At 46.9% G+C, this 115,095-nt stretch overlaps 5 protein-coding genes across 12 annotated transcripts; all 5 read right to left on the bottom strand.

Annotated features, from left to right (window-relative positions):
• Window positions 1–19,582: 19,582 nt before the first annotated feature.
• VGLL1 (vestigial like family member 1) lies at window positions 19,583–28,071 on the bottom strand. 3 transcript variants are annotated; one of them, XM_062627387.1, is made up of 7 exons: window positions 27,859–28,071; window positions 27,393–27,510; window positions 25,145–25,201; window positions 23,803–24,032; window positions 22,807–23,232; window positions 20,499–20,558; window positions 19,583–19,811 (listed from the first exon to the last, which is right to left on the bottom strand). In XM_062627387.1, the coding sequence occupies exons 4-7, from the start codon at window positions 24,011–24,013 to the stop codon at window positions 19,771–19,773; spliced, it is 738 nt and encodes a 245-aa protein (XP_062483371.1). In that variant the 5' UTR covers window positions 24,014–24,032; window positions 25,145–25,201; window positions 27,393–27,510; window positions 27,859–28,071; the 3' UTR covers window positions 19,583–19,770. The 3 variants fall into 3 exon arrangements, with proteins under 3 accessions (XP_062483371.1, XP_062483370.1, XP_062483372.1); XM_062627386.1 differs by lacking the exon at window positions 27,859–28,071 and having other exon boundaries at window positions 27,393–27,852; XM_062627388.1 differs by lacking the exon at window positions 27,859–28,071 and having other exon boundaries at window positions 22,807–23,229; window positions 27,393–27,852.
• Window positions 28,072–30,043: 1,972 nt separating this feature from the next.
• Window positions 30,044–43,236, bottom strand: HTATSF1 (HIV-1 Tat specific factor 1). Its single transcript, XM_062627385.1, has 9 exons — window positions 42,905–43,236; window positions 39,247–39,451; window positions 38,893–38,940; window positions 37,880–38,034; window positions 36,847–37,010; window positions 35,854–35,953; window positions 35,221–35,310; window positions 34,568–34,705; window positions 30,044–34,193 (listed from the first exon to the last, which is right to left on the bottom strand). The coding sequence occupies exons 1-9, from the start codon at window positions 43,076–43,078 to the stop codon at window positions 33,909–33,911; spliced, it is 1,359 nt and encodes a 452-aa protein (XP_062483369.1). The 5' UTR covers window positions 43,079–43,236; the 3' UTR covers window positions 30,044–33,908.
• Window positions 43,237–48,281: 5,045 nt separating this feature from the next.
• BRS3 (bombesin receptor subtype 3) lies at window positions 48,282–55,788 on the bottom strand. Its single transcript, XM_062627384.1, has 3 exons — window positions 52,991–55,788; window positions 50,067–50,418; window positions 48,282–49,505 (listed from the first exon to the last, which is right to left on the bottom strand). The coding sequence occupies exons 1-3, from the start codon at window positions 53,419–53,421 to the stop codon at window positions 49,098–49,100; spliced, it is 1,191 nt and encodes a 396-aa protein (XP_062483368.1). The 5' UTR covers window positions 53,422–55,788; the 3' UTR covers window positions 48,282–49,097.
• A 380-nt stretch (window positions 55,789–56,168) lies between these two features.
• ADGRG4 (adhesion G protein-coupled receptor G4) lies at window positions 56,169–77,967 on the bottom strand. Of its 4 annotated transcripts, XM_062627378.1 has the most exons (16): window positions 77,655–77,967; window positions 76,820–76,952; window positions 76,205–76,323; window positions 74,932–75,142; window positions 72,524–72,689; window positions 72,254–72,403; window positions 71,326–71,448; window positions 69,673–69,718; window positions 68,726–68,829; window positions 67,852–67,973; window positions 66,725–66,993; window positions 65,602–65,695; window positions 63,897–64,186; window positions 63,267–63,368; window positions 62,027–62,188; window positions 61,205–61,411 (listed from the first exon to the last, which is right to left on the bottom strand). In XM_062627378.1, the coding sequence occupies exons 1-16, from the start codon at window positions 77,833–77,835 to the stop codon at window positions 61,284–61,286; spliced, it is 2,400 nt and encodes a 799-aa protein (XP_062483362.1). In that variant the 5' UTR covers window positions 77,836–77,967; the 3' UTR covers window positions 61,205–61,283. The 4 variants fall into 4 exon arrangements, 2 of the variants coding, with proteins under 2 accessions (XP_062483364.1, XP_062483362.1); XR_009966394.1 differs by lacking the exons at window positions 61,205–61,411; window positions 62,027–62,188; window positions 63,267–63,368; window positions 63,897–64,186 and adding exons at window positions 56,169–56,619; window positions 57,203–59,612; XR_009966393.1 differs by lacking the exons at window positions 61,205–61,411; window positions 62,027–62,188; window positions 63,267–63,368; window positions 63,897–64,186 and adding exons at window positions 56,169–57,602; window positions 57,945–59,612.
• Window positions 77,968–79,319: 1,352 nt separating this feature from the next.
• On the bottom strand, window positions 79,320–114,126 carry LOC134168065 (adhesion G-protein coupled receptor G4-like). Of its 3 annotated transcripts, XM_062627382.1 has the most exons (8): window positions 113,960–114,126; window positions 98,418–98,621; window positions 90,864–90,968; window positions 86,854–87,471; window positions 81,552–81,635; window positions 81,054–81,148; window positions 80,688–80,740; window positions 79,320–79,439 (listed from the first exon to the last, which is right to left on the bottom strand). In XM_062627382.1, the coding sequence occupies exons 3-8, from the start codon at window positions 90,952–90,954 to the stop codon at window positions 79,373–79,375; spliced, it is 1,008 nt and encodes a 335-aa protein (XP_062483366.1). In that variant the 5' UTR covers window positions 90,955–90,968; window positions 98,418–98,621; window positions 113,960–114,126; the 3' UTR covers window positions 79,320–79,372. The 3 variants fall into 3 exon arrangements, with proteins under 3 accessions (XP_062483366.1, XP_062483367.1, XP_062483365.1); XM_062627383.1 differs by lacking the exons at window positions 98,418–98,621; window positions 113,960–114,126 and adding an exon at window positions 92,367–92,646 and having other exon boundaries at window positions 81,552–81,632; XM_062627381.1 differs by lacking the exons at window positions 98,418–98,621; window positions 113,960–114,126 and adding an exon at window positions 92,367–92,644.
• Between the last annotated feature and the right edge of the window lie 969 nt (window positions 114,127–115,095).

The following is a 115,095-nucleotide window of genomic DNA, read 5'->3' as shown; positions in this document are numbered from 1 at the left end:
TACAAGGACAGAGCTGCTGAACAGGGGCTGGGGAGCACCAGAAAATCAGTGGTTTCTCAAAAGGGGAAGAAAGCTTTTTTACCCTCTGTTTCCTTCACAGGAAGGGTGATTTTGCAGTGCATACACTTGGCAGGTTGAGCTGCTTTCTGGCCTTCCCTTGTGCTCCCAATGGGTGACGTCTCTCCTTGGGTAGGCTGGATGATGCTGGAGAAAGGACCATCTCCATGGGCACTGCACCTCTAGTGTGGGCACAGCTTTCATGCTCCTCAATAGACAGTGGGACTTTGGGTCTTGGTGCTTGGCATCACTTTGGAGAGATGAGTTTTAAACAGCTTCGGTGACACCATAGTGAGGTGCTCACCCTGCACCCAAGGGCACAAGCCATCACAGACTCTGTCCTCACTTACCCATGTTACCTCCACCTACACAACTGGGCATGAAAAGGGCTGTTGGGGGTGCTGGTTGCTGACCCCCCAGCATCACCTCCATGCAACTTTGGGCAACCCATATCCCCTCTATGTACTCACGCCTCCCCAGCCAGCAGCAGGGAGGCAAGATCCTGCCCCCAGGCTCTTCAGGCATCTGATGCTTGTGCAGCCATGCACCACCAATAACGCAGTGTAAATGCAGAGGGGTCTCACTGCTTGCAGCCTCAGGAGAGGAGAGGAGGGTGCACAGCACCTCGTCAGGGCTGCTCAGAGCACTGCAGGATGGAGTCCAGCAGTCGCTTTTGCTACCTACCCTCTCCCTCGCATCCTGTCCTGTGTGGTTAGGGCGTTCGAGCTGCAAATGCAAGAGCTGGTAACAGAGCACAAACATCTCTGCAGCCTTGACAGGTCACCCTGCTCCTAAATATAGCACCCAAATCACACGTGTGGGATGGCACCTTCGTGGGCAGTGGTAGGCAGAGGCCCTGGATGGTGCTTTGGAGCCTCACCATGCCAGGACCGTCACCCCTCTGCAATGAGGGGAGCTTTGGGATGGGGCTGCCAGCACCAGGGCAGCTCCCCAATGTCGGTTTTGCCTTCTAGAGGAGAAAGTGGCCTTGGGGTCCCAGCTCCTGTGTGCCCATGTCCCAAGGGATGCTCACATGCCCTCAGCATCCAAGGGCTGCCTTGCTGTCCAGACCACCAGGGCTTCCCAAGCACCACAGGAGCATCATCCTGACAGCAATGAGGTGACCCAAACAGTGCTGGGGATGCACAGTGTTGGGTTGCAAAAGGGGGTCCCCCTTAGCTTTGATGGGCTTTAGACCTGGTCCCTTGGGCTTGAAGCTCTGCTGTACATGGGATCAAGCCCACACACAGCCTGGGGGCACTGCTTTCAGTCCTTTATGTGTTAAAATGGGCTTTATCTCTGGACAGACACTGGCAAAACCTGCCCCAACGTCCTCGCAGGGGTCTGGTCAGACATCAGGCTCCCGCACACGGTCCCTGCCACGGTGAGCTTGCCACATGCAAAAAGCCATTTCATGGCTCCCCAGAGACTCCCCCTGTGCATCAGCCTCACGGTGCTCACCAGCATTTTCCAGGCTCTTCCTCTGAATTTAACACTCACGTTTGGGGGAGGTCTCTACAAAAGGACATGGGCAGTCATCGCTTCACACATTCCCTGAATCCAGAGCATCAGGACTGAGAGGCAGCGATAACGTGCAAAGCCACATCAATAAGCACTGCAGAGAGCAGCAGGGGAGGATTTACACTGCTATTCCTGAGCCCTGGCTTCTTCTCAAAGCCGTTTTTGGATCTCCCCCTCTCGCTGTTTCACTGAAATGAGAAGAACTCGGAGGTAATGCCGGAAACCCCAAATATTGTTGGCCCCACTGCATCCAGCTTGCTGGGGAGGCCGGAGCTGTTGGCAGCTTCACGGGAGGATGCTGGGTTCGGTGAGGAGGATGGGGAGAGGCTCAGGGTTCAGGTACCCGGTACAAAGCATCATCGGAGGGTTGGCCCGCTTGTGCTGCACACCATGAAACTGAGAGTTGCTCGTCACTGTCACCTTGACGGGAGAGACCGGGTGGAAAGTGTGACAGCAGGGATCCTGGCAGGGGTTTGTCAGCGTGGAGAGCAGGCTGGCAGCTCTCTGCAGGAAACCATTGCTCCACACTGGCAATCCAGCCCTAGATGGCACAGAGCAAGCCCTCTGGAGCTGCATCCACCACCCCACATCACCGGGTTGGCTGCGTGGATGGTAAGGGTAGGGAGAAAGACTCAAGACCTGTGTTAGCCCATGGCAAGGCCAGGTAGCATCATGGCTGCATGTCCTTGACCCCTTGACTGCTGTAAGAACATGGGGGAATGGCTTTAACCTGCCCGAGGGGAGACTGAGATGAGCTCTTAGGCAGAAGCTCTTCCCTGTGAGGGTGCTGAGGCGCTGGCACAGGGTGCCCAGAGAAGCTGTGGCTGCCCCATCCCTGGCAGTGTTCAAGGGCAGGTTGGACACGGGTTTGGAGCAAGCTGCTCTAGTGGAAGGTGTCCCTGCCCGTGGCAGGGGTTGGAGCTGGATGAGCTTTGAGGTCCTTTCCAACTCAAACCAGTCTCAGTTTCTATGCTACAGCCTTGGGGAACAGGGCATGGTTGAGTGCGATGATAGGAAGGAGTGCCCAGCAACAGAGGGAAGAGTCTGCCCGCATAGGATAACATCAGGGAAGGTGAAGTCACACCTTCACCATCGATGAGCTCAGCTACAGGGTTTTCTTTCAGTGCCCAAACCCTCTGCCTGTAACCATGCCCATCCACGTGCGAGCCCAGACTGGCACAGCTCCTCCGTACATCCCACCCTGGCCGAGATGATGGGAAAATGTGATCCATCGCTTGCATTCCTATTGACCCAGTCGTGCTGTTTCCGCTCATCAACAACACGTTTTCTCCACTTGTCCTCGGTGCTCACAGCTTTGTATACTGAGAAAACATCCGCTCGCCTGCCCGGGAGCGCTTCTGAAGGCAGCGAGGTGAAAGCTGCTGAGAAAGGAGTGATTTCATTTGGCCTGCGATGCCCACTGTGGTTTCGTGTCAAGCTCTTTCAGCTGCGCTGCTCACCCCGAATGCTCTCCACAAGTAACAGAAGCTGGGTGCAGGGCAGGGCTGAGAACAATGCATTCAAAAGGGAGATGCTGTTTTGAGTCACCAAAGCAGTTTGGCTGCAATGCCGTGGGAGGGATGCAGAAGGGAACCTATGAGAGAAACCCCAATGAAGTTCCTTTAGCACAGGGCCGCTGGCAGAAGGGGAAGTTGAGCTTCCCCACCATTTGCTTTGTCACTTCTTTAGGTTTTTCCCTCTCCTGTATCCTCTGAGCTCTTGTATCTCCAGGACAACGCCATCAACAGAGAGGAAGAGGGAACAGACATAGCCAGAACACCGCAGAAAGCATCATCAGCATCAGGAGAAGGAACGGTTGCGTGGCAGTTTCCATTCCTTTCTCACCTTGGTAAGAATGAGAGAAGGCTCTTGGAGCGCAGAGCAGCAACAGGCAGCCTCAGGGAGAGCTGAAGGTGCCAGTGCTTGCAGCGTTCATGTCTCTCTGTGCAAGAAGAGATGCTGGTTGTAGCCGCTATGGTGGTAATGGCAGGCTGCAGGGCCGTGGTGAGCCATGGAGACATCCATGAGGAGGCCAGCAGAAGCTCCAGGCTCCATCAGACATGAACGCGAGCTGGACCCTGCTCCTGCTGCCCTGCAGCTTGATGGGAGCAGGGTGCAGAGCACCACCTCCACCTCATTTTCCCCAGAGGCATCTGCCCCTTCCAAGCCACCCTCCAGAGCAGCAAAGAGCAATGGGAAAGAGCTGCAGGGAATGGCATTGAGGTGACGCTGTCCCTCTGATCCACCCTGCTCAATGGCCATCATCCCCTGTACCCCCTTCCCTCCTCGCTTCCCTGTCCTCCTGTACCACCCATGGGTGTCCTTTCCCAAGGGATCAAAGTGGCTGGAGAGCCAGGAAAGGCACAGAAACAAGCCCCAGGGACCCCACAGAGGATTAAGGACCCCAAAGGGGCACATGGCTTCCATGCCATAGCAGGGTGGTGATGCCAGCCTTGCTGTGCTGAGCCATGGAGAGCACCCACCCCCTAAACTGCTGCTGCTGAGCCTCACCAAAGCTGTGAAACCACAGATTGCACCAGAAACTTCTTGCTGTGTCAGCTGCACCTACTTCTGGCTTCCTAAAAATAGAGCCTGGTGGGGGGAACCCCTGCCCTGCCAAAGAAGCCCCTGCTGCCTGAGTCACAGCGGAAGGGACCGGGAGCATCCCATGTATCTCCCCTCACTCAGCCAAGCACCAAAAGCAGCTTCCAGGGGTGCTGGAGCCTGTGACCATCAAAGCTACAGCGAAACCCTGTGGGGCTGGGTCCTGGAGGATGCTGCTGCAAGCACTCCATGAGCTCCACGTTTCCAAAGCCAGCCTTGCCCATGGCAAAGCCACCCAACCTCAAGCTCTCGCAGCCCCATGGGGATCCCCAGCCACATGGGTGGTATGTGCCCCTAGGTCAGGGTTTGCGTGCTGCCCTAAGGAGGGTTTTGCTGCTCTTGGCCAAAGCTAGAACCCCAGCCTGGTTTGGGACAGAAGGGACCTTAAAGGGATGGATGGAGGCCAAGGATTTTGGGTGGATGTGGGAGGTGGGTGAGACACAGCCTTTCCCTCTGTAGCCAGAGATTTGAAGTGAGCCCTTGTGCTCTGGGCTGGCTCCATGGCCCCAACACATCCTGCAGCAAATGTGGATCCTGACTGGAAATGACCAAGAGATGGGCAATGTCCCTGGGTTGGTTTAGCAGCCAGTGACTTCGTCTTCTGCCTTTCTCTCCTGCATTAAACCACAGCCCCCTGAAGAGGCAACATCAATGCAAATCACTCATTCAAAACCTCACACACATCGACCTCCATGAGGTTCTCATCATGGGGCTTTCTTCACCACCAAGAGAATCACCTCCGTGGCTCTTCACTGCATCCTGTTCCAGCCTTAACCCTCTACCTCTGCTGGCCCTGGAATCCCCTGGGGGGTTTTGCTCATCTCACTGGGATCCCCTTGGGATCATGCACAGCCCCATGTGGAGCAAGAGAGAGTGATGCTGCTGGTGATGGCAGATCAGCCAGCAAAGGTGAGCAGCCAAAGGGGTGAGGAGCAGACAAGGAGCTTTGATCCGAGGGCTCTGGGGAGCCAATCCTCAGCCCCTGCCTGGGAATAACCACCCCCATGGAGAAGGTGGGATCTGTGCCGGGGTGGAAATCCACACACAGCCACCCTGCTCGATCTGAGAGCCCAACCAAGACGGGGCACACACAGAAGCAGCAAACCCCATCCTGAACCACTTGCACAGCGACGCAAAGGCAGAGCAGTGTCACCTTCACCAGCATGCAGTACACACCGCAGTGGTACCCACAGTCCCAGCACCACAGGCTGTGATGCTCTGGGGGTTGGATTTTAGGAAATCCAGCCTAAAATCCCTGTGAGCCTGCACGAGACATGGCAGCAAGCAGATGCTAAACCAACTCTGCCATCTACTGACTTCTCTGTCTCTCCTCCCTGCCCGTCCACCCCTCCATCACACAGCCGCATGGAAAGCTGGTGCTAAAGATGAAGGACCTCCATGCTGGGACATGATGCTGCAGTGATGCTGGAGGAGCCCTGCAGCCGGGCACACGTGTGCAGCCTCACCTGCCCTGTGCCCCAGGATGTGGGCTTGGCTCAGGGTAGTCCTCAGGCTGCAGAACAAAGGGCTCTGTGGGGAGAAGAGCAAAGTAAAGCTTCAAAGGCTGCTGCCAACATCAGAATGTTCTTAGTGCTGAGGCCAGGGACAAGACCTGCTTAAAGAAGACAGCAAGTGACAGCCCCAAGCCAGCTTGGCAGCCCTGATGCCATGGTCTGAGGTGGTGCAAAGCTGGTTTTGCTCATGGCCACAGTGGCATAGGCAACCCCTTTCATAGGAACTCTTGCCCCCGGGCTGCGCACAGGAACCCGAGCAGCTCAGCATCACCTCACCAGTGAAGGTAAAGGAAACAACGTGTGCAGAAATGGAAATAGAACATCCCTGGTGTTATAGAAACCATCCTGGCAGCGTGGGAAGGAGTGTCCCAGGCTGGATCCTGGCCACTGGGGCAGCTCCTTCCTTCCAGCACTGCAAAGCAAAGGATGCACAGATCCAGACATAAGGAAATGGACATCACCGGCACCCCAATCCCAGCTCACACCCTACCAAGTTCATGTCTCATGTGTGCTATGTGGGAGTGTGGAAACACCAGGAAATCATTGAGGGACATCTGGAGGTGGCCAGGGGGCTTCTGCAGAGCAAAATGGTGGCAGCACAATGACAAATGTCAAGTTCCCCAGAGGCCAGGAACCGCCTCTCCCTGCAGGGCTCTGGGGATGCAGCAGATGCAGAACGGAGACTTCCCATGGGAGGGCTGCAGTGGGATGGTGCTACCAGGATCATCAATTTGAAGGTGTTTCTCTTTCTAAGCATCCTTTCTGCAAAAGATGCTACACACTTGCAAATGAATAATGAGGTCAAGAGATGTGCCCGGTGATGGCAGGGCATCAGATATCCCAGCTTCAACATTCCCCTCTGCCCTTTCCAGCCTGGAGAAAAAGCATTCCCAAGAAGTGGCTCCACCCTGGGTAAATCCCAGCCCTGACACACAACCAGGGCATCTCCCATCCTTCCAGGAACACGATGACAGGAGATGCTGCCGCCCCGGCCCCTGCATCCTCCTGATGCTGGAGGCAAACCCGCTGCAGTGTCTGGGTACAGACACACGCTGCTTGTGGGAGCCTGCAGCCTTCTTGCAGAGCACTGAGAGGAGACCTCAGCTCATCTCTTGTTTACCACAGGGGCCAGCAGAGCAGCTGCTGTGATGGGAGCGCTGGTCCCTCTCATGGGACCCTGCTCCCACTCCTGTCCCACTGCACTCGGGCTGTGATGGGCTGGGGGCTGGGTGTCAGTTGCCTTCATCCTACCAAGAGGTTTCCTGTAGAGCTACAGCAACACATGGCTTGTTCAGGCACTCTGTTTTAGCAGGGAATGGGGCTAACAGCCTAAAACTGATGTGATTCTCCACATGCAACTCCCCCAGGATCAAGTCACACCAGAGGAAGAAGCTTCATCTGGAAAAAGACTCCTCCAAACCTATCTCATGCATGATAAATGGGGGACAGAGCCATGTGAGTGCTGGTTATGGGTCCAGGGGTCAGATCCAGACATCAAATTGGAGGTGGGCTTTCAGTTTCCCTGCTAATGGCCAGGCTCAGCCAGAGTCCCAGGCAGCACATCCCCATCTCCCCTTGGACCTCATTGTGCCACCTCATATCCCAGCTATGGGGGCTACGAGCAGCTCCTCATATCCCAGGCTCCTTCACTCGAATGAATCACCAGCCAACGGGCTGTCCTTCCCTTTCAGCAGCAGAAGAACAACCTTTATTTGCAAGTGGAAAATCCTGGGCTTAAAACCCCCTGCGCACCTGAAGGGAACCGTGACACCGAGGTGATGCTCTCAGCCTGCGCACTACAGTGGGCACTTGCTGCGAAAGGCAGTGAAAGGAAAACCCCAAACGCCTCATTCCAGGAAAACACCCCAATGGCACTAACAATGAAGACAGAGAAAAGGATTGCTCCCCCCCCTCCAGTATTCAGGCAGGGGAAGATGAACCTGAAGCCGTCACGGAACTGTGCTGAGCAGGAAGAAAATCGATGCACGTAAGACTTGAGTGTGGTCAGGGCTGTGACAGGAAGGTGGGGAAAGTGTTCTGGAAACAGGGCTAAAGCGGTGTGAGAGAAAGGAAAGGCAACCCAGGGCACATCCCGGCTCGTTCCCTCAGGAGCAGCCTCCCTGCACCCTGCATGGAGCTGGCCAGGATGCAGGCACAGGGGTGGAGAGATCTGGAAGGCAAGGAACTGGCTTCCTCTTGCCGCCTGTGTCTGGTTGCTTCTGTTACCTTAGATAAGTCAACGGGTCTCAGTTTCATCACTGGTGAAATGAGGCATTGCTGTTGCTGGGAAGAGTCAAGATCCAGAGATGGGAACAGCCAAGTACATTCAGTGGATACAGAAACAAATCACTGTCAGCTCTGATCTTCAGAGCAATGCTGGTTGAGGGGGTTGCATCTGGAGGTGAGGCTGCAGTCTGTATCGCAAAGCTTTTTCCTCTCACCTTCTTCCCTTGTCCTGTTGCGGACAGGGAGTGATGGAGAGTGATAGGCAGAGCGTGGTAGAGGCTGGTAGAGGCTGGTAGAGGCTGGTAGAGGCTGGTAGAGGCTGGTAGAGGCTGGTAGAGGCTGGTAGAGGCAGCAGCCAAGGGAAACCCAGCACAAGGTCCCAGCCTTCCCGTAGCCCCATTCACTTCCCACTCTGCAGTACAGTTGGTGCTGAGGAGCATCACTGCCCTTCCTGGCTTCCTGACTGGCTAATCCACCCTCATCCTCAAGAGCTGAATCCCTGCAGCTACCAGTGTAGAGCAGTACTGAGTCTCAGTGCTGACACACACATACACCCCACCTCATCTCCACTGCCTGCCTGCTGGACCATGAAAGTCTATGGCACTGCCACAGGATCAAGACTCATAGAATCAACCAGGTTGGAAAGGACCTTTAGGATCAAGGCCAGCCTTTACCCCGGAGTGATGTCAAGGGTGATGCAGAGACAGTTTCTAAGTGACAGCCTGCCTTTGGTGCAGGAGGAAAATCCCCCCTGATTCCCCCCTGCATCCAGCCCCTGGGATCCATCAGGGCCTTTGAAAAGGGACTCGAGGTTTGTACCTCAGCTTTGCAAGCAAGAGCATCAGTGGAACTGAAAGCAGGTTCACACCACAGTGCCCACCCATGCAAAACTCTAACAAACCACAAAACCAGGCAATTGCACAACCTTCTTCTCGTGTTTACCAGGCTCATTTTCCGAGCACTGGCTGCTGTTGAAAACAGCCTCAAAGGAGTTCAGTGGTAAAAGTGACCTCTTGGTCTGCTATTGCCAGAAAACCCCACTGACCTCTGTAAGCCCAGGTCTGTCAGAATGGTCTTCAAATGATCCTGCAAGCTTTTCAGTCCAAACCCAGCGCTCTCATATCCCCTTCCTTCACATACCTGAGCTCAAAGGGACTTCTCCCTTTGAGGTGTAGAGCAGGTTTTCCTCCCTGCATGGTAAGGATGGATGGGTACCTCTCAGGAGGCTGGAGCTTGAGGTTCTCTGTGCCTGCAAAGAACCATATAGAAAAGCTCGCTCTGATTAACTGTACACAATGGGCAGCACTTAAACCCAGCTATGTCCTTTTAGCCCATTTCAGGCTGTCCCCACCAAAATCCAGGCCAGGTCATGGCCAAAGGCCACTGATATCAGTGGGATAACAGCAAAGAGCTCTGAGCAGATTTCCAACCCCCCTGAGAAATCCCTCTCTGGCTGCATACAAGGACTCAGGAGGAAGCACAAGTCATAACCCCTTGGCACACACTGCTCCTGTGTCTCCTCCTTATAGCCTGTGGATAGCCAGTGCTCAGAGGATGGGTCAACTTTCTTCTCCTTCCCATAAGCAGGAGGAAGTTTCCTCTCTAACAGCCACTGCTACAGCCTTTTGCGACATGGTGGCTCCTGCTGGGTAGCAAGACACCAGTGAGATACTCATGGAACTATGCCTCAGGTAGGGAAAAGGCCAGAGCTCCACATGGGAAATGAGATGCTCTTGAGCTTACATAGCTGTGCTGGGGATATTCACACACACAATTAATGAAGAACCCTTGAGCGCTTCATACATCAGCCCAGTGAGCACCAGGCCCCAAGCTCAGCAGCTCTGGGATGGGATTAAGGCCAAGGAAGCACTCAGCAGACCGGTTCCTGCATTGCTCTGTCCCCAGAGGGTTCAGTGGTGGCAGGAGAGAAAGTCACCTGTATTGGCAGTACATTGACCAGCAGCTTTGGTTAACAGCACAAGCGCTGCTAGGGGATGCAGGATGGGGTGACGTGATGCTCAGCACACACCATTACACGGCTCGAGGGCTGTAGTGTGATGCCAGCCCTGCTGGAGCTCAGGAGCCATTGAGCATAAATCCCAGCCTACATTAAGACCAAAGATCCAGTGCCTACCTCCAAGATTAGATAGATAGGTAGGTAGGTAGGTAGGTAGGTAGGTAGGTAGATAGATAGATAGATAGATAGATAGATAGATAGATAGATAGATAGATAGATAGATAGATAGATAGATAGACATCTGATAACCAAGCAAATTAAGGACCCGTCTTGTGCCCATCAAGGTTTGTAACTCACTACACTGGGGGCTGCATCCAGAGAGCTGCATTGAGGAGAGACCTGGTGTCTGTGTGTGTGCTGCTGCACCCCACAGCATCCCTGAGCTGGGAGCACCACAGTCTGCTCACACTCTGCCACAGCAGCACTGTTTTCCCTTGTTTCACCCAACAGTCGGCTCCTTGTCAAGCTGCTCCACTGTCTCCATCTCCCTGGCAGTGGGAACTCGCTCGTTCTGCTGCTGCCACACTGCAGTGTGGCACTTCTCCAAGCTAAACCTGGTGGGAAGCTTGCTTCCCACGCTGTGCCATTCGACAGTGGTGCCAGGACACCGCACAGCTCCCTGGGAAGGGGCATTAGCTGTGGGAAAGGGACCTTTGGAAGAAGAGGTGGCTTGTACATCATCTGTTACTGCCTCCTTCGGAGGACTAAGGCCTGGAGCATGCATGAGCTTTGCAGGATCCCTCTTCCATCAGGCACTGCCAGGGATGGGGCAGCCACAGCTTCCCTGGGCACCCTGTGCCGGTTCCCACCACCCTCACAGTAAAGAGCTTCTTCCTTGTCTCCAGCCTGAACTTCCCCTGTTTCAGTCTGAACCCATCACCCCTTGTCCTGTCACTACAGTCCCTGATGAAGAGCCCCTCTCCAGCACCCTTGTAGCCCCCTTCAGGCACTGGAAGCTGCTCTGAGGTCTCCACACAGCTTCTCTTCTCCAGGCTGAACAGCCCCAATGTTCTCAGCCTGTAATAACCTCCAAGAGCTTTGATATTCAGAAGCAGCCAGAGGTGCCCCTTGCTGTCTGCACTGATCCCATTCTCCCGTCACAGAAGCAACACAAGGCAGGAGATAAGGAGAAGCATCCTGCAAAGGGAAGAGAGATGCAGCATTGCATGATCCAATGACACAGGGCACTGTGCACACATGGTGACAACCTGCTGCAGCCAAAACAGACACCTAACCAGGACAGAGCAAGCCTCCTTCCTGACTGAGCCATGCTGGCACAGCTGGAGTTCCAGCTTAGGAACATGGGCATACACCTCAGGAGGAAGAGATGCTCATCTGCACCCAAGTCCAACCCACGAGCCCTGCACACCATGGCCATTTGTTGCAGCAGGAGTGATCACAGACAGCAAAATCACCAATAAGATGATATTGGTTTTCATATATTTATGGTTTTGAAGAGATATTTAGGGAGCTCCAAGCTTTGAACCAGGCCCTGGAAAGAAACAAAGAATAAGGGATCACGTTTACCCACAGAGTAAGCAGCAGCATTGAGAGATCAGGAAATGCAAGCCCAGGCTCATTTCCTACACTGAAATAAGAGCATCTTCTTTCATGCCACAAAGACCTCAGGCTCTCAGTACTTTTACTGCATGCTAAACTGAAAGAGAGCTACTTGATCTTAGAGCCACCAAGGAATTGGACTGAAGCTACTGAAGCCGTTCATCAGAAGAGCTGTTAGAGAAGTACAGAAACCAACCAGGTTTGTGAGAAGGGCTCTCAGGTTCACGTCCAAGCACATCTGGTCAGTGAAAACCTGAACTGATTTACCCAAACCTGCTTCTGAATACTGGTAAATCATAAGAGTAGCTGCAAGCTGAGAGGCAGCCTCAGGAACACCCATCAAGAGCCAACAGAACAGCTTCGAACAGCCTGCAAATGAATTGAAGGATTTGACTCACTTAATTGCTTAAATCAAGCCAAAATCCAGTGTAATAACACCCTTACATACAAAGAGTAAGCCACAAATAACACATCAACAGAGATCCGTGTTGAACACAAAGAAGCTAAACTGGTTGTGTGGCAGATGCTCCTTTACATATGTATTGCTTTAATTACAGATTGCTCTCCCTCCTTTCAGGATTGCTAAGAAGGATGCAGAGCACAGTCCCTGAGCTGCTCCAACCGAGCCAGCTTGACTCAATGCACTCATTCTTCCCTCCGCAGAGATGTGCAACATTTCCTGCTCATATTGACACAAACAAAGTTCGGAGGCAGGGGCAGGAATCCCATGCAAGTTTGGGTCTGCCATCATAAAGCCTTTATGCAGGCAGGAGATCCTTCAGGGGTTTCAGTCCGCGTGAAAGCAAGTACCGGTGCACGCTGCAGCTGTGTGTATGGGAGGTGAAGGGGACGGATACGCACAAGGGAATAAACCCGGCTCTGGGTTCCTGCCCTCCCCGGTTTGCATAGCCACAGGAAGCACGTTTCCCAGGCAAGGAGGAGCAATAGGGAATGCTCTTCTTCCCCTGAAACCCCTCCCTTTCCCAGTGTTCCCGAGCAGACAGGCAGCAGCTCTCATTAGTGACTCCTATGGGTGTTTTGTGCCCTGCACACTCTCAGTGTGGGAATCTTGCCTGGAGCAGCCCAGGCAGCACCAGCGCCCTGCGGGCTGACGCCAGAGATGCTTCCCAAACTGGCATTTCCCAGTGGAGTTTCCAGGCTGCTTTCCTGGGTAAGCAAGGGAAAACAAGTAAGTAAATAAAGCTCCTCTATGGGATACCGTTACACAGCCTGTGGGCAGGCAATGCAGGGAAGGGGATCACCTCTTGTGCCTGTGCTGAGAGGATGCTGCACGGGGATGCCTTGCAGGATGATGCCAGTGCATCCCTTGACTCGTTTCCTGCCCACATCTGCATCTCCAGCGTGGCTTTGCCCCCTGATCTTCCCCATCATTGCACTGTCCCATGAGTGCTCCTGTGAGACAAGAGGTCCATAGCAGTGTGTTTTGAAGGACAGATGTAGAAGCCTCCACATCAGACCTGTCTTAACACCAGGCATGGATTCGTCATGCACTGCGAGCAGCTTAGCCCTGCCTTGTGGGGCAGAGGAGCCCCACTGACCCGCTCTGGTCAATATGCCACCTTATAGATGATGCAAATAGATTTGATGCTTCAATCAAACTAATAAAGTGAATAGGAGTGTTTTGGATGGAACAGGACAAATGATGCAACCACAATCCTGGTCCTACGTATCCAGACAAACCCAGAACAGTCGGAATGGCCCAGGGCAGGCATTGGGCAACACTCTCGGGCTCTGTCAGCAAATGTTGAGGTCAAGGAGAGGGTGCTTGGATCCTGCATGAGGCAGAGCGGAACCACCCCCTGCCCCAGCCCATTTACTCACAGTAAATCACCCACCTTTGCGTTACACGGAGACCTCAAGTGCTGCGTACCCGCAGCGCGGCGCCGTCCTTGATGCTGCTCTTGCAGCAAGGTACCTTTATGATTCACAAGCAGAATAATGGCTGGCTGTTCCCTGCACACCTCCCATCAGCTGTCACTGGCGCAGGGGAAAAAAGGATTTCGATGCTAATCTGTTCCTAAAACATGGCCCAAATCCAGCACCAACAAACAACCTGCAGTGGGCAGAACTGCGATGGTATCACGCGCATCAGAGGTTTGAGTTATGTGACAGCTTGACTTAAACCACGTTTTCCTTCAAGTCTACTTATTCTACCTTAAAAAAACCCTTCTTTAAGCATTAAGAAGTCCAGCTGGAGGACTTACTTAATTGCCCATCATTTTTAATTAGCCCCTGTGTTCTTCTCTGCAGTTATTTGAGGACCCAGACTGCACGCAGCGTTCCTCACACTGGTGGAGCTGCACATGGCAGCTTCTGTTAAATATCATTTACCCAGCTAATGCTTGAGGCTTGATGGTATTTGGGTAGCTCACAAGAAGCACTGCCGTTCCTCGTGCCTTCCTGAGAGCCTGGCTTTCCTGCTTTAGTCCATACTGCTTCACAACCCACACAAACCTGGAGGTCTTGGTTTCCAGAGCTACAACCAGACCTATTGAGATGTGAGGGCTGCTCTGTGGGGCCAGTGACTGCATGGGGTCCACAAACCTTAGAGACAAACAGACTTTCAAGGCCTTCATGGAAACTCATGTTTAAAGACCAAGGAAGGGTTGATCTTCTGCAAGGTCAAAGCAAAGGGTTGTCCTCTGACCACATCATTCAGTGGTATCTGCAAGACTTGGATCATCTTGGGTTCAATGTCAGGTTGGACAGGCTTGGAGCAAGCTGCCCTAGTGGAAGATGTCCCTGCCCGTGGCAGGGGTTGGAACTGGATGACCTTTAAGGCCCCTTCCAACCCAAACCAGGCTGGGATTCTGTGATCTCTGACTCTATAAACACAGGGTAACAGATGAAGCCTGTGCAATGTGGGGGTGCTTTTCCAGACACAGGGAAGCAACGTGTGCCAGGCAGCCAGGACAGGATTATTTCAGGCTGTGCTCAGTTACCAGAGATGCCCTTTGCATGTTCAGTACATTCAGTTTCCTTCCATCCTCTCCCATTTGGTTTTTCACTTGGCAGATGGATTTACCTAAAGTGACACTTCCCTCTGCTAAATACACAGCATTGGGAGCTAATGGAGTGATTTACATTGCAGAGCATAGAAACTGTTGCTTTATCCCTGTCTCAGGTGGAAAGGCAGTAAGTAGGGGCTGAAATACTGTTGTATTCCAGTATCAAGACCTGCTTCCCAATACTTACCTGTACTTACATACTTACAAGTACAGGTGTATATATATATAAATATATATATACACACACACACACACACACACACATATATACTTATATAATACTTACCTTCCTAATACCTAGCCCTGTGCTGTACCCAGCATCTGCCACGTGGAGAAAGAGGGATGGGAACTGCTTTGCTCAGACTCAAACCCAGAGCCTGCAAAGCCCAGGCTGGGGTGATGGGGGTACAGAGGTGAGGATGGAGGCTGGGGAAGCAGCCACCTTTGGAGGTGCAAGGGCTTTGCAGGGCCAGCCTTGCTCACTGGAAGTGCTGCACCCAGCTTAACCCCTGCCTGGAAACCAGGCTGTGAGGGCAGGGTGAATCAGCAGCGTGGATGCTGAGGAGCTCATGGTGCTCAGAGGGACTCTTGTTGGACCATGTTTTGGGGAGCACAATGTACAAGCTGGTTTACAGACAGCTGGGGTCGGCTCCATTATGGCTCCGGACACCCGAGAGCATCCTCTGAGCTGGCCCAGAGAGCCCCATGGCCCCACGCTGCAGCCCAGCACTCACTTCACAGCCCTCAGCTGCTTCTGCACCCACTCAGCAAAGAAATGGTGATCTGCATGATGCGACCACAAACAGGGTGCTTGCACAGCAATACTGCCAGTGCGGTAACACGCAGCCCTCTTACACAGTGTGTGATGCTGAAGTGAGAGCATCCTCCTCCCAGCAACCGAGGCACCAAAACCACCGCTTTGCACCCAGTTTTTGCTGAAATCCGAGCCTGATTTGGGTGGGAAGGGACCTCAAAGCTCCTCCAGCTCCAACCCCTGCCACGGGCAGGGACCCCTTCCACTGGAGCAGCTTGCTCCAAGCCCCTGTGTCCAACCTGGCCTTGAACACTGCCAGGGATGGGGCAGCCACAGCTTCTCTGGGCACCCTGTGCCAGCGCCTCAGCACCCTCACAGGGAAGAGCTTCTGCCTAAGAGCTCATCTCAGTCTCCCCTCGGGCAGGTTAAAGCCATTCCCCTTGGCCTGTCCCTACAGGCCCTTGTCCCGAGCCCCTTTCCAGGTTTCCTGCAGCCCCTTCAGGCACTGGAGCTGCTCTAAAGTCTTCCCCCATGAATCACTTCCGAGATTCTGGATGTAAAAATAAGGAGTTTGGACCTGTGCAAACATCACTGCTGCTTCTGCCCTTTGCAGTACTGCAGAACCCACCTTCAGTTCAAACCTCTGCAAACTCACCAGTGCTGACATGCCACAGGCAGATCTCAGCCTCGCTGCGTGCCTCTGAGCCCCTCACACAGACAGGAGCAGCACTGTCCTGCTTGCCAGAGCCTGCCAGAAGAGAGGCTGAGAAACCACAGCATAGTCATAAATACCAATGGAGGTGAATGCTCCAACCCTGGCGGTGTTCAAGGCCAGGTAGGACAGAGCCTTGGGCGCCATGGTTTAGTGTGAGGCATCCCTGCCCATGGCAGCAGGTTGGAACTGGATGATCTTAAGGTCCTTTCCAACCCAAACCATTCCATGATTCTATGAAATCAAATCAACACCTTAACAGAGATGGAATTAAAGTGTTCTTTAACAGCAAGAGAACGTCTCTTGTTTGTCACCACAACCCAGGACTATTTTTAACGCTAGCAACAAGTGACTAAACTGGGGTGGAGTAGCTCAGCCAGCCCCACTGCTCCCAGCCACCCACAATGTTTATCTGACCATCAGAGGAGGAGCTGGACCAGGGCCATCCCACGTGAGAAGACAAAGCAAGGTGCCTGCAAACATGACCCAGCTGTGTCCTGGGCTATGCATGGTGAAGACATGTGCAACAGTTCCTGTGGCTTACTCAAACAAGCCCCAGCCTCCTCACAGGGAAGGCATGTGAAGCCCTGGAGGGGTTTAATCTGTGTTCATCTCTGAACAGGGCTCATGGAGGATGCAGTCTGTATCTCATCTGCCCATCAGGAAAAGATAAGGGAAAACCCATCTCTGCAAAGAAGTTATTCCTGGACTAGAGCTTCAGAAGTGGTACCCAATGAAGGCAAACAGTGATGAAGGCAGTGGATGAAGGCAAACAGTGATTTCCCACAGTAAATTACCAGGAAATGTAACATCCCAACCATGTTTGTCCTCCTGTCCTTCAGAGCTCAGCAGAGTGGCTGGGGAGTCAGATGCTGCTCCAGTGGGTACATCCCGCATCCCTTCTCCTCCCGTCACCACCACGACTGCTGCATTCCGAGCAGGCACTGAAAATCAGCGTGGGAAGGACCAGCTGGCAGCTGCTGAGTGCAGCGTGCTGCCTGCCAAGTCCCTCTGAGCAGAGGAGCACAGGAACTGAATGGGAATGAAGACACCGGGAGCGTGACGGCAGTGCGGCAGCATCGGGAACGCAGCGCTGGCCTGAGGGCAAAAAGAAATGCTCCACTCCGGGCAAACAACATGGGAGAGGAATCTGTATTTTACATATATATTATATACAGGCATATTGAAAGGCTTACTGCTGTAAGGAACTGCTGTGAAACATCCAAACCTCTATTCACACTACATTGTTAAAGGGAAATTGCCAACCCTGTTTATTGCGGAAGAGTCGGATGCCTACAAACCCAGCTACGCTCCGGTGCGTGTTGCTGCAGTGGTGTAAGATAAAATGCTGGAGCAGCAAAGCCTCTGTCCCCAAGGTCCTCATTCTTCTATCAGCAAGCACCCGGTGTCCGGCCTGGAGCAGAGCTCATGGAGCTGATGATGATGGGGACCAGGACAGGACACCAGCCTTTGGGGGCTGCACGGGCACTTGCTGCCCAGCTGGATGGTGAGGACGTGGCATTGCCAAACCCTGCAGCAATGGCTCAAAGCATTGCCATGTCAAGGTAGAGTCACTGATGGTTTGTGTCCTTGCATTTAAAAACAAGGGGTTTCCCACCCTGTACTGTACAATTCCACCTGGTTGATTCACCACGAACACTGGCTCTGTCACCTTCAGTGTCCCCAGCGGTGACACGCACAGGACCAAACTGTTCCAAAAAGCACTACATTTTAAGGACATTTAAATCACCAAATCCCAGACTGGTTTGGGTTGTAAAGGACCTTAAAGCTCATCCAGTTCCAACCCCAACACCTTCCACTAGAGCAGGTTGCTCCAAGCCCCATCCAACCTTGCCTTGAACACTGCCAGGGAACAACCTGAACTTCCCGTTTCAGTTTGAACCCATTACCCTGTGTCCTATCACTACAGCCCCTGATGAAGAGATCAGGGAGTTTTAGGTAGTGTTATATGGCTTTTCAGACCTTAGAGAGAAATGATTTAAACATTTTCCATGAAGAGAAATGGCAGAGGGAGACAAAATAATATTTCACTGGTTGGAAGCAATAACTTCACTGGAATTACAACACACACTGATAAAACAGATACACAGAGTACAGCTTGGAAAGCTTTGTTTCCTCCCATTATATTACCACGTAGCCTTAAAAATCAAGGGATGAAGTGATTTGGGCTGACAAAAGAAAACTGTTTGGAGAGATATTCCTAAACTTAAAAGAGAAGAATGGCAATTTTATGGAACTATTACAAACAAGTGACTTGCTGGTGCTCACCCATAGGGAGACATGATGATAGTCTACCTGGTCTTGGTTTTGGTTAAAATAGCCCCCTTCACACGTGGCCTCAGGTGGCTCTGGCTCATGTATGCACTTACAAGATACAAACTGGGATTTAAGCAATCCTTTCTTTTAAATCAGTACCAACAGCACCAAAAGTTATTGCGTTCCAGTGATTTATAAACTTATGCAAGGTGCTATAACTGATGCAGACCAGCAGCAGCATGTATCTGGTGTAAACTGCCACAAACACTTCTACCAGGTAGATTTGTCCTCCCAGATCACAAGCCTAAGATCTCAAAGGTCAAATTTCCTTACGCAACTGCATAGAACTGGCAGGATAAGTTTATCATGCTCCTTTAATGTCTATGTCTGTCATGCGTCTATTAATGTCTAGCTAATGGAGAAGAAAAATTGAAACCCAAATCTTTATCCTTAGGATTCACAACAAAGGCTGAGCAGTCTCTCTTCAGTGCATACCTGAACATACACAGACCTGAACACCAGTCACAGGACGTTTGACTCCCAGCAGCTTCAGCAGATGTAGTTGCCAAGGGCGAGTGGTGAAACAAGGAGGGGATCTGAACGTGCAGGATCAATGCACGGTTCGTGGATGCCACTGCATGGAACCCACATTCAGCCCCTCTGAGGTCTGTGGGATGCAGCTACCATGGAGGAATTGATTTTTGCTTGGTCAGAAGCTCTTAAGCCTGCAGAGAGGTTGGGAAAATAGAACATTCCCCCCTCCAGCTTTTGCTCAAGGGTATTCTAATTGCACCTAATAAGGATCCAAATTTCCTCCCAGATTTAGTGTTAAATCACTGTTTTCTAGAGGATACATTATAAGAAGGCAAAACAGAGCCTTTGGGCATATGCACATTATATAGTTTCTGAAGAATGCCCGTATGAATTGCAAGTATGGTTACAAATCAGTGTACTTCCAAACCATAAGCATGACCTGTGGTTGTCTGGAAGTCTCTTGCCCCTGACCTAAGACTATTTAAAACGATATGGAGGTATCAAATCAAGCTGAGAACCTGTAGCACTGAATTTATGCCAAATTCATCTGCATATTCATATATATATATATATGTCATGTTCATCTGCATATGCAAATTCAAACTGCATCCCTGCACTTACCACTTAGAAACTGCACTGATAAGAATTGTGATTCTTATCAAGAGATGGTAAGTGAATACATGGATTAAGAAATGCTAAGAGTCTTTTCAGGAGGGCTACATGAAAAGCCTTCAGTAGACAATATTTCTTCACAACAAAGTCAGGTTTAATCCCACAGCTATTAGAAATTATTTACTGTATAGAAAAGGTTGATTCTTCACTCCTCAACTAGTAAATAGCATGTGTATCCTTCCAACAGAGAGAGCACGGAATAGCTGCAGTTCCCTTCTTGGTTCACAGTTGCAAATAGTAAGAGTTCACAGCAAGAACTTCCTCGTTCAGAATGAAGGAGAACCCTCCAGTGGCTAAAAGTACAAATCTCTTCTTCTGTCATGGATCTGAATGCCTGAAAGACACAGCAGGATCAGGGCGGTCAAACACAGGCTTGCAATCTCTGCAGAGCTGGTGCAAACAAAATCGCATCTTTGGGTCTGATGCAAGGTGGCCCTTAGGAGAACAACCAGGATGAGCCCTCCCAAGTACCCCCTGGATATTGCACAGCAAAGAACCAACACCAGGGTGTAACTGTGTTCAGTTTGTCCAGGACACACGGTCTGAACAGAGAAATACACGGAAGTCTGAACACTTTGGAAGTCATTTCTTTGACCAGCTCTCCCAGCAGGGTGGTGGGTTTGCTGGTGAAAGCTGCAGTAATGGGAGCACACAGGTCCAACAGGGACCTCAGCCTGAAACTGGGTGCTTGAGATACACTGCAAGGGGTGTCCTGTCTTTCTGGGATCTGAAACTGGGACAGCTGGTGTAAAACAGGCATTGTGAAGAGGAATATTGATGGTAGAACCACAAGAACAACAGCAGGTGGGGTTAGAAATCATGTATCTTATTTAACAGAATGCTTTCCCTTTTCACTGTCAACATAGTTATAGGAGGTGGTTTGTCTACCTGGGGGAAAACAAGGTTTGGAAATAGAGCCTGGAAGCAAGCAAGGAAGCACCTTTAATTCTTCATGCATAAGCAAGGTATCCTTCATAGGTGAGCATCGATTTGTTGCAGTGCTGCTGGCTCCAGTACTCACCTGCGGTGGCGTGGCTTCCGCTGGGATTCTCTGAGCCTTGGTAAGAGCTTGCTTTCCTCTCTTAAAAGACAGAAAACACTGGAGATGAGCAGCGATGCAGCACAGGGCTAGCAGCAGACAGCAGTTCCTAACGCAACCTTGTGCTTTTGCAGCCCAGCCTATAGCGCAGGTGCTGGGGAACCCTGTGCTGGCTGGCACAGCAATCCACACTGCCATATATATAAATATCAGCTGTTCTTATACATGACACAGCGCAAGGAGAAGTGCGTTGAACAGAGAGAGCCAAGAAACAGGGACTCCCACAGCCTGACAAATGCACAGATCCCAGGGGCTTGCCAAAGCCTGCCTGTGAACACGGGCCAGCTGTTTCCTATCTGTTCCTTTGGGGATGCTGGATAAGCACATGCGTGCTGTTACACATGGAGTACTGAGAGGCTCCTTCACTGGTCAGAAAGGCCCTGGAAGCATCCTGAAGGAAAAGGCTTTAACTGATGAGTGTGAGGCATCCCTCCCATGGTAGGAGGTGGAACTGGATGATCTTAAGGTCCTTTCCAACCCAAACCATTCCATGGTTCTACGATGGCTGGGGAACATCAAGCTGTTTCATTTCCTTTTCCATGAATAGAGTCCCCTGTTAGCATTGCTTCCCTTTCTGATCCCAACACTGGCTTCATGAAACATGTCCTTCTTTGGAGGAGAGTTTGTTCCTTGGGCTCCCAAGCCTTAATAGGCTCACATTGCCCCCTTGGGGGAAGAGGGCACCTAACCCTGTTCTTAAATTAGACCCTAGACATCCAAACAGTCTCTTTAAAGTAATTGGACTGTCATTTACCAGCTGCAAAAAGCCTATGCAACACATACACCCAGCCTCAGTTAAACCCATGTACCACGAGCAGCAAATGTGTATTCCAGACAGACATTAGACACTTCAGATGAACGGGTGAGCAAAACACCTATAGCTGGGGTCCTTGTAATGCCAGAGCTTTGGTGTAGCCTCAGAAGAGGACCTGTGGGTAAGCCTGCCTGCAGGTAGAAACAACAGCTTTTAGCCCATGCTCTGCCAAATCCCTGCTGATGCAGATTAGAAACAGGGCAAGCAGCAGGTATTTCACAGCTGGTTGCTGTTCAGACACTAAGACTTGGGGTTGCTTGCTCCCCTCCATGCAGAAGCACCGGGTAGCACACGCTGTGTTTTTCCAGCAGACTCCCCAAACAGTTTCACAACCCTTTTTCTTGAAAGCCCGTGCCAAGCTATGTGTGTGGGTAACGCCCAGGAATAGCGAGGCAGGCCTACCCTAACAGGAAGCTTGATCCCAAAGTGCTTCTCAAAGGCAGATATTACTCACAGCGGAGCAATTTTACCCGTCAGAGCAGCCTGTAGGGATGTAAGATCCCAGGAAATGGACTTCAGGCACCAGCCATCTTCCTTCTGTGTGCTGGCAGTACCTGGGATTGGGGTTCCTGCTCGCTGTTGGTAATAAATAGGGAACAATCATCACTTCTGTGTGCGTTGTGTTAGCCCAGGGAGATCTACTGCAGCGGGCAAGCAGTGCCTTTGCCAGCAGGGCAGCAGTGCTTCACGGCAGGCAGCAATTAACTGGGAAACATGGCAAGGCCAACCAGGAAGCCCCTTTATCCCAGTCATAGAATCACAGAATGGTTTGTGTTGGAAGGGACCTCAAAGCTCCTCCAGCTCCAACCCCTGCCACAGGCAGGGACACCTTCCACTAGAGCAGCTTGCTCCAAGCCCCTGTGTCCAACCTGCCCTTGAACACTGCCAGGGATGGGGCAGCCACAGCTTCTCTGGGCACCCTGTGCCTCAGCATCCCCACAGGGAAGAGCTTCTTCCTTATATCTAACCTGAACTTCCCCTGTTTCAGTTTGAACCCATCACCCCTTGTCCTATCACTACAGTCCCTGATGAAGAGCCCCTCTCCACCATCCAAATCCTCCCAGCTACAAACCGTACACAGTAAAGTAGGCTGCTCAAGGCTCTTACCTGGCCACCCCTCCCTGATCCTCATAGCACTGTGAATAATGTTTATATTCACTTAAAATAGCTCCCTAATGTAAGCCAGGAGGGAGGATATTGTGCAAGTGGGCAATGCATAGTTTCTGATGAAGCCACACTACGGAGCTCATCCATCCCAAGTACCACAGGACACATCCTGGCCTATCTATTGCAAAACATTGCTATGAGCTGGGCTGAAGGTGACTCCAGTTTGAGAACCTGAGGAACAACAGCCTGTATTCTTTTGTCTCCTTCCATAAGATGCCATCAAAGAACACAGTGATAGTATTTCCTTACCTCCCCCAGGAGCTGAACTTTGGCTTATATTTTGTAACCTAGCAGGTCCAGTCATACAAGCAGAACTTGAGTGTTGCTTCATGGGACATTCCTGCATGGATGTTAGGCACTTTTCCTGTTGCAGAAGACCAAGAAGAGAACCGTATTTCCTGTCAGAGACGGGTTCATCTCCCACATGCAGGTCAGGCAAGGCATGATGATGATACACGGAACTGGGGAGACTGGGAGTCCCAATCGAAGGGAAAGGCCATAAGTCTGCAGGTTGGGCTGGATGACTCCGCAGAGCTGGTGGCTGGTACTGGCCTGCCAGACCAGCAGCAGCAGCAAAACTCAGACCTGAATTGGACACGCTTGGTGCAGAAGATGATGGATATGCTTTGGAACAATGTGCAGAGAAATTCCACTGATGGGGCGACGCGCTATCTACTTAAAAGAGAAAGAAAGCATCTGAAGTCTCAGCAATTCTTACTTTTCTCCCAAGGCAAATTCCAACGGCCTTCTAAAGGAACACTACCAAACTGCATATTCATTTCACATAAATATATATTCTCCATAGTGCTGCTTGTCTTCAAATTCAACCACAAACTCATGCTAAAAGCAGACTAAACCACCACCAGTACTTTCAAATAACTATTTGATGTGTTCTCTTACAGGCCATGGGCATAGGCAGCTTTTTAACTATTGCAAGATTATTTGTTGCCATAATCTGTTTATTTAAAGTCATCATGCACTTAGTGCATCTGACAGTGATGGAGACACTAGGCTGGAAAATGAGGACCCAGTCCTGCCGATGGGCCCACGAACAGCCTGGGAAGCACCCCAGAATACACAGGGATTTACTCAGGAAGTCCCAGCTTTATAATCCAGGGCTTTGCAAGCTTTTCTTGCTTTCTGTTTGCACATGGCCCCAACTGTAAGCACACTACGTCCTAAACTCTCAGTGAAAGCCAATTCCCCCCTGCCTAAAGCCACACTCAGGCATAGAAAGCAGCTCACCGTTCTTCAGGACAACACTCTCATCCTTGTGCTTCGTGCTCAGGTCTTGGGGGTTCTTGACATTGCTTAGAGCCCTGGAAAAGTGTTCGTCCACCACGCTGTTAATATCCCCTTGGAAATAGGTAAACACAACGCTCTGAGCACCCCATTCTGTTTTCACGGGTTCTTTGCTTTTACACGGCTTTGGAGAGAGCTTCCTTGTTTCTTCCATTTTCAATAACCACCAGCCCCTGCCAAAGAAAACCAGAGCAGTCAAAGACATCCTGTTCACCTTAAAGTGCACCATCAGCGGTGAGCCCGTCTCCCTCTTGAAACTGGTAGGGCCAGACCAACTGTTACTAGTAAGATGAGATTCTTTATCTGGGTTTCTGCTTATTCCACACACCTTTTCTTCACTGATCTCCTTATTATACACTTCTCAGATAGAATACTTGCAGTATAAAATGCAAGGAGAAACCTTTCAATAAAAATGTACTAAATTTCACAGAATTGTGATGGGATTGCATTTTCCCCAATCAAAACGAGTCCGGTGAGTCTTTAACTTGTTCAATACAGGATCTTTTGGTGGAGAGATCCAAGTTTGATATAACCATACAATATGCAACCTTAGTAAAGGATACTGCATCTTGAAAGCAGTGAATGGCTCAGAGATGCAAAGAGCCTGATGGATCCCACCCTTGTTTGAGTTACCTGTCAGTGCCATAGCATTGGCTCCATTGAGGAATGAAATGCTGTCATTTCTCACCCTGCCTTTATAGCCCTAGCACTGTGCAAATATGCCCTGAGGATAGAAATGTGCTGAAAGAACTGAAGCACTCAGACGAATAATTCAGAGGTTGCATTGGTCCTGGATGTTCAGGGTGAACCTATAGCATCACAGAATGGTTTGGGTTGGAAAGGACCTTAAAATCATCCAGTTCCAACCCCCTGCCATGGGCAGGGACACCTCACACTAGAGCAGCTTGCTCCAAGCCCCTGTATCCAACCTGCCCTTGAACACTGCCAGGGATGGGGCAGCCACAGCTTCTCTGGGCACCCTGTGCCAGCGCCTCAGCATCCTCACATGGAAGAGCTTCTGCCTTATATCTAACCTGAACTTCCCGTTTCAGTTTGGACCCATCACCCCTTGTCCTATCACTGCAGTCCCTGATGAAGATTCCCCCACCAGGAGAATTCCTTCCTCTGGGATCCCTCCCTGGGAGGATTGCTTTGCCCAACTCTTGTCTCTGCATTGTTCAAAAACCATACTGACAGAGTGAAATGAAACATTAAATACCCATTAGCGCTTTAAATAGTAATCTCTAATGAGTATTTTATTCAGACAAGGTAAAGTTCAAAGTACCTTGAGCACTGTCAGCACGGACTTCCACAGCAAGATGTCTGACAGTAGTTGCTTCACCTATTAGAAGAATGCAGAAATTATGATTGGAAATTCAAATTATAGCAAATTCAAGTAAAAAAAAAACCCAAACAAACCAAGCAAAACCTCTTGTGTGTTTGAAACAACCTGAGGAACACGTAGGGCCTGTCAGTTGCTTAAAACTTTGGTAGCAAGACTGCTAAACCACACACCAAGACTGCTGAAACATACCCTGTAGCTCAACAAGGGCTTATGGATTTAAGGCAAGAATGACTCTAAAATAGTTTGCAGGAAGCCAGCCTAAGACTCCTTTTTGTCCTCCTTATGAAATCTCTGCTGCCACATAGGGTGAGAGCAGGATAAGGAGCATCACTGCCTGCCCTGGACAAGCATGGTTTATATGCATCTCTGCAGTTTCTGGCTGTAGGGGAGTGAGCTCTACAGCCAGAGCTCAGGCATCCTGCTGTAATCAAGATCATGTGTAGCAGTGCTCAGGCTGTGAATGCAGGGAGGAGTGCCTGCTGCTTCCATGCCATTTTCCAGTCTTGCTGTCAGCTCATCACACCACACAGCATAACTGCTTTACCTTGGTAGCGAGGAGGCTGTTATGCTTCAGAGAACTGGGAAACCTTTGGTCAATACCCAGCTGTATCATATAAAAACTGATGAGTCATTGGAGTTGTGTTTCCATCCAATCCTGCAATATGCAGCAGTGCTTAACCTATTCCCATACCTTCATCTGATTTCTAATCATACCCCCCCCCACAATCCCAAACTTCCCAATAAACTTGTGCTCATCCCTGCCTCAAAGGGTACTCCAAAGTATTGCAAAGGCTGCCTCCAAATGGTCTCTTAGCATTTCTTATGCACGAAAAGGTTGTTCAGGCTGCAAAGCCAAGTACTCAGACATTCAGAAATACGAGGATTGAGATCATCCAGCATAATCTATGCCCCTTTTTATGCTTAAGCCTTCATCTACAAACCTCTTGCTCATGTTTATCACTTGCTTCTAGGTCTAGTTTTGCTTGTTACCTATCCCCCCTTCATGGACCCTTCCTCAAGTAGCACTAATCCGCTGTTATTAACCACCAGTTTCTGATGAACTCAGTAGTTCCTCAGTCCTCATTTTAGGATTTCTATTGCTTTACCCTTCTTGCATCCTTTCTCAGCTCCAGCCTCCGGTCCACTTAGACACAGTAGTGGGGATGGGATGCACGCAGGTTTGTCACCAGTTAGAAATGCAAAGGGATGCTCTAACAGGTGTCTGATTCAGAAGACAATCTTTCAGAGCTTTAGAACTGACAAAGCTTTACCAATCAGAGAAAGCTTCAACCAGAAACCCTTCCTCCTTCAGGCACCATCCCAAGGCCCACGAGGGGAGCAGGAACTAGCACAGCCCAGCCAAACACAACTGGAAGAACGTCAAGCACAGGAAGAGAAACTCTTTTCCAGTCTTGTTTTAGAAAGCAAGCCACTGTTTAGGTTAGAAAACTCTCTGGTTGCTCAACTGGAGGCCAGCACTTGCCATTGTAAATTCTAACCCAAGCAATAAAAGCTTGGCAAAGTCATCAGGGACCATACAGCCTAAGAAACAGTACATGAGGCCACCTCAACAGCAAGGAACAACCCAGCTCTTCCTATGCTGCTCCACTGCTCCACAGCAATATAAACTTTAGGAAGCATTAGCTGTGGCCCAGAGGTCTATTTTCCCTGCTCCTCACTCAGTGCAAGGCAGCTATTTGGTCTTTGTACTTTATTAACATGCTTAACTTGCTTGTGGCATTAACTGTAAGCTGCTGTAGTGCTGTTTATTGCTGTGTAGCAGCTGTTCCATGTGTGCGAGTTGGGAGTTCCTCAGCCTTGCTAGCAATAGTAATTTCCCATCACTGCAGCATCAGACAGGGAACTCAGCTCCTCATTTCACACAGCTCAGAAGAGCTTTAAAACTGAATTACAGAACCACAGACTGGTTTGGGTTGAAAGAACCTTAAAGCTCCTCCAGCTCCAACCCCTGCCACGGGCAGGGACACCTTCCACTAGAGCAGCTTGTTCCAAGCCCCTGTGTCCAGCCTGGCCTTGACCACTGCCAGGGATGGGCATAAATAAAACACAGAAACGTTCCACTTCCAAAGTATTGAGCAATCATTTAACAAACAGACATTCGCTTTCCTCAAGTATCATTTGAGAAAGTCAGTGAACACAAGCTGAAATGATCACTGGATTCTCCTACCTTAGCTCGCTGTCAGCAGCGGCGTCACACCAGTGGGGTTTTCCAGATTTGGGATGCTCATGCTGTGCCCAGCAGTTTGGGATCCTTCCCCCGGCAGGCTGAGTGCACTCTGCAGTGACTGCAAGAGGAGACAAGCAGCGTTCATGAACTCCTTACATGCTTTCTAGCCTCTAGCTGCGAGTGAACTAGGCGTTTCCTTCAGCCCATCTGCTAAGAATGCATGAAATGCACTCCGACGAGTCAACCGGGTTAGGAGGTTTCAGGAATGAGGAAAACAGGACTGTAAGCAGGGGTTGTTTTTCATGACAATGTGTACACAATAAAGACAGTGTCTGGACTTCAGAAGAGTTTACACTAGGATGGTAAGTTATGGCAGAGAACCAACCTTGGCTGGGATCATAAAGGACTTGCCTGTGCCGGGTTACAGTATATTAACTACAAATGTCCACAAGAAGGAAAAGATCACCTTGTCTCCATCCCTGGATAACCAATCCTCATTCTCTTCTTTGCTGGATCTGCTTAAATGACTTAAGAAATCGTCAGAAAATAAAACCATCCTTCTTGTTCTGCAAGGGCTGTAGCAAGAAATTGAGAGTGTGGGGATTTTCTGCAGTTTAACAAAGTAACCCAATCGCAACCATTCATAAAGTCATGGAGTGGTTTGTGTTAAAAGGGACCTCAAAGCTCATCCAGCTCCAACCCCTGCCACGGGCAGGGACCCCTTCCACTAGAGCAGCTTGCTCCAAGCCCCTGTGTCCAACCTGCCCTTGAACACTGCCAGGGATGGGGCAGCCACAGCTTCTCTGGGCACCCTGTGCCAGCGCCTCAGCACCCTCACAGGGAAGAGCTTCTGCCTAAGAGCTCATCTCAGTCTCCCCTCGGGCAGGTTAAAGCCATTCCCCTTGGCCTGTCCCTGCAGGCCCTTGCCCAAAGCCCCTCTCCAGGCTTTTTGTCAGACCACTTAGGTCTGGGAAATGCTGAATCAGGGCCAAATTTGCCAGTCTCAGATGGAAAAATAAACCAGGGATTGCGAGTCACCAAACTGGTGGAGACATTTATACATTGATGTCTTTCATGCAGTAGCTTAAGTTTGTTTACTCACCCAGAAAGCAGAGCACAACCCTATTCCCTCTGCCTAAGCACACACAAATCCACCCTCTGCCATCTCCCAGAGCAACTCAACCGCAAGGCTGGAAGATATCCTGGGATGATGCTTTTATTGACACACTCTTTGCGTAAGCCCAGTTCCACTGTGAGACAGTGCCCTCAACACCTTGATCATTCACTCCTTGCATGAATCTGTCTCACACAAGTTAAGGCACCAGTGTGTTGGATGGCTTGTAGGTGAACACCTCAAAGAACTACTGGGCAAAACCAGGATTATCAGCCCCGTTCCTTTGTAATACAGGAGCTAAACCAACTGATTTCCAGAGCTTTGTAAGCACTCTGTGTGCAGCCTTGAGAGGGGGAAAATACATTAAAATCCAAGTTCCTGAGAACAAAACTGGAAATTCGGCTTGTTCTTAACAAAACCCACCCAAATTCCACAATACCACCTGTAACTACGGTGTCTGCAGATGGTCCTTCTGCTCCTTTTGTCTTCATTCAGGGTCCATCCACACACCAATCCAGACTGAAGAAAAAAAGCCATACAGAGGGAACAAATACCATGTCCCATCATAGAATCCCAGACTGGTTTGGGTTGGAAAGGACCTTAAAAATCATCCAGTTCCAACCCCCTGCCATGGGCAGGGACACCTCACACTAGACCAGGTTACCCAAGGCTCTGTCCAACCTGGCCTTGAACACTGCCAGGGACGGAGCATTTACCACTTCTCGGGGCACCCTGCGCCAGCACCTCAGCATCCTCACAGTAAAGAACTTCATTATATCTAACCTGACCTTCCCCTGTTCCAGTTTGAACCCATCACCCCTTGTCCTGTCACTGTAGTCACTGATGAAGAATCCCTCTGCAGCATCCTTGCAGGTCCCCTTCAGATACTGCTATCATGAGCACTTACAGTTTCAGCAACACATGTACTGGCCTCCAGTTGGGAAGCTCTGGCGTGTTAACACACAGACTTTAATAAACTGAAGTCGTTGTTCACCAACTGCGATGGTACCTTTGAGAGAGGGAGAAAAGGCAAATACATGATCTCCAAACTCATCAGAACAGACTTGTTTTGTTCACGAGTTTGTTTATTAAAAAGGTAGTATAAAACACAACCCCTTTAAGAAACAAAATTGAAGACGAATGCAGGGATTCTCAGATGCTCTCACAGGCCAATATTACTCAAGGACTATTAAATGTTGTTTTTTCTAAAGGATAAATGAAAATGAGGCATTTATGGAAAGAAAAAAAAACCTGTCAGAAAAATTCCAAGTCAACTTCTTGTCAAGTTTAATCTAACAAAAGGCTTCCATGTTACAGAATGAGCAAAAAAACCAACCCGATTTGCTGCAAAAGAGTTTGTAATCCTATAAATACAGAACTTCCAGAGTCTCCCGACAGAAAGACTTCAAGCCTTGTATAATGAGCACTAAAATACACACAAGTCCAATCAACACAAGTCAACAACGTCCAGAATTCACATCTCATATTGCAGTATGTTTCTTCACGTTCAGAAAGAAAAAGACTTTAAAATCCAAAGGACATCTCTAGATATGGTGGGATTTATTTAGAATTCACTTAGGTTACACAGGGCAAGAACTCAGGGCTTGAATATTCATTTTCCTGGAAAATTTAAAGGCAAGTATGGGTTTCTATGGAGCATCCAATACCTTTAAGTTTCCTCAAGCGACTCAAGCTAAGGATCTGGAGTTGTAAATAGAGGTTAGCCTTAACTGAATAATGTGAGGACATGTCCTAGCTAAAATGCACTGCATTTATCATCCTAAGGATTTTAAGTGAATTGCAATCCTTATACAAAATGGAAGTTGTACAAGGGACTGAAATTCAATTAAAAAAAAAAAAGCAGCAATTCCAAAAGTCAGCAGGAGAAACAGATAAAAACATTTTGATGCAAAATGAAACTAATTCTCTCTTTACAGCTGGATACGAACATTCGAGAACCCGCTACAACTTATGTGCCCTCTCGCTTCCAGCTGTCTACCTTGGCCATGCTCTTCTCAATGCTCGTCTCCTACTTGTAACTGTACAGTTCCCTCACCCGCAAACCACTAAACAGCACTGGAAAGCAAACTACTACTGTATGTTGAAGCTAAGCAACTGATTTTGTATGGCATGGTGAAGGAAGTAATTATCTACAGTGAATTATGCTGAAACATCAGTTAATACTTTCCCTGTTGTTATACTGAGGTGGCTTCGCATCCCATTTTGTTATACTGTGTGAATTAGTAGAAACAGCCATTTCTGTAGTTCAAAACTGAGCAACCCCAGTTGGGCCAAGGTGCTGCTAGTTACTGTTAGCAGGATACAGAGAGAAGGAGACAGCTTGCCTTGAAATGAAGCTCTCACCATCATCCTTGGGATGAAGGAACACGCAGTACACTGGAACACTGGAATGGAGCCTAAGGAAAAGGAGAAACTAAGCAAAAGGATTGATTTTGTCCTTTCTCGTGAGCAAGGCAAGTCATTAGAAAGCACTTTTAATTAAGGAATACACATAGGGAAAATTGCATTGGGATTTTCACTTCTTCCCAATGCATTTCTGCTGCTGCTCAGTCAGAAAAATGTAAGTTTAAAAAGCAACTCCGCTTGTTCAGCTTCAGGTTTGTTACAGTTTGGTATTAACCATCACTGTTCTATACTACAAGGTTCCCATAATCATACTTTAAAATAGTATTTAGTGAAAATGTTTAATTCAGGTTCAGATTTATAAAACTCGGCACCATTTAAAAAACAGGGCAACATCAAAAGAATTTGGTCTCAATGTATGTGCTGAAAAGAAAGTCCCAGCTGCATTAACCTCTCCATAGACTTATAAATGCCTCAAGAACTCAATGAATAGTTTAGAAAAATAGATTTTTACATTTTACTGGGGAATAACAGAGGTAGACAAAAGGAAAATACCTGTTTGAGTGTAATACCACACTTCAGAACAATGTATCTGCATGGGAAGAGCTTTTATTCTCCTACATATCCTAGGTAATAGGAAAGCATTTGGTCTTGGTCTGTGTGGGTGCTCTACTTCAGCTGGAGGTTTAGAGGACAAGGTGAAAACACTACCACCACGTTGGACTTTTGAAGGAAGCCGATCATATTTGTACATCAATTGGAGAGAGGAAGGTTACTGCACATAGAATGGTTCTTTATTATCCAAAGTCTTGTTTCAAACACTAACCACTAACTTTATTTGCCTGATACCATGATAAGGCTTCATAGGACTGTACAATTTTATACATTTGTCAGTAAGTTTCTCTCTAGCTGTTGCAATTCCACTGTAAAACATGTGATTTAACTGTGTAGGGTGTTATATGACTGGGCTCCCAAAAAACCCCATAACAAAACACAAGAGTAACAGATCTAAAGCCTGGAGTCTAGAAGCTGGAAAGCAAAAAAAGGAGCACTGAAAGCAATACCCATCACACTACATCACACTCTTCATATGTAGAAACTTCCAGCCCTCAAAGGTCTGTGGGGCTTATTAGCAATAAAAATAACTAAGGCAGAAGCAACACAACCCAGAGACGTAATGTGAATATGCCACTGGGAGCAATACAAACCAGGCAGGGCTTCAGATGCCCTGAATTGCTCAAAATACCTGCTTTGCTGTAATTCACACTTGTAAAGATGAGACAATGGACCTTCTTAGCTGGCAACAGTTACAGATCTTCTGTATAACAAAACCCAGCGCTGGAAATTCATCATACCAGCTTATAATGAGCCTCCAGGCTTTTAAATCCTGAATTCAAATATCATCTCTGTTGTAAGACCAGGTATTTCATCATGAAAAGATGTAATTAATAACCTCAGTGGCAAGTGTTAACTTAGGTGCTCTGGTTGCCATAGGGACCCATATGTTTTGATTACATATTAAAACAAGAGAAAACCAAAACCAAACCCCAAACCCAAGAGAACAAAACAAACTTCAAATATCATACAGACTTCTGGGATAGAATATAGATGGGAATCTGAGCACAAAGTTTGAACACACCAATTTACAGAATACTCTGAATACTTGAGGGTGGAAAGACAAGAATCAGCATCTATGCGGTCTTGCATATTCATATTCATTCTTTCATTCATATTAACCCAATGAGAATTAAAAAACCCTTACAATATCCTCCTTACAAATGCACACTTGTCACCATCCATGTAAAGAACGTGCTAGGAATTTAGCACCAACGTTTTAATTGTTTGGTGCCTAAATCCATCTTCTTCTACCCTTAGGTATCAAAGTAATGGGATTTTAAAATTAAGAATGACTAGGCCCAAAATGACTCCCCCCAAGTTATTCTTACTAAGATATCTAAAATTAGAATGGTTCCTAAGTCCTGCTTTTGGGAATATTTCTAAGAGGGCTAACATTTGCTTTTTCCATAGAAAATGATAGTATTTGAAAGCATATTTTCAAGTATTCTAACTTTTGCACAACAAACTGTAGTTCAAGTTGCCAAAAGCCTTTAAGTTTTATGAAATATGGGAGACCATTCCCACTCTGAAAAGCCAAAGCAAAACATCAGCGAGAGCTCACACTCGCCATTCTAACAACGTTCAACGAAAGCTTTTACCCTAATGTTAAAGCAAAAACTAAACAAAGTCAAGACATCAATCAAAAGCCTACTTTGCATACCTACTGCGTATAGACCATGAGAGTTTAAGATCAGTCTGACTGCATTATGGCCTAGAACGCGTGTGCTCGTGCATTTCTAGTCTCCTAGACTAATTCCAGCCTCAACAGAAGATCTAAGCATCAACTGAAAATCAAAACAGGGGAAATAAAACATTATTTCCTGAATGCTGTGATTTAATAACCTATCTTCACTCAGTTTGCCTTATGTTGGCTATGGCAACATTGTCTTCCACTTCCTTTAAGTTTGGTACTACTCTTATCATTTGCTACTTAAGGCATATCCAATTCATTCACCCTGTACTGTATCACAGCATCTGTTCCACCAAACGATCCAGAGTACTCTGGAAAAGAAGTTAAGGGTAAGATACTGAGTTCCAAGGAGTACAGGAAAATTAGCAGTATAATCCACAAATCTTGTAATAGCTTTGCATTACTTCAGTTACATATAGTTACATAAATTTAAGAGTTGGAACATATTCTACACCTACATCATGAAACACTGACAAGCATAGTTAGAACAAAAGAAGCCTGATGAGTTTTACTGCATTCTTGGCAACTTGAGTTACTTTACCTGAACAGCCAATTAATACAAACTTTTAGAACCTGATAAATACTGCTTTTAATGAAAACTTCAAAGCACACAGTTGATGACATTCTAATATGCATATATTCATACGAATATTGTCTGCAGTCACTCTGAAGAAAGGGATAAACTTGAACATCACCCTAAAACCCATGCTTTCAGAAAGCATTGAAGATGTTATGTATCTGCTTCATCATCACTGCCTGCAAGACTGCTGTCTGTAGATGGAGCTCCATCTTCATTAATGCCCTCACCATTATTCTCCCTCTTCTGGGCTTCAGCATTTACATCCTCCTTAGATGTGTCATTAACATTTGAAGGTTGCCTGCCTTCAGGCAGTTTAACACTACTTGTTGCAGAATCTGAATCAGATGCTGTTTGCTGCTCCTTTGCATCAGGATCCTCTAGGAATGATCCCCACACTTTGAGCCTTTCTTCCCTTTCTCTTGCAGTCTCCTCCACCTATTAAAGATAGGTTTACATACATCATTACTAAGTCATACCTGTAACAATGAATATTTACACAGATAAAGTTATACACACATTTATACTGCAGTGGTATCTCAAGCCCCGCTGACTGTGAACTAATGATCTGTACATCCACTGGCTGATTCTCTAAGCTGACATCTCCAACACATCATTTTTAGCATCAAACAGGTCCTTTACATCGTTGCTAAACTGAATAAGGATGAATATTTGGAGACACACTAGCAGTAAAGGAGAAACAAGCCAGGGCAGGGGAAGAGTATGGAGTTGAGAACACCGAGCACTTCTCAAATTAAAAAGGTGTGCAGTTTGGAAGAAGTATTGGATAAAATAGGACCATGAAAGGCTACCTGATAATCCGTTACACCATCCCATGTTTCAGCACTGAGCTGACGGCCACCAAACCACCTCCCATTTAGAGTCAGCTTGCACAGATCAGCTTCTGTAGGTTCTTTGAAGGACACAGAGGCCACGCCATCAGGGTGTCGCTGTAAGGAGAGACAACTTTGATTTAACAGGTTAAGTAGTGAATTTATTCAACATCTTTTACACTGTGTAGCAAAATCAACTTGGATACAGCTCCATCCTAATCATACAGAATAGTGTTTGTAAAAAACCAATTTGCAGGTTTACGCATCTTGTTCTATTTGCAGGCAGAACAGACTTTTTAAACACAGAAAACAACCAGTGTTTCAGCTATTTTAGCTACAAATAAATGGGATTATAAACTTTCAGTCTTGTGACATGCCTCCAAGTTACTGGGAAGAGTTAAAGTTTGCCTTCACATTGGGTGAAATAGAATAGGAATTCATTTCCAAACCAGCTAATTTTAAAATACTGAAAGATTAGGTCAAGTTGCCATGAAATAAAGACACAAACCAATTAAATGGTTAATGAATTAAATTGAATTAATGGTTAATGAATTAAAACTCATATTTAAAGAATCTTAAATGCTTTGCACATTTAGACATTGTGCCAACACAACATGTACAAAAATACCTACATCAAAAATGAGAACCTTCTTCACTTGACCAAACTTTTCACACTCTGTCCGCAGATCTTCTCTGATCTCATTTAGCACTAAGGGATCCTCCTGCAATGCAATCACACAGCTTGAATTCAACAGAAGCACTTTGGTTTTGCTCAATCACCAATGGAAGACATCTCCCATCTATTAAAAGTTCATAAATGAAGTCCTGTTATGCTGCTTTTTCAAAGCCACTTGGGAGTTGGCAGCCAGCCCTCATGTGAATTTAATACATGCTGCTTGTTAATAAGGTTATTTTGTGCCAGTTTCTGCATTCTAACATACTGGTTACTCCTCTTTCCATCCCAAAGAGTATTGTCACTACACACACAGTGAAAAAGGGGTCATACCAACTTGTTTTTGCTTGCTTTTTGGAAATAGGTGAATGAATGTTAAGCAGATGCCTGGCACAGGAAAAACCCTGCCCAAACTAAGGTTAATTTTGCTCTCCTCTGCTTAGATGAGAACTGCTGTATTTCTTATAGCAGAAAACATACAATATATATAATATACACAAATATATAATATATATAGATATATATAATGTATATACAGAATATACATTAACTATAACAGCACAACATACAATAGCAAACTGCACTTTCCTACCTCAAAGTCCTTTGGGTGGAACATATTCCTGATAATAACGATGCGTTCATGTCGCATCCGAGTTGCACCATCTTTCTTCTCTGGCCTCCAATCCAGCTGTCTAATGAAATGAAGCAACAGTAAGAAGATATTGTTGCGGCTCTCTTCAGTTTCTACAAGTATTTGTTGAAAAAGAATCATTAATTTCTCGAAATACAGCAACTGAAACATGTATTTTGACACAGAGGGTTAAATTATTCTTCTAAAGAAAGCAGTAAGCATTTGGTTTTACCACTTGAGGTTTTAATGTACTTATACGTTCACAGAGGAAATATACATAAATCATTCATAGAATCCCAGACTGGTTTGTGTTGGCAACCACCTCAAAGCTCCTCCAGCTCCAACCCCTGCCACGGGCAGGGACCCCTTCCACTAGAGCAGCTTGCTCCAAGCCCCTGTGTCCAACCTGCCCTTGAACACTGCCAGGGATGGGGCAGCCACAGCTTCTCTGGGCACCCTGTGCCAGCGCCTCAGCACCCTCACAAGGAAGAGCTTCTGCCTTATATGTAACCTAAATATACATAAACATATATTTTAGTATTTGACCCTATGGAAGCCGGCATCTCTTGCTCTTTGCAAGTAGTAAAGCATGGTAGAGACAATATGTGGACAGAGGGTTTTTACCTCATCAAAGCCTAGATACCATGTCAAGACTTGCACACTCTCACACACCAAGCTAAAAACCCAACAACTTTTACCTCCCTGGAGTTGTAATGCTTTCTTCTAGATCTGCAAGGACCTTGGTTCCCTACATATGATGTTAATGTGTCAATCATTATGTCAACATCTAATTTAGGAGTTCCTCCCCTTCAAATGGGTGCTTTTTAGGCTATTTTGCTGTCAGGTGAGACTTCACTTTCTGCATAACTCTCAGCATTGCATTCCAAAGAAAGCAGCTCTTTACTAACAGCCTTAGAATTCAAGCAATATTTTACTGAAATAAGGGATACAAACTTCTGCTGTTGAGACAACTTCTTCTTGTAGTCTTTACATTTCTTCTTCTTTTTGCTTGCATCATACTCCCCCTTCAGTTGAAACTTTGCAACTTCCACATGCAATTTATAGCCTCTAATTTCTGCCTCATCCAGAAGTCTCAATGCAAGTTGAACTGATTCTCTCTATTTGAAGATAAAACAGAGCACAAGCTTTAGAGCACGGGGCACAAGCAAATTATTCCAATAACATTTAATTCAGATTATTGTGCTAAGGATCAATTTCCTTTCACAGTAAACCATAATGCCACATCACTTCCAAGTCTCTTGACAGGCAGCTAGTTGGCAATGGTTGTTTTATCAAAACCCAGTATTTCTTCACCACTATAATAGCACTGTCCTGGCTTCAGGACAAGCAGATTAATGCTCCCAAAAGCAACCGCATACATTTCATTTAAGTATGTCATAGAAATTAATCTGCAATGGTCAAGCAAGCTGATGAAGTCCTTTAGAATAAGAGACTCTTTATACCTGTGCACTGAACAGCCCCAACTACTAAAAGTACAGAAATAGCACAGATTACAATGCAGCTGCTTTAACACTGCCTGGTGCTTTCTGCAGCATTAAAGCACATTGCACTTGCAAGCAACGACTTCCCAAATTATTCACCAGTAAAACACACGAAGGAAGTAGTCCTGCAGCCTGAACTTTTACAGGTTAATAAAGAATGCAATAACAATTCTGAATCTAACCAGTTCTCAATCAATATTTACTCAGCTGTAAACATAGGACTACAGTATGCAGACAAGACAGGAACATGCAGAGACATGTTCAGCAAGTATTATGGACATCTCCAGGGGTAGGGTGGGGATGGATTAAGAGGAAACAAATGAAGAGCACAAGCAGGTAAGTGGCATTTCTGGAATAAACCTGTAAAACAGACCCCTAAATTTTAAGATGTACTTCTGATAAAGAATCTTTAGAGTATAATGCTAAAACAGTGGTCATAAGTATCTTCAATGGGAAGGAAAACCACATGGCAGTGCACCACTGACCTTTAGATAGCAACACAGACCATCTCCTTTAAGATTTCCTTCCTTATCTTTGTAGAGTTTGATTTTGTGTTCTTCTGTCTGAGGATCTCGCATAATGATGCCACATTTTGACATGACTTGTATAAATTCATCTTTTGTGATGTCTGGAGGTAAACCTGCAACATCAATTCAAACAGAAGGCTTCAGTACGTTCTATTACTTTGCAAAACCTCATCAGAAGGAAAACCCCACAGTATTTCTTTAAATGAAAGATCTCAAGGACAAAGTTTTACATACACCATAAGAAACCACTGCCCTTGGGACATGTATTTTTGGTACTACCTTTTAAACATTACTTCATACCCTTAAAGCTCCTCCAGCTCCAACCCCTGCCATGGGCAGGGACACCTTCCACTAGAGCAGCTTGCTCCAAGCCCCTGTGTCCAACCCAGCCTTGAAGAACACCAGGGATGGGGCAGCCACAGCTTCTCTGGGCACCCTGTGCCAGCGCCTCAGCACCCCCACAGGGAAGAGCTTCTGCCTAAGAGCTCATCTCAGTCTCCCCTCGGGCAGGTTAAAGCCATTCCCCTTGGCCTGTCCCTACAGACTCTTGCCATAAGCCCCTCTCCAGCCTTCTTGTACACCCTTTAGGTATTAAAATATTCAATGATGCATACATCAGTGCACTACCTTATTATAAACTTATTCTCATTATCCTATTCCTTAGGTACTCACAGGAATTTTTTTCTTGGTGGTAGCTTACTTTAAAGAAATTAATGTCTTGCCTGACGCTAATATCTCTCAGAATAATAATAGCTCCCAGAATATCACATTTAAAAGATAAAAGCATAGAGTATGTCCCTTATATTAACTTCCCCATCTGCAATTTAAAGGTCACAAAGACATTACACATTCAGAAACAGAAGGTTAATTAGCTTGCAAGTGGCAGACTGACCAGATCGTATTAGAAGTCAGTGAGATATATACGAACCTTTTACCATCTTTAGCTCAAATATATAAAGAAACACTCTTACCAGTCACATAAACATTCGTGTTTCTATCTTCTTCAACATGAAACCATCCTAAAAACAAAGAGTTTTAATTCAGTTATGCTAATCTATTAAACACCGGAGCACACATTAATATTCCCATCCCATCTGATTTTTTTGCTTCTCATAGAAAAAGCTCTGAACATGCTTTAAATTGCCTTTTATTCCACCATGTGTACAGTCTCAGGAGGATACCTATGAAGTACCACACAATTTTAAAGCCATTCTGGAAACTTTCAGAACAACCCGTATCTTTGCTGCACATGGTAACACCAAACAGTTTCCAGTTCGGACTATACAGGTTGAAGCCTACACAGAGGGAAATCCTTTGTCACTTACCTGGCTCAAGCTTCCGTTTTTCTGCTTTTTGCTTTGGATCTGTTTGCTGTGGTCCTTTCTCATTTGCTGATGGTTGTGTTCCTGATGTCTTAGAGCTTACTGGTTGCTTACTTTCAGTTGCTGTGCCAGAAGCAGCTGAGCTGTCTGTATCCTCTGCATTGAAGCCGTAGTTGGCATGATACGTTGCTAGGAAATCTTCTGTTATCTGAAAACAAATGAGGAAAGTGAATCCAAATTTTTGAAGAACTACAAATTCAGGTTTTAAGTGGTTTAATGGTAGGTAGAGGATGGTCAGGTTTTAATCTGTCAGCACAGAGAGTAACAGTACTTGAAATCACCTTTGTAAAGCCACAAGATCCAGCTCAGGCATTACCTGAACTACACTGACATACTGATTCCATAGAGCACATGAAGTTTTTAAGTAAACACTTCACAAGTTCTGCCTGTTTTTAAGCAAAGTGTTCTGCTTGGGTGAAATGAATTTACCTGAAGGACAGAAACCAAGCACTCCAGGCCATGTGGAAGAGATAAAGTGACACTGACAGTGAGCCAACAACTTCTCCACACATGATGAATGACTTGTAGGCATCTGCCTTTTCATAGAAACATTCTTGGAGATGACATATGTTTGTGTTGATAGGCAATAAATATTGCACTTCCAGACATATCTGAACACTGTTTGTAAGGGTCTACACTCTGTATCCTTCTCACAAAGAATTCTCTTGCTCCTTTCTAGAGACTGTATTTGGATATAACACAACATTAGCAAATGTCTACCTTGTAGAGACCAAAACTAAAACCACCCCGTAAATTATACCCAGTATTTCCAGCCAGGTAGATTATAATACTAACCATTAGCAGTAACATGGAAAGAGATAATACATCATAGCTGCTTTTGCTAGATCACTGTGCTGTGAAGTGTTTTCTGAAGTTACCCAAACTGAAATGATTTATTCCCAAAGCTGAGCCTTAACCTTTGAAAATGGTACCTGATTCTGACCTGTGCTGCACTTGCTTCATCTGTATCAACAGGGAACAAAACTGTCACAGAGCTATTTTAAGAGTGGCACAGATGTAGGAATTTAAGTAGTGGCAGACAGAAGTAGGTGCCAACGATAACGATGCAAGCTCATATCTGCCATAATGATTTGATGCTCGATGTTTCAACTCCAAGCTTTTATTCTGACAAATCAAAAACACAGAGTTGATAGTAACAGGCCTGCCACGAAGAACACAAGATACCACATAGCCCCTCGTAAGTTTACTATGCAATAATTCCTACAGGAAACAAGACTTGCAACACACCTCAATCAGGAATGTAAGTGGTTCCTCTTACAGACATGACATAATGTCAAGAGAAAAAGAATGCAACCACCTTTAGTGAGGAAAAGAAGGCTCATGTGCTCTAACCAGGTTCATTACACTTGACACCAGCAATATTAGCAAAGCCTTAGCTTCCCAATTGATGAAATCAAGAGATTTAAGAAGCTTTTAAAGTTTCTGGTGAACAGAATTTCTTACTTGGGGCTTCTATCCACTTCTGGTGGTGAACATCAGAGAGAGAGATCAGTTCTATCTCCACAGCTGCACAGTTTGGGGCAATTAAGCTTATAGGAAAAGAAATACAATACTGAGGGCCATGCTGGCATGTAATTTACTACTGGTCACACTGAAATGGAAAGGAATAGATTAACCAAATGAAGCACAGATACCCTGCGCTTCCAGACAACAGCCAGTGTGTTTTGTCATAGTAAGTGCTGAAGGAAGACAGATGAATTCAACATGTGATTTTGTGCTGTATCTGTGAAGGATTAGAAGAAGTCGGTATCCATCAATATAGCACCACTGAAAGAAAACTCATCAATAATGCATGAAGTTGCCATCACTTTTAGTGAATATTTGACTGTCTCCAGTCTTTGCTGAGGATTGTTAACAGTTAATGGCATTAACTTCTTGCACTGCTTTGAAATCAGCTTTAGCAGAAGTTCAGCTCTATTCCCAAAGCAGAGCAGCAGTTCAATACCAGTCTGGAGATGATGCTTATTTAGACTAGTCAGACTATTATAATCTTTTATCAGAGAACAGAGGCAAGTGATTTTGTTACTGCTCAGGAAGCAGAGCCAGGATTTCAGCTTTTAGCTCCTGCAGTCTCTTAAGTCTATTTTGATACAACATTCTGTCATATAATCATCAGCAAAATGAAGTAACCTCAGAGAGTACATCTAACTGGTGGCTAGATCTCTGACACACAGCGCTTCACAATCAGTCCTCACCAACTTCTACCATACATATTTACTAATCAACTTTGCTGCTCCTACATAACCTGTCCAGCCCTTAATGTTATCTCCTCTCCAAGAGATAAATTTGAGGTAGGAAAGGCCTGAAAGGAAGAGATAAAAAAGAGGTGAAAAAGAGGGGAAGGCACAGGGAAGGTGGAACCAGATGATCTTTAAGTCCCCTTCCAACCCAAACCATTCCAACATTACAAGAAGTTACTGTGCTCACTAGATACAGTCCTCCATATGGAGCCAGGGATACTCGGTTCCCCACTACTCCACTTGGTGAGTCTGTATTTTCCACGTTTTTACTGCTACATGGACACCTTACTAGGTTTACACACATGTAAACCTGGCACTAAAGGCTTCACCCTCACTCATTCCCTGAACTACAATGAATTCAGAGGCACAAATAAGAACTGGTGCATTACGTTGATCAAGTATATGCTATAAAATGTCTTAATACTTCTAAATTAAGTAACTGCCCTTGTTCACTGGTATTCGTAACAACTCTACCATGTCACTCATGGATCAGCAGCTTGGCTCAACACATTACACCTATGTTCCCTCGCACCTTGAAGAACCAGGCTGTTACAGTAAGTTCATTTATTATACTCAAAGTATTTGATAACAAAAACAAGATGAAAAACTGTAAGATGTTTCCATTCTGTGGAAGGCCTTTAAACTAAATCTGGAACTACATCTTTAAGGTCCCTTTGAACATTAACCGTTCTGAACAACTCATTTTTCAAGCTCTAAGGAGAGGGAAGGAGACCTCTTTACACACGCATTGTTTTCAGGTAATAATAAAAGAGGAATACACTGCTCCATTTTCATTTAGAACAGGCCAGTTCATGCCCACAGAAAGACAACGATCAGAGGTTGGAACTAGATGATGTTGAGGTCCTTTCCAACGCAAACCATTCTGTGAGTCTATGATTCTATGACCTCCGCTGCTCCTGCAATAAAGAAACGCAAACATATCCAAGACAGAACCGGAGGCCCATAGATCTAACTGTGACTTCATGCCAGGACGGTAAGTTCCGCAGATCCACAACAAAGGAGAAAAGCCAACCTACAGCTCCTCACAACGCGAGAGCAGCGATCAGCCGGTAAGGTTACAGATGGAGGCAGCGCTGCTGTGGGTTTTGCCTATAAAAACCAGACTTTCAGCACTACAGATATAGCAACAGACACATTTAGCTGAGCCACACAAGCGAGACAGCTCCGTGGTGGAGGCCCCGCACCAACCGGGCCTCACTCCCGCCCCTCCGCGGGGAATCCTGGGCACGCCACGGGGAGAGGCCGGCGTGCAGGAGGGAGCGAAGGCCCCGCGGCCCGGCGAGGAGGCCGCGCCTCACAGCGGGCCCGCCCGCACCCACCTTGGGGAACCAGGCCTTCTTCTCCCGGTCCCACTCGTAGGCAGCTCCATCGGCCGGATCGACGTAGGTGAAAGGGTCGGACTCGCCTTCCCCGCCGGGCTCGGGCTTGGCGTCGTACTGCTGCTGGAGCTGCAGCTGCCGGTAGAACTCCTCGTTCCCGTCCTCACCGCTCATCCTGACCCGTTTGGCGGGGGATGCACCCGCACCGGGCCGCGGCACCCGCACCGCCGCCTTGGGCGCCCGCTCGCCCCGCCCCTGTGAGCGGCGGGGCCGGGCAGCGGCGGTTCCCCGCGGCCGCGGACCGCACCGGAGCCCCGCCGCACTCAGCAGCGGAAGCGACGCCCCCCCCCAATCACCGGTGGAGGTTTTCCCTTTGCTCCCGCCTCCATCCACGCCGCAGCCAGTGAGCTGCGGGCTGGCTGGTCAGGTGTGAAGCGCGTAGCCAATGGGAAGGAGGGAGGGCGAGAGAGAGGTTGTTGCCGGGCTGAGGGGTGGAGTTTGCCTTCCCACGGCTGGGCGGGCTGGGGCTCGGGCTCGCTGCGATGGCGGACGGGGGCACCGGGGAGGGCCGCAATAGAGGCCCTGGCCCTGGCGCTCTATTGCACCACAGGCACGGCCAAGGTATAAGGGCGGCTGGCTTTGAAGTTCTGAGCTTAAAGTCTGTTCCCGGCCTGCTGTGGGCAGGGAGCCGTGGGCCCTGTGCGGTACGATAAGAGGCAGCGGTGCTTTATCCTGTTGTGCCTTGGACACCGCTAACGCCGCCCAGGGAAGCTGTGGCTGCCCCATCCCTGGCAGTGTTCAAGGCCAGGTTGGACACGGGGACTTGGAGCAAGCTGCTCTAGTGGAAGGTGTCCCTGCCCGTGGCAGGGGCTGGAGGAGCTTTGAGGTCCCTTCAACTCAAACCAGTCCATGACATGTATCTGCTTCCAACAGGACTGGGCTGTAACAGGCTGAGGGCAACCAGCTACGATCACCGTGTTCATTTCGGAAGGGGGCGAAGTATTGCTTCAGAGGGCTTATCTTCAAATGGTTGAGTCACTTTGCAGTAACGAAGCCTGCAGTTCGTCATTAATCATTGTAGAGGCCTGTCTATGGATGCTTACTCAAATCAGTTCCATTAAAAGACTTTCATTCAGTGCCATCTAGTGGTTTTCACAGTGCGCTCCAGGCAGCGTTGCATGAAAACCATATTTAATTGCTAAAGTTGTACGTACTTAAACATATTTTTATTTAGAGGGCAAAGAAGCAAACTGTTTAGGCTTTGTTTTGCAACATTTCACCTAGAGCTGTAAACCCCGGGTATTGAAACAGTGCCCGTGTTCTAAATGAACAGCTAAGCTGACTGAGGCTGGTTACAAGTGGCAAAGCCATCTGTCCACTCAGAAATGAAAACTACTTTCAGTGCAAAAGCTTTCTGGAAATGAGTATTCCAGGAATGAAGGTATATTTACTGTCATACACACTGGCATGATAATAAAGTCAAAACCACAGTGCTGAGCTTTGTAAGAAGGGACCGACATCAACTAACTGTGTGGGCAACAGACCGTGGGGTGAAATTGCTGGGGGTATAAATACAGACTTGTAGTGACCTTTGGCTGTTCCACAAGCAGTGTCCATCCCGGTTAAGGGCATCTTTCATGCTTCAAGAGTTTTGTCTTGGCAGGGCTATTACAGTGGTTGTCCAAAGATTGGTTTGTGATCACTTCTAAACTGACAGCTTAAGAGGCATTTGTATTAGGTCTCAAATAGGTACTGGGTTTTGGTGAGGAGCATGAGAGGCTTAACAGAAACTGTGCTTACTTACAGAACTTGCAGTTGGCTATATGTTGGAAGTAAGATAATCACAGCCTTAAACGCTGTAAGAGTGATATAATTTAAGTCTGAAACTGTTCATTTGGTTTTGGCAGGGTTTTTGACATCCGTCACCTGAGTAAATGTAGTGATGTCTGTGCCCACATAGTACAGATTTCCCTAGTGTGCACTGGGGCATCATCCTGGGAAACAGGAGATCCAGTTTTCATCTCAATCCAATGGAAGTGGGAGCATGCTTGTGTGCAGCAGGGTTAGTTGGTGGTAAATCTGATCTGCACACTTCAGTGTAGCTATGAGGACAAACTACCTCAGATTCCCTCACACCTTCCACAGATAACAGCATGCGTGGCGGCAGCTACTGCAGCAGAGCTTCTTACCATGTCACCACCATCTGTTTTCTTCCTCTTCAGTGACCCAGCTCAGGGAGCTGATTCGTCTGGAAACTCATCATTTTTGTTGGTCAGTACACCTTTCCTTTCAATCACATCCTTGACGTGGAGTAATTCGTGGCTGCACAAGCATTGCTGCTGCAAGCTGTGTGTTGTGGGGATGGTGTGAAGAGCTCGAGTGTTACACAGCTCACATCAGGCTAAGCTGTCAAGAAATGGTGTTTAAATCCTGACAATGTCTGAAAGCGAATATTAAAAGGAAACGTTAGCAGGATAACTTATTTCTGTGTCTGACTCTCCTCTGTGACAAGAGGTGTATCAGAGCTGATATAGGTACCATCTACTACAAATAACAATCCTGCTTTTCCTAAAGTGGTGTTTTGCTACCAGAGGGGAACCAGCAATTCACTAGCTAATATTTAATTAGGTAAAGAGTTAGCACTCTTTTCTTGCATTGCCTTGTTATGTTAAACCAAGGAGGCAGTAACCAGTGATTAAGTACAGAGAGGTTTCTACTCTTTGTAACTCTTCTGTTGGGTTTCCATGGGGCTGGAGCCTGTAGCTGTTATACAAAGCAGTGGGAGTGAAGAGGAGTCTTCACAGTGTGAAAAATGACAGCACTAGAGCCAGATGTGCTAAAAATTCAATAGCCTTCCCTATGCTGACAAAGGAAATCCCACAGAATGGTTCCCCTTGCACTGAGGATACCATCTGTGGCAGAACCCATGACCTGACGCTGATTAGAGACTTAATTACAAGTAACACTAATTGAAATAATAAAGTGCTGTAGCTGTGTGTAACGTTAGCTTATTCTTGAGGTTTGTATTCATAGCAGAAGCACATGAGAGTGTCAGCAGAAAGCCACATTGAACTGTGTGAAATGAAGCAGTACTTCCTGAGTGAGCTTTAATAGTGACAGCACAAATTAAAGTACTGATACTAAAGCTGCTGCTAAGGTGAATGTCAGTTGTAAATGTTACATTAACACAAACTGTTAATGGGCTTGTCTCATTCACAAGAGAAACTATAAAAAAGGTACATCCTAGAAATCATATTTACTCACTCCTTAAGACTCCACAGGAACGAGACCTTTGGTGGAGTCTTGGCTTTCAGTAGTTTGTGCCTTTTTTTCTACCTTGATATAAATAGGATATAAATAGTAAACCACTAATTATTCATGCCAGTTCTTTGCTAAATAACAGCCAATATTTCTGTAAATTTATATTAATCCCATATGCTCTTATGGAATTACACTTGTATTACCTAAGGGTAAAAGAACTGGGTTTTGGAACCCTGTGAAAGATTGCAGAGGAAACAGCTCTTTTCCCCTAAATCCAGTTATGGTAATGTGGAAAGATTTTATGGATATTATATTGGGGCAATAGATGGAATAAATAATATCAGATTGTTTAGCTAAAAATAAGTGTTAAGCAGAATATCACTCCAGTACGTGGAGATTCCAATGTACAGAATTATGAAAGCCTAAAGTATACAGCAGAGTTAGTTAACTTCTGGCTGAAATATTGCCAGTCTTTAACTGAAACATGTGCAGCATCTAGCAGAAACATCAGGTTTGTAACAGGATCTATTAGCAATAGATCAATAGATAGGCTATCCAGTTAGAGGACAAGCAAAAATGAGCTGCATGCAAAGCAAGGCAAGTGGAGATTTAGGAAACTGGGGGGTTTAAAAGCTCCTATGAGGTGTAGCCAAGGATTTTACATTGGGAAATTTGGTCTCCAATGGAGCTAAATTGTGAAGTCCAGTAACACATGGCAGGTTTGTTTTCCAAAGGCTGTAAGAAGCTAGAATAATAGAACTGTAGTGTTGGTTGACTTAGTCTTTTGTTTAGGATTTCCTATAGTAAGACCCAGGAAGATAAAAGGAGATTCAGAAGTGTTTAGGCTTGTTTCCTTATTTCAAGTCTCACCCTGCAGCCCCATTAAGACAAAAAGAGAAAGGGAAGATATCAGTGCCTTATATTTGTTGTGTTTGTACACAGCTCACTACTGGAGACTGTGTTCTATTAAGACAAAGAAAGTAAACGAAGGTATCCTGAGTCTGTATTTCTGTGCTGTTATAGTTCCATTTCAGTGGTCTTATCTAGTGTAAAACTGGTGCAATGAAATGGAGAATCCATTTGAAAATTAGGGCTTATGGCCTTGCAGCTTGTAACATGAGAAGTATAGTAAAATGAGGCCAGGCCTGATGAGATTAAAGAGGACTGTCATGAAACTCATTTAAGACAATGACAGAGGTTGAATTCCTTTGGGATTTATAGTTTGGGCTTATTATTCTGATGAGGGCAGTCAACAGACTGCAAATATGTTTTCTCCTCCTGTAATGAATTCAAATACTGGGGCATGGATGGATGGATTTCCAGCTGTGTGTTGCTAGGGGCTCTGTGCAGCTGGAGGGCTTAGAAATTCCTGGAATTGAGAAATTCTCTAACTTCCAGCACTATTTTGTTTAATTCCTATGTTGCAACCCTCTTCTGTACCTTAATGCACAAATATCTTGGTTTGAGATAGAAGTCCCTTAGTTTAAGCAACAGCAAATCTATTGGGTTTTTCTACCACCAACTCTCACAGAGCAAAATTCAGGTTCAGGGTACACAAAATCCATATGTTATTCAACATATTTATAATGGGAGGTAGGAAGATTTGCCTCCTGTATTTCCTGATGGGAAGAGAGTCCGTGCCAGCAGCCCTGCTGAGCCTTCTAGGGATGCACAGGCTGCCCATGATAGGCCGTCACTGACTTGCCTCTGCGTGCAGAGGCATAAAATGAGTGGATTTGAGATTAGAAGGCCTACCTCATAAAGACAGTTTGTCTGAATATTACAAAGGGAACCTGCTTGAACAACTGGAAGAGTAGAAAATCAGTACAATAGAAAAACCAAACTCTCCCAGCATGCTTGAAAATATGCAGATCACTTAGATATGACCACGTACACTACAGCAGGAGTGGATCTGTGGAGGTAAAGGGTTAGTCTGACCCCCACACACTGTACACTTTTGGGGGGCTTTACCTCAAACTCACTCTTGTCTGGTTCTGTGGCCTGGACACACAGTTTCATCTGAGAGAGATCCAGGTTGTACACTCAAGATGACTCTGGGAGACAGAGCAAAGTAAGGCGGGAGGGGATGTTTGAGCAGCTCACTTCAGAAGTGCACTGTAAATCCAAATAGAGCTTTAATACAGATCCACCTCAGTTTCTTGATGTTAAATCACTGGAACAATGAGGAGTGCTGCACTGCTGAGATGCTTTACCCATAGATCGCAAAGACTGTTACAAGTATGGTTAAAGATGATAGCTTTCTCCAAGAGATAGTCACTGGCTGGTTCCCTTGACTTCCTTAGGAGCTGAGAAGGGAAGCTCTTTACACAGCAGTCAGTTCTTACCCAGAGATTCAAAGTAAATCACTGTCAGAGCAAGGGCTGGTGTAGATCTGGTCCATAATGCTTATTCTTCTTTCACTACACTGTACTACAAACCTTAGCTTTCTTTCATTTTAGTGTGCCTTTTGATGAGTTTAGCAATTTTTAACATTCAGGACAACAAAAAGAAATCAGAAATCTTCTTGCTTGATGGTGTTAGGACCATAGGTGAGTTTGCTTGCCTGCTGTGGATGCAAGTACGTGACAGAGGGAGCTCTCAGTCACAAGTCAAAGAACAAGTCACCAAGAACAAAACCATTCTCACAAACGGTTCTTGCACCAACTCTGCTGACTCCTGTCCTGCCCAGTCCAGGAATTCCAGCTAGGGATCCATGGTCATGCTTGGGAACATGAACAATCCCTTTGAGCTTATGCTGGGATGTTCAGCTGTTGCAGCTTCTTCTCCCACACAGTTTGATTTCTTTATTGTACATTTTAAAACCCCAGCTCCTGATGAAAACTCTGCCATAGCCAGGCACCTCCTTCCAGGATCCCAGTAGTGGGGGCTTGATTTCAAAGCTTGGTTTCTATCCTTTTTCATCCCAGATGGGCTAAACACTTTCCTCTTCTTTTGTGATGCTGTAATCTGTTAGCAGTGTAACACTGATTTCTGAGCCACACGTGCTGCCTGTGATGGATGGGGCTCTGGTCGGTGTGTTGTTGTGGGTAGCACTGGGAGGCTTTGAACGAAGCTTTGCCTTACAGCACGAGACTTGCTTTTTAAAGTGTTGCCTGAAACTTTTACTCAGCCAGTAAAGAGCAAAAGGATTGATGCAGGAATTGCTGAAGGCCAAGGCACGGGAAAAAATAGTAGCTATCAGATGGAAGGTGGAAGCATCGACAGAAGCGTGGTATGTGAAAGAGCGGTATAGGTAGAGGATGTGGTTGGGCAACCAGCAGAAGGCAAACAAAGCAACAAGCACCAGCACTGTTTTTGCAACCCTCTTGCGGGATTCAATCTAGGAGAAAGTGATGCAGATCTGGTGTTAATAGCAATTAGTTCCATGGGTTTATGTAGTTGGGGCTCATTTTCAAAGGGGCCTAAAAAGCTAAATCCATTAGGAACCAAAAAAAAAACCAAAAACACCGAAATGGAAAAAACCTCCAAAGCACCAAAATCAAAAACTAACCCAAGAAACCAACAGAAAAATAAATCTATATATTTAACAAGGTATTTCCACACATTCCCTTTCCATTATAAATCACATGTTGAGCTCATCTAGACTGGGATTTACAAGTATAATAGTTAATGTGTCAGCTCACATGGATGAGGTCTCTGTTTACAATACAACACTTGAACTCCTGAGTTTAATATGGCCGTAACAAAGCAAAACAAACTCCGTCCCTCTCTAGGAGAGCACACACACTCACACCTTAATGAGTCATGAGCATGTGCATAGTGGAGTTTGGATTGTTAATATGGGCTGAGTTTACGGAGGATTGAACTTCCATTATCAGGTAAAGGTTGGGTACTCCAGACTTCAGACTTAATCACACTTTAGTGCTTGATCATAGCTTACCTGCTTACGGGCATGACCGTGTTCTTCTGCTGGCATGTTGGAGGTGCTCTTATATAAAGTTCTGGCGATTAGAAAATAGTAGACAGAAATGACAGCTAAGGGTATAATATAGAACACTAAGAAGCAAACCAGGGAGTGAGCTTCCTGCAGGATCTTCTCAGTCACAGGATAGGGGGCACATGCCTCAAAAGTTACATTCTTCTTGGGGTCGCTGAAAGAATACAAGTCGGAGAAGACAGCCTCTGGGATAGCGAATATCATGGAGACGATCCAAACGCAGCCCGCTTTACAGCAGGTCTTCAGGAGCGCATCTGAAGTCTGCAGTTCCAAGGGCTTAACGATGGCTCTGTACCTAAAACCAACCAACACCATGGTCAGAAGGAACACAGGAATAACGCAAGCACCGACAGTGCGAACCTGAGGGTAAACCATCCCTGTTCTCGCTAAACTGAGGGTGGGAGAATCATCTTGGATATGAAAACAGCTCTTTGTAATTAAGATGGAAATACAGGAGGTAATTTTAAACATGTATTTTAATGACTTGGCTGGCAGGACTTGTCATTAAAGCCTTCCTAAGTAAAGATGACTTCTAAGTTTGGATTAGGATCAGTAAAGGCAGTCATCTCTCCTATGTTTATGGTGCTGCCTAGAAAGGTAAATGAGGGAATTAGCATGTACAACTGGTAAAGGTATGAAATAGGTTAACTGTTTTATCAGTACATGAAACCAAGCACGTAGACCCCTCCTTTCTCCCATGATTTTAAGACCCCAGATGAGTGCAGTGATCTGACTCCAAGCAATACTCCAGTACTCATTCATATGTATAAAACAGGAGCTAACACTGCTGGTGATTCATGGCTGTGATTCTGCAGCATGTGGACTGAGTCAGACATAGGAGAAAAATCTGGGTAAATCGATGGATGTGTGAAAATCTGTGTGAAAATGGGATGTGGGAAAAGAACTAACTGCCACAAAGGAAATTGTACCCTGCTCCCAGAGTATCAGGGACTCTTGATGACGGAGAAAGAAGAGAAAAAGGATCCAGAGGATGTGACAGCTCAGTTGTACCATTTTGCACAACCTGAGGATCTGCTCTTTTTCTCCTCTAGGCAAATTTACGTAGAAAACTGGAAGCTGGATTGCTCTTTATCAAATACATACTGGTTTTGTTGACTTGGAACTCTTCTAGCATACTGGAACATGATAGTCTGGCACGACTGATGTTCTTACTAAGTTTATCATATAGTTACCCTGTGAAAATGCAGCATAGAGTATTTACATAACAGCTACCATGAAGAATTAACTGTCTAAGTCATAGAATTATAGAATAGTTGGGGTTGGAAGGGTTGAAAGAGACCTTTAAAGGCCATCTAGTCCATGATTGCATCTGAACTGACATCATACAGGACCAAGACCTTGGAGCTATAATATACAGTTCATTGGAAACATGAGCTTAATATTCAGCAGGACTTAAAACCCACACCAAACCCTAAAGAAACAGCAAGAAAGCAAAATGTTAGGAATTATTATGGAAAAAAAAATGAAGAGAAAAAGAGACTATTAAGCAATTATCTGTATCTCTGGTCCATGCAACCCTCAAACACCATGTGCTGCTCTGCAAACCTTAACTCAAGCCCCCCCATAGTAAGCGTGGAATAGATATATAACATGAATAGCCTGGAGAGATGGATAGGGATAATCGCTGTCTCTTCTGGCACAAGAGTCAGGGTCATCAAATGAAGCCAAAGCATAGTAAAAGAAAGGAGTTGTTTATGCAACAGGCAGTGAAACTCAATGCTAAACAAGTACAAGAAGAGGCTGAACAAGGATCTACAAGAGAAATCCCCTGAAGTTATTAAATAAACAGAAACCTCATTTGCTCAGGAGGTGATCTGAAGGCTTAGGGCTTAAGCGTAGTGTTGGACAGTGATTTTTACTCTTCCTATGTGTCTTTTGTGGTCCTCACACTGGAGGCTGGTATTGGCCTACATGGACCCTTGGTCTCATGCAGAGTGGCCATTCCTGTGCTGGAGTACAGTAACAGTAGCATTGATTAAACTCTGGACTTGCTGTTAGATACAATCCAGTTACTGGCATACAAGATGGAAGTCTTTTTCTGTATTAATATTAATTTCAGTTTTTTCTGCTCCTTGGCATGCTAATGCTGATTGAACTGAAATCTCATCTTAGATTTGTTCATTCAGGAAGGAAGTGCATGGCAAAGCAGTCAGATGGGAGTGCTGATCCCATCTAACAGTGCTCTCCTCATCACCTAAGTTTAATTTCAGAACCTCTGGGCTGAAGAATCTCTGGAAAAGGTAAAAGAACCTTGAGAGACAATACTCAAAATGTGTCACATCACACTAAGCCCTCATCAAACTGAAAATTACTGTGTAGTGCTGCAGTAACCATCAAAGCATGAGAGTCATCTGTTTGTTCCCCAATCTGTTCTGTGTTTTCCTTTGGCTTGCAATCCCCATATGTCAATCTTTTATGTTGTAGGATTTAAAGCCTCGCTGAGTGCACAGGACAAAGGATTTCCACTCAGTCGTTTTCAGGTTTATTTTTCATCTTCCCTGACTACTTTAGTGCACCACTAGATAGCACCAATCTACTGTCTTATCCCTGCATTAAGCCATTTCCCCTTTCTGTACAAGAGAGGAAAAGAACCCCGTAGTACTGTACTTCAAGCTAATAAAAGGTCAGAAGACTTTTAAGAGCCTTTCTCACTTCACTCCATTAAAAAGAACTGCTCTGATTTTTCTAACACACATTTTAAAATGAAATGGGAGAATGGTTGATTTGGGGTTTGTTTTTGGTCTATCACAATTAAAACATGCACAAACTGATCACTTCTGCTCTTTTATTCGTTTCTAGCTTCACCCCAGAGGTATCTCCTGGCAAATGAGTTGCATCAGACCCACCTGTCAGCACTGAGAACAGTCAGGGTAAACACTGAGACTCCAACTGAGGTTAACTGGATGAAAGACAGCAGCTTGCACCCAATCCTTCCGAAGAGCCAGGTATCCACGATGTACCGGGTGGCATCTATAGGCACACAAGTCAATAAAAGCAGGAGGTCTCCAAACGCCAGGCTGGTGATGAAGATGTTTGGAACTGTCTGCATGGATTTAATCTTGAAAAAGACTTTGATGAGTATTGCATTTCCAAGGAGCCCCACGGAAATGATCACCGAGTATGTAATGTAAATGGTGCACAGTATTTCTAATCCTGGGAAGGAGTCTTCGGTCCATTCTTCGGTTGTGGTTTCATTATCAATGATTGATTTCAGCTCTGTACCGTCTGTAGACGCACGCAAAGTCTCATTAGTTGAAGGCGAGTATAGTTGAGACATCTCTTCAACTGCTTCTTCTCCCCAGGCTGGACTTAAATCAATCACAACATTAACACTTAGCTTCCAGCATATCAGCAAGAGAAAGATACAGATTTGCGGCTGAAATTAAGATTCCCATGGCACATTAACTACTTTCATCCCCTTCTGGGTTTCAAAACATGCCTAGGAGAAATGCACACGGATCTTGTTCTGAACTGTGTAGGAGGTGGAGAATTTTGTTATTGGCTTTTCAGCTGGTGGAGCAGAGAGGGAGGAGGAAAGGAGAAAAGTGGAGTTTCTTTAAAGATTTTAGCTGAAAGGATGGTTTCTCTTGGAAGTATCTGGCAAGTACTTGTGGTTACTGCAGCATTAGGGTTTGCATCGGTTGCAAATGATTGTTAAAATCTCTCAGTATACTCTAAGAAGGAAATCAAAGGAAAACCTGAAATAGTTTTCTCAGCAGTACAGGTAAGCATAGAATAGACTAATTCACCACAAAGCTCTACGGTATATCTTAATGACAGATAACTCAGAATATAGTGTTTGCTGGAAAAGCCATAGAGACAGCCTGTGCTTGTCTGTACTCTGTTTAATCCATTTATCACAGAAATGCAGTAACCTTCCAAAAGGCAATATAAGATTGATATTTATGGCCATATGCCTGCTAACTCTTACATTAAAGATTAGGTTTGTCCCTTGAAATAATCCCATTGCCATCAAAACCACAACTCATGCTGGAGTTTGAACAGGTTTATAGGTGCCATACAGAAGCCTGTTATCTTGCAGTAATCCATGTAGTTACTGGCTTTGGATGGTATGACAAATGATTCAGATCATCTAGGAGAGAAGCAACTTTTCCTGATGCTGCCTCAATCAACCACGTTTTTACTATGTGGTTTCTTATCTTTAGATTTGTCAACTCTTAAACTCTGCCCTATGATGAGCTCCTGATTATCTTTAATAAATAAGGTACAAGGAATGGGACCTACTTAGTTAAATCTCCTGAAACTAAGAAAGCCAAGATCGAATCTCTAAATAGTGCAAGTGGAAAAGATAGCAAAGGACTGAGCTTAATGCCTTGAAAATGAAGATCACAGGCTCAGGCTGGAGGATATTTTCCCCCAGCCAGTTCTCAGCTATGAAGTTCAAGTGGAGAAGGTTCCCTGCTCAGATCATAAAAGCAGTCTTATCTTCAGCTGCACACAGCCACAGCCACACCAAATCAAGTTGATTTCATTGACTCAAAAAGACTCCCCTGTGAAAAGTCTTATTTTCCCTCTCCCATTCCCAGTCCTTGCAAACACAACTATGCCATCGGTATCGAATGGTGGTAGACCAGCTGGGAGATGGTCAGCAGACTGAAGCTGTGGCCAGGTGGGAGAAGGAGTCACTGATCCAAAAAGGATGAATGGGTTAAACATTCCAGTTCCATTTGGTTTTAGAGTGCTTTTAGAAGAGAAGTTCTTGTCATGATGAACCATACTATAGCTTATGCAGGCACACTGTGTAGGTTGCTCACACATTTAGGTACCTTTGAGGATGCCCAATTATGTTGTCCACCCACAGTGGCGTAGTACTGTGGATTATATTTAATCTGGAGTTCAGTGAGTGTAGCAGATTGTGACAGCTTAATGTCAGGTACTTACATAAAATGTTTAGATTTCCTCTGCAGGAGAAGGAGGGCATCAACAAACACCAGCAACTGATTTCTTTCCACCAAGTGTTGAATACTCAAAGGTGGCATCTGAATGAAACATCAGGTGTTTAGCTGAAACTGGCATTTAGGATGAAGGAAACTAGTTACTTGCTTCTAATTGCACTAAAGGTTGGTTGACACACCAAAGTTCAGCAAGCAGAATAGATCCCAGCCTCTTACATTCCCCAAGGCTTTCAGAACCATCAGAGGGATTAGAGCTGACAACATGAAATCTGAGGCTCGGTTTATTCTGTCACTCAATCATTTTGTACAGCAGGATGGAGGACCTGAACTAACACCCCTCTGTGTAAGAGATAATCCAGAGGACCAGAGGCTCTTGAGCTATGAGATGTTCCCAACAGTTGGTCTGGGGATAATTGAGGTTAGAAGGGAAAGATGACAGACATTCCCAACCCATATTTAAACCTCTTAAGGACACCACCATGTGCCATGGGTGAAAGCAGCCCCTGAAAGTAACAAGGGTTTATAATTCTGCTTACACCTGGTTACATGTGCTGTTAATTCCAAACTGGACCTGAATTCATGTATATAGAATGTATATGACCCTGAATGCTCAATCTGGTGCTTCACACTTTGGAAGCCTGCATTACCTGGAAGCACAGACACATTCTCCCTGCTCTGTCTCTAATAGGACACAGTGCATGTGTTTAACCCTGCTCACAGCAGCATGAACCTCTCTCTGCTTGGGTTTCTCTTTCTACTGAGAGATTGTATTTTCCCCGGCTTTCTGCCTCCTTGGGGGAATCTGGCAGAAGGAAGCTCCTTCGTTTCCCACACTTCTTCCTACAGTCCTGGGATTAGAATCATAGAATCATAGAATCGTATTACTGCAGGAACCTTCATTCCTCACTTGCGCTCATCTACTGCCTTCTCAGCCTCCTTCAGTCTCTGCAAGGCTGTGGCCAGCTGCTCTTGGGCACCATCCAGCTCCTTTTCCATGAGCTATTCAGCCACATTCGCTTCTTATGGAGCATAAGATACTGTCTTAGTCAATCATTAGGGGAGAGGGACTCTTCGTCAGGGACTGTAACAACAGGAGAAGAGGGAATGGCTTTAACCTGCCAGAGGGGAGACTGAGATGAGCTCTTAGGCAGAAGCTCTTCCCTGGGAGGGTGCTGAGGCGCTGGCACAGGGTGCCCAGAGAAGCTGTGGCTGCCCCATCCCTGGCAGTGTTCAAGGCCAGGTTGGACACAGGGGCTTGGAGCAAGCTGCTCTAGTGGAAGGGTCCCTGCCCGTGGCAGGGGTTGGAGCTGGAGGAGCTTTAAGGTCCTTTCCAACACAAACCAGGCTGAGATTCTATAACGTTCTCAAGACCAAACAACAGCCTGAAGGACATCCAGTAAACATGAAATCTGCAATTTGTTTATGAGGGTAGAATTTCAGTGTTTCTGTTCATCAGTTTTGTGTGCTCTTCGATACTGACATGGGTAGAAACCAGGCAGGAAAAAAACACACCATGTTTTAAACACAGATTCTGATAGCTTTCAGTTGTGCAAATCCAGCTGAAAACGAAAAGAGTGGCGTCATTATTGCAAACAGTAAACAACTCTAAGGCATTCTTTTAGAGCAGTATCTTCTGGTGTGAAGAGAAAAGCAATTTGGGTAATTCTGGCTGTTGTTTTAAGTACCAGCCTTCGAAGAAAATGAATGTTCCTTTTGAGCTCCATGCTGCAAAAAAAAATGGAGTCAAATACTCAAGAGAATAGCGTTTAGCTGTGTTTTTAATGCAAATCTTCTGTTTGAATGCAGTGTGAATCCTGTCTGAAGTCCCATGTGCTGCATAGAGTCACCCGCTCAGAAAAAGCTCTTTGCGTACCATTTGCTGTGCGTCAAGCCAAAATACAGAGAGGAGAGCCAAAACCTTCCCTCCATCACAGAAGCAGACTTGCCAAAATGGTAATTATTTTGTGTAGTGTAATGATGTTATTTCAGCATACATTGCAATAATGGTCATGCTGCATTGATTGTTATTTATACAAGTATGTCAAAATGCTTTGTAGCTACAGTGCCAGGAGCCCAAAAGTGAACTGCAGCTGCATTAGCCAGCCTGGGGGGGGGGGGGGGGGTAGGATTATTTTAACTCACTTTCTTAGGTCATTATTTGTATCTTTTCTGCATAAAACTATTTAGTTGTCTTCATTCCTCTTTTATATCTCAGACTCCTTTTCGACCCTTGCTTTGATTGTCTCCCCCAGCAACATGGCCATCTGTTTATTGCTGGCTGGTTTATCTCTCTGTCTCTCCACTGATGTTTATGTTCTCTGGGTGATAACAGCAGAGAGATACCAAACAGCTTGTCTATCCTAGCCCTGCATTGTGGTAGTCGCTGTTGCGGCATCCTCTCTTCTAAAAGGCTTTTCTCAGATGAAGATCTCTTCTACAGATGAGCCCAAATGCTAACCATGTGCCCAGCCTGTTCAGCGCAGAGCAGAACTCTGCCATTGGGGCACCACAGGCACATTCCTCTTACACCTCCCTCGACCTGCTGGAAAAAGGAGGGGACAAACAGTATCGTAACTCATGTCAATACTAAGAACGAAGCTTTTGTCTGACAGCTTTTATATGGGCTGTGTGACTTGTGTGACTGTTCCCAGTCCATTTCTCAGTGTTCAAGCAGCCAGGTGTTGAATGGGAAAGCCCAAATGTACACCTGAAGTGAGCGTCAATGTCAGAGACAGCAGGCCATGTTTAAAGTAAGTTACTAACACACCCAGGGCTGTTTCCACTTCTGCTATGTCTGAATCCAGGCTATTCGGTGGAGTCAGTGGGACTCAGTCTGCCTGTGACAGGATCTCAAGTGCTGACATTAACCAATGGCTTCAAATACCTTTTATCCTGTTTCTCCATTCTTGCATCCCTTCCAGCCTCCTTTTCCAAGGGTTTCCTCAGCCGGTTTCAGTATGGGAATGGTGGGGAAAAACTGGTGTCATTTCTTAGAAGAGAGAGAAAAATAAACACTGGAATGTACCCTTGAATTCCTTCCATTACAGCAACAAGCAGGCAATGGAGTAATACAGCAAGCACAATTCTTTTGGGCATCCTTGAAATGCTCAATAATCCATTTAATTTAGAACCATTAGAGTGCCATTACATGCTAAATACTTTCTGATACCTCGAAGCACACAGTATTGTGCATTAAGACTTAACCATCATCTTATGCAATGGGTAATTATCTTCCCAGTGTTTTGATTTTTAATCTTAACTCATTTCTCATAATGACATTCCTTTTGTTGCCCCAGTAATAACTGTCTGCTAAATGGAGAGAGAATTATACATCTTGGGCATCAGTATTGCTAAAGTGTATTACAAACCACTGCTGTAGATTCATAAACTTAAACAAGCTGCACTGACCTTTACCTGTCATCCTGTGTAATGTTCTCTATCTATGGTTGTTAAAGCATGGTACATGCATTGAGCTGGAAGGCAGCTTGTCCATACAGAGATGTGAAAAGGCTCCAGGGACCCTTGAGTGAGCTGCTTAGACCTTGGATTTGCATCCACTGACTTAACTGGTATGAAGGGTGGTGGTTCCATGCTGGTCTAAACAGCAAGATGGGAGTGAAGAGGGTTTTGCCCCACTCACCCCAGCTGCTGCAGTGATTTTACTATCATTTTGTGTTTCTTCTGCACCATCTAACCTATTGTTAACAGCCCACTGAGATCTGACATTAAATAATTGTCTCCATAGATAACTATACTGTCAGAAATCCTCCTTCCATTGGTTTAAAATAGAGCACACATTTCTTGGTGTGTGTATATCACTAAAAATAAGCTATCTAGGAGTAAATGAGACTGACTTAGAAATCAGGGGAGCTTTCAGATTGCTGTTTTCTCAGCAAGGGAGCAGAGCCAACTGATACAATCCAGCCTGCAGGGAGGAGGATGCATCTGCATCACTGGCACGCTCCTGCTCGTCAGGTCACGCTCAAGCCAGAGCTGCGGATGCTGCTCCCATCCCTTAGAATGATGAGGATGTGAACCACAAGCACATGGGAATTCTGCATTGGGTTTGACTTTGTGCATATCCTCTCCCTGTGCAAACCCTCAGTGCACAGTTCTGTGGCAGAATGTCGGTGTAGATACATTAGAGAAGAGCAAATGTAATAGGTGCTGAAGATACAATTTCAGCCCAAAGAAAATGACACATCCTCATTCCGGCTGACAACCAAAACAATGCCGTGCTTGAACCAGGGATGCTGCACTGGTTAGGTGGAAAAGCTATTAGACATATGATGGAGAGCAAATAGCACTTAGCATTTTGCATAAGAAGTTGACAGGTTTTAAAACATTTCCTTCAGCTTTTGCTTTTTTAATGGAAAAATCAAATCATCAGCAAGAATGGAGGCCCATCCATGCAGCCTGCTCTGCTTCCCTCTGTCCCACCTCTAAAGCAGGGAACATGCTGATGGCTCTGTCCAAGAAAGACTGAGAAGTCTTCAGTATTCCAACACTTTTCTCACTGCTTCTCCAGGTTTTATCCAAATCTTTGTTGCTGCTAATAACTGAATGTTGTTATGAAGGCAATTAGCAAAAACTTTAGAAAACCAAGGTGCATTTTGTCTTTATCAGGAGTGTAATGAAACATAGAATCCCAGACTGGTTTGTGTTGGAAGGGACCTTAAAGCCCATCCAGCTCCAACCCCTGCCACGGGCAGAGACCCCTTCCACTAGAGCAGCTTGCTCCAAGCCCCTGTGTCCAACCTGCCCTTGAACACTGCCAGGGATGGGGCAGCCACAGCTTCTCTGGGCACCCTGTGCCAGCGCCTCAGCATCCTCCCAGGGAAGAGCTTCTGCCTAAGAGCTCATCTCAGTCTCCCCTCGGGCAGGTTAAAGCCATTCCCCCCTGCCCCAGTTCCTGTACAGACCTCCACAGCCTCCTTTCTTCCCTCACCCAGGACTCCCCTTTAGGTATACAGTATCCCGTTTAGGGACGCAAGGGGACCCAGGCCCAGCCCTAGCACACAGCACCATGGCACACAGCACCATGGCACGCCATGTCCTGCTTCTCATCAGAAAGCAGGGAAAACTTTTATTCAGCAGCAGGATGTGGAACAAAGAGTTTACTAATGAAAATACAGAATACAAGCAGAGGATGCTAGTTCAAGTGTCCAACATACTTTACATTCAGTTTCTCTCTCGATGAAAGCAGTTCCAAGTTAAAACATCTGGGTGCGAGGTGAAACTCGTTTGTATGTTTTCAATGCTAACGTTACTCCCAGAAAGCCAAGGAAGGGGAGGTGAGCTGTCTCCTTTCAAGTAGGCTGGCTGCAGCTACTGTACACTGAAATACTCATCTTTTCCTACTAATTGCTGTGTGGGAGTTATTCACAGAATGAAAGAACCTTTTGTATTCGCTATCGTACATACCACCTCTAAGACATGGCTCCGCTATACTTCGTTACTTCTCTGTGATCTGAGCAAGTTAGTGTTTTACTCTATTAGCAATCATCAACAAACCTTTACTTGAGTGATACAGAGAAGGGCATTCAAAACTGAAACTAGGATTTGATTGTGCAGGCAAGTTACTGATTCAAACCCATCTGCTGAAAGCAAGCTCCCCTTTGGTAGGGGGCAAGCATGTAAACATGCCTCTACATCTCCTTTGAGATCTGTATGTAAGCCAGCAGCGCCAACACGTCTGAAAGTAAAAACATGAAACTGGAAGGAAGAGTTTAGGAAACTGAGTCAGATTTCTTAATGTATAAGTGGACCAAAGTCCACCAAAGAAAAAGGAAGGAAAGACACTGATGGGTGAACTTTGACACCCACGCGTGAGACAGCAAACAGGCTCAAAACTGTGGCTTGAAACTCAGTGGTATGGGTATTAGGTTCTGAGGATAAGAATCAAGTGAAGAGAAGAGCACAGGGATGGCAGGAAGGTGTAAAGAGAAGAAAAAAGAGGACAAACTCAGAGAAGGGTGAACCATGAGGAAGAGGATGATTCCAGTCTCTGTTTAATCTCGGAAACACTGGGGGACCAACTCCTTACGTGGTCAGTAGTGCCACTCCACTGAAGCCTAGAGTACCCTATAGGGATGGCTTAGCTCTCTAATTGTGTTCAGAGTGATAACTCTACATTAGAAGTCATTCTTTAGACCAATGTTTATTTCTACATGCCACAAAAAAAGAACCATCCTTAGAGCATCAGAAGAAACCAAATTCAGTATCAATGAAGAAACGTTGCTTTCGGTGGATAGTGCAGCCCTGGATCCATGGGGAATATTCTTTGTGAGCAAGGATGTTTGGTCTCAGCGTCTTCTGGGAGCAAAGCACTGGGGTTGGAATGAACTTCAGCTATGGAAAAGAATGAGAAGTTTTCCATTATAATGTTCCGTTCTAATCTATTTAGAAAGAAACGTGTCTGTGCAGAACTCACCCATTTAACCACTTTGGGGAAATAACAGAAATCAGCGTGGCTCCAAAAGCAACCGGGAATAGTTGGTGCTTAGGTCAGAATTCCTATAAAGGCATTCCTAATTCAGAACATGGGTCTGCAGCAATTTCTCCACCTTGGAAAGCAAACCCTCCTGCTGGGATTCTCCTGCATTAACCAGGCTCGCAGCAGCTTTCTGTGCTCCCCAAGGTCTTTGCTCTTTTGGGAATGCATGGGAGAAGCTATAGTGCTCCCAGACTGGAAGTATGTCCCATGAGAATGACAGCCAGGTGGCCCAGGGTAGAACATCTCTTAGGTGCTTAAGGTGGAAACTGAGCAGAGAATTCCCTTCCTTTTGCAGAAGAGCCATACAACAGGATCTTAAGGACTTACTTAGTACAGCAAAAGCCATCTGTAATGTAGCCATTAACCCCAAACTGAAGCCTGGCAGAGACAAAGCAATGAAAGGGCTCCTGTTTATTGCCATGGGTTGGGAGTTGGCAGTCACCACATGGAACCAGTGCACACTTTCTTACCCATCCTAAAATGTCTATCTGAAGAAGTCCTTGGAAGGAAATCTGAACCATTGAACATGGAACTTGTTCCATTAGAATTTAGATTCCACATAGCCTGGGATGGTGAGTTGGGGTTTAAACACTTTGGTGTAGATCCAGCAGCTGCACCTGACCCATTCCAGTCTGAAATCAGAAAGTGGAAGGCACAGGAATAAACTTCTCTATATTCACATCTCAAACTATGATAAATCAGGGAGGAGAATGGTCTGTGCTTGCCTCTTGTGCCACCTTTGTACCTGCCTTGAAGCCATGGGTCCCTGTGCAGCACAACTGCTGTTAGCTTTCACGCTGGCTCTGTCACACTTGTACCAGCAACCCAGTCTTCTATCTCCTAGTTAGTGACCCAATCTAATTTGGATAAGGCCGTATCAAAGAAGACAGAAGGTACACACTAAACCAACTGATTTGCCTTCTCCTTTGGTATACCCATTTGTAACGTCAACTACTTTTGATAGGCACACAGAGGTGCTGAAGTCTCTAAGTTCTTCCACATTTCTGTGCAGAATCAGCATTGCTGGGGTAGCCCAGAACAAGCCACAGCACTTGTTATTTCTTGCTGAGCTGGCAGATAGCAGAATCTTACTATGATTTAGGTTGGAAGGGACCTTTGGGGGGCTTCACTTTAACCTCCTGCCCAGAGCTGGATCAGCTTGGTCAGGCCACTGGCATCTATTCAACTACTTTCCTTCTGAGATAAAGTGTTTCCTTATAAATAGTGGCTATTTCCATAGCTGCAGCTTATGTCCTTTGCCTCTTCCTGCTGTGCACCTCTGAGAAGAGTCTCTTCTCTACAACCACCCCTCAGATAGCCAGACAGTGGTTATATTCCCTTCTTCCCAGGCTGAGCAAAGCCTGCTCCTGCACATAAAAGTTAGCTACTGCTATGTCCAATATCCTACCTAAATCTCTGAATCTCAGCTTTATGAAGACTGGAAGGCCACCAAAATCATAGCTCACATTAAGGGAACACTGAATGTGAGAACAGAATTAGAGACCAAGCTGAAACCTCTTTTAGTAATCTACATTTGACTGCGTGCTGTCACGCCACCATCATATCACATCAGAAGCTATTGGAAGAGGATAAAGAGCTATTAAGGAGCAATTATCCAATGCAATGCAGAAGGGCTGTAGAGGGGATCCTTATTTCTTAAAGCAGCAGAAGACTTATGAGTGAAGCTAAACAAATCCCCTCAGTGCTTACCAGAGTAGTTACTCCGCCGACATCTCCCCCAGCAGAAGTGTACTCGGCACTGCTTCACTACTTCTTCCTTCATTAGGCAGTGAAACACAAAGATAAAGAACCCTAAAGAAGTAAGCAGAGAAATTCACAGGGTTTCAGGTGGATTCTCCAGCCTGCTGCCCCTTTCCTATGTTTTCTGCATGCCACTCAGTTACCAGTAGGTTACGTATGGGCAGAGAGAGGTGGAACCTGGACCAGAACTGCACCAAGTCCTTTGTGCACATCTAAGGGTAATGGGAAGAGCTTTCTGCAGATTTGGTATCAAAATAACTTGCAAGTCACTGTAGATTCTATCAACCATTTCTGTGCCCAGATGAAAAGGACTGTGCCACCCTGAAAAGGATGAATTTACTGGGACCCATGTTTCACAGGCATGAGTTTGCGTCTTTACTAGTATATCTATCCCAGCAACACTATTTAAACACCACTATCATCCCACTGCAGTGGAGCTTTCCCATTACAATAGCTAAACACTAACATAAAAGCCATATAACCTCTTCTCCATGCTTGAACTACATGATGATGCATATTTATTTCTGTTCCATGGCCCTAAACTGTTGTATTTATAACAGTATTCCATTCAGATATTACCTTGCAAGGTGTTAAAGATGCTGAAGAGATATAAGAACAATATCCTCACTGCTCCCCAGGCAAAAAAGACAAAGCCCCAAGTTAAGCCCAAAAGGAACATCAAGCTGAAAGCACTTTTGAGGTCTTGGAGAAAACTTCGTTTCCAGAACCTGGATCTCTTGAGTGTCCTGGATTTCATGGAGTGGATTTGAAGGAGAACAGTGATGAACATGGCTGTGTTGATCAAAAATATCAAGAAGATGTAGGCCACAACGGAGATGTAAAACACTGTGTTCTCCTGAATCCAGCAGCTGCAAGAAAGGGAGGTACGTGTTCAGTGAGGAGTTCTGCGAGCAATGAAACTAAGGAAGCCTGGTTCCCGATATAAGTGTCTTGTATGGTTCTCCAAACCCTAGTAAGGAGCATTCCCTAACAGCAATCACTTCCCGTCAGTGAGGACATCCACAGAATCTCCACACTTGCCTTTTTTACAGATGTTACAGAAATTCAACTTTGAGACTTTAATATTTCTGCCAAATTCAGATAAACCTGGCAATGGTTACACAACTTCATAATGTAACTAATGTTCGTAAATATAATTCTTATTATACTAATATTAATTATTAACTTCATCCGGGACTGTAGCTACAGGGCAAGGGCCAATGGGTTCATACTGAAACAGGGGAAGTTCAAATTGGAGATAAGGCAGAAGCTCTTCCCTGTGAGGGTGCTGAGGCGCTGGCACAGGGTGCCCAGAGAAGCTGTGGCTGCCCCATCCCTGGCAGTGTTCAAGGGCAGGTTGGACACAGGGGCTTGGAGCAAGCTGCTCCAGTGGAAGGTGTCCCTGCCCGTGGCAGGGGTTGGAACTGGAGGAGCTTTAAGGTCCCCTCAACCCAAACCAGTCTGGGATTCTATGTTTCTACATACACAAAGAAACCCTGCCTTAGGAAAACTGAGTTAAATACCACTTCATTAGGATAACACAGAGATGAGCCCTGGTTAGCTTTTCCTCAGGCATAAGTGAGTTTTACTGCCTTTTTTGCTGGAGATGGGTAACAGTTTTCCCTCTGAGGTGTTCTGGGCGTGCATTGCCTCTCTGATGGGATGGAATTCAAATATCCCAGGTAATCTTCGCCAAGAAGTGATCAGATTGTGCCAAACAGAAAGCAGGTGAAAAAATGGAGCATTCTTTACTGGAAAACCCTTCTTTAAGAAGGATGAAAGAATGCAGCCTTTTCCCCCAGGAAAAGGGAGGATGGTGAGAGGAGGTCAATAAAAGAATTGGAAACGATGAAGAGACAGTGACAGTGAATTGACATTAAAAAAAAAAACAGAAACAAAGGTGCAAAATCCAAAGCCATTATTCTGCTTTTAGGTTTTCCCAGGAACTTCGAACATGCAGGAGCAGATACACATGAGACTGAGTTATCCATGAGAATGAGACATATACATCAGACTGAGCTAATGTCATGTAAAGAAAGAGATTTCCCAGAAAGCACACATGGAGTTGACTGGCAGAAGCCCTCCCTGTCCTCAAGCCCAGTCCACTGGTGTGAGAGAATTACTCCATGTAGTAGCTGTACATCCAAAGTGATCCAATGAACCAGAACCACTAAAAGAAGAGGATTAAGATGGGGGAGAAAAGACCGAAGCCAGAGAAGAGTTGTTCTGGTTATTTCTTGTATCTTTTAGATACTCTGCTGACCATCAAAAAGCTTATACTTACAAGTTGCTGAATGGGTTGCTCTCTGAGAGTGATCCATCGCCATAGAAGTCTTTATTTATAATGAGCACAATAGAAATGATGAGAGCTGGTATTCCTAGTATGGAAAACAAGAGGAAAAGAAATACTTAGATTAATAAGAAAACATGGAGCCTATGGAAAGATGTCAGCTAATCTGACGGGTACACAGCAGACTCGGACATCTTTGGATCAAACCGTACCCCTAAGGATCCCCTTTGAGACAAGTGTGATTCAATGCATGGCAGAGCAGGCTTAATCTCCTTATTTATGTAAATTACAAACGAGTAGGCATGAAAATATCTGTGTTTGCAAAATGTTTGTGAGTGTTCAAACGGCTCCAGAAGGGATCCAATCTGGTTCAATGAAATTAAGTGATTAGTACAAACAGCAGCGTCACGAGATAAGCAAACCACAGCATTTTGTGTTACGATCCAATAGAAACAGATGTTTCCCAGGCAGTGTCTTCCCTTCAGCCCACTTCCCATTTCCTGGATTTCTTTCAGTCCTGGTTTTTCTGCTGGGGACGGCTGTCACTAACATCACCATCACGGAGGGCTGAGAACTACTATGTGCCACCTGAGATCTAGGGGTAAGGATGATGACATTCAAAAGCCTAATAACCCCTTTAAAATGGCATCTCATGGCAACCCAAAACACACAGATCTGATTCTGCTCTGGGTTAGTGCCTCTGATAACATCTCTTAAGAGCTGAGCCAGTATTTTGGGTTCTTTTGGTTATGTTTCTCCCAAACAAGTCTCTGATGCTCAGTTCTTGGAGGAAAAGTGAATGAATTAAGTCCTCAGGAGAGTTATGAATGAAAGCCAAATCCAGCCCCCATGGGGGAATCATGCATAGAATAGCAGGTAAAAAGCCTAGAGAAGGAGATTAAAATCACTTCTGAGCATCACCAGCACAGAGATGAAGGCTGTGGGCAGCTCATACTTCCTCAGAGACACGCACTGCTGTGAGATGCCATGATAAAGCATCCCTGTAAGAGAGAAAGAGGGGTAGGGAAAGCAGTTCCTTATACCCACTTCCACCTTTCCTTGCATATGACCATGCAGGGAGCAACAGGTACACCCTACAGAAGAGGTGCTTACTTACCCCAGCCAGCAATAGAGCATTTTAGGATGTACTTTGGGACGTAGACATTGAAAACCTTGACGAGAGCCAAGTAAAACTGAACAGACTCCAGACACATCCACGTGAAAGCTGCAAGGAGGAAGTAGTGAAGGAGCATGGCCACGGTGATACAGAGAGCAGGCTGGTTGAAAGAGGCCAGCCAGGAATTGGTGAGGAAGACCACGTTCAGCATCAGCAGTGCAGCACAAAGGTTGAGCAGGAGTTTTGCAGGGTTGTCTCTCCGCAGCTTTCTAAAAGGAATGGGAAAGTCCACAGGGTTGTCATTGCAGGACTTATGCTGGGTGCATTCACTAGTGCCAAGTAGCACAAATGGGTGTTTGTTGTGTTACAGATTGGGTTCTTGTGGTATGAGATGAACGACAGAGATGCTGCAAAGCCTGGAGCAGCTCTGCACTAGAGCCAGGCTGAGCGAGCTGGGCTGGGTCAGCCTGGAGAAGAGAAGGCTCCTGAAGGGGAGACCTGAGAGCAGCTCCAGTGCCTGAAGGGGCTGCAGGAAAGCTGGAGAGGGGCTTGGGACAAGGGATGGAGGGACAGGCCAAGGGGAATGGCTTTAACCTGCCCGAGGGGAGACTGAGATGAGCTCTTAGGCAGAAGCTCTTCCCTGTGAGGGTGCTGAGGCGCTGGCACAGGGTGCCCAGAGAAGCTGTGGCTGCCCCATCCCTGGCAGTGTTCAAGGGCAGGTTGGACACAGGGGCTTGGAGCAAGCTGCTCTAGTGGAAGGGGTCCCTGCTCGTGGCAGGGGTTGGGACTGGATGAGCTTTGGGGTCCCTTCCAACACAAACCAGGCTGGGATTCTGTTATTCGATAAGTTGTGTCTACATGAGTGTTTTGTATCAGTGGGTAAGTTTATGAAATTACTGAAAATGAGGAACATCGAAGTTGCTGAGCAGTTCAGACCAGGGCTTGTACTGAAGCATGAGTGTTTGGATCCCTCTTATTTTGCCACGGTCATGGTTAAAGTAAAGCAACATTTACATCTTCCCTCCTATGCATCACAGCACCAAATATCACCAAACCTTCTGATAGTTGCTTCAAATTCATTATTGCAATAGGAGTAAAAAGGACATAGGAAAAAGGATCAGACTTACTCAAGGGCTAGATATGTCACCAGTGTTAAACACAGAAACAGGGAAGAAGCACCACATCCTGCATAGCTTATCAGAGTTAATATTCGCTCCTGTGTGGTATTTATCTCCGTCCGGGCCAAGTCCTATGTAACAAGATAAGAAATCACTCGTTTGCCATAACCGATAATGAAAATTCATTTCCACCTTTCATATTGATAAAGAAATTTATTTCCATCCTGCTTATTGCCACTTTTGGAGGGTTTCCATTAATATTGCTATTGAAGGTAATAGGGCTGGCATTACCCCATTGCAATGGCTGTATCCTGCTGGGATTAGACAACTTCAGCCTACTCAGCCTGCTCTGACCTTGCCTATCCCTTTGCATGTGTTGCAGCCCATTCTCAGGCAGTCATCTCAGGTTTTGACATTCAGCTTTTAGATGCAGTTTTCCCTGTATTATAGATTAAAAATGACATCTCCCATATTTATACGAAGCTTTCCTTTTTGACAGAGCACAGATTCCACTTGCAGGAAGATGTGACTTCACTAGCTGCCACTGACAGGCAGTAAGCTTAACACAGTATTTCCAATGCAGCAAATAACACATTAACGGAGTTGATGATTGCAAAAGAAGTCCAAACTACATCTTGTAAAATGAATTTGCCTTGAAGCAAGTCTGTTGTCTAACAGCAAGTCTAAATGTCTAATGAAGACCTTTAGAGGACTTTATACCATAACCAATTATTGTAACTGCTTGGTTTGTTAATGGTGATTTTGACAAACCTGCAGATAACTAACAGCTTGTATAGCTCTGAATCTCCCATCCCTCCCCAAAACTAGTGATGACTTTGGTTAATGCCACGGGATTCTTGGAGATGATTCACGCAATGCTTACCAGTAGGACTCCAAAATGGGTAAGATGGTTACAAAAACAGATTGTATAATTCCTATCTGTAGAATCCATTTCACACCCTGACGTATTCCAACCACCCAGTCCATCTGTGTAATAGAGAAAAAGGGAGTTTTAAGCAGAGAGTTAGTCATGCTCAGTCATTTATAGCTCTGCAGCCTGCAGAATGTGTGAATACGAGCTCAAGTTGGTACAGATTGCAGGGTCATTGAGCAGCACACAAGTGAGATTTCACACAGGAGCACTTCTTCTGTAGTTGCCTGAGAATCTCAAAACTTGGCTGAAAGCCTTTGGTGGATGCAGAAATATTTGAAGTCATTTCTATGCCTGCACACAGAGAAAGCAAGAAGGTAAGGAAGAGTGTGCTGGACTAGATGACGCTGCAGGATGTGCAAACACAGAAGGCAAGGGCAGAGGGTTTCTTTAGGCACAGTGTAGCATTGAAAAAGCCAGATCTTCCCTGGTAAGATTAACTTTATGTCCCTATTTATGTGGCATGTATGATGCGTTCAGAACTCAGCTTCTGATTCTTAAAAATAGATATTCTAACACCAAGAAGTGCAGAGAAAACCTCTCCCATGTGTTCTGAGTTCACCCAATACACAGTTCCCTTTCCTTCTCTCAAGAGCCATATTCAAGACTTAACCCCAGCAAAGCCCCACTGACTTCCCTGAAGTAACTACGAGAAATCAGCTCACATTTCCTTTCATTTCTGATTTCCTTAGGCTAAGTCTTCTTATTCATGTGGATGCATCTCTGTACAGTGCCACACGTGTCTCCTACTGATAACAGTGATTCCTGAGGTACCAACAAGAGTCAGCGGCACAGACTCAACAGGACACCCTCAAAGCTGTAAGCTGCAACGTCAAGGAGCCAAAGGCTCTGTGCTGCTGGAGACAGATCAAGCCTGAAGCTCTGTAAGTAACACTTACTGTTCTTCTCGAAGTCCCAAAAGACACAGTGCACCGCTGCATTCCCCTGGAAGCAGAGAAAAAGGAGGCTGTGACATTCAGTCAGCACACCTATAACCCATGTGTACTCACAGATGTGCAGGTCACTGAAGATGCCAGCAGTTCATTGGGAATCAGATGGATTATATAATCCCAGCCTGGTTTGGGTTGGAAGGGACTTTAAGGCTTATCCAGCCCCATCCCCCTGCCATGGGCAGGGGCACCTTCCACTAGAGCAGCTTGCTCCAAGCCACTCCCAGTTTTCACCTTGCCCTTTACCAAGGGAAATGCCAGGAGTCAGTGATTTTCCCAGTTTTAGCAGTCTTCTTTTCTCTTGTAGTATTTAAGGACAGCAGAAAATCTGACAGGTTGTCCAGTTTAGAGCGATGCCTGTGTCTAATCTCAGTGGCTTCATGTGCTCTTGGAGATGTCATACCAAATTACCAGTGAATTTCACAAGTTATGACTAAGACTACAATAACAACCTGAGACTTTACACAATAAACCCCCACAGTTCTCAGCTTCTATTTTACAGTGTCTATGTTCCCATTCTGAAGCCAGGCAGGGAAGACACATAAGAGCTGAACAGATATAAATGGGTATCCAAAGCAGTGTTTTCTCTTGGGGACATTCTAGTTTATTACTCATGATGCTGCAACAAACTTTCCCAAGGCACAGATTCATTTTCTTTTATTATAGTATTAATAAAGTTTAATAAAGCACAGAGTTTCCAGGAAGCCACCCTAACAGATAAGCTGATAAGATCCGTGATCGGCAGACTGTCAAATATAATGAGGCAGAGAGCCAAAGATGTAGGTTAGGATGATATTCCATTAAATATTTAATGAGGATAATTTTAAAAGGTCAAGGAAAAAAGTCTGAGAGGTGCCAGATGGTGGAGTAAAAGTGATGGAAGAGGGGGGGTTATCTAGATGAAGTCTTTGGGTACACAGATAATCTGCTAGAACTGACTGGAAGGAGCTTATTGACATAAAAGCAGCATTTTCAAGCTCTCATTAACTTGAACTTCAATCACATTCATCTCATGGACTAATTTGGTTCTGCTGTTAGTTTGCAATATACTCACATGGAGGCTGGGCCATAAAGGTGGGCAACGCACAAATGCTAAGGGGGAACTCAGTCACCAAGCTTGACCTGTGCTCATTTAAAAATAACTTAAGGTAGATTTTAGTTTCAAACCATCATTTTGAAACCGAAGAAATTCATTTTGAAGATATCTGTGCAATGCTTTGATTTTTTTCTTTTAATTTACCTCTTTTGGTGGCTAAACCAATTTGCTGGATTTCGAGTGACTACAAATGGTTTCAGTCAAATCCAAAACCTGCAGTTCTTTAGCAAATCAACTGTTCCTTGGAAAAAATCAGATCAAAACAAGGAAACAATGAAATGCCCCTTGCTGCCAAGCATGGATTTAGTAGAGAGGAGATGCAAGCTTTGCTAACTGCAGAATTAAATACCAACATCTTCATGGTCTGTGAGCATTTGGATTGATGATCACAGAGAGGTCAGGCAGCAAAGTGGTCTAAACTCATTTGTTCTGTTGATGGCTTATTGTAAGGCCAAGTGAAATAGGCTCTACTTCAACATGTCTCTGATAAAATGAACACATCCTACCGTATTATGGTCTATGTGCTGAAGAGTAATAGTCACAGGCTCCTTAAGGGTCTGAACTGATGCATTTTCAATGCTGGCACTCACAACATAAGTATTCAACCTCTCCTTCGTTAAGCTGCCATCCTGCAGTGGGAAAATACACACATGAAAAGTAAAACCCAAGCTCTTCCCTGCTTCCATTTTCTTCAGTTGTATTTTTTGGAACACATGGGATGCCTGATGTAATTTAGCCACTTGCTACTTCATTAGAAAATGTAATTAGTTGCATATTCAGGCGCAGTCTCCAGAGCAGCTGAAGCAGAACAGAGTTTCAGATGCATCATCTGGATTGAGAAAGCTGTATAATCATTTCAGTACATCAGAACATCCAGTTGTACATCATTAAGCTCATTAGACAGCAGACACAATGAGGAGTGCTGCTTCTGCGTGAAAAGCATTGCTCAGCACACTGTATTGCTCCATCACACCAAAAGAAATGTCTCCTTTTTAAATCACATTCACCCACTCCCCCCTGAGATAAGAAAACAGCAAGTAGTAGAATAGCCCTAAATGCTGTTATTTTAATGAAGACATAAATCTTGAAGTTATTTCAATGCTATTTGACATGTACTGTGCATGTTCCTTAAGCAAGGGCTCACCAGCAGGGGAAGATTAAGGGATGTTCTTTTCCTACAGAAGTATTAGAACAGCTTTAGCTACAGACAGTGAGCACCAAGTCTGAGGTCTACAGACACCTCTCAGAGCATCCTTGCTGCAGAGAAGGTTTTGCTGCCTGGGAACATTTTCCCTGCACAGTTCTTAGTGCTCCATCAGTCTGATGCTAAATGTGCCCAGAACAGATAAAACTATTGGGTTTTTTCTTTAGCACACACCAAGAACAGCAGAACTGATTCCTGCTGTGTTCGCATTTGGTAGGAGTTGTAGTTACCACAAAGAGTGAAGTCGTGCCAAAGAAGTTAAACTGGATCTTGGAACGCTTCTCCGGGTCAGAGTGCTTGATCCCAAGGAATTTCTTCAGTGATTCTGGCAAAAACACCGAGGCCAAGGCCTCTTTGAAAGGGTTTTCCTGAATGTTGATCTGCAGGGAAGAGAGATGATGTGTTCAGAGACGCTTTCCTCAGGTCGAATATGCCATGGTACAACACAGCAGGATTGTCTGGTTGAGTCGGTGGTCCCCGAGGTGATATTTTGCTCTCACCTTGAGATCCAGGCCTCTGTTGTAGGAGGTAACGCCAAAGGCCAGCCCTCCAAACGTGCTGGGGTCTGGACGCGTCACCAGCAGAGCCATGGAAGTGGTTATGACCGATGTGTTTCTTTCTGTGTAAGTCACCTTATAGCCCATCTCCTCAGTTGTCTTCAGGATACTTTACCAAGAGCAACAGCAAGAAGGAGAAGAAGCAAGAAATATACATCTCTTGAAACGTTCTGCTGGCTTCTTAATATGCACCCAGGAGAAGAGAAGCAGTTAAAAACCTCTGCTGTGATTTATGACCACAAGGAGCAATCACTAGAGCAGAATGGGTCCATTAATGGGTGGATGGCATTTTGTCTGGCACAGGGTCAGACAATGGTTGAGTTAGCATGTTGTAAGCTTAAAGTCTGGTAGGTGAATGATACCCTCCTACAGGGACAACACAAGGTGGCTCTGGGAAGACCCAAGTCTAAATTCACACCCAGTCAAATACTGCGTTTCATCTGGAAGGCAGTGACTTGTAAAACCTGCTGATTTGATTGTCTGCAGTCATCTAATTGTACCTCCAGGTGAAATATCAGAGCCAGAATAATATAGTCTGCAGGGAACCTCTGGAGTTCTGACATCCAGCTTCCTGCCTTCCCCAGGCAGGGAATACTTTAAACACAGGTCATTTGCTCAGGGTCTTGCCAGGGAAAGCTCTGGATATCACTGAGGATGGAGATTTCCAGGCTTTCCAGGCCCTGCTATCAGTGGGCTTTTTCTAAGTAGAGAGAAGAGGCTGGAATCTAAAGGAAGCAATAAATTAGGGTTGCTTGATGCTCCTGGGTATTAAGCATCAGAGGCAGCTCCAGGTCTTGTTTGGCCTCCCTTAAGGCTATTCAGAGATGCAAAAGGGATAATACCCTATTGAAAACCTGCAAGAGAGCTGCCCCCAAGAGACTGAAGGAAAACCTTACTGTCCTTTGCTCTGGTGCTCTCTTCATGCATCGTCAGTCCCAAACACACAAGGAGCCCCAAAACTGCCCTAGAGCTGCAAAGCCTGGAGTTCAACTGCCCCAGAATATCTGGGATGCAAAGTCTCTGCTGAGATCTGGAAGAAGCAGCATAATAGCTCTCGTGAGGATATCGTCATGGTGGGACTCAGCAGGCATCATCACAGTGGTCATGCTCTTTGGTGCTTTAAAGTAAGGTTTGATTGATGGGAAAGTGAAAATAGCAAAGACTGGAGTTGTGAAGGCACTATTATTACAATCTGCACCTACCAGTTCGTTCCCCTAAGGATCAGGACTCCAGGGCCTATCAGAACATCATCTGTGTCCCTAAAACTTTGTATTTCATGGGAGAAGCCACAGTAAACATTTCACTTAAACCCCCTCCCAGCCTATTTGGGAAGGCAGAGGTGTTGAGTGCTGGCAGCTATCACAGCCCCCTCTCCACACACTGCGGTGCAGTAGATTTTGAAGGGAGAGCACAGAGCCGAAAGGATCACGATGCTGCTCACTGCTTTCTCCCTGGCAGATTTTCTAAGCTGGTTTTGGCTACTCCTCCTTGCAGCCTCCTGAGTTTGAAAAGGCAACGCAGAGGTGTCCAGTGCAAACAACTGGCTTCTTGCCTACCCCATGCCTCACCTAGAACTTCAGTGCAAAGTTAACTTCCCTTGCTTTGGATATTTCTTATTGACATTTCTTATTAAAGTACTGGTTTACCTTAAGTAAACCAGAAAATCACTGATAATCAGGCTTTAAAATGAGAGATGCTGAGAGACTTTAATACAATGAATGCAGCATCCTTACACTGTTGGTTAGCAGCGGTCAGTGCAATGTAGGATAATCCCTCCTCTTTGGAGCCTCAGGCTGTGCAGTGAGAAGTGGGTAAGCTGCCATGGCCAGACCAGAGGTGGGTGAACTCTGTACTTGCATTTGCCTTTGAAGAGACTGGCAGTAGTTTTCTGAACAGACATTTCAAAACCAAGCGGTTGAGTTGCCTTTAAATAGGCAGTTGAGTCACCTTTAAGATCTCAAAGGACAGAGATGTTTTCAAAGTTATCTAGCAACTTCAATTTTAGCACGGGTGAGGATCACATAATGGATGTAGGATCCTAAATGTAGATTTGGAAGCCCTCCATGCTGGGATGTGAAGATCACCTTGGAGATGAGATGGCAGTTCAGCAATCTCTGCTCTGCCTCCAGACTGAGATGCCCACAGAGAACAACCCTGATGGTGACTTCTGCAGAGCTGGTGCTGATAAAAGCACCTTTGCCAACGCAATAACCAGTTTCTACTGCTAAGAACCACAAACACGTTTAAGATCCAAGTATGGATATTGCTAAGTGTTGTGGTGCTACTTTAATGGACTACTCCATGGTGCCTTTGTAGCTTAGGAAGCCACTTCTGGGTGTTATCTTACTTACCTATTGGTCACTTTTCTCATGTTCTCATCTTCTATTTCTTGCAGCAAAATATAGTTTAGTATAGACAATATGGACTCTGCAAGTGCCACGCTCACGTCTGCAAGCCTTACAATCTCAGAAACTTTACTTGTGATGACTTCCAGTTCTTCCATTTGCAGGGTTGCATTTGGCAAGAGGTACAGAATCTGCTCTGCAACATCCTGTGCATTCTCTGAGGAAAAAGAAGAAAGCACGGGTGATTTACATGGCATAGCTATATGTCTAGTTGTACAGTCTAGCTATACAGCTCCGTGCCTCTATGTTAAAGCAAGGAACTGGTCTGCTTCTGTTCTCTTTCCATATGGATATAATGCTTCCAATCTACTACAGAATTATGTCCTAAGAGTAGGTCAATGAGCCCTCAACATATCAGTGAAGCTGGCAAAAAGTAAGACCTGGGTATCTCAGCTTGTATGTTAAAGGAATCAGAGTATTCTCACCTCCTTTTAGATTCTAAAGGTTACCTGTAAGCAACATTTACTTTTAGCTTTGGTCATGCTTACAAGTTCAGATTTACACAAGTTCAGATTTTGGAGTTCAGATTTACACAAGTTCTTCCTATCTGCCCAAATGCTGCTTAACCGGGGCAGCAGCAAAAGCCATTTCTGAATGATAGAGTTTGAAGAGCTGTATTTGCCATTCACCATCTCATCATCTCTCCTCAGTGTTTTTATAGAAGCAGTTTTTCACCCGGGGACTCAGACAGCCCGCATGCAACTGCACATCTCTTTCAAGGCTCTATTATTTGATGCCACTGCTGAGTAGGTGGATGAGCAATGGTATTGGTTTTGTTCACCATTCAAACAACTTGTACTGTTTGCATAGCTTAGCAAAGATATAATCAGGCGGTTAAAGGTCACCTTAGAGCTTATATGAATTACAGCACAAACTTTTCGCTTCCATACACTAATCAGTGCCTCTTTGTACAACATTATCAACTACTTCAATGCAGTAACATAGACAGGCAAAACCTGTCATGTTATTCAGCAGTAATTCACTTTGTTCTAAGTCTAATCTCTGATTTGAGACAAGTCTTCAAAGTGATTGCTAGAGAATTTTGAAGCACCTGCAAAAATTCATCTACATTAAAACCACTTTAAGATGCCCAGGTGAGCAGGATGCACATAAAACAACCTTATTGCTTTGGTTCTTCAGATGTCTAACATAAGCATTATCTAAGTATAACTGTTTTTACCTTAATTCACTGTTATCACTGAAGTATTTGATGCCTTACCTTCTGTTATCATGGTATCCTGGAGGTCTAAGATATTATTTGGGAGTTCTTCCAGTAATCTACATTCAGTCAAATCTGGTTTCCTCCAAAAAGCTTGCTCCAGTTCAATATTAATTCCACTGAAAAAGGAAAACAGTGTACATTGTTACAAGAAAAAAACATGTATTAATGGATGTTCCTCATATTTCCCACTCAGGTACATTCAATGTCATTACTTAGCCCACTTTTAAAACTGACTTACAAGCCAGATCTGACTTAGCACTCATTTAGCAGAGTGGGAGCAGAGCCTAAATGCCAGAGCAATTTGAAATGCATCTGGAGGTACTGGAAGGCAGAGCTGTGAATGGATGGCACAAACCACTACCGGGCATCCATTCCCTCTCCCTGCTCAAGCAGAGAGTCAAGTGCTGCTTGTGCTTGCTGCAGGTGATGAAGTGATGCAGGGCTCCCTTCTCCCGCAGCCTGTGCTGGAGCATCCCTGCACACTCCGCATCTTCCTTGGCACGGCGGTGCTGTGCGCCACGGCACGCTGCCATCTGCTTTCCCACCACTCCGAGCTTGGCTCTCCCTCCCGTTTCCATGCAGGAACCAAAAGGAGATGATTTTGTCACTCACCAGCTCCTCTCAGCAGACTGCAGAGGGTTTTTCCTGCAGTTCACCGCCGCTTTGGCCGCTGGCTTTGTTAGCGGCCAGGAATAATTCCCCTTGTAGGTTGTGTGGGAAAAGCTTTCTGGACAATCCATGAGGGCTGAGGAAGAAACACATAGAATCCCTTTCAAAAGACAGAATAACTGAAAGGTAAACACCACCCCCCAACACACTGTTCTCTGGCCTCCTTTCCTGTTGGGAATGAGCTGTAATCTGCAGACTGGAGAGGAGCATTTGACAAGTTTACTGGCTGCAAGAGAGCATTTTGCTGAAGTATTTCATCTGTTCTTCTACAGCCTTCTTCCCTTTTGCTTAGCAAGGTCAGTTCTCAGGTAAAGCGTCATTCTCCCAGCATCACCAACCATATTTAATGTCAGAACATCCTTCAGGCTTCTCTAACCTATCTGAAGGTGCTTTCACACTGCCCCTCATTATCCCCTCAGTGCCCTTCCTCCAGACTTTATTTGGCTGCAATAAATAGATGATCTTTTGTAAGTCTGTGGTATAAGATGTGCTTTTGAAGTCCAAGTACAGTTTTATAGCTCTTCTCTCTGGCTTACTTCTGTGTTTTAAGGAGCAATGGAGATTGTAACCAAACCAACAAAGAGAGTGGAACTGGAGAACTTAAAGAGGGACTATTTATAAGAGCAAGTAGTGATGGGATAAGAGGGAACAGCTTTGAACAGAAAGATGGTAGACACAGGTTAGATATACGGAAGTTCTTTGCTGTGAGGGTGGGGAGTGTCCTCAGAATTACAAAGCATGTGGTTTCCAACGAGCTTTTAATGAAGTATTACATTACCTATTGGCTTGACAGCCACATCTTCAGGTTTCACATACAAGGATAATAGTGCCTCTTCATAAGTGCCATTCAAGGATTGCTTGATCTTGAGACTCAGCGCTTCTTGTGTTTCAAGTGATGTGGCCTTTATAATGGCCTTACAGATGTAGCTACAAACATGATACACAAACAAGGCTACCATATTAGTAACATTCCACAATTAGAAGTGACTACAAAATGAAGGAGTAACCCAGAAAAGTATATTGAATTGGATAATTTAGGTATGTATTTTGTTTGCCATAAGTGCAGTCCAATGGCAAATGTCGCTTCTTATGCACACTAGTACCCTATCACTGGAGATGCTTTATAAAGGATGAATTACTGGGAATACAGACACAGGAATCTTTTTATAGCTTCATGATAAGTACCACAAGAGGTTTCCTGTTCATGTTATCCTGGCACAGGAACACCTTTGTCACAAGTAAGCATTTATCAACCATGTTTTAAAGTCTGGAGTGAGCTAGCCATAAAATGATGAGGTGCTTGGGTACCCCTGTGTCCAAACAGAGGTGGCAGATGCCAAGGTCCCTGGAAAACTGGGATTTAAGTAACTGCTTTCAGTATCTCCTTTGGATTCCAGCTTTTTGTCCTCAAAACAGCTGGTATCTTCTGGGTAACTGTGTTTGCTGACATCAGGAGGTTTGGAATGACTGTGTCTCTCTTTGGATGGCTTCAGGCAAGGCAGAAAGATGCAAAGAGACCGCTCTCAGTTGTAGATAGAGCATCTCAAGGGACCTTTAATTTAACTGGGGGCAAAGAAGTGAGATGTCCTTAGGACAGGGATGTTTCAAGTGTTCCCAGCTCACTCCTGTCTCTACAGGGCTGTTCCCCACTAAGCATGGCCTTTGTAAGCCATTTTCAACCACTCAAATGTGATGGGAACCCAGCTCCCCTGCCTTTTCTGGGCTGTGGTCAGAAGGCAATAGGATGTCCTGCAGAAGAGGCGTGGGATTCATCCTGGCAGCTTCCTTGGGCATTGGCCCCAGTGAAGGATCTGAAGCCAACTCTTACATTGCAGCACAGACCTCCCAGCTTGCCATGGAAGCACTTGGATCCTCTCAGGATACGGTGTATGAGAGAGAAACCTTGGATGCTCAAACACTTTTCCCCAAGTCAAGCATTACTGTGGTTTTGACTCTGCTTCTGCTTTATGCAACTAAAGGTTCCACAGTTACTCTGACACTAAAACAGCTGAGGAGGAGATAATTCCTCCTCACCCTAAAAAATGAAATCAATACGAGCTATGGAAACCCAGTTCATAACCATGGGTCTTACCTTTGGGACAGCTGCTTGAGCTTCGCCTTCAGTTTGCATAGAAAGACACAGCAAGTTAGAAGCTGGTTAAAATCAACTGATGCAAGTTGGATTTTAAGGTAGGCAAACAGCAGAAACTCAGTGTCCTCATTTAAAATAAAGCCTATTGCTTTAAATGCTATTGGGGCCTGACTCTCTGGAGTACCCTTTGTTCCATAGGGCTTCTAGAGGTACATCAGGATAAAAGAACATCAGAGTGCATCAATGGTGCCTCACGCAGAGAGCACAGAACGTAGCAGTCTCTACGAGGACACACTGGCTTTCCAGCCCAGCTCTTTAAATAGGGTACACCTACCAGATTGAAGGTCAATGTTAAGCCACACAACTACTATATCCTCCCTGGAGAGATAAGAAAAAGTAAGTTTTTAACTCAAAACTAAGAAATTACTTACATGAGGCCTGCTATAGACATTGCTTTGTGGATAATTACCCCTGCAAGCAAAAAGGAATAGAATCATTATTTCAGAGCAAGCATATAACATGCCCCATTCTGCTATCACCTAAAGACTTTATCTCGTGACCCCAAGGAGCCAGACCTTGCAGCTGAGGAGTCATCTTGAACCCAGCCTGGGTGTCGCTACAGAAATCCCCAAGGCCAAGCGCTGTAACAGATATGCACCCTGACAAAAAATGCTTCTTCCAGAATGGGATCTCCCCTTTATGATATTCTGAATTGGCTTCACCCCGTGTAAACAGTGCAGCGTGTTGCCGTGTTGTCAGTTGTACAGCAAACAGTAACTGTGGGAGTCGGAGAAGAAAGTAGGAAGTCGAAATATGCATGAAATAACACCCCATGTCTGTGCAAGTGATACCTTTATGAATTGCTAAATGTCCCTCCCAGCTGCTCACAGTTTGGATATGAATCATAGAAACCTAGAATGGGTTGTGTTGAAAGGACCTTAAAGCTCCTCCGGCTCCAGCCCCTGCCACGGGCAGGGACACCTTCCACTAAAGCAGCTTGCTCCAAGCCCCTGTGTCCAACCTGCCCTTGAACACTGCCAGGGATGGGGCAGCCACAGCTTCTCTGGGCACCCTGTGCCAGCGCCTCAGCACCCTCACAGGGAAAAGCTTCTACCCTGTCTCCAACCTGAACTTCCCCTGTTTCAGTCTGAACCCATCACCCCTTGTCCTATCGCTACAGTCCCTGATGAAGAGCCCCTCTCCAGCATCCCTGTAGACACTGGAAGCTGCTCTGAGGTCTCCACGCAGCTTCTCTTCTCCAGACTGAACAGCCCCAGTTCTCTTAGCCTGTCTTCATATGGACTAAAGCTGGATTGGGCTGAAAGCTGTGACCTAGAGGAGTCTTGGGCAACAATGCCTTGCTTCCGAGCAGGGTTTGGGAACTGTAATATCCTTTCATTAGACACTGCCATGCAAGAGCCAGTGTGTACTTGCTTACACAAACGAGACCCTCACTGTGAGGATGGATGTGACCTCTTCACACTCACAAGCAGCCACTGAAACAGGGCTTCAGCAGCCCTAGCAGCCTTGCATTAGGCAGGATATATATTTTGAGGTCAATAAGCCCAGCAAGCAAAACGTGAGTGTTCTACATGATCATACAGCTCAGGGGGGGCTGGTTTCCACCCCTGGCACAGGACCGGTCATTTGGAACCTGGCTGCAATTTCACTCACAGGACAGAGGGTGGAGGTGACACCACTGCAGAGCCGGAGGCTTACCTGACTTTAAAGTTTGGCACAACAAATTCTTCTCCAGTAAATATGATACGAAACTGGAAAGAAAACAATGACATTTTTATTAACTTGATTTGTTGATACTTTCTCTATTTGAATTGCCATCGAAATTTCTAAATCCCAATGAAAATGGCTACAATTTTTGGCAAAATATCAGCACTTTTCCCTTCCTTCAGAATTTCACTTTGTCTTGTTCAAAGCGTGCTGGGTAACGTGATTCTGAGACACCGCAGCAGTGTTACATGGGTACTCGTTTCTGTGTGGTCCCATCAGTTTACGTGCTGCACCAGCTGTCCTCCTCATCTGATACTTGCTAGAAAGACATGAAAATGAGAAAAGAAAGCTACTCACCCAGTTTTCGAGGAGGTTCCTTGCGTCATAGTAATCAGGAGCTCTCTCAGTTTTGTAGAAGAGGGAAAAGTTCATCTCAGTGCTAAAGAAGCTGACTGTAAGAAGAGATTGTAAGTGAAATGTGCCCTGGAGAAGGTGCCTGCTCCCCTTCCCGTCTCCTCACCCCTCCATTGAACCATTCCCATGGTCACTGGGGCTCTTTGGGAAATCCCAGTGTCCAAGTCTAGATGACTGCTGCATTGCTAGAAACGTTATTAGCGAGCCCAAGGGCCGAGTTATGACAGCTTAGCAAACAAGGTGGGGGTTATACTTGTGGGTACACCGGGTTGGCTTTTACTGCCTGCAAGGAATGCATAGGAAGAGATAGGAGGATCTGCTGCCAGGCAATACCTTGCTAAACAGCAATGGCTTAAACATGTGACTGAGTCTTGAATTGTCACAGCTGTGGTGTCAGTGGTGAGCATGTCAGCATTTAAAAGGGCCTCATTTAGTGCTTACCTGGAACGGTACCATTGGCACTACCGGTCGGAGGCAACGGGGGCAGCGTAGGAGCCCTTGTGGATGATGCTTCACTTGAGCCTGCTGAAAAGGACATTAAAAGGCCTAAGAATCCATAGTGGCAAAGGGGTAAGGAAGAGCAGAGCCCACTTAAGAGAAGCATGAGTCCTTCAGCAGAGGTCATCATAGCAAAGAGCTGCTGTTGTTCCACAGACCTCTGTGGGGTGAAAGCAGTGGGGGGAAGCACACCTACACGTGGAGTTTTTTATGTGTCCAGAGATAACTACAGCATAACAAGGGAGAAAACAGGATTGGCAGAGTTGAGATCACAAGGAAGACCAGAGCTCATGCACCATTATCCAATTCACTGCTTGCGTTGAAGAGCCATTATCTCTCTGTTCCCTTCTTGCTTGTGTAACCTCCAAGAAAGGAGCTTGTCAAGCGCCGAGTGCTAACAGTTAACATGCAGTAATGCAATGCGAGATGAACAGTGATATTCATGGTGTCTGGTTTAATGCTAACCTGGCATAAGGGTCCCCATTATAGACACCAGCCATCCTGCCTGTTGTTTTCCAAGGAAAGGATTCCAAGAACTCATTTGTGGCTGATTTCCTCGAAGTGAATCACCCTGTCAAACCAGATAGGGCTTTCACATTTCACATGCAATCTGCCACCTCACCAGGCAGACGGGGACAAAACGGGTCATGTTTGTCACAGGGACTACAGCAAACAGCAGGGAACCAAATCACCAGCTAACCTTACAAGCCTTGGTGTTGGAAGATCAGCAGGATCACCACAGTTTGCTCTACAGGTACTGTTTTCTTCCTGTGCTGGTGCTTTGTGGTTTTCTCTTCACTCAAATGACTGAGACTTGACATTCTAGGTCTGACTAAGAGGAATAAACTTAACACACGAACACAAAGCCAGATGCCTGTGAATAAAGAGTGTGGTTGGAAATCAGTAGGGTAAGGCTGTCCTTCAGAAAACATTGTTTTCTCTACAGGAGCTCAAGGGAAGGAGAATCAGGGTGCTTAAAATGTAACAGACCATTCAAATCAATGGCCATCCATTTGAATGGGTCAGACATACTCTGACCCATTCAAATCCATGACAATACATCCATGGACATAACAGATACAGGGGCTATCAACAACTTGAAGCCTCCTGGTTTGATCCTAAATAGCTTCAAATTCTTTTGTAAAGCAGAAAGGAGAGCTGAAGGCAAAAAAGCCATTGAAGTCCAGCTCTGAGTTGCCTCTTGCAGACAAAGCTCAAGAGTCTTCAGCCTCCCAGTGCTCCTCAATGGTGCCAGTCTGTGGTTAAACAGCAGCTTCAGCCCCATCATAGCATCCTTAGCAGAGGTAGCACACTCGGAGCTTGTGGGAGCTGCTCTGCTCCTCACACTGGCGGCAGTGGGATGGGGAGCAAGAAGGATGTTCCAAGGATCAGACTGCTCTGCAACCTGCTTCTGCAGAGCGGTGCCCTGTGCAGCACAGCCCCTGCTGCTCCCAGGGTGTACAGAGAGCTGTGGAACCAGGCAGCCTGCTTTGCCCATGCTGCTTGATGAAGCTGAGATTTTCATTTGGACACCTCTTTACTCAGGCCTTTTGCTTCTGTGACAGTACTGAACTGCTGGGGAAATAAAGAGGACTGATTTACTCTGCTTTACTCTTAACTAAAACCCTGGCAAGCCCAGGAGCAAGCTGCCACACTGCCATTTAAAAGCCATTGCCTGCAATAGGTCAGAAACAGGACCTGATATAAGAGGTATTTGCTGGTTCTGTATCTGGGAGAGATCCACAGGGTTAGAGCATCGAGCTGCAAGGTAGACCTAGATCCTCAATACACAGACCTCCTACCAACAGCCACTAACACTGCTTGACGTACACATGAATACGCAGAGAACAAGGAGCCAGAAGTATCTACTTAACTACAAGCAAAACCCTAGAAGCAAAGGAAAAGAACTCCTCTAAGGACCTGAAACGAAAGGGATGTGGTTTTCCTCCAAGTCCTCCTCATCCTCACAACACATACTGCCATGAGAACACAAAGAGCAAACCCCAGCATCCCCAGTGACTCTAATCCCACAGTTCAAACCTGCAGTGGAAACTTGTGTGCCTTCCTGTGGTGTGAAGCTGCAGAAATGGGTTCTGTGAGCTCCAGTGTAATGCTACAAATAATTAACCCCTGGTTTCAAGCTGATGGAAAATGAGTGTCTTGTTATTGGCTTTATTTAAGAGCTGCTGTCATAGAGGGAGTGTGATGGGAACACGGGAGGCCCGCACGCCCTATCACTGGAATAAATCCTTTCTTCTTTCCTTACAGAAACACAGATATCATATTAGGCTGGGGTTTCTCAAGCCATAAACCAAGCTGTTTGTACAGCCAAGGCTGAACTTGTTCTTCTGGCTGTGTCAGTGCTGCAGATCCTCTCCTGATAAGAGGAATCTGCATGGAGCTGGGTGATTACAGGCTCCACCCTGCTCCTGTTATCAGTGTAATGCTTCAGAACCCATGGCCTCAGGGGTGATGTCTGGTATCACCCAGGATGAAGCAGAAGATAACATAACATAGAGAACTGCCCAAAACCAAAGCCCAGGCTCATTCTAAAGGGAATGTACCCCACTGAGTGCTGTGCTCCTGTCCCAACAAACAAAGCACAAGGACAGCTCCACAGATTCTCATTTCCTTCTTTTCCCTATTATCACCTGAAGAAAAAAACCCCAAATCTCTGTTAATTCAAAGCTCATTCCCAGCAGGCAGGTGTGGGACCAGCCACCTGCAACTTCATTTGCTTCCATTAACATGCATGGTAATTCCATTCACGAAACAAGGGCTAAGGCGTGATGACAGATGGGGTCTGAAGCACCAGAAATACTGGGCTGCTGACATTTCTCAAGCCCTACGCATGGGTTTTGATTTGGTAACTTAATAAATGGGTTCTTTGGCACCCTGTAAGGGTACATAAATATGTATGTTTCCAATCAAAGAGCAGCAAAAATTAGGCCAGCCAGTAAGAGAGCTGTAATAATAAATAGCTTTCTCCATCGTAAGCACTCATGTTCAGGTATTTTAGATTCATCCCTCTCGCAGATTACTTCAAATTAAGAAGAAAATCAGGAATCAGTGTGTGGGTGAGGCAGGGGGAGGAAGAGCTGAAGACTGTGAGTCAGTGAGAGGATGAGAACACACACTTCGCTTTTAGCAAAGGCCCAGCTGAGCTGCAAACGTAAAGGATCATCTTCAAGAGCTCTGGGGGGAAAAGCAAAGGCAGGACAAGACCTTTACTCCTGCTCTCAAGCAGAGCCAGTGCAGTCGCTGTGATAACTGTATTGCTTATAAAAGGTCCACAGACCTCTGTAAGGATGCTTCCTGCTGCTTTCATGCAAGAAGTTTCCCTCACTTTGCCTAAATGAGTCCTGCCTTTCCAAACCAAAGCAGGTTCCCCCCCTTCCCAGCACCACTGCCTAAACTATCAAGGTGAACCAAGCAATGCACAGCTCTCTAAACAACATCTATAAGCACTACAAGCAAACCTCGCAGCTAGTAATGGTTGTAGGGCATCACTAACATGACATGAGCAGTGAAATGGCACTTCCCCAGGGCATTTCGTTTCAGAGCAACACTTGGGCACAGCTATTTCTTACATGCAAACTCAATAGATACGGATTGTCCATATGGGATCACATGAACTGCAGCCGAGTGCAGCTTCCCTTATCTGACAGGCAGGACATCAATCTCAGTGTGTATTTACATCACTCACTGTTATCCCTACCACATGTATCATCAGTGTGCAGTAGTTAGCTTATGAATTTGAGTTAATTAAAATAAGGAGTAGATTTATAGTGGAAGCAAAGGTCTTGCCAAGATCTGACCCGTGACAGATTCCCAAACATGATTAAGTTTTATGTCTATAACCAGGACTTCAGAACAGTCATCTTAGTTATTGCTCCTGGGAAAATATCCGACTCCAGTAACCCTTCCCACTGTGTGGAACACTGTGGATCCAGCAGTTCATAGCACTGTGAGCAAGAGTAACCTGTGAGCATGCTGGTGTAGTTCACCACTTGTGAGACATGCTGTGTTTCTCCTTGAGGAGAAGAAGGGCCAGCATTTTCCAGAGTGAATGTCCAATTCAGGCTGCACTGGAGGATCCTAACGAAAGGAAGTCACTCGGTTCTTGGGGATGGCTTTTAGAGGGGAAAAGTGCTTTGAAAATGCTTTGCCCTTAGGAAGCCTCTCTCTAACGTGCTTTGTCTCACTAGAAAGTTGCTCAGATTCAGGTTATTGGGCTTGAAAAAAATCAAAGTCCAGGAGCACTGAGCGGAGGCTTTAGGTGCTAAACTGTTCATCAGCAAGCATGACTAAGCCTCTCCCAGCTCCCTGCCAAGACAAGCACAGGCCTTTCCCACAGAGAGAATGGCCCAAGGGCAAAGGTGTTAATTGGAAAAGGGAAACTGAGGCTTCCTCCTCCCTCCTCATCAGATCATATCCTGCCTGAATTCAGGGACACAAGTGGGGGAATAGCACCTACAATAGGCAGTGCAGGAAGAAGAATGCCTGGGTAAAGGCAATGGGGCAGGAAGCTAAGAAACAGATGGGCAGGTTGTCATTTACAGCAATAGTTGTGAGTGCCCGTGTTCTTTGGTGCAGAGCAAGTGCGTGTGCAATGAGGGAGTGGGGGGAAATCCCTCCCAGCACAGGATTCAGCAGCAGGCAGGGATTTCTCATAGCTTTGGGCCCCGGTTCCATGAAACCTGGAGCAGGAGATGGGAAAGTGCAGTGGGAACTGTGGTGAAGTCAGGGGGTGCTGCCCTGGATGGAGTCATGCTCCTGGATGGAGACATGCTTAGAATTCTCACACTGGACACCAGAAATGAGCAATGATTTCATACTGTGCCTCCAATCTCCCTGAGGAGCCATCAGCTTACAGACAATAAATAAATATGCATTCACTCTTATTGTGCAACACTGAATATCATGGCATGTCAATAGTTTTACATAAAATCAATCGGTTTGTCAATCTCAGGCCTCTGTTTTCATCCTTTGTGGTTTAAATACCATGTAGTACATACAGACATCAGGATTGAATGATGAGATAACCCAAACCAGTGTTCCCTCACCCACAGCTTCTCTATCTGCTGTTTGGGGTGGGCAGGCAATGCTGTAAGCATGGCTACAACTGCCTGCTCCTGGTCTCAATCACAGCAGCAGCGACTCAGAGGCTATTGTCCTTAGCAGTGGAGGGTTCCCTACTCTCTGTGTGTGATCCCCAGCAAGACAAAACACTGCAGACACTCACCACAGCGCAGGCGATGGTCCGCAACGGGCAGGATGCTGCTGAAGTCCCAATACTCTTCCTCCCAGCTGACCGTGTTGCCCATGGCGCAGTCCAGCAGCTCTTCCTGCCCCAGCACACGGTCCCACATTTGGAAGTAGTACAAGCTGCCAATGAAGCTGTTGCTCACCCGCACAATGAAGCCATCCTTTCTCTTGTGCAGATGACCCAGCACCAGGCTCCCGTTGGGTTTCAAGCACCCAGCGCTGCCAATGGTTTCGCTATGCACGAGCTCACCGTCGCAGTAGACCTCCAGCAGTTGTTTCCTGGGGTCCCACGAGCAGCACACGCTGTACCACACAAAAAGGGCCAGGTCAATCTCAATGTCCCTTCTGGTGCCAAAAAGATAGAGCCTCAATTGCTTGTTTTCTCCAGAGAGCCCAAGCTCTAAATCATTGATGTCCAAGGAGGAGTTGTTAGCGTCATAGGAAAAGGCTGCCCAAGAGCTGACGTTGGCAGTCCGCTTTAGGTCAATGCATGCTGTGAATTGGCACAGCTGAGGGATGCTGAAGTTCACCAGAGACACAAACTTATCATTCCTTCCCAATAAATCCAGTCTTTCTCCATGCAGGTAATGTGCTTCTGTAAGGAAATGGCATTAGGAAAGAGGGTAAAGAAGGGAAATGTCACTTCCAAAGGAAAAGCTGCAGTAGGACCTCATGCGGGTACCTCCTTGAGTTATGGGTAAAAAAAGTTAAAGTTTCTTCTATTTCTAGTTTCTGCTGCCTTTGAAATTGAATTCTGAGCCCACCCACACTACCAGGAAAGAGGAGTTTAATTCTGCAAAGGAACAGCTGAAGTGCTCAAGATGTGCCAAACAGGAATCAATACAGAATCCATCAATACATATGGTCCAGTATGGGTGTCAAGTGCAAAGGTCTGGGTTCAGCACCCTCTTGATAAAGAGCTTTGCTCCCAGGTGAGGTGTGAAGTCAAGGTTTCTGCTAAAAGCCAGCCATAAGGACTGTTCTTTTCTCAGGCTGCAGAGCATTCATTTGGGCATCTTTCTTCTTCATTACTTTAAATATAACCTCATTATAGCTTTACATCCTACTCAAAAGGCTTTGCTGACAGAGGCAACTTCTCTGAGTAATACTAACCACAGACCTACACAGGCAGTGAGTAACTTGCCCACAGGTAGCCCCCACTCTGGCTGCAGAGTAGTAGCTGCAATGGCTCTACTTCAGCCAACCTCAGTCCCTGAGCAGCTTGGCAGAGGCACCAGCAAGCTGTGAAGGGTTTTTCACTCCATTTACCTGGTTTTGCACTCCGTGTTCAGTATCTGTTGTATATGGGAACAGGAGGCAGCACAGTGCAATGCTACGTGTATCTCTACTCTGATCCTTGGGTTTGCCATGGTCTCCTACTCAGTGAATCATAGTATAGTTCAGGTTAGAAAGGACCTTAAGATCACCCAGTTCCAAACCCCTGCCATGGGCAGGGACACCTCACACTAAACCATGGCACCCAAGGCTCTGCCCAACCTGGCCTTGAACACCACCAGGGATGGAGCATTCACAACCTCCCTGGGCAACCCATTCCAGTGCCTCACCACCCTCACAGTAAAGAACTTTTTCCTTGTATCCAATCTAAACTTCCCTGTTTCAGCTTCAGCCCATCACCCCTTGCCCTATTCCTACAGCCCCTGATGAAGAGTCCCACTGAGGTCACCACCAGCCACAGCCAAGTCCCTTCCCCAGGCAGGAATCTCTGTGCACATGCATATAGCAGCACCAATTCATAGGCAACATACTGAGACAGGAACACAGGCACCAAAGGCAGGATCCAACCTTTCCTCTGCAGGGGGTGAAGCAGCTCCACATTCAACAGCCCAGCAGTCATTGATCAGCCTTATATTGTAAGCCAGGCCCCTCCTATTCAGGTGAGCTGCATCTTGTGTCATTACACTCACATGTGCTTCACTAAGTCAGGGTGTATTTCTCCTAGATAAGAATTGCCATTAGGTTGAGTCTTTTATAAGCATATTAAGGGCTTCCTACTGTATGTTCCTTTGCAGACCTACCTGCCAGCCATGCACATCAGGTATTCTAACCCCCCCCTCCAGTATAACCTAGCAATAAATCTCTACTTCTACTAAGGGTTATACACCTCCTGGACTGCAAAAGTAGCTGGTGCTTCTCCCCAGCTGCTTCACACACTTCAAATTGGAGGCAAAAGGAAATGATTTATTCACAGAGTCTAATTCTCTGTAGGTGATCAGAGGCAGTGCTTTGCTGTCCTGGTGTAACCTCGTGCGCTCAAAGTGGGAGGAGGACATTTCTATTGCACAGAACACTCTGCCATGGTTCACGTCTGTCTCAGCTCTAAAATCAGCTCCACTGCTGTGGAACAGGCACCCCCATCCTGGTCTGGCTTCCACCGCTGCAACTCGGTGCTAAGATGGTGGTTTGCACCTAAGAGAATCATTTTCCCCTCGAGTGGGAGTACGTAGGACTCAGAACATCCATTCCATGGAGGCCCAGGGGTGTTTAGCACCTCTGCCTTAGTGGGAGTGCATGAAATCACAGGGCCAGTGCTGGGTATTGCAGGAGAAGGTCCATGGTGGAGCTTTGGGGATGCAGGGAGGTGGGTGTAGCTCCACCAGTGAGTAATTCATTACAGCACAACAAAACGCAACAGCCGTCTTCATCTGTACTTTCCTACAGGGCCCCAAAGGGTAAGAAGCCAGTTCCCATGGATTTCTCCAAGAGATGGGAATGCCTGTGGGATTTACAACTGGCAAAACTGGCACCCATTCCATGACTGACCCCAGCAGAGACACACTGAGAGACCCCCATTGCAGGGGTCTTACAGCACACAGATTAGAAGCCTTTGGCCAAAGCTAGAGAAAGTGGGAACATTTGGCAAGACCTGGACATGAATTCAGTCTTTTAGTGTGGAGGTTGTGCTTGGAAAGAGCTCATCTTTCCTCAGTTTGTGCTGGAAGTGGCTCCAGTGCTGCAGGGTGCGTTTTAGAAGCACGAATTATCTCTGTGCCCTGCATTGCTCTAGAGGAGAAGTCCAAGAATGAAATACAAAACTCATGAGTGTTTTGCTGGGATTTATGGAGGAGCGAAAGGGTGATGAGCGTGTTCATGAAGCCCAGTTTATTGTGCTTGCCCCAGGGCCTGGGTTGCGACTGGGGAACTTGGCTCTGACAGTAGCTCTGTGCTTTCCCTAGAACACCACGAAAAGGGTAAATGCACAGCTCTTATTCTACAGCGACCGAAGTCTAACTAGAAGAAACCAAACAGAAATGCAGGAGGACACCCAGGAAGGAAAGAAGGGAATAATGACAAAGCCAAGAGGTTTTCACCTCCAAACATGGGACACCATCTGCAATGCAGCCAAAACCTGACATTTCACTTGTTGCCATGTTTTCTCATCCCTACTGACTCAACTGCATGGAGACGTCATAGCAGCCTTCCAGTATCTGAAGGGGGGCTATAGGGATGCTGGGGATGGACTCTTCATTAGGGACTGTAGTGACAGGACAAGGGGTAATGGGTTAAAACTGAAACAGGGGAAGTTTAGATTGGATATAAGGAGAGAATTCTTTCCTGTGAGGGTGGTGAGGCACTGGAATGGGTTGCCCAGGGAGGTTGTGAATGCTCCATCCCTGGCAGCGCACAAGGCCAGGCTGGACAGAGCCTTGGGTGCCATGGTTTAGTGTGAGGTGTCCCTGCCCATGGCAGGGGGTTGGAGCTGGATGATCTTAAGGTCCTTTCCAACCCTGACTATTCTGTGATTCTATGATCTGCAGCCCAGACTGAACCAGCATCTCAGGGTGTGCATCGTGGTAGGTCTGCAGGCCAACATACGCCTAGGCATGGACAAGGACCCCAGTAGCAGTTGCAGTGAGAAGGGAGAGGTCCAGATCAAGACTAACTGCTGCACTGGGGCAGAACAAGGGGGCAGTGGGCTCGTGTATAGATACACATCCCTGTGATTAATCCTGAGGGGGATCACTGTACCTGCCAGGAGGACAACGTGAGCAGCAGCCATCAAGATGCAAAGAGCCTTGGCAGAAGAGTGCAGTCCGGGGCTACATGTGAACCTCTTCATTCTTCAGGCATGTTCTGAAAGAAGGATGTTGGTGAGCACTCCCTTAGCACACGCTTGGCTGAGAAGTTCAACCTGCTCCTGCAATCTGAAACACACAGGCCAGGAGCCAGCAGCCCTCACTCGCCGTGCCCAAGCTGAGTCACTGGATGAGGAGCCTCTGGAAAGGTCAGACAAGGCTATGCAAACCCTCTGCTCTCTGTTGCCTTCTGAAAGAGGTGAGGTTCATGCAGCTACACGGTGCATGTACACTCTTCATCTATCCCAGCTTGGAAAAGCTGTTAGCAGCTTTCCACCTGCTTTAAGGAAAGGCGTCCGTGTGTGAAGTGCTGAGGTTCCTACAGGTGTGGGGAAAACACAAAAGGAAAGCCCTAGCAGTGAGGTTAAGCTGTGGCTGCCCCATCCCTGGCAGTGTTCAAGGCCAGGTTGGACACAGGGGCTTGGAGCAAGCTGCTCTAGTGGAAGGTGTCCCTGCCCGTGGCAGGGGTTGGAGCTGGAGGAGCTTTAAGGTCCCTTCCTACCCAAACCAGGCTGGGATTGTGTGATTCTCCCAGCTGGGCTTTATCTACAAACTTCCATCAGTTTAATTGAGCCCTGGATCACACTGGGGAAGGGCTGGTTCCAGGGCAAAGCACCCACTGAACACTACAAGCAAAATGCAAATATGCCACTCTAAACTGGAATGAGTTTGTGCTTCAGTTTGATTGAAGGTGCTTTAAAGATGACTGCATTTAAACCAGAGCCACCGAGTGCACAGGCAGCCCCAAACTCACCCCTAGAGCCCTGCACGCTCCCCTGTGTGCTCTGCTTTCTCTATTGGCTTCAGCAGGCATCAAAGGCAAGGGCTTATTCTTGGTTTAGGACCACACTGGGTTAAATCTTCAGCCTCTGATGAGGTACATAAAAGGGCTGTAAAGAAAGCACTAGATCCTCAGATAGTCTGAGTTGGCCAAGCTCTGTTTGATGGATTTGCTTGGCTTCGCATCAGATGCAGCCCTCCCCTGGGGCTCCCTTAAGTAACAACAAAGGGTTAACCCACTAAGGGTTACTACTCCCTGAGCACTGCCAAAATAGAAGTTGTCCCAGACTATGAACGAGATAAACGTTAGAAAACTATAAAAGCACCTGAGCTAATAACAACTCACCCAAATTCCCTTTAAAACGGCTCTTTGCAAAACTCACAGCATTAGGAAGCATCACCCAGTTTTCCATTTAGTGCTGGGCCAGCAAATCTCTTCTCACGACCTTCACCTTTCTTACTCCAGCACTGATTTGCTGACTTTGGCAGTAACACTTAAGGAACGAATCATTGTGCTCCCAAGCCTGTGGTACCTAACCAGGAATTCTTCCGTATTCCAGGTGATTCATACTGTCAAAACACCATCAGCAATAAAAGGTGCTGCTCAAAAACTCACCTCCCTGTGTAGCAAGATCAAGGCGGATTTCTGCTGAGTGCTTGTCCCGTTTCTTCTGCCAGATGCCAAAAGACCAGCAAAGAGAAATAGGAAGAGATCAGATGGGATGTTGGGATGTTTCCAGTGGGTCAGGCGATGAAGAACTAGTGATTTCTGTTCTGAAATCGCATTTCCTAGGTCCTGGAAAAGCTGTTGTGCCAACAAATCTCTTCTCCCAGCCTTCTCCTTTATTACTCCAGCAATGATTTGCTGACTTTGGAGTAACATTTAAGGAGCAAATCATTATGCTCCCAGCCTGCGGTACGTCACAGGGCTGTAATAAGTTTTGTCCAGAGCAAAGTCCACAACGTGGGGCATCATAAAACACAAATTAGAAAGAAACAACAGAACTGAACAGTTCTTCTTGTTTCTGATTCAAAAGTGACTGCACTAATGAATACCAGTTGTAATTTTCCCCCAAATAGCCTCTATTTGTAACAGACAGCACTCTAGCATCAACCAGGATCTTTCTTCCCTCCTGCAAGATACTAATCTCATTGCCAGGTTCAAAAAGAGTGTGATCTTGCAGTTCTGCTCCCTCCCTGGATCTTGTTAGGGACATAAGAGGGACTGGAAAGAGACTGGAAAAGGCCCCCCCCATGGCTGCTAAACACTGTGGTTCACTTGGCTCCTCCAGACCCTCTGCTCCAGCACAGACCCTCTCCCAGCCAAGCACTCTCCTGCCATGTACCAGCCTCAGCCAGCAGGTTTTGCTCTCTTATGGGGAGATCCTATTCATGGGATCACTAGGCATGCACTCCCTCATCAAATCCATGCTGCACAGGTTCTGGTATTCACATAAACTCTTGCATGAAGAGCATTTCTTCAAGCATGGGACTAAACAGGGCTTTTGTTCAAGGGTGGGTGCTTTAGAAGTCATCTTTTTGTTACCCATTAAACCGGTATCATGGCATCATGCTATGGAAAGAGCTTTTGCTGCAACCCCAGTGCAGCTGAGAAGGTTTTAGCTATCCCCTTCCTCCATCTTCATCTCTCTGTTTCTCAGGTTTTCAGTTCAGTTTGGGGTTTGCAGATGTTCAGCACAAGTTGGTTGTGCTTCGCTAGAGGTGATGGCAAAGGGGCTGGAGCGCCACATGAGGGCATCTCCTCTTTAACACTAAGCCACAGGCAGAGCCTGCTCTAATAACCAGCATGCTGCATCTATCTGTGGTCAAATCCTTCCTGGGAAGTTCTGGGGGAGGGGACGGGGACACTTAGGATGCAGAGCAGGAAAACAGTGGTTAAAGTGTGCAGTGAGGAGCAGCAGACGAAGGCAGAACACATCCAGACTCACCAGGGCCACGCACTCTGCTTTACTTTGGATATGCAAAGTGTTTTTGCCAAGAGGTTGCTATGGTGACTTTTCAGCTCTCCCAAACCTCCTCATACTGTAATTACATCTCAAAGCCCATGAGCTGGGAATCTTCGATTCCTGGGAGGAAGCACGGGGGTGGCTGACTCTTCGGGATGTTTCTCAACCAGCCATTTTCCTTCTGAAACCAAGCCCACAGATTCAGCTCCTGGTGCCTTTCACAGCTGCTCACAGGTTCTACGAAGCCTTCTTGTCACCCTCCCAAGACCTCCTTCAATGACAGAATACCCTGAAGTATGTAAATATCACGTGTACTCTCGGAGGCAGGCGGCAGCTAGCCCATACAAACTCCTAGGTTACAGACCGGTTTTGATACAGAATTGGGTCTTTTCACTCCTTTCTTCTTTCAAAGAGAGGAGAAAATCTTTTTTTTCGACCATGATTTAGTGAATCTTGCAGTTAGAAACCTTGGGAAAATCTTTATGGTGTTGAGGGGTGTTCAAGAAATACCATTCTATGATTCTAACTTACAGAATACAACCACAGCATCCTATTTACTCGGGCCTTCGAATGAGACGTGTTTCATTCTGTCAGATTAACTTATCCTGGCAGCGTTCCCTGGGCACAGGCTTTTGATGTCTATCATTGGGGAAAAGATCATAGAATCACAGAATAGTTAGGGTTGGAAAGGCCCTTAAGATCATCCAGTTCCAGCCCCCCTGCCATGGGCAGGGACACCTCACACTAAACCATGGCACCCAAGGCTCTGTCCAACCTGGCCTTGAACACTGCCAGGGATGGGGCATTCACAACCTCCCTGGGCAACCCATTCCAGTGCCTCACCACCCTCACAGTAAAGAACTTCTTCCTTATATCCAATCTAAACTTCCCCTGTTTTAACCCATTACCCCTTGTCCTGTCACTACAGTCCCTAATGAAGAGTCCCTCCCCAGCATCCCTATAGCCCCCCTTCAGATACTGGAAGGCTGCTATGAGGTCTCCACGCAGCTTCTCTTCTCCAGGCTGAACAGCCCCAACTTTCTCACCCTGTCTTCATACGGGAGGTGCTCCAGTCCCTGATCATCCCCGTGGCCTCCTCTGGACTTGTTCCAACAGTTCCATGTCCTTTTTATGTTGAGGACACCAGAACTGCACACAATACTCCAAGATTGCCCCAGTTGTTATCTGCTTGCCCCCAGCTCATCACCCTGCCTTTGCTGAGATGCTGCTATTGCTCTTCAGCAGCCCTTCGTTTTTCCTCCATGACCACAAAAGACACAGCTGTAAAAGCTTTATCTGGACATCTGTTCTGCAGTGATCCTGATTCCGCAACCCGGAATTGCTGGGATGGAAAGTGCTGCTTCCATGCTACACACCTACACTCCACTCCTTGGTTTAATGGCCCCAGAGTGACTGCAGCAGGGAGACGGACACAGATTGCAATGTCAACCTCAGAACTGCTTTTATTAGTGCTGTCGCCTCCTAATCCTCTGGAATTATGGATTGGGGAAATTGCCTCGAAGGTGATTTGGTGTTAGGAGGCTTTGGAACAGGTCCTTTATGGCTTGAGTGGTTAATGTGGTGTTAGACTCACCTTGTGGGATGTTTAAGCAATGGAAGAGGAAATGGAAGGCAAGCTGAGTGGCTGTGGTGGGAGTTCAAATGATGGAGAGATAGATTTGTAGCAAAAGGTGTGTGAAATGAAAAGACAGCTTCTCAAATGACCTGGTTAAACCCAGCTTGCCTCCACAACGTGGTGCTGTTAAGGACACCTGGTCTGCTCTGCAAGAGCTGCTCTGCACAAGCTGATTTACCACACTGGAGCACATGGTGGATCGGAAGCCCCAGGCGTATCCAAAAGGCTGATGTGAACCTCTGACAGGGACCCTGATCAAATCCCCTCACCTCTGTCACTGCAGTCATCTCCATGTGAAGTGCTTGGGTGCATTTAGCTGCCCTTGATGAAGCTATCTTTGCCTTTAGTGCTTCCCCACCTCCCAGGAGAAGGGGATGCTCCTGGACACACACACACAGCTTGGCCTGGGGAGCGGGATGGAGGGACTATTCCCTCCTTTCCCTAGCTTCTTCAGTTTTCCCCACTGGAATCTCCATCCCAGGCATGTACTTACTAGGAGATAAGAAGGTGTGGTGGTCCTTTTTTGCCACAAAACTTGGTTAAATACATCCCAAGATACTTTTTACCTGCAGAACTGAGTGACTTTAAACTTTGGCTTGAGAAGCACAAAGAGCAGGTCATTAGAGTAAGGGTTCAGCCTCCTACTAGGTGAGCACAGCAAAAACATACAATAGCAGAAGGGCTTACAGCCGCATCCCATAGCAGTTGTGCAGGTAAGTCACCAATACAGCTTTTTTAAGGTATTTATGATACGTAAGAGGGATTATTTCTCATGGAATTCCATTTATATCTTATTCTGCACAAGTCCTTATCCTTCCTTTGTCAAAGGTGTAACCATGTTCCAGCCAGGACAAAGCATGCAAGGGCTTAATTACACTGAAGAACCCCATGTAACGACTCTGTTAAAGAAGTGAAAAGTATCCTGTGGTACCAGTGGAGACCGTTTGCTCATCGCACGGCATGAAACAGAGCGATGCTGCAGGTGTTTGCAGACCACGGGGACCACTGGATGTCACTGTTGCCTCACACAAGTAGCGCAGATGGACCTGCAAGGCAAACGCTGTCGTTGAAGCCAGAGTAAAAGCAGCATCAAAAGGGCAGAAAGCTGCTTGTTTTGTTCAAAAGCAGCGTTAAAAAGAAGGAGGAAAATCGCAAGGAGCAGGGAGGGAATTTTGCTGAACCGAGGGTGATCCAAGCTCATCGCCTTGGCTTTGCAGCAGTGGGAGCCCCGAGCCCGGCCAGGCTGCCCTGGAGGAGGTACCGTGTGCCAAGCTGAAGGGAGAGCCGGATTGCATCCCTGTCAGGTACACAAGTGCTTAATGTATGAGCCCGCGACTGGAGCCCGGCTCGCAATGCTCTGTAATCCATCTGCAGAACAGGAGAGCTGATCTGCAGCATCGCTCAGTCCTCCACTTCTTCAGCTCCTTCTTATGGTCCTGACTAGGTCCTGGCTACACGTACAGTGCAGGAAGGAAACCAGACAAACACAACACTGTCCAGTGGTTGATCATTTTCACTCGTTCCTCCACAAGGCAGGAACCCCTTCTCAAAGAGAAGTACAAACCATAAACCTGGCTCAGGCATCTCTTAAAGTCACCTTTAAAATCGTTTGTGCCACTGAGACAGAGCCTGTCTTGCACAAGAACACCAAAACCACAAACCAGGCCCTGTGCCTTTAATCTGTGCCAGGTTACACTGGAGATGCCCCCTTCCTATCTTTGGGATATTCACATAAGCAGGATGGAGCAATGGTTCTCATCTGAGCTGAACACCCATGTCCAGGCAGGAGGACTTTGGAAAGATGGGGATGTCCATAACAGCCTGTAGAAGGAGCTCTCTTCAAGTTACTGAGGTCTGAGTCTTCTCTGACTTTACCCTGCCTGGTGGTTGTGGTTTCAAGATAAAGGATCCCAATGCATTGGACCATTTGCGTTGGAAACATGCCCTGGACCCACTCTCTGCCTGTTCCTCCCCACGTGCCATGGGGGTTTCCCTTCTGCCCTTTCTGTCCAGTCTGCTCCCTCCACCCTGCAAAAGGGCATTAAATCAGTGGTATTCCCAAACAGGGCTCCTGCTGGCATTCATAAAGTCTCCTGCATTTACAGCTTATCAAAGAATCACAGAGTCGTTTGGATTGGAAGGGACCTTAAAGCTCCTCCAGCTCCACCCCCTGCCACAGGCAGGGACACCTTCCACTAGAGCAGCTTGCTCCAAACCCTGTTCAACGTGGCTATTGAGCTTCCCTCAATGCATGTGGATGGCGGAAAACCCTCACCCCCATGGAGAAGTTCCTTAAAGGCTGGAAACCTCCATAACTCGAGGATTTCTGCATGGTTTATGATGTGGTTACCCTGAGAGGCACCAAACCTGGGCGGTTCAGTGATCACAGGCTATTTCAGACCGTCAGCACAGGCCAAAAGCAGACAAAAGCAGTAGGAAGAAATCTTGTTCCATCACAACTCCTGGCCATACGGCTGCAGATGTGGAAGAGAGCAGCCCATCAGCGCCAGGATCTCCTCCGCAGCCACTGCATCCATCCAGCTGCCTGAGCTGTGTGAACTGTTCTGCTAGGGAAGCCCAGATGACACAGAAAGAAGTGTCATAGCCAAGATGTTTTCCACAGCCTGAATTCAGTGTCACGTCATCCCTGCTTTTCTCATTCCCTGTGACTGGGGGATGTCTTAAAGCAATAGTAACATTTTCACTCACCATGAACCAAAACCCTGTAAAAGCTTTGCAGCTCATACTAGGATGTGATTGTTACCTGAGCGGATATAAGTTCCTCCCTCTGCTTACACTAGACCTGTGGTACCCAAACCACAGCAGGAGTATGCACTGTCACATCAGCCTGAGCTGCTGAGAGGCAGCCCTGCTCTGTAACATCTTACAGCCTGCGATTTATTACTAGATTTTATTCTATTACTGAGCAATATTATGAGTCTTTTTACTTAGTCTCTTGCTTACCAGAGAGAAATGTGTTTTGACCATTAATTATAGGCAGGAGATGCGAGTGGGAGGAAGAGCTTTTGTTTTCTCTCCATTCCAGCTAGTTAACCACATATACCTGGTGAGAATGAGGAACAGCCATGCAGAGGTAGAGCCAGGCAGGTTGGAACATCTTGCCTTGAAGATGCTGGTGATGCTGGTGCACCTCTCATGCAGATGGTGTGCACCACTCTCCCATCACTCCCCATTTCACAAGCCAGAAAGATGAGCCATGCCTGTCCCTTCCCAATACAAGTTCCTCCAGGCTGGGGTCGCAACTGGCCTACAAAGGGAGAAAAGGAAGATTGTGCCTTATTGGACCGAGCTGGCTTTATAGCACATCACCAGTGTTTGCTGAGGGTAGAAATGGGTTTGTCCTCTGGCTTCTAGGTCCCATCAATGCCTGTGGCTGACTGTGTTATCTCTGCTCGCACAGGGCAAACCTCAGTGGTTTCATCCAGACACGTTTATTCTAAGTGCATCCCCATGCCATCTGCACTCTGCTCAGCGTATTCTGACCAGGAATTTCCTAAGGCACCCCTTTAACTCTTGTAATTCCTCTGTAAATAGGCAACTGCCTTAACTTAGCAACTGCCTGACTCATTTCCTCTCTGCGCAGCCCTCTGGGCTCGCTCTGCAGAACTTCCTCTTCGCGCTCTCTGCATCTTCTGCTGTTCTTTCCTTTCGGAGCTGAGGCAGGCGGTCAAAGCTAGCACCAGGACTGCACCGGGTGGCTGGACAGGGCTGTACTGGGCTAAACTGGTCTGGAGAGGTCTGCACTGGGCTAAACCCTGCTGAACTGTGCTAAATTGGTGTGGACAGGTCTGAATTGGGCTAAACTGGGCTGGGCTAAATTGGACTGGACAGGGCTAAACTGGGCTGAATTGGGCAGAACTGGGCTGGGCTGGGCTAAACTGGAATGGACTGTGCTAAAGTTGGCTGGAATGGGCTGGACAGGGCTAGACGAGGCTGGGCTGGGCTATACTGGGCTAAACTGGGCTGGACAAAGCTAAACTGGGCTGAACAAAGCTAAACTGGGCTGAAGTGGGCTGAAGTGGGCTGAAGTGGGCCAATGTGGGCTAAACTGGGCTGAAGTGGGCTGAAGTGGGCTGAAGTGGGCCAGTGTGGGCTAAACTGGGCTGAAGCGGGCTGGAGTGGCTGAACTGGTCTGAACTGGGCCTCACTGGGCTGGACAGATCTGAGCTTGTCTAAATGGGGCTGGACTGGGCTGAATTGGACTAAAATTGCCTGGGCTGGGCTGCACTGGGCTTGAGTGAACAGGTCTGGGCTGGGCTGGGCTAAATTGGTGTGGATAGGGCTAAACTGGGCTGAATTGGGCTACAGTGGGCTGGGCTGGGCTAAAGCGGGATGGACTGTGCTAAAGTTGGCTGTGCTGGGCTAAACTGGGCTAAAGGGGCTGGGGTGAGCTGGAATGGGCTGGACAGGGCTAAAGTGGGCTGGGGTAAAGTGTCTGAACTGGTGTGAAGTGTCTGAAGTGAGATAAAGTGGGCTGGACTGGTGTGCACTGGGCTAAACTGGGCTGGGCTGGGCTAAGCTGGGCTGGGCAAGGGTAAAATGGCCTGGACTGCTCTGAGCTGGGCTGGACTAAGCTAAACTGGGCCGGGCTCCATTGGGCTGAACTGAGCTGTGCGGGATTAAACTGGGCTGGACTGGACTAAAGTGGGCTGGGCTGGACTAAACGGGGCTGGGGCTAAACTGGTCTGAACTGGGCTGGACTGAGTCAAAATGGGCTAAACTGGGCTGAACTTGTCTGGACTGGGCTAAATGGAGTGGCCTCAAGTGGGCTAAACTGGGCTGGGCTGGACTGGTTTGCACTGGGCTAAACCCTGGGCTGAACTGTGCTTGGCTGGGCTGGGCAGGGCTGTACTGGGCTAAACTGGTCTGGAGAGGTTTGCACTGGGCTAAACCCTGCTGAACTGTGCTAAATTGGTGTGGACAGGTCTGAATTGGGCTAAACTGGACTGGGCTGGGCTAAACTGGAATGGACTGTGCTAAAGTTGGCTGGAATGGGCTGGACAGGGCTAGACGAGGCTGGGCTGGGCTACACTGGGCTAAACTGGGCTGGACAAAGCTAAACTGGGCTGGACAAAGCTAAACTGGGCTGAAGTGGGCTGAAGTGGGCCAATGTGGGCTAAACTGGGCTGAAGCGGGCTGGAGTGGCTGAACTGGTCTGAACTGGGCCTCACTGGGCTGGACAGATCTGAGCTTGTCTAAATGGGGCTGGACTGGGCTGAATTGGACTAAAATTGCCTGGGCTGGGCTGCACTGGGCTTGAATTGAGTGAACAGGGCTGGGCTGGGCTGGGCTAAATTGGTGTGGATAGGGCTAAACTGGGCTGAATTGGGCTACAGTGGGCTGGGCTGGGCTAAAGCGGGATGGACTGTGCTAAAGTTGGCTGTGCTGGGCTAAACTGGGCTAAAGGGGCTGGGGTGAGCTGGAATGGGCTGGACAGGGCTAAAGTGGGCTGGGGTAAAGTGTCTGAACTGGTGTGAAGTGTCTGAAGTGAGATAAAGTGGTCTGGACTGGTGTGCACTGGGCTAAACTGGGCTGGGCTGGGCTAGAAGGGTAAAGTGGTCTGGACTGGTGTGCACTGGGCTCCATTGGGCTGAACTGAGCTGTGCGGGATTAAACTGGGCTGGACTGGACTAAAGTGGGCTGGGCTGGACTAAACGGGGCTGGCCTTGGCTCCATTGGTCTGAACTGGGCTGGACCAGTCTAAAATGAGCTGAACTGGGCTCAACTTGTCTGGACTGGGCTAAGTGGAGTGGCCTCAAGTGGGCTAAACTGGGCTGGGCTGGACTGAGCCAACTGGGCTAAACTGGGCTGAAGTGTCCTTGGCTGGGCTGGGCAGGGCTGTACTGGGCTAAACTGGTCTGGAGAGGTTTGCACTGGGCTAAACCCTGCTGAACTGTGCTAAATTGGTGTGGACAGGTCTGAATTGGGCTAAACTGGGCAGAACTGGGCTGGGCTAAATTGGGCTGGACAGGGATAAACTGGGCTGAATTGGGCAGAACTGGGCTGGGCTGGGCTAAACTGGAATGGACTGTGCTAAGGTTGGCTGGAATGGGCTGGACAGGGCTAGACGAGGCTGGGCTGGGCTATACTGGGCTAAACTGGGCTGGACAAAGCTAAACTGGGCTGAAGTGGGCTGAAGTGGGCCAATGTGGGCTAAACTGGGCTGAAGTGGGCTGAAGTGGGCTGAAGTGGGCCAATGTGGGCTAAACTGGGCTGAAGCAGACTGGAGTGGCTGAACTGGTCTGAACTGGGCCTCACTGGGCTGGACAGATCTGAGCTTGTCTAAATGGGGCTGGACTGGGCTGAATTGGACTAAAACTGCCTGGGCTGGGCTGCACTGGGCTTGAATTGTGAACAGGGCTGGGCTGGGCTGGGCTAAATTGGTGTGGATAGGGCTAAACTGGGCTGAATTGGGCTACAGTGGGCTGGGCTGGGCTAAAGCGGGATGGACTGTGCTAAAGTTGGCTGTGCTGGGCTAAACTGGGCTAAAGGGGCTGGGGTGAGCTGGAATGGGCTGGACAGGGCTAAAGTGGGCTGGGGTAAAGTGTCTGAACTGGTGTGAAGTGTCTGAAGTGAGATAAAGTGGGCTGGACTGGTGTGCACTGGGCTAAACTGTTCTGGAGAGGTCTGAACTGGGCCAAACTAGGCTTAATTGGGCTAAAAGAGGCTGGGCTGGGCTATACTGGGCTAAACTGGGCTGGACAAAGCTAAACTGGGGTGAACAAAGCTAAACTAGGCTGAACAGGGCTGAAGTGGGCTAAACTGGCCTTGGCTCCATTGGTCTGAACTGGGCTGGACCAGTCTAAAATGAGCTGAACTGGGCTCAACTTGTCTGGACTGGGCTAAATGGAGTGGCCTCAAGTGGGCTAAACTGGGCTGGGCTGGACTGAGCCAAACTGGGCTAAACTGGTCTGGAGAGGTCTGAACTGGGCCAAACTAGGCTTAATTGGGCTAAAAGAGGCTGGGCTGGGCTATACTGGGCTAAACTGGGCTGGACAAAGCTAAACTGGGGTGAACAAAGCTAAACTAGGCTGAACAGGGCTGAAGTGGGCTGAAGTGTGCTAAACTGGGCTGAAGTGGGCTGGAGTGGCTGAACTGGTCTGAACTGGGCCTCCCTGTGCTGGACAGATCTGAGCTTTTCTAAATGGGGCTAGTATATACATCACAATGTAGGACTAGAATGGTGCATAGGCAAGGTACCAGGGTATGTTGTGACCTTCATCCGTAGATGGTGGTGACATTAGGCACACCTCACTGATGTGATGCAGTATGTTTTCCACCAGCTCTCTGTTCCGTGCCAGTCCCCCGTCCTGTCTGCAGGCTTCTCGTTGTGCACCCTCATCAGCCTGGTTTTACCCATCAAAATCTGGATTTTCTCTTCGTTTCAGGCCTTCATTTCCCTGCTTTGCTCCCTGGGAGCTGATCTCCCTGCCTGATGAACACCACAGCCGGGCATGGCTGGGATGTGTCAGCCGGATCATGGCAAGGTCTCATGGTGAGACCTGCTTTGCCCCAGCTTCTCCATGCAGAGTGTTTCACTTTAGCTGAGGAGACGAATGAAGGGCACAGGGGAAGGAATGATGAAACAGTGCAGCCTTCCCTCTTGGATAAGTACCCGTGTAATGCAAGGCACACAGAGCTACAGAAACCACATTATAAGGGTGTTTAGAGGCACACCTGCTGTGCTGCACTGCACAGTGAAGTACCCCGTTCATCTGCACACCCCCAGGGGCTCTCCTCCAGCCCCAGGATGGTTCTCCATCAATCCCTGTTGTCTCCGGGACTATGGTGGGAACGGAGGTGTGAGGCATAGATAGCCCCTGCCAGGGGGAGGGCTGGACACCAGCCAGTGGCATGAGTGAGTATGGGGTTACAGCTGAGGGAAGCCAACAGCTTGCTGCACCCAGGCAGGGGGATCGTCGCTGGTCCCTCATGCCCATACCTCACACCATCCACCCGTCCTGCTATGGGAAGCTGTGCCCTTCCCATAGGAGCTGTGGCTGCCCCATCCCTGGCAGTGTTCAAGGCCAGGTTGGACACAGGGGCTTGGAGCAAGCTGCTCCAGTGGAAGGTGTCCCTGCCCGTGTCAGGGGTTGGAGCTGGAGGAGCTTTAAGGTCCCTTCCAACACAAACCATTCTGTGGTTTTCTGTTCCACAGGGTCAGTTTTCTGCTGATTTAAGCCTTCAGAGACACTGAAGGGCTGGTACTGCATGGCCAGGGCATCCTTTGAGCAATGAGGTCTGCAAGATGCGTGCTTGGACCACGCCACAGTCCTATTCCATGGCAGCTCTGGTTCACCCGTACACATCTCCTTATCTGGTGAACCAGGGAAAGACCAGGACTAAAAGTGGACCCCACTAAGAGTGGAAATACAAACTAAATACCCATATTGCTAACCATTTGCCATCACTATAACGCCTCAGTGCCACAGCCAGCACTCTCACGCTTGCACATCATAAGCTCCCCCCCCAACAGCTAGGCCGGGTGCTTTGAGTTTTCAAGGCTCAATTGGGGATTATCAGTCTTTGCCAGTTACCTTTTTGGGTGCTCCTTCTCACAGATGGCCTGACCGGCTGCATTGTGTCAGAACCAGATTGCATTTCACTGCAGCCTTTTGGAGCTGCTACTCTATCCCCGGGCTAACATATCTCCCATACTTGCGTGCAAAGCAGAGAGACAGCTTAGTGGCCCGAGCCCAAAAACTTTTTGACTTATTAATTTAGCAATGCATTTTATTCACCACTGGCAGCATTAGCTGAAGAGCAAAATGAGGAAGTCACATTCACCCTTGTCTCCAATACATCAAAGTGAAAGAGCAGCTATAGCACTGTGCAGTCACGCTCAGAGCAGCCAGGGGCTCCTGGGCTGGACATTGAAGGAAGTAATTGGAAATATATCATAGAAATCATAGAATCCCAGCCTGGTTTGTGTTAGAAGGGGATCTTAAAGCTCATTCAGTTCCAAGCCCCTGCCATGGGCAGGGACACCTTCCACTAGAGCAGGTTGATGATGCTCTACCTGCCCCATCCTCCTCCAGTCCTGCTCTACAAAGTACTCTGCTCTCTGACCAGGTGGTACTTAAGTTTTGCACTAGACCCATCACTGTTCTATTTCACAGCTATTTGTACCATGCTTGGTTTTCTGAGCTGGGCTTTCCCTGTTCTAAAGGTAAATTTAGAACTGAGGATGATTTTCCTTGATTTCCTTGTGTCACGGGGACACAATGTCCTGGATTCTATCCCTCAGGAAGCATTTCAGGCTTGCAGCTGAGTGTGCTGCTGTGTACTGTTACACTGTGCTATAGAACTATTATAGCACTAAAAAAACTAGATAGTGTAGTGTAGATTTCAAAGCACCATATAACCACTAACTAACTGAGGTTCATCACATCACCTTTAAGCAGATAAGGAACTACAGCTGAAAAGCAAGTAGCAGCCAACACTTACTACCCTGAGGTCTGAAATACAGCAGTTCTATTTCCAGGTGTGGAACACCAGAATAACTGGGTTTGCTCAGATGCAAACAGAACAGTAATAACTGGCAAATGTCACTGTCTAAATGGAAACCTCAAATGGAAACCACCCAGCCCCATCCACTCTTCCACCCACTTGCTAGCAGAAGCTGCACAGCTAAAGTGCTACCTACCACTGCGGGACTTGTCACTTCATTTCATATGAGTTATGCAGCCCTAATAGCACCTTGTGTCAGTGGAGTGGTGGAAATCATGCCCCCAGGAGCCCACTGAGGGCTAGTGACCTGGTACACTGGGAAGGTTCTTGTCGTACTAAGAAGAACCAGTATTGATGGTGGAAAGCGAGCACTAAATGCTCAGATCCATCAAGGCACTGGGTGCTTCTTTGTTGGGCAGAGGTTGGATGGAGCAGCCTTGAGGAGAAGGACTTGGGGGTGTTGGGTGAGGAGAAGCTCCCCATGGCCTGGCTTCATTGTGTGCTTGAGCCCAGAACCCCCCCACCGTGTGCTGGGCTGCACCCCCAGAGCAAACTTCTCTCCCCCTTTCTTCTTCACTGGACAAACCATGCGACCTCAACAACACGCTTGCAGCCGAGCTTACCCACATACAGATATTATCACACTGTGTTCCCAGTGATTTATCCTAGGCCACTTACCACAGGATTTCAAACCACTTAAGGCTCACCATCGTTGACTTGAGCCAGAAACCTTCCCACATGAAAGCAGAAGTCGTGGCAAATAAACTGGTAGGAGCTCTATTAGCACCTCTGCTAACAGCAGTCATACTGAAAGCCATTAAGTCCCAGAAAACCAGAGCCACAGCTGGGCTGATGCGTGTGCTTTAAGGCTCTCAGCTCCAAGTGTAGCCATTTATCACTCCTCTTGTTGGGCTGGTGTTTACCAAGAGCTGTCTAACTGGTCCAAAATGGACTTTGGGGGAAAAGGGGGGGGGAAAAAGGTGCAAAAAGAGAGTTTTGTTTGTGTAAAATGAGCACAAGTCTGATGAGCATCTGACCCTGCATCTCTCACTGCGTGTGCATGGATGTGTGGGTGCAGGGAGGCAGAGGAAATATGTGAGAGAAGTCAGAAAAGCTCCTAGATAATGCCTCTAAAGTATTTCTAAGCCATTGCCTAAGTAACAATCTACAGAGGCTCAAATTCAGACACAAGGGATCTATTTTACACAGACAGAAGAATACTCATGTGGAATACACGCACAAAGAAGCTTCTTTAGGCAAAACAAACAAACAAACACTGCAGTCATTTATCTCCTTGCCCTCTTTCTGTGCTGGAATACAGGAGCTTCACAGTGTTAGAGTCTAAAACGGCGGCAGGGGCCCCCCAGTGTCCCTGCAGGATCCCACTCCAGTTTGTTCAGCTGCTCAGGAGTAAGGGCCCGTTTCACGGGAGGACAAGGTAGGGTCTATGGTGAAGTAGCCTGGGAGAGCAGGGTCTTTCCAAGCCATGGAGGAAGCCAGTGGGAATTGCCGAAGCAGCAATCTCCAAGCCAAAACAGGAAGGAACACGGTAGATTTCAGTCACAAGCATACTCCGAAAGCCTCTTCTCTAAATGCTTTTCTAACAAAAAGGAACTACTGTGTTGGCCCAAGTGTTATTTCAGGGTGAAATTGGTCTTTGAAAATGGATTAAGTAATCCAAGAGCTAAAACTCTTTCTTGGTACGGCTGATACCCCATTCTTTACCCCATGTTGAACTTGGTGAAGTTGGATCGATTGAACAGGGAGAGGCAAATTCAGCAGCAGAATTAACAGATTGAAAGTCCCAGACGAGAAATGGAAGCACAGCTTCTCGACACTGTGAATGCAGCCAGCACCCATCTGTGCCAGACACACATATGGTCTCTTACTGTGCAGCCCTAACAGCATCCATCTCACACCAAGAGCATCTTTGGCTTCTGACAGAGAGGAAAGCAAACTAGATGCAGTCATCTTAAAACACAACTTGTTGGTGCCCACTCCCATGTTTAGGGGAAGATTCCCCTTACAAGCCCCTTGGAACAGCAGCTTGATGGCATTGGGATAAAGGAAAGATTTTCAGGCAGGTAAATCCCCAAATGCTGCAGGAAGTTGAAATTTGGGTTAAATTAGCTCCAGCTATTCAGTGTGTTTGTAAAATCATTACTGGATTTGGGGGTTTTGGAGGGCTTTTGTCATTGCTGCTCCAAAGCAGTTTCTACCCTCCCTTCTCCTTTGTGACTGGAGCAGCATAAGCATCACTGCCTGGGTTCTTGCCTTGGTTCTCCTTTGCCAGGCAAAGGCTGCTCCCGAAGGAAAGTGAACATTGCTTATAATGAAACTGCACAAGGGATCAATGTAATGTGGCTATCTCTAGGCCTGCCAAGAGATCTAGGAAGAGCAGGAGGCAATATCAAGCAAAAGGTCTAAGTGGAGCTTGGGAAATGGGAGATGCTCTCAGCTAATCTCCTCCTTACTACGGGCACTACTCAAACTCCAAGCGAACACCTTACATCAACTTAGGAAAGCAAAGCATTCAGACAAAGCCTCCATCCTTGCGCTAAGAACCATCACTACAACCTGCTCTTTATGTGAGCCTTTTCCAAAGGCAGTGAGGCAGCTCTCAGGGACTCTCCTCTGCTCTGCCAAGGAGCTTTGTACATAATACAGGCTGCCTGAGTGCTCTTCTTTTGTGTCCAAGGAGACTTCTTTGAAAACTGATCTTTCAACAGGAGCCACCTTTGAGCTGTTAGAAGGAGAAATACCTGCACAGCGTTCAGTTATGGAGAAGTGTTTTCATGCTCAGAGAGCTGGAAAACGACTCTGTATCCTCAGATTTCCCTTAAGTACTCACTTCTAGGCAGGGATCAATGAGAAGGAGGTTTTAGATCATTACATAGACTTGAGGAGCCATCCAAGATGTCCTCGCAGTCAAATGCACAGCACTGCGAGCCTGACACTGCAGCTCTCCACGACGGTGGTGTTTTATCTCACCACCACTTGGAACAACACAGCATCCACAAAAAGGCACTGCTGGAACAGATCATCTCATCAGCACGTGATGCTCAGATTAAACTGTTTCGCGTTAGAAGTGATAAGGATTGCCGTATCAGCGTTGAGCTCGTTGGAATTGTGTTACTTAGCGCCACTGATGGTAATCACATCAAAATTTGGGATCATTTCAAGTGATTCAGTAATAATTACCAGATTGTGCTGGAGGCATTTGTGCAATGGCTTGTACCATAAGAAAATGGTACAATGGCTTGTACCTTAAGAAAATTGACTGAGCTGATTCACTTTAATCTTTACTTCGAGAAATGTAGTGCTCCAAATCAGAGCAGGACAAGACAGAAACAAGCCATAAAACAGCTAACAATTAGCCAGCTTCTTTATAGATCCCACATTCTGGAGCACATTTAGGCTCTTTGGGGCAGGGAGTAGGCTACTGCCTTGTTTAGATGCTATTACTGGAGGCTCCTAGGCACTGTGGCAATACAAATAAATAGCTAGTGATGACAGCAGTAGGTGTTCACACACACAGCGAGCACCTGAGCACAGGGGAACTCAGTTTAGTTGCACAGATGCAGCTTTTACACACCCTCTTTAGGCAATGACCTTCACAAAATTGGCCCAAGAGCTTAACTTCTATTATTTACTGTTATTTCACTGTCTTCAGTGTGCTCAACCTACCAGATACACGCATACATACATAAATACAGTAACTGTCAGTCTCAGAGAGAGCTTCTGCTTGGATGAAAAGCCACAGAATAAATAAGGAGATACAGAAACACTGAAAAGGGATGAGAAGAGACTTTTATATCCCCATTTTGAGACGAGTAATAGCTAAAATTTGGATGGGAACAGGTATGCCAAGGCAACACAGAGGTGTTATTCTATGAAATGAGAACTGGTGGGCATGCACAGGATTACAGACAGGAAAGGAGTGGACCTGTTCCTACACATATTACATGTGCGTGTTCTTTCTCACTTTATTCCTTCCTGTACAAATTGGTCTCCTGTCCTTACAAAACTGTTATACAACACAGGATGATCTAAGGTGCAGAACTGGTGCCATGCACTGAAGTGTCAAACCTTTTCCGACAGCTGCCCAAGGTAGCCCTATACGATCACAGTGTCTTCCCTTGAGCTCATTTATCTCCTGTCACTGCTTAGTGTGCTCTGTCTAAATTTAGCTGGCAGTTCTGCAAACCTCACATTGAATAATGCTTGTTCTGGCCAATATGCCCCAAACCCACAAGCAGGAATTGTAGGATTGCAGAAACGGAGCTGGAAGAGACCTCAAGAGGTCATGCAGTCCTTTCTCCTGCCCTCGGATCAGACCTGCCTTTCTGGGCTGCTACACATCCAGACACGGGTTGACCATGTTGGACCTTTAGCTCTTCCCTGGCAATCTATCCCACCGTGCTTCCCTATCCCTACCTGATAATGCTTTCCTTGAAGTGAAGCATTAATCTTCCCGGATTAAAATCAAGTCTAAAGTCTTTGCTGCGTGGAGGACTGCTGTGTGTCCAAGAGGCTACCCTTCTCGCAGGCAGGGTGCTTCCCTTTTCCCAGTACCATGGCACTGTTGACTCATGCTCAGCTTGTGACATCCCAGATCATTTTCTGCCCTATTTCCCAGGCTGTTCTCTGGCTTGGCTTTCTGCAATTAATTATTCCTGTCTAAATGTTCTATCTTGCATCTGTCCCTATTTATCCTCATTTTCTCCTGCGCTACATTTCTAACTTTCTAGGTCAATTTGAATTCTAAGCTTGCCCTCTAACACATAAGCAGTGCATGCAAATGTTGTAGGAATGCTTTCCATCTGTCACCCAGGTAACTAACGAATACACTGGACCAGGGACAAAGTAAAGTCTTGATTCTGTATCTTTTATATTAAGCAGTATTCAGTCATAGAACCCCAGCCTGGTTTGTGTTGGAAGAGACCTCAAAGCTCCTCCAGCTCCAATCCCTGCCACGGGCAGGGACCCCTTCCACTGGAGCAGCTTGCTCCAAGCCCCTGTGTCCAACCTGCCCTTGAACACTGCCAGGGATGGGGCAGCCACAGCTTCTCTGGGCACCCTGTGCCAGCGCCTCAGCACCCTCACAGGGAAGAAATTCTTCCTTATATCTAACCTGAACTTCCCCTGTTTCAGTTTAAAGCCGTTCCACCTTCTCCTATCACTCTGTGCCCTTGTCAAAAGCCCCTTTCAGGGTATCTTGTAGCTCCCTTTAGGGAGTACATAATTTTCCATCTAAGGATTATTCACCCATATAAATACAAGTCAGCTTGAGCCAGGAAAGAGAAATGAGGCCCTTCAGAGTATAACTGCATTAGTAACACAGACTGTTGCAGGTACTTGCCCCAGCAGGAGAGTAATAAACAAGAATGTGCAGTTAAAGCCCATTTGGAAAGAAGAGTGGACAGCTACAGTCATTTTGACACCACCAATTTTCTTTCCAGCAGCCACGCCATGGCAGTTCCATTCACCACAGGAAGCCCGCTATAATCTGTCACAATAAACACCTTAGCTTTTGGGTTTAGCCCGTTTTGAAATACTTTTCCACCATTTTTCAGCCTCCTGTGGACAGATATAAATACACAGGTCCATCTAATTCCCCTGCTTTCTTAGTTCTGCTCTTACTTGGCGAGGCTGACATCAGTGAAGTTGAATACACGTGAACGTTTTGCTATTAGGCACTTCAGTGATCAAAGCAATCAGGATCTGTAGGCTCAGGCACTGATTTTTTACACCAGATTTCAGGCTAAGTCCAGTCAAGCACAACATCCAAATACCATGGGATGCCAAGTAGTTGGGAAACAGGATAAGAAATAGATTGATGGGTGGGTGTTTCTCCCCCTAACAGCCTTCCCAGATCTGTCAATGGCTTAAGTGGTTTCCAAGCTTGATTTTTTCCACCTGGGTCATCGCATGTGCAAGCTTCTGCTTGACTTATTTCAGCTACTATTAATTCAACTAATTTTGGTGTTTCTTAAACCGAAATGGCTGTTATAGAATAGCTGGAATGTCAGAGTGCACGCAGTGCCAGGGCTCTATTGATTCCGATCTCATAATGCCAATATGGGATTGTGACAATGCCAATCAGGGTTTTGGCCTGAAACACTGCGGAAGGCTTTGTCACAAGCTATGATATGAAAACTAAACGGGTGGAAGAAATGACTGTGAAATGAAATTCTTCACTTTTCCACATGGACAAGGGGGGGGAGGCAGTCTTTAAAGGATTAGAATAAATCACTCCTGCAATCAAATCTGCCAATGCTGCAGAACTGAAAGGTGATTACAAGTGCTGCAAGGTCAAAATGGCAATGAAGTTCCTCTAAAAACGCATAAGCAGTAATTGCACGACCGAAAACCTGCGAAAGAAGGTTAAACAAGAAAGAAGATGGAAGTTACAGTCGCAACTGCTCAAACATTAACTCAAACCTTCCTGAACTGCTCATGGGACACAGAGATACCACGTGTCCCACACTGGGGCAGATCTTCGCAGCTCAGCTCCTGTGTGCCTAAAGATAAAAGCTGTGCATGTCAAGCACTATGGATACGTATGGAGAGCAGGAAGGGACAGTGCCCCACTTCTACCTCCAGAGTGCTTTTATCTCTCATGAGTTTGTATATGCATGGCCTTTATATTTTCAGTCTACAGCCTCCACTGGCCTACCACAAACATCCCGAGTGCGCAGCACCAGGTTTATTTTCCTTCCTGTAATTTATACCTTCTGCTCTGGAGCTTTGCATGTACAGAGTGTCAGACATGTTCCATTGCAAGCGCTGAGGCCACTTGTATATGTGTCTGCTGAAATAGAAGAGCAAATACCATTTCATTCAGAGATGGTTGTAGCTGCCCGCTCCATTTGCAAGCCTTCTCTTCAGCAGTGATTCCTCCCATGCCAATTGTCTTCATTTGTAATCTAAGGAACCAACATGGGTAAATAGGCACTGGCACCTTCTATTGTGGTAAAGAAATACTGTGAGCGAAGGGAAACGGATGGAACCTAATCAAAATTCAAAGGCACCCCAAACCACTCTTGAGCACTTTATTGTTAGAGACACGGACAGTGTCATAACTACACATTACGTATGGAGCTTGCAAAAAACATCAGGATTACATTCCGTTAGGTAGTTTGACCATTCATTTGTACCTCACCGACTGTACTTCCCGCTGTACAGAATCAATATAAACCATTTTGGTGGCATTTTCTGATAGCTGGGGATGAAAGGAAGATGGGAAAAGATGCGGCTAGAGAGCAAGGAGTCAAGGAATCCGGGCTGGGGTTACTTCTTGCTGTGCTGCTTTGTCCATGACCTAACTGGAGACTTTGATTGCAGTTTTCTCATCTGTAAAAGGAGGGGAACATCTGAATGCCTCTCCGTGGAATGGTGAAGTTCAATTTCAGCATGTGTATAAAGCACATGGAGACTGCAAAGAGGGAAGGTGTTATTCCTGCAGAGTGTAACAGCAAACTTGGGAAATGTGGCCCCAGCTCTTCAGGGGTTTTCACCTTTTAGCTTTTGTTTTAAGTAATACTACTAATAATTGGCATCCTATTAACACTGAGAGGAAACAACAAAGGCGACTCTGTACACACACGTTAAAGAGGGGAAAGCCAGTATAACAAACAAGAAACAAAGAAGAGGGCAAATCTGTGGTCTGAAGGTTCCAGTTAAGATGGAGCCGTGCTCTGGGTCTTCCTAAGGTTCCTTTTTGCTCTCTTGAAGCACAAAGTGTCCCAGTGCTACTTTTTTCCTGGATTCTTCTCGTTTTGGGGGTATTTTTTTGGCTTGCTGGCAGGTAAACTTCCCATTTATGATTGCAAAGGGAGTTTTCCACACCAGGCCCAAAGAATCTACCCTTTACTATGGCCGTAGCATACTATTTTATCCTGACCCTTTGTGGAGCAGAAAACCAGAGACAAAAGGAGAAGAGATTCAGAATTCACTGATAACCAAGGAGGCAGCACAACAGTTAAGTGACGAATTCAAGTTAACATAGAATAGAATCTGAGGATTCCATCAGTGGGGTTTCATTATCTTGTTTCCTGACAGGCTGGACCACTTCACCCGTTGGGGTTTTCTGTCTTCATATGGAGACATGTACAAAACCAGGGGTGTTTGAAACACAGGACACAACTCCCAGCCCCGCTGCAAGCCAGTGAGCGCTCAGTTACACAGTGGGTGCAGCTCACTGGAAGGGGATCCTGCCCCTCTGCTGTGCTCTGGGGAGACCCCCCTGCAGCCCTGATCCAGCTCTGGGGCAGCAGCACAAGAGGGACGTGGAGCTGTTGGAGTGAGTGCAGAGGAGGCCATGGGGATGCTGCGAGGGCTGGAGCAGCTCTGCTCTGGAGCCAGGCTGAGAGAGCTGGGCTGGGGCAGCCTGGAGAAGAGAAGGCTCCTGAAGGGGAGACCTGAGAGCAGCTCCAGTGCCTGAAGGGGCTGCAGGAAAGCTGGAGAGGGGCTTGGGACAAGGGATGGAGGGACAGGCCAAGGGGAATGGCTTTAACCTGCCCGAGGGGAGACTGAGCTGAGCTCTTAGGCAGAAGCTCTTCCCTGTGAGGGTGCTGAGGCGCTGGCACAGGGTGCCCAGAGAAGCTGTGGCTGCCCCATCCCTGGCAGTGTTCAAGGGCAGGTTGGACACAGGGGCTTGGAGCAAGCTGCTCTAGTGGAAGGGGTCCCTGCCCGTGGCAGGGGTTGGAGCTGGATCAGCTTTGAGGTCCCTTCCAACCCAAACCAGGCTGGGGCTCTATGAACTCAACCCATAGATTTGTGCTGTTGCTTTCTTCCGAATCCATTGTTCCTCAGTTTCCACAGCACCAATAAACACGGGATGTGCTTCACCTTTAGACTGTGGGCCACTCAAGCCCACTGCAGCCCAGACTGCAGCACCGATCAGCACTGACAGCTACAACTAACGTGAGCTCCTCCAACTGTGTGTGGTTTCACAGCTTCGGGCCAACACCGCATTAACTACAGCACAGTAACTCCTCCGAACCATCCCCAAAGCATCCAAGTTGGGACTAAACTGGGTTTAGTCTCATCCAAGTTTACTCTCATCCAAGCTGAGACCTGATGTAGTCTGCTTCCCCTCTGCTTGAGCCTCTGTTGGACAAGTGACTTTACCATTCATAGTGTCTCATTGCCCCAGACAGCTGCTGGAGGTGATCGGAAGCCAATTCATCATCTTTAATGGCAGGGTAAAGTTTGTGGTTGTTGTGGGGCCATAAAACACCCGCCATACACCAGCATGTGGGCCAGTTGCGAGCTGGCATCCCCTCCCTGCCCTGTGGTGCTCTGAGGTGGCCTTGGGTGCTGGGTCCCCCTCAGTGCCAGGACCACGATGGCTCTGATGCCCGTTTCCATGGCGTTCCCCACGCGCAGCCGGAGGCGGGCTCCACACGGATGGGGATGGGGTTGGGGATGGGGATGGGGATGGGGATGGCGATAGGGATGGGGGTGGGGATGGGGTTGGGGATGGCGATGGGGATGCAGATGGGGATGGGGATGGCGATGGGGATGGGGATGGGGATGCGGATGGGGATGCGGATGGGGATGGGGATGCAGTTGGGGATGCGAATGGGGATGGGGATGCGGATGGGGATGGGGATGCAGTTGGGGATGCGGATGGAGATGGGGATGCGGATGGAGATAGGGATGCGGATGCGGATGGGGATGGGGATGCAGATGGGGATGGGGATGCGGATGGGGATGGGGATGCAGTTGGGGATGCGAATGGGGATGGGGATGCGAATGGGGATGGGGATGCGGATGGGGATGGGGATGCAGTTGGGGATGCGGATGGAGATGGGGATGGGGATGGGGATGGGGATGGGGATGGCGATGGGGATGGGGATGGGGATGGCGATGGGGATGGGGATGGCGATGGGGATGGCGATGGAGATGGGGATGTGGATGGGGATGGCGATGGGGATGGCGATGGAGATGGGGATGTGGATGGGGATGGCGATGGGGATGGCGATGGCGATGGGGATGGCGATGGGGTTGGGGATGGGGATGGGGATGGCGATGGGGATGGCGATGGCGATGGGGATGGGGATGGCGATGGCGATGGCGGTGGCGATGGGGATGGGGATGGCGATGGCGATGGGGATGGGGATGGGGATGGGGATGGGGATGGCGATGGCGATGGCGATGGGGATGGGAATGGGGATGGCGATGGGGATGGCGATGGCGATGGGGATGGGGATGGCGATGGGGATGGCGATGGGGATGGGGATGGCGGTGGCGATGGGGATGGG

The sequence above is a fragment of the Pezoporus occidentalis genome, unplaced genomic scaffold, assembly GCF_034315485.1.
Source record: "Pezoporus occidentalis ecotype Australia unplaced genomic scaffold, CSIRO_AGI_Poc_V1 ctg30, whole genome shotgun sequence".
NCBI classification, from domain to species: Eukaryota; Metazoa; Chordata; class Aves; order Psittaciformes; family Psittacidae; genus Pezoporus; species Pezoporus occidentalis.
This window is presented reverse-complemented; position numbering and strand designations above follow the sequence as displayed.

Excerpts from the sequence above, each read along its gene's own strand:
- VGLL1 (XM_062627387.1), bottom strand. The coding sequence starts at position 24,013 with ATGGAAGAAACAAGGAAGCTCTCTCCAAAGCCGTGTAAAAGCAAAGAA. Across the intron at positions 23,233-23,802 it reads GAGTGTTGTCCTGAAGAACG|TAGATAGCGCGTCGCCCCAT; the intron begins GTGAGCTGCTTT and ends TTCTCTTTTAAG. Across the intron at positions 20,559-22,806 it reads AAGTTCAGCTCCTGGGGGAG|AGAGGAAAGCAAGCTCTTAC; the intron begins GTAAGGAAATAC and ends CTGTCTTTTAAG.
- HTATSF1 (XM_062627385.1), bottom strand. The coding sequence starts at position 43,078 with ATGAGCGGTGAGGACGGGAACGAGGAGTTCTACCGGCAGCTGCAGCTC. Across the intron at positions 39,452-42,904 it reads AGAAGGCCTGGTTCCCCAAG|ATAACAGAAGATTTCCTAGC; the intron begins GTGGGTGCGGGC and ends ATTTGTTTTCAG. Across the intron at positions 34,706-35,220 it reads AGAAGGTTCTCATTTTTGAT|CGACACCCTGATGGCGTGGC; the intron begins GTAGGTATTTTT and ends CTCTCCTTACAG.
- BRS3 (XM_062627384.1), bottom strand. The coding sequence starts at position 53,421 with ATGTCTCAACTATACTCGCCTTCAACTAATGAGACTTTGCGTGCGTCT. Across the intron at positions 50,419-52,990 it reads ACTGTTCTCAGTGCTGACAG|GTACAGAGCCATCGTTAAGC; the intron begins GTGGGTCTGATG and ends GGTTGGTTTTAG. Across the intron at positions 49,506-50,066 it reads ACGGTCATGCCCGTAAGCAG|ATTGAATCCCGCAAGAGGGT; the intron begins GTAAGCTATGAT and ends ACTTTCTCCTAG.
- ADGRG4 (XM_062627378.1), bottom strand. The coding sequence starts at position 77,835 with ATGGTAGCCTTGTTTGTGTATCATGTTTGTAGCTACATCTGTAAGGCC. Across the intron at positions 69,719-71,325 it reads AGCACATAGACCATAATACG|GGGAATGCAGCGGTGCACTG; the intron begins GTAGGATGTGTT and ends CTCTGCTTCCAG. Across the intron at positions 68,830-69,672 it reads TTGGGACTTCGAGAAGAACA|ATGGACTGGGTGGTTGGAAT; the intron begins GTAAGTGTTACT and ends TCTATTACACAG.
- LOC134168065 (XM_062627382.1), bottom strand. The coding sequence starts at position 90,954 with ATGAAGAGGTTCACATGTAGCCCCGGACTGCACTCTTCTGCCAAGGCT. Across the intron at positions 87,472-90,863 it reads TCACGTTGTCCTCCTGGCAG|AAGCACATTACCTGCATGGA; the intron begins GTACAGTGATCC and ends ATTTCCTTACAG. Across the intron at positions 79,440-80,687 it reads GTGCCAAACTTTAAAGTCAG|GGGTAATTATCCACAAAGCA; the intron begins GTAAGCCTCCGG and ends TTTTGCTTGCAG.